The sequence below is a fragment of the Molossus molossus genome, unplaced genomic scaffold (genome assembly GCF_014108415.1).
Source record: "Molossus molossus isolate mMolMol1 unplaced genomic scaffold, mMolMol1.p scaffold_m16_p_12, whole genome shotgun sequence".
Lineage (NCBI taxonomy): Eukaryota > Metazoa > Chordata > Mammalia > Chiroptera > Molossidae > Molossus > Molossus molossus.
The window spans coordinates 38,934,375-39,074,642 of record NW_023425347.1 but is presented as its reverse complement, the minus strand read 5'-3'; the positions used below and the strand labels follow the sequence as shown (position 1 = coordinate 39,074,642).

Here is a 140,268-nt window from a genome sequence, read left to right as displayed (position 1 = left end):
TGGCATTTTAATTATTATGTGTCTTGGTGTGGACCTCTTCAGATTCTTCTTACTTGGGGCTATCTTTGCTTCTTAAAGTTGATTGCCTTTTTCCTTCACAAATTTAGGAAAGTTTTCTGCTACTATTTCTTCACATAAATTCTCTAACCCTTGCTTATTTTCTTCTTCTGGTACTCCTATGATGTGGATGTTGTTACATTTCACATTGTCCCACAGCTCTTTTAAACTGTCCTTCTGTTTGTTTGTTTTTATCCTCACCCGAGGAAATTTTTCCATTTTTTGTTCAGATAGAGTGGGAGCGAGAAAGAGAGAGAAACATCGATGTGAAAGGCACACATCAAACGGTTGCCACCTGCATGACCCAATCAGGGCCGGAGACAAACTACAACCAAGGTACATGCCCTTAGCAGGAACTGAACCTGGGTCTCTCTGAACCTCGGGCCGATGCTTTAACTGCTGAGCCAAACCAGCCAGGGCTGCTGTCCTCCTGTTTTTTTAATCGTTGTTATTTTTTTTTTGGTTCTATGATTAGGTGGTTTTTTTTCTACCCTCTCTTCTAATTCATTGATCTGAGCCTCGGCTTCCTCTAATCAGCTGGTGTTTCTTCCAATGTGTTATTTATTTCCGCTATGTCATTCTTCATTTCTGCTTGGTGGTTTTTCATTTCCAATTGGTTGTTTTTCATTGTTTCTATATCTTTACTCAAGCTGTTGTGCTTCCTCATTATCATTACTCTGAACTCTACTTCTGACAACTTGCTGAACTCCATTTCATTTATCCCTTATTCTGTAGAATTACCTTGTTCTTTGATTTAGGATTTGTTTCTTTGTTTCATCATTTTGGCTGTCTCAGCAGGGTTTGGAGCCTGCCAAGTTTTCCCTGTGTTGGTGTTCCACTGATTGTGGCTCCCACTGCTGGGTTTCAATGAGGATGGAAGGGACCATGCTAAACACCAATGTCTAGTTTTACTTTCCTGGGTAGAGTTGCAGGCCAAGCAAAGATTCAATTATTCCAGAGCTTTTGCCTGCAGGCTATTAGTCTCAGTTACTTAATGAACCTCAAGTTGTAGCCCTTAGCTGAATGAAAAATCTCACAGGTGGGCAGGGTAAAAGGATTTCCAGTGGTGGGGCAATTGCTTTACCCTGGGCTAAAGTTGCTTTGAGAAGAAAATGGCTTCTGCACTGTGGGTTATTGGCTTAGCACAGGGACCCAGGCCTCAGCCTTCACAGCTCAGTTCCCAGCACCACAACACCCAACACTGAGAGTCAGGTCCAAAGCTCAAAGCTTTAAGAAGCTCTTCTCTGCCTACCAGCTGGCAAGTAGTCTCCGGCAGTTAATGAGCCTCAGGTTGCCCCTCCCTAGGCCAGGTGGTGTTATATTCCCAAGAGAGGAGCAGTTGCTTCTCCCCCAGGCTAAAGCCGCTCTGGAAAGGGGATTTTTGAGAAATATGGCAACTATCCTGTGGGGGAGTGACTCAGCAGAGCTCTTGATGGCCTCCTTCCTAACTCTCTCCCCAGTGCCCGACTCTCCCCACACAGTTCTAGTCCAGTCCGCCCTCCCTCTGCTGGAGCCCAAGCTGAGTGGCTGTAGCTGTAATTTAGTGCACTGGCTCTTCGTGTTATAGTAAATGAAGTTGGGAATTGACCATATGGAAGTCACATGTCTTGCCATGTACTCAATCATCCTGAAGTAGTTGGCTGGATAGAATAGTGGAATAGCCTTTTGAACACTCAGTTGCAAGTATCAGCTAGATGACAACACCTTACAAGTCTGGGGCAAAGTCCTACAGGATACAAGGCATATACTAAATTAGTGACCAATCTATGATGCTTGCTCTCATTTCTAAGAATTTACAGATCTGGGAATTAACTAGTAGCACTGGGAATGTTTCCTCCCAATATTACCTCTAATCAGGGCCCAGATTAGGATTAGATGAATGAATCACTTATCTAGGGTGCAAAATCAAGGCAGTGCCAAAATCTTAGTAATCAAGACAAATAATATTTTTAATGAAAATGCAAAGATTATGGTAAGTAATACACAAAAATTTAAATATTTTTGCTTAACTTATGACTATGTTATGTTGCAAAGGGTATAGTTATTTCCAATCCGCTCAGAGTTCCTGGGCCCATGTGGCCATCACACTCCCACCAGGTGAATATATGAGGGTTGACAATGACATGCAAATAGACTAGGCAAACTGAACTACATATATAGCCATGTTTTTTAATTGCAGAACTTTGGTTAACTTTTTCTACATGGCTCAAAATATGGAGGATATTTTGGGATTGCATATTTTCCTTTTTTACACAGGCACTTCCCTTTGTAATCCTCTATATTGCTTCCTGCATCTATGACTTTGGGCTCTGCTGGTCTAGAGTTTAGTTCCCAAGGGTGGCATATTTCCATCAGTGGACACAGCAATAGTTCAATTAAACTAGAAGTTGATATTGCTATCTGCCTGCTTAGGGTTTGTTGTGCAAGTGAATCAACAAAGAAGAAAGCTAAATGTATTACTGGAGTAACTGAGTCTATCAAGGGGATATTATGTTGTTACTAGACAATGGAGTAAGAAGAAATAGGTCTGGAATACAGGAGATGTCCCAGAGCAATTAATAATAACTCATAATACTTTCATGTACTGTGTTATAAAAGCAAAGTTAAAGGAAAGAACCATTGCTATATACTACGACTTGGATGACTCTGAAAAACATTATGCTACTTTAAAAAGCCAGATGCAAAGTATTATATATTGTATGATTTTGATTACATGAAATGTCCAGAAAAGGAAAATCTTATCATTCCATTTCCTGTGTAGTTCCAAGTGACTGTTGGCCACAAGAGAAATTTGCTTAAAATTTATATGGTGGAAACATTTTAGAAGCTGCCGTTTTTGTGTTCTAAATTTCAGTGCAGGGTACCAGGCAGTGTGGCAGCTCACACTTGCTGACATTCTAGTTTACCTTGTTAGTGTGGGATACCACCAGGGTCCACAGCTTCTCTACCTCTTTAAACATCTCTTCTTAGTATCCTGGCAAAATGTATGTGGAACTCCATGGCAAAGAACACCGACTTTTCCAGCAGGTCCCTCACACCATTGAGGCTCCAGTTTTCCTCATGAAATCCAGTTTATTCTCATGGGTTCCAGTCATCAATGCAAGTTCTACTTTATTCTTGCTCTCCTCCAGTTCTCATCCTGCTCCCTACAACTGGCAGGCCAGCTCACCTACGGTGACTTTAGACCCGAAACCAGGTGCAAAGGCCACACAGTCTGGCACAGACTTCTTGACTAGTTTCTACATTTGTGCAAGGTCTAATCCATACAATAAATTCCTTATTCTATGTAACACATAGTGATTTTTCTTCTCTGAATAAACCCTGTCTGATACAGGAGCTATGGCAACAATGCTGCTAAGAGGGAACTAACATTTTTATTTAGCACTTACTTTGTCTCATATGCTGTGGTAGGTACTTTGCATGATTTTTCCCATTTTGATCTTCATAGCAATACCATTAACTAGGCACTAATTTCACCCATTTTACTGATAAGGGTGAATCATGAATTTTGGATTTATTCAGATCCTCTTATTTGAAGCCCAAAAATTATTTTTTCTGTTTTCCACAACTATTTGAGACAAAACTGCATTCTTTAAAGATAAAAATGGACTCTTTTAATAGTTTTAGAAGAACAAGATAAACTATATAAGTTACTTATTTGCTGTCAACTTAATTTTCTAAAACAAAAAGCTTAGGATTCAGAAGTTAGATATAGTATTTCAAAAGGAATCACAAAACTCTGCCTTTGGGTCTTCTTCCTGGTAAATACTGTATGTCTTTAACTGAAGATGAGTCTTGACCTTGTTAAGCCCAAGGAATATAGCAATTTTATTTCCATTCAGAAATTATTTTTTATCCTTATGTCAAAGCCTTTGAGAATATTATAAAAATGAGATTTGTCATCTAATGTAATACTGCAATGAGCACTTCCAATGCATTTTGTCCTAGTTACATTCAACCAGTATCTAGGCTAACTAAAGCCAAAGAATAAAAATTTTCTTGCCCTTGTAATTGTCCTCTAAACCTTGTACGTCACACACACGCACATACACCAAAAAGAGTGAAAATAAAATTTTATTTTTATTTTTAAGCTTCAAAAAAAATGTTTTAAAAAGACACAAAAGTGTGGGTCCAGGAATACATTATATTGATTTTTACTATCATATTCTGTGTGTTCTTTCACTGAGACCATATATATATATGGTTCTTTCACTGAGACTATATATACACACACACACACACACACACACACACACACACACACACATATATATATGGCTTATCATTTTCATCAGAACTACAGTATTATTCAAAAGAAATAGATATATGTCATTAAGTCACCTACAAATGTCCTGATGTTTCTGATTTAATTTACTAAATTGGAAACCTCAAAAAGTTAACACAGTTTCAGGACCAAGCTAACCTGCACAGTACAGTATGAATCATATTCCTAATGAAGAATTTGTATCATTTTTCTCTTTTCAGATGCCATTCAATGGTCTCCAAATTATCAGTTCAAGCCAATTAAAATTTCTAATAAAAGCCTTATAGGCCCTTTAGAATTTAACCCTACCCAACTCACTTTCCTCTATATTCTAGCTCATTTTTGCACTCCAGTGAAAGGTAATTCCCCTTATGAATCTTTAATTAGGATGCTCCCCCCACCCCCTGTAGTCCTCTTCCAACCCCTTTTACCTAATTATGTCCACCAGCCATTTAAAAACACCATTCTTGAATCTTCTTCTCTGTGGAGCACCAAATACTAACATTCCTACACAGCTAAATGGAAGAACATGGAGTTTGGAGTTTATTTTACAACCAGTGAGAAAAGGCCAGAGGTAATTAAGTAAGGGATGACATACTATGCTTAGAAATTTCTTGTCTTTACTGTAGTGACCTTGCTCACGTACAACAAGACATTTTGGAGAAAATGATTTCAATCCTAAACTAGTGTAAATAAATAAGAATTTAATCTAGCCATTGATTTAGATCATAAGGAATGCTCACTTAAGCAATCATGTTCAGAAAGTAAGGTAAACTTTGTACTTAACTATACTATCAATTTTCTTATTATGATGTTATTTCTTGATACAATATTCACTAAAATTCTAGCTGTAGTCTTCCTTTATCTATGGTTTCACCTTCTGTAGTGGCAGTTATCCACTGTCAACCATGGTCCAAAAATATTAAATGGAAAATTCCAGAAGTAAACAATTTATAAGTTTTAAATTGCATGCCATTCTGAGTAATGTGATGAAATGTCTATCTCACCTGGGAAATGAATCATCCCTTTACTGCCATAGTAACACAGTACTTCTGTTCAAGTAATCTTTATTTTATTTTATTTATTTATTTATTTATTTATTTTCCATTTTTTGTTCAGGTAGAGTGGGAGGGAGAGAGAGGAACAGAGAGAGAGAGAGAAACATTGATGTGAAAGGAACACATTGAGTGGCTGCCACCCGCACAAATGACCAGGGCCGGGGACAAACTGCAACCGAGGTACGCGCCCTTAGCGGGAACCGAACCCGGGTCTCTCAGGACCGCAGGCCAACGCTCTAACCGCTGAACCAAACCGCCAGAGCAATCTTTATTTTATTAATAATGGCCCCAAAATACAAGAGTAGTGATGCTGGTGATTTAGATGTGCCAAAGAGAAACCATACAGTGCTTTCTTTAAGTAAAAAGGTGAGCACATAAATATCAACATGATCTCACTTATGTGTGGAATTTAATGAACAAAATAAACCAATGAATAAAATAGAACTGGAGGTATGGAGACATGGAACAGATTGACAAATCTCAAAGGGAAGGGGGAAGGGGATGATGGGAAGAGATAAACTAAAAATCTTATATTTATATATGCATAACCAATGGACACAGATAATAGTGTGAAGGCCTGGGGTAGGGTGGAAACCAGGTAGAGGGGGACACTGGAGGAAGAAAGTGGGCACATCTGTAATACTGTCAACAATAAGGATAAAAAATAAGAAAAGGTAAGCACAGAACAATATTTTGAGACTACATTCACATAACTTTTATTAGAGTACATTGTTATAATTGTTCTGTTTTATTATTAGTTATTATTGTTCATCTCTTACTGTACCTAATTTATAAATTAAACTTTATCATAGGCTTAATATGATAGGAAAAACAGTATATATGGGGTTCGGCATTATCTGTGGTTTCAGGCATCCACTGGATATTAATTAGAGTTAACACACCACCATATTATAGTATTGGAGTATTTTGAATTTGACTATATACTTATCTTTACCAGTGTGTCATATATTTTCATATGTACTTAGTTTCATCTCAGTTGGAAAAACTCCTTTTAGCATTTCTTGCAAGGGAGGTCTGGTAGTAATGAATTCACTCAGCTTTTGTTTGGGAAAGTCTTTATCTCTCCTTTATTTCTGAAGAACTGTTTTGCCTCATAAAGTATTCTTGGTTGGCAATTTCTTTCTTCAGCACTTTTAATATATCATCCCACTCTCTTCTGGTATGTAGGGTTTCTGCTGAGAAATCCATGGGTGATCTTATGGGGTTACCTTGTAAGTAAGTAGCTTTGTTTTCCTCTTGATGCTTTTAAGATTCTCTTTTTATCTTTGTTTTTGACCGTTCTATTATAATGTGACTTGGAGTGGACTTCTTTAAGTTGATTTTCTTAGTGACCTACAAGCTTTATGAACTTGGCTATCCAAATCTTTCCCCAGATTTGGGAATTTCTCAGCTGTTCTTTCTTTAAATGATCTTTCTGCTCCCTTTTTCTCTGTTCCTTCTGGAACTCCAATAATTCACAAATTGGTTCTTTTAATGGTAATCCATAGAGCATGTAGGCTTTCTTTACTCTTTTTCATTTTTTTTTCCTTTGTTCTCCTGAATAGACAACTCTAAGTTACTGTCTTAAATCTCACAAATTCTTTCCTCTGCTTGATCAAGTCTGCTGTTGGTGCTCTCTATTGCATTTTGTCGTTTCATTCATTGACCTTCAGTTTCAGAATTTCTGTTTGGTTATTTTGTATGATTTCTATCTCTTTGTTAAACTTCTTCTTTTGTCCATGTATTGTTTTCTTGATTTTGTTAAATTGCATTGTGTTTTCTTGTAGCTAACGGAGTTTCCTTTAAAGAGCTATTTTGAATTCTTTATTGGGTAAATTGTAGATCTCCATATCTTTGGTTACTAGAACACTATAGTAATCCTTTGATGGTGTCATGTTTTCTTAATTTTTCACATTCACTGGAGTATTGTGTGGCTGTGTTTGCATTTGAAGTAGAGTCACCTCCTCCAGTTTTTATTTACAGCCTTCAGGGAAAAAAACACCTTCCATCAGACCTGCTAGATTCTGAGGCTTTCTCAGGCCTTCTATGGATGCTTGCTCCCTCTTGTGGCCAAATTTTTAAGCTTGTATGCCTGATCTCTACCCTACAATGCACCAGGCTGAGTGCTGACAGCCTCTCTTTTGTTTTCCCAAAGGTGGTGCTATAGCACACGTTTATGGTCTCTCGCTGTCCTACAGACTTGGGCATGCTTCCTATGCATGATTATTAGCTAGCTACTAAAGTTCCTTGTTGCTTGAGTGAATCTTCATTCAGGTATGCCAGGTGCAGGCCACAGAGTGGGTGTATGTGCAGGTGAGACACATGAGGTGCAAGAGTTGCCCAAGGGGGAATTGGGGTGATCCACAGGTGGGGCTTTCCTGGCAGGCTTCTTGATGGAGTCCACTAAGCAACTGGTAGGATTCCTGTCTGTTTAATGCCCTCCAAAAGGCTTATGTGCCACTTTCCCTGTGTCTTCCCATTCCACACTGATGGAGATTTCCTCTTAGTACTGTGGATGAAGCAAGAAAAAAAATGAGCCTTTTTGTCACCATCCATATATCTGGGGAAGCTGAGTACTCATTAACAGTCTGTCCCTTTCCCCTACAGGGTAAATAATGGGCCAATGATTATCTCTCTTGGCCTTAACCTGTGCTGCTTAGGGGAGAACTGACTTGGGTAAAGTCAAACTGTTCCTTTTATCCATCCCAATGTGCTCAAATTCATATATGTATGGAGTGCCAGGACCTCTCTGGAAACCTGGACTTCAGCAAAGGGTCTCTTGTCCATAAGTGAATAACTAAGTAAGTGTTGTACAGGGACTCCTGGACTGAGATCAAGTGTAGCTAGAGCTGGTTCATGGGTTACTTCAGTGTCCACAACCAGAACTGAGGTCTGTCTGCCTACTACCTGATGCAAGGTGGGCAAGAATTTTTCTGGGTCACTTGGTGAATGGTGCTGTATCCCACAGTTTCCACAAAGGCATATTTATTAATAAATGGATGCCAAAATATTTGTTGCTATGAGGGGGTGACAAAAAAGAGGGACATCATTCCACCTTGGTTTACAATATATTTTAACATCTGATAAAGAAAGTTATTTTATTGCTTTTTATTTTAGAATTTTGATGGCTATTCTCTCTTATCTGTGGTGAATTTGGATTCAGATGGGTGAACATGAAAGATAAACATTGGGTTATAGGATAGCTATCGTATTCAAAAGGTGTGACAACATGGTAATGATAAGGATTGTGTTGATACCAGCTCTTGTTAACTTTTAGAAGCCTTGAATAAGAAAAAGACAAGCTCAGGTTATCCAACTATTAATCCACATTTCTGCGACCCAATAGTATTATTAAAGTAATCCTTATCTCCTGCAGGCTATATGAAACTCAGACTCAAGGTCTTTTTATAAGAGTGTCAGTGCTATGATAAAGATGGAATGCCCAGCCTTTTCAGGTCTTCAATGTCAAAGATGGCCTTAGCAGGAAAAGGATGAAATCCTAAGACCCATAGGCAAGTATGAGACTAATACAACCAGATTACTCTGAACAGCTGAACAGACCCCTGCCTCTTGTTAGAAGAGAGCAGTCTCCCCCTAGCTAAAATCTCTTAAGAACCTCACTTGAGATATGTGCCTCAAAGATAATCATCTTCAAGGTCTACCTTCTCCACTCCTCATTGCATTGAACAGGGAGATGTAGTCCCTGCTTAAGGAAGTACAGTTGGTCCTGTTATTCATGGACTCCAGATTTGCAAATTTGACTAGTTGATAAAACTTATTTGTAACCCCCCAATCAATACTCATAGCCCTTTTATGGTCATTTATGGGCATATGCATTGCTGCAAAAATTTGAGCTGCTTGTTGCAGATACCAGATGAGGTTTAACACGGCCATACCCTGCCTTCTCGTTTCAGCTCTCATACTTTAAACAAGTGCCCTTTTTCCAGTCTATTTAATGCCATCTTTTTTTTCACATTCTGTGCTTTTTTTCTCTCTTTTGGTGGTGATTTTGCTGTTCAAAATGGTCCCCAAACAAATGCTATCTAATGTTTCTAAGTGCAAGAAAACTGTGATGTTCTTATGAAGAAAATATGTGTGTTAGATTAGTCTCACTCAGTAATGAGTTATACACGTTTATGAATCAACCATATATATTAAATGAGGTGTCTTTAAATAGCAACATATATAAAACAAGGTTATGTATTAATCAGTTAAAGAAAATGTTGTGAACCAAGGCTACCAGAAATCTAACCTTTTATTTAACCTAGGAATAATGGTTCAGTGACTCTATAGAACATAACTACCTCAAATAACAAGAATTGGCTGCACTGTATACACAAAAGGAATGTCAAAGTCTGGCTAAAAAGTACGTGCCAGAACCAGGGGAACACCTATGATGGTAGTGGATGTGGGGATATATAAGACTGGATAGAGAACATTTTATTGACATGGGCAACATTCTCCCATGCCTTGTGATTAAACATTCTGACAATGACCTCTGGAGCCAGTTCTATTATGGTTTGAGATGCCATTTTGAAGCCTGGGCATGAAAATGCTTATATAAATGAGATAGGAATACTAGAAATGCATTGGAATAGTACTATAGAAAAGCTCAGCTGGCTCCAGGTGCATGCATTTTGGTAGATACTTAACGTGAGACTGGAGAACCCCACCCGACTTTATTTCCTGAGAGAGCCCAGAGGATACTTGCACTAGGCAATGGGGAATCCCCCTGAATGATGGAGCTCAATAGCTCAGGCTGACAGTAGAAGACATTGTCATGGAATTGATTTCCTACTTATTAGTGGAAGAGTTCTCTTCATGCGGACTTGTAGCAAAAAACAAAATTTGACCATAATTGGCCATGAACTCTCTCTAAATAAATTCAAAGAGTGAAATACACAGAATGTACTGTTTCAAAAATGCAATAATACTAGAAATAACAAACTATAACTAGAAAAATATCTTATAGTTGTAGGTTTTACATTTATGTGTATATCACATTTTCATTTAATTTTTCTATATAGTGTGAAATATAGATCAGTTATTTTTGAATATGGATACCTATTTTGTTCAACAATCACATTTCCCCACTGAATATATAACTTAACTTTTTTGTGTCTTTGTCAAGAAACAATTGAAAATGTATGTATAGTTCTCTTTCTGGATTCTCTCTTCTGTTAATTATTTTTTTAATCCTCACCTGAGGATATTTTTTCATTTTATCTTCAGGTAGAGTGGGAAGGAAAGAGAGAGAGAAACATCAACAGGAGAGGGACACATTGATTGGTTGCCTCTTGCCTGACCCCAACCACGGCCAGGGACCAACTGCAACCAACGTACGTGCCCTTGGCTGGAATTGAACCCACGACTCATTGGTTCATGGGCCAACGCTCTAACAGCTGAGCCAAACTGACCAGGGCTATGATAGTTTATTTTATGTTTCAACTTTACTGGGCTAAGAAATGCCCAGATAGCTGGTAAAACATTATTTCTGGGTGTGTCTGTTAGGGGGTTTCCAGAGAGATTAGCATTTGAAACAGTAAAGAATATCCACTCACCCTCACCAATGTGTGTGGGCATCACCCTATCTGTGAAGGGCCCAAAGAGAACAAAAAAGTGGAAGAAGGGTGAATTCTCTTTTCTTGAGTTGGGACATCCATTTTCTCTTGCCCTCAGATGACAGAGTTCAGGTTCTCAACCTTGGAGCTCTGGGACTTAAGCCACATAGACTCCCTAGATTCTCAGGCCTTCAGACTCAGATTAAATTATACCACCAGCTTTCCTGGTTTCTCAAGCTTGCAGTTCTGTTTCTCTGAAGAACCCCCAAAACTGTAGTTTTATAATAAATCTTTAAGTCAGATAAAGTCTCCCAACTTGGTTCTTCTTTTTCAGTTGTTTTAGCTATTCCAAGTCCTTTGCATTTCCATATGGATTTTAGAATAAGCTTGTCAATTTTATAAAAAACTGCTATAATTTTCTTGGAATTGCACTGAATCTATAGATAATTTTGGAAGAATTGACAACAAAACTGAGTATTCTGATCCATGAACACAATATATCTCTCCATTTATTTAGTTCTTCTTTAACTTCTTGCAGCCATGTTTTATAGGTCGTGCATATCTTTTGTCAGATGTATTCCTAAGTATTTCGAATATATATATATTCTTACTGGAGGATATGTTTATTGATTTGAGAGAGAGAGAGACATCAATGTGAGAGGGAAATATTGATCTGTTGCCTCCCTTACGCACCCCGGCTGACTAGGTATCAAACCCCGACCTAGGTATGTGCCCTGACCAGGAATCAAACCTACAAACTTTTTGGTGTATGAGATGACACTCCAACCAACTGAGCCACCCAGCTGGGGCAGTATTTAAGATATTTTATGCTGTATTTTTAAAATTTCAATTTTCAATCGTTTATTACTGAAATATAAAAATACAATTAGTTTTAAAATAATGAGCTGGTATCATGCAACCTTGCTAAACTCATTATTTTATCACATCAGGTAACAGAATATTTCTGACCTATGTATATACTTTAATACTCACCTGAGGATATGATTTTATTGATTTTAGGGAGAGAGGAAGGGAGAAGAAAGAGAGAGAAACATCAATTGGTTGCCTCCCATACACACCTGCAACCCAGGTAGGTACCTTGAACAGAACCAAACCCGCAGCGTTTTGGTGCACAAGACACTGCTCCAACCAACTGAGCTGCTCAGCCAGGGCTATTTCTGGCATATTTCACACACACACACACACACACACACACTCTATGATTTTATGATAAAGTCAACCACAGTTTGAGGGGAGAAAGAGTAGTCTGTTATAGCTCCACTGAGGAGAAATAGGTGTCTTTATAAACTCTGCTAAATAAATGCTCTGTAGTAAAACATTGTTTTATTGAGTGTTCAACTTCTATTCCATCTTTTTTTTTTTTTTAACTGGGAAATTTCTGCTTCATTGATGAGTCTCACGAGACTGCTAATCATTTGCCTTGTTCTGGGTAAGAAGCAGGAACTTAACCCCAGGTAGGCCAATTGAATTCTTTCCCTAGAAACTGAACTGTGAGAAAAGGAACAAGACTGAACACAGCATGCATTTTCTTGATGTTCCACTGTCTCTTTCAAGGGAAATGTCAAGCAGCAATCACTGTTTGACTCTTTGGAGCTGCCTGGTTCCTGAGTGTGCCAAGCCTAGTTCTTTGGCTTTCTTTTCCTTCCTCCAAGCATCTGTATATTTTGCCAGTAAATTTGTTTTGCTTACATAATATAGAGTCAATTCCTAGCGTGCAGTTAATCAAATTGATACCCCTCTTTCTTGACCTCTGTGACTGTATTTTCTGGTTCTCTTTCAACTTGTCTGAGGACTCCAGGCTCCTTTTAGGACTCCTTTCTTTTGTTCCGAAACTGTCCATTGTTGTTGTTGTTTTTATCTTTATTGTTTAGAGTACTATGGAAGTTCTCCCTTATTTCCCCCCATGTCCCCTCTACCCAGTTTTGGCCCACCTGTTGTTAGCTGCCTTTTTTCTTTAAATTGTCTTTGTGAGATACCACTCAAAGCTGTGGGTTTGGCTCTCATCTTTACGCTGTATTCACAACTCCTGTATTGATCTAACTCTGCATTAGCCAGCTATTCTTCATCCCCACGTAGATGTCACACTACCAACTCAAACTCTGTTAAGACCCAAGTCACACATCTCTCATTAATTTCAAAACCAGTTTTCTCTCCTTCATTTCTAACCTTTGTTATCCAGTCACGCAAGATGGAAAACTGATTGAGAGCTTTACGTCTTTCTTATTTTCACTGTATTAAGCATCTACTCTTTTTGTCTACCCTATATGACAATTTATTCCAGAAAAGTGCCTTATTCCGTGTCAAGCATGGTTCCCTGCTTCCATAAGAATGGTCATGTAACCCATACAGAACCAATATGTATAATGTATTTATAGTATATGGATCTTGGGAAAGAGAAGACACCAACCGTCCTTTATGTTGCTAAGTTGGGAGGATATAAATGTTTCATGTGGAAAGAGCCTAAATGGCAGAATACAGTCAATGTGTAAACAGAATTAGGGTGGATAGATGGAGATACACTGCCTTGAACTCTTGGATCTAAGCCTGATGTCATGTCCAATCTAGACTTTCCAGTTCTTTGATCCAATAAATTCTGCCTACTTTTTCCTTAAGTTAGTTTGAATTGGGCTTCATGTGCTTGTATTATGCTTTAGAACCCTAATAATTACTAAAGCCTATTGATCTTATATTCAAATGTCTCACATGCATCCTCTTTCCTTTTCCATTATTCTGCCCTTTGCCTATTATTCAATGTGGTATCATTTGGTCTAGGACATATAATACTGGACAAAAATAAAATATTTGTGGACAATGTGAATTACTAGTTATTAAAAATAACCATAATCTTATCATGGTTAAATAAATTCTCACTTGCACTTATTTGATGTAAAATACAACATAAAAACAAAATAACATGGTCACATTTTAAAAAATCAATTCCGCCCTGGCCAGTTTGGCTCAGCGGTTAGAGTGTCGGCCTGCGGTCCGGTTCGGTTCCTGCTAAGGGCACGTACCTCGGTTGTAGTTTGTCCCCGGCCCTGGTTGGTCGTGCGGGTGGCAGCCACTCGATGTGTCCCTTCACGTCGATGTTTCTCACTCTCTCTCCCTTCCTCTCTCTCCCTCCCACTCTATCTGTACAAAAAATGGAAAAATATCCTCGGGTGAGGATAAAAAAATAAATAAAATAAAAAATAAAAACAAAAAATCAATTCGTTTCTCTGCCCTGGTGATTGTAAAGGAAAAACAAGTATTTCTGACATACAGAGGGCTTTTGAGGGCATTTTATTTTTGAAAATATAATTTTATTAATTTTTAGAGGGAGGGAGAGGGAGAGAAACATGGATGTGAGAGCTAAACATCAACCAGGGATCAGCCTGCAATCTGCTTATGTGCCCTAACCAGAAACTGAACTGGCAACCTGGGGGTGTGTCCTGACCAGAAATGAACCGGTAACCTTTAGGTGCACAGGACAATACCCAACCAACTGAGCTTTACTTTATTTTTTTAAAATAACTTGTGTAGAATCCTTTATTTTTTAAAAAATATTTTATCTTTATTGATTTTAGAGGGAGAGATAAAAACATCGATGAGAGAGAATATCAATTGACTGCTTCCTGTATCCCCCCCCCCTCCCCCGGGATTGAGCCTACAACCTGGGCATGTGCCCTGACTGGGAATCGAATTGGTGACCTCTTGGTGCACAGGTTGATGCTCAACCAGTGAGCCACACCAGCCGGGCTGAGCTTTACTTTAAAAGGACTTGGAGCGCTGGCCAGTTTGGCTCAGCAGTTAAAGGGTCAGAGATTTGATTTCTAGTCAAGGGCATGTACCTGGGTTGCAGGTTTTACCCCTGGCCCCAGTTGGAATTGTGAGGGAGACAACCCATCGATGTGTCTCTCTCACACTGTTTTTATCTCTCTCCTTCTCTCCCTTTCACTCTATCTGAAAAATCAATGGAAAAATATCTTCGGATGAGGGTTAACAAAAATTTAAAAAATAAAATTCTAATAAAAAAATAACAATTTACTAACTTTTTCCCCATTTTCTTGCTCCTGAGTGAAGAGGTGATTCTAGGATGAAGAGGACCAAGGATCTTTGTTCCTAAACTTTAGTTTTCTCATCTGTAAAATGGGGATTTAAAACCTACCTTCATGAGGATTGAGATTACATTTGTCTCACACAGTGAAGGCATATAATATAGTGCTCTGCCACTTACCATTTTAGTAATCTTGGCCTTGTTACTTGATGTCTTTAAACTTTTGTTTTACTCATTTGTAAAATGGGGCTAGTATCTGTTTTGCTTATGTAGGCTTACTGTGAGATCACATTTTTAAAAATGGCATGTGAAAATGCTTTTATAAAGTACTAGAAAATATAAGAATATGATTTCCAAAGCAACTACCACTGGTATAATTTTCCCTGCCACATAGAGCTGAATGTTCTTAGATAAAATATTATATGGAAGGAGACTAGAAGTCTTTTCTTTGTATGACTCTCTTCTTTCTGTAACTGCTTTCGTAGGGAAACAAGATATAGTTCTACCTTTGTACTTGTCAGATTATAGCAAAGTCATTCATGGCAGAGGATATGGCATTGCCTCATGCTAGCTCCAGTCTCCGGTCATTCAAGAATAACTAGACAGTCAATGAAATGTCTGCCCCTCCTAGAATGTAAAATAAATAAATTCTTGAAACATAGTCTTTTGGATGCTAAATAAACAATGAATTCTCACAGAAAACTCTTTCTAATAATAAAAAAGCAACTTGTATATAATTACAACTAAATTATTGTGAATGTTAACTAATTAAAAACTATATTATTAGCCCTGGCCAGTTTGGCTCAGCGGTTAGAGCGTCGGCACGTGGACCAGAGATTCTCTGGGTTCGGTTCCCACTGAGGGCACGTGCCTCAGTTGCAGTTTGTCCCCGGCCCCGGTTGGGGTCCTGTGGGTGGCAGCCAGTTGATGTGTGTCTCTCACATTGATGTTTCTCTTTCTCTTCCTCCTGCTCTATCTGAAGATAAAAAAAAAAATGTCCTCAAGTGAAGATAAAAAAAAAAAAAAAACTCTACTGTTAGACTTCCGGTCAAGATGGCGGGTAGGAAAATGTGGTATCGCATCCTCACACAACCACATCAAAGTTACAACTAAACTATAACACAACCGTCATTCTGAACTGCCTGAAATGGAGCTGAATGGAAGCCCTACAACTACGGAATTAAAGAAGAGCCATGTTGAGACGGGTAGGACGGCAGAGGCAAGGACAGGCTGGTCCCACGCCCACATGTGGTGGATAAAAATCAGGAGGGACACCTTGGCTGGGAAGGTCCTCCCTGAGGAGTGAGGGGTCCCTGTCCCACACCAGAGCCCTAGCTCAGGGTTCCAGTGGCAGGAAGAGAAGTCCCCATAACTTGTGGCCAGAAAAACCAGCAGGAACTGAGGCTTCTGGAGCTCCAGGCAGCTCCCCTTAAAGGGCTCACGTTTGGACTTACTCGGACTTGCTTCCTCTAAGCTCAGAGAGAAGGTAGCCTGAGGGGTGCCAGAGACATACAGTGAAGAATTGAGCTGTGTGGCCTTGGCACGAGGGTTGGAGAGGCGGCTTTCTCCTGGACAGAGGCTGATGTTCCTTTGGTGAGCCCTTCCCTGCGGCAGCAGATAGCTGCCATATCTGAGACTCCAGCAACCTGGCTCATACTGGTTGCCCCGCCCTGGTGATTCCCTGAGGCCCCGCCCCACCCAGCTTTCAGCCCACCCAAGCTGTTTCCAAAGGCTTTACCATAGGATTGGCCTGTCTTGGATCCTGCTTCAGAGTTTCCTAAAATCTCTCTAACAAGCAGCACCTGATCTCAGAGAGCCCCATACCTGTCATTAAGTGGTCCCAGGCCTGGAACTAGAAGTAACCAGCCTTGGTTCACAACTTGGCTTTTCCTGCGCACCTCCAAGCTCAGCATAAGAAGCAGCCATGTGGAGATCACTTTGTAGCTTATGCTGGGTGGCCCCAGATAGAACACAGGCAGTGGCCCCAGGGCCAGCACACTCAGTGGACAGCTTCAAACCACATCAAAACACCACCACCCAATCACCTCCACAAGTGACACACTCAAGAAGTGAACTTAGTGGGTACCAGAGTCCTGACGAAGTAAGTCTTGCTCTGTGTGGTGGGCCCCTACACAGCTGATCCTCCAAGGCAGTCAGAGGCCAGTGGTCAGTGGGCACAGCCAGTCCTTGCAGCTGATTAGTCTGAATAAATCCCTTTCATTGATGAGCCAACAGCAATCAAGACTTAATTACAACAGAAGGGTGTACAGTCCACACGAGGGGTGCACCTCCAGGGCCCAAATGGGGTGATCAGGGAGGCTGTGCCACTGGATCCTACATGACATCTACAACAACAGGCCACCCTACAAAGGCCAGGAAACAGCAACTCTACCGAATACATAGAAACAAACACAGGGAAGCAGCCAAAATGAGGAGACAAAGAAAAATGTCCCAAAAGAAAAAGAACAAAACTCCAGGAAAAGAATTAAACAAAATGGAGATAAACAATCAATCAGATGCAGAGTTCAAAACACAGGTTACCAGGTTGCTCAAGAAACTTGGTGAGACATTAAGGAACTTAGTGAGACCTTCAAGGAACTTAAGGAGACCTCCGAGGAACTTAGTGAGAACATCAACAACATAAAAAAGGACCAGTCAGAAATGAAAAAGGCACTAACTGAAATAAAGAATAATTTATTACAGAGAATCAATAGTAGAGTAGGTAAAGCCAAGAAGCGAACCATTGATTTCGAATATAAGGAAGCAAAAAACACCCAATCAGAACAGCAAAAAGAAAAAAGAATCCAAAAAAATGAGGCTAGTGTAAGCAGCCTCTGGGACAACTTCAAGCATGCCAACATTCGCAACTTGGGGGTGCTAGAAGGAGAAGAGAGAGAACAAGAAATTGAAAACCTATCTGAAAAAATAATGACAGAAAACTCCCCTAACTTGGTGAAGGAAACAGACATACAAGTCCAGGAAGCACAGAGAATCCCAAACAAGATAAACCCAAAGAGGTCTACGCCAAGACACATCATCATCAAAATGCAAAAGGTTCAAGACAAAGAGAGAATCTTAAAAGCAGCAAGAGAAAAACACTTCCTTACCTACAAAGGAGCTCCCATAAGAAACGTTGCAGGACAGAAAGGAGTGGCAAGAGATATTCAAAGTGATGAAAAGCAACGACCTTCAAACAAGATTTACTCTATCTTGCAAAGCTGTCATTTAGAATCGATGTACATATCAAGAGTTTCCCAGACAAGAAAAAGCTAAAGGAGTTCATCACCACCAAAACAGTATTATATGAAATGTTGAAGGGTCTTTTTGAAGGAGAAGAACAAAAATATGAACAATATAATGGCAATTAATATATATCTATCAACAATTGAATCTACAAAATGAGCTAGCAAAACAGAAACAGACTCAAATACAGAGAAATTTTTGTTGCTTGTCACATGGGTGGGGGCTGGAGGGATGGGTGAAAAAGATGAAGGAATTAAGAAGTACAAATTGGTTGCTAGGCTGATGAACCACAAAGGGAAGGGGAGAGGGAGGGGGGTATGAGATAAACCAAAGAACTTCTATGCATATATGCATAACCAATGGACACCTCCAATAGTGGAGGGAAGGCATGAGGGGGGCAGGATTGGGGTGGAGGGCATCAATGGGGAAAATAAGGGGGGACCATCTGTAATACATTCAACAATAAAGAGGAGTTAATAAAACTATATTGTTAAAATATTATTTTCCTTGGCTAGTATAAGCTAAGACAAATAACAGTATAAGGAAAAAAATAAGATATTTCTAATTGTTGATCATTTTTTTCTTTAACAATTAATTTGCTTTTTAAACCAATGATAACATTAAATTGAAAGAGATTTTGTAAAGCTGAAGTTTTTGCTTATTAATTCTCAGGGATGTGGTTACTATGTGTCCAAGTCTATAATCACTGTCAATTGTCTCCTTTGCAAATTAATGATTTACTAAGTAGATGGGTGCCTTCTTATTAGAGATCTAGAATTCAAAATTATGTTAAGTAAAGGGACAAATTATGCATTAACCACTCTTTTATTATTAAGGCTGGTTTCTATAAAGGCATACATTTTAAAACCCACCCCAATGATGGCAGTATGAGAATTACAGGATTCTAGAAAGGTACCCTCCAGAATAAAGTACATTTTAAAGTTGTCTTTAATTTCATATATATATGGCCTAATGCTATTTATTGAACTTTCTATATATGTAGGGCAAAATGTCACATCCACAACACAAAACTAAATATGATATAAATTACTTGACAGTGTCGCAACATTGTTATATGCTGACACAAAACATTACAACATCCAGTCTAAATCCTTTGTTCTATTATTTTTATGCTACTTGGGTTTAATGGAAAACTAATGATTTTTCCCAAGTAGTAAACTCATTGTGTATGTATCTTTTCAAGTCAAGAGGATTCCAAATAGAGAGAAAACACTTTACCACAGTATCAATAGGTTTCTGATCAACATAATGAATTAAAGATCATTTGGAGCCTAACTACCTAGGTTCAAATCCTGTTCCCACCAAATCGCTGTGTAACCTAAGCTAAGTTGCTTAACTTCTGTGTGCCTCGGTTTGCTCATAATAATGAGAGTAAAATAATATATCTTTTGGATTCTTGAGGATAAAGTGAGTTACCGTTTGTATAGTACTTAAAATACAGTATACATGATATAAATGTTTGTGAAATTGATTTAACAAAATCGGTATTAATAAATAGCGGGAAGAGCTTACTGACAAACCTCCACAGTTACCATTCCGTTTTGGTCAGCAACGAAAATTACTTATTAAAAATTCTGAGACATTTCTTTGGCTTACTGTCAAGTCAGCAGGTATCCATTAAACACCTACTGCCGCGGGGGCACAAAATAATTTATGTGGTCTCTGCGCCACCAAAGAAGCATGCAACAAAAAAGTACTCTAGTGCTACATAAATTACCCGTTAAGTAAAGCTATTCGCAAATGTAAGTGCTCTAAGATGTATATGAATACAAACCCAGCTACAATCGGGAACGCATTTATTTTGACATCTACACAGAAAGCTGCTGCACACAACGCCGCACATCAATAGGCATGCTGCAGAAAAAGTAGTATTTTCCTTTATCTCCGCCTGGGATATCTGACAAAACCTGTGACAGCGATCCGCGAAACCACGGCGAGTGCAAACTGCACGGGAAACGAACCAGGGATGCCCCTCGCCCGCGCTCTCCCGCCCAGCGGCGCAGTTCTCCCCGGCAGGGCGGCGGGTAGGAGGCGGCCCGGAGAGCGGAGCCGCGGCGAAGCGGGCACACAGCAACGCCAGGCCCCGAGGGCTTCCCAAGCCCCGCTCCAGGAAACTGGTCACGCCAGGCTCTCGGGGTGGACATCCGGACACCAGCCCGGACAACATCCGGCTCGGCGGGCGGCCGACCAGCCAGCCCTGGCTACCCTGCTCTGTCTCCGTCCGATCGAAGCCCTCGGTCGGCCCCCCACGTCCCAGGCCGGCACGTCACTTCCGGCGCGCGCGCCCGCCCGCGGAGAGGGACCGGGACCGGGACCGGCCGGGGCGCGCGGCTGCCGGGGGCGCGCGGGGAGGGCGGGGCGGGGAAGGGGGAGTGTCTGCTCGCGGCCGCCGGGGCTGAGGAGTTGGCGGAAGCCGCGCGCTCAGAGCCGGCCCGGCCTTCCCGCCGGTACTCAACCATCCGCTCCGGGAGCACTCACCGCGCCGACCCGTGCAGAAGTGGGAGTTGCCTCTGCCTGCGGAGCGGCGAGGACGGCCCCAGCCCCCATTCCCTTCCCCGACCCCCTCTTTCCATCGCCCCAGGCATGGGGAACGCGGCGACCGCCAAGAAAGGCAGCGAGGTGGAGAGCGGTGAGTCCAGGGCCGGGTCTGGGACCTCTCCGGGCGGGCCGGCGCGGGGCAGCGAGCGCCCCTCTGGGTCGGTGCCCCGAGGCTGCGGCAGGGTCCAGGCCTCGCTGCAGCGATCGGGAGCTGCTTGAGGGGGCCCTGGGGACCAGCTGCCTTCCTCTTCCTCCCTCCCCTCAGGTCCCGCGTGAGGACTGAACACGAGGGGCCGGATGGAGAGAGGAGGGAGAGGAGCGGTCCCCGCGGTTCTCCTTATCTCTAAAGCGAGGGAGATTCACACGTTCTGAAACACTTCGCCAAATAAGGTTCGGATAAAGAAGTCCCTTGTACCATCCCAACCCTCGCCTCCCCACCCCCTTCCCCATCGGCCTGGAGCCACAGGTAGTGCTGTGGGCTGAACCGGCTGTTTTCCCTCCATCACCATTGCAACCCAACCTTATCACACGGCGAGGGGCAGCTAGTCTGGCTCTCCGCAGGTGACGTTAGTCCTGAGTAGGAAACTGTTCTGGAAATCGTTCTTCTTCAGATTAGGGATGTAAAATATGATAAGACTAAACAGCAACTTTATCCACTAGAGGAGAAAAAAGCAACGCAGGCTTGCCTTTTCTTAGGACATTCAAGAATCTGCTACGATGTAAAACTTAAAGGTCACTGGGAGTTAGTTGAAGAGCTTCCAGAATATAGTGGATTTCTTCTGAGCGCTGAAATTGCAGGCGGGCCACACTTTACACCAAACAGTAAAAACGTCATGAAAATTGAATTTCTGAAAATTGAATTTCGGTGTGACTATACGGATATATAGTGGGGGCCAAAAAATAATTTGCCTCCCACCTTCTAAGTTCTTCTAACTAGGCTAATAAATTAACATGAGACAGATCAACAGGAGAAAATCTCCAAAATTTATACTGATGTACATTTGGAGGTACCATCAGATATGAAACCTGAAGACACATTGGACAACTGAGGTTTTTATGCCATTATGGTCAAAGAAGGAATCAAGGGTCTGGAATTTCAAAGGAAAAGTAGGCAATTTACAGGTAGATGAAAAGAGCAAACGTGTGCTAAACAAATTCTTGCTTGGCTGCCAGAAACAGTGGGGCAGAGGGAAGTCTAACAAACAGGCTTTGCTACATTTCTCCCTGTCTAACACTTTTCGTTTACATTATGATGCTAAGGTGATGCTCCTTTCCATTAAGCAAGCTTTTCTATCGGAATTTCTTTAGATACAAAAAGTGGAGGGTCAAATGTTCTTTCTGAGTCTTTTGTTTCTTAATAACCACCTTAACATTTATATCCGAAAGGGCACATTTTCAGGTGGCAAAACTTTGGTCTCCCTCAATATATATGAGGATTGTTGTGTAAAAAAACATTTATTTTCCTTTGTCAGGTTCATCTCAGATTTTAAAATTCAGAATGACCAAATAATAAATGGTATTTGTTATATCACCATAAGTAAATTACATCTCAGCACTTGAGGGACTACCTGGTGATTTATGCCCATTTGTGGAAACAGTATCTTTTAGTATTTCTGTGTTTGTAACACGTTTTTAGGCTAATTTTGTAATTTAACATGAAGGAAATAGTTTTTTGTTTTTGTTTTCTATATCACTAAAGCAAAATTGATTTGGAAAGATTTAATCATGCATTTTGTTTAATATGAATATTGAGATTAGATTATATGGTGTATGTTTCACCAATAAGGTTTGGTGTTAATTTTCAAAAGCTCCAGAAATGTTGTATGTATTATCATACAAATGATCAATGAACACAGTTTAGTATGTGATATGGAGATTTTATTTTATTTTAAAATTAAAATAAAATAAATTTATTTTATTGGCATAATATTGGTTAATAGGATCATATAGGTTTCCAGTGTAGATTTCATTGACACCTGATCTGTATATTGCATTGTGTGCCCACCATCCAAAGTTAAATCATCTTCCTTTACCATATATTTGCCCCCCTTTACCCTTTACTGCCACCCCAACCCCTTCCCTCTGGTAACCCCCATACTGTTGTCAGTGTCTAGAAGTTTCAGTTTTATATCCCACATATGAGTGAAGTCATATGATTCTTAGCTTTTTCTCACTGACTTATTCACTTAGCATGATATTCTCAAGGTCCATCCATGTTGTGGCAAATGGCAGTGTTTCATTTTTTCTTATGGTTGAGTAATAGTTCATAGTATGTATGTACCACATCTTTATTAAATCACCAATCGAAAGACACTTTGGTTGTCTCCATCTCTTGGCCACATGTAAATAATGCTGCAATGAACATAGGGATGCATATATTTTGCGAATAAATGTTTTTGAGATTTTCGGGTACTCAGAAGAGGGATTGCTGGATCATATGGTAACTATTCCTAATTTTTTGAGGAACTTCCATACTTGTTTTCCATAGTGGCTGTACCAATTTACCTTCCCACTGGCAGTGAATGAGGGTTCCTTTTTCTCCACAACCCCTCCAACACTTGTTATTATTACCTGTTGATAATAGCCATTCTAACAGATATGAGGTGGTATCTCATTTTAGTTTTGAGTTGCATTTCCCCAATAGCTAGTGAAGTTGAGCATCTTTTCATCTCTTGGCCATTTGTATGTCTTCTTGGGAGAGGTGTCTGTTCAGGTCCATTTTTCATTGTTTGTTTTTGAGTTGTATGAGTTCTTTAAATATTTTGGATATTAACCCATTGTCGGAGCAAATATCATCGGCTATTCGGTTGGTTGCCTTTTTGTTTTGTTGTCAGTTTCTTTTGCTGTGCAGAAGCTTTTTAGTTTAATATAGGCCCATTCATTTATTTTTGCCTTTACTTCCCTTGCCTTAAGGATCAAATTCGTAAAATGTTCTCTGTGACCAAGGTGATATGGAGATTTAAAAAAGCCAATGTAGCCCTGGCCGGTTTGTCCAGTGGTTAGAGCATCGGGCTGTGGTCCAGAGAGACCCAGGTTCGGCCCCTGCTAAGGGTACGTACTTCGGTTGCAGTTTGTCCCCAGCCCTGGTTGGGTTGTGTGGGAGGCAGCCATTCAATGTGTCCCTTTCATATCGATGTTTCTCTCTCTCTCTCTCTCTCTCTCTCTCTCTCTCTCTTCCTCCCACTCTATCTGAACAAAAAAATGGAAAAATGTCCTCGGGTGAGGAAAATAAATAAATAAATAAATAAGCCAATGTAAAGGTAGAACTTTTATTATCATTTTTTATTGCACAAATGTAGTAACTAACTGTACTATAATATAAAATATAAAGAATGCAGAAAGTGTAAAGAATTATTTGTACCTGATACGTTTTCATTTCCCCTTTTAATTTAAAGCTGTATTAATTTAAGCTAAATCACGTGCTAATTGTATTACAAAAAATGTTTTGTAATTGAATCATATGAGTAATTTTTATTAGCAAGTACTGGCCTGTACAGTGTTTATATTTTCATAATGATAGTATACTCTTCTGTGATCTGTATACAGTAGTCCCACCTTTTCCATGGTTTTGCTTTTTGCAGTTTCAGTTACCTGCGGTCAGTCATATTCCAAAAATATTAAATGAAAAATTCCATATAAAAACAATTCATAAGTTTTAAATTTGTGCCATTCTTAGTGGCATGATGGAATTCTGCACCCTCCCACTCCATTCTGCCCAGAACATGAACCATCCCTTTTGTTCAGTGTACTTACTACCTGCCCCTTAGTCACTTAGTAGCTATCTTAGTTATTAGATTGACTGTCATTTTATCACAGTGCTGTGTTTAAGTAATCCTTATAGTAGCCTAGAGCTGCATCACAATGCCTGGGTCATTCACCTCACTTCATCTCATCCCATAGGCATTGAATTATCTCATATCACAAGAAGTGTGAATATAGTACAGTAAGATATTTTGAAAGAGATACCACATTCACATATCTTTTGTTACAGTATATTATTGTTACTTTTTATTTCATTACTAGTTACTATTTTTAGTCACTTACTATGTCTACTTTGTCAATTAAACTTCATCACAAGTATGTATGTATGTATAGGAAAAAAATAGTATATATAAGGTTTAGTACTATCTACAGTTTTGGGCATCTACTGGGGGTCTTGAGAATGTATCCCCCATGGATAGGAGGAACTACTGTATTTCTGTTATTAAGTTATCAAACCAATTCTCCCCTGGACAGTAACAACTTGAATCTCATAACTATGAGATAATTGAATATTTACAGAAAACACAATGTAAACTTTAAATGTTTATCTAAATATATTTAAATTGTTCCAATGAGTAAATTTTTTTTCTAAGCTTTAACTGTAAGTGACAGCCTAGTTTTTACGTATATTTGTCGGCTTTTTATGTAAGTTTGTTCATGAAAACTGAAGGTCATTATGGCAGTTGTAATAAGTCCTGTGAAGTGATAAAAGAAAATATTAAATGATGTCTCATAGAGACAATGATTTGAAATGTAATGGGTTGATCAGTTTGTAATTTTTTTTAATGTTTTTATTGATTTTTTTTTAGAAAGAGAGGAAGGGAGAGGGAGAGAGATAGAAACATCAATGAGAGAGAAGCATCAACATCAATCAGCTGCCTCTTGCATTCTACTGGAGATGGAGCCTGCAACCCAGGCATGTGCCCTGACCAGGAATCGAACCAGCGACCTCTTGGTGCATGGGTCGACGCTCAACCACTGAGCCACACCGGCTGAGCTCAATTTGTAATTTTTATTTGGAGCAATGTTATCAGGCGCATGTTGCTGCTGTTCTACTGTAGTGAACAAAGAAATGTTATTGATAAATCTTAAAACTTAATGAAAGAGCAATTTTACCATATATATTATCTAACTGTTCTGTGTGTTTCTTTAAAAATTACTCTTGAAAATATATACCTTTCAAAGTTTGAATGTAGTTATTTAAACTTCAGCTAATACACAAAAGCATAATATTTTAGAAATATAAGTGAGTATATAATTCTCTGAGAAGTTTTAAACTTTTGTCATTCAGAATTGTTTTAACTATCCAGTCTCTCACTTTTTAGTTTAGCCACAGTCACCAACATTAAAAACACATGCCACTTACTTGAACCTGGGAGGGTTTTTGTTAGTTTATTTCATTAAAAGAAAAAAATCAGACCCTACATGTTGCCCGTGGGACTTTATATTACACTCTCGTGGAATGGTGTTGAGGCCTCGCAGTGAAGTGTTTGTAGAGATTTAGGTGTAAATTCTCCTGTGACTGCAAGTGGTAGAGCCACACTGTATCCTGGTGTGTCTTTGAATGTTTTCCAGAGTATCTCTGTCTTAAACACTTAAGGAGAATAGAAATTAATCAAAGAAAGTCACCAGTACCCTGGGCAGTATGGCTCAGTGGTTGAGTACCGACCCATGCACCAAGAAAGAGGTCACTGGTTTGATTCGCGGTCAGAGCACATGCCCAGGTTGTGGGCCCAAACCCCAGTGGGGGGCATGCAGGAGGCAGCCCATCAATGTTTCTGCCCCTCCCTCTCTTTCTAAAAATCACTAAAAACATATAAAAAAAAAGAAGAAGAAGAAAGTCACCAATAGACTAGGTTCAACCAAAACGCAAGTTTCATAACAACTCTATTTTTTGAAGGCTTACTATGTGCCAGGTTCTCTAAGTGCTTTGTATGAATAATTTCAGTTCATCTTTACAACCCTATGAAGTAGTTCGGTCATTTTTTCATTTTATAGTTGAGGAAATGCAGTGTCAGAGAGCCTAAATGACTTGTGTAAGGTTGTAGGGCTACTAAGTGACAGCTGAAGGCCAGAACCTGAAATCCTAACAGCTGTGCTAAGCAGCTTCTGTATCCAGTGGAAAAGCTGATTCTGAGAGACATAGCTTAGAGTTTACTTTGTTTCAGTTTATTTTCAATTATAGAAAATTTTGATTGCTTCAGTAGTGCCTTTATTTGGATGTATTAAATATCTTAAACAAGAGTTACTTTTTCTTAAATCAGTCTCTAGATTAAGTTTTCTCATATGTACAATGAGGATGAAGGATTAAATTACTTTGAAAGTCTTTTTAGATTCAATATGGTATAACTTCAAATTAAGCCATATACAATTAATTTTATATACTGAAAGTCTTTATTACTATTTGTATTAATTTTTTATTTGTAAATGTCTGCCTTTCCTTCCTGTTAAGTAACCAACCAAAAAATTACTATTTGAACTTGTATTGATATTTTTAAAGCATTTTGAAATTTGCATTTTGCCGTGGTTTGGGATAGCACTTAATCAGTCATACTTCCTGCTGTGATGGAATGTTCCTATCTGTGTTGTGTAATGTAGCGGACACTAGCTGCATGCAACTGTGGAGCACTTAAAATGTGACCAGAGCAACTGAGGAACTGAATTTTTAACTTACAGGTGGCAATTAGTACTTGCTATGTTGGATAGCACAGGTCTAGAACATAGCTGTCTTTACATAGAAGGAAAATGCCAATGCATTGTTTCATCATTTTGGGGAATTTGTGGATCCTCACACGTGTGTATGGATCAACAAAATACTGGATTTATCTTTTCTCATAGTAGGAATTAATTTATTTCTTCAACATGTCCTCTGAATAAGCCTTTATAAGCTTAGAGAACAGATTATTAGAGTTGTGTAATTTGTAAAGTTAACTACAAAGTTAATTTTCTTATTGGGATCGCCTAGAATTAAATTTTTATACTTTTTAATACTGAATCTCACTGAATATATTTTTATTAAAATTTTTGTAGATTTAAATGTCGATTAGTGACCTCATAGCTTACTCATATCTTTAAACCTTTCAGTTACAGACTTTTTTAAAAGGAAAATCAGTAGCAGGTATTTGTTCCAATTCACTGGATTAGCAGAAGTACTTAGTCTTCCTTGGGTTAAAAAATAATAAAAAGAATTAAAAAGTCAAAACAAACAATAACATTGTTTGGATGATAAATACATATTATCTCATCCAGTTTTGTGATTCTGTGATTCATTTTGTGCACATTATTACTTTATAAAATTATCCTATGTTCAGGAACCATTTTTCTTATTCTCTTGGTCAGTGTCCTCCACTTAGACATGGACAGATTGTTTCTTTTCATTGACAGCAGCAGGGTGCTCAGGCATGAAAACCAGCTTAGAAGATAAGTAAGCCATGGCTGAGTGGCAGAAGGAGCACACTTTGAAAAGATCCTAGGTAAACCAGGAGAGCTGTTAAGATCCTGTCAGATAGTCAGGAGTTGACCATAAGTCATTTGGATAGTCCATTAAATTAATAAAATAAAACAATTAGTCTAATTTACAAAATTATCTATATATCTAAGTGACAATAAATGTCAGTTCACACATGTGACCAGATTTCCTCAGGGAAAATACATTGTTCAGTTTTAATGAAAAAAATTATGGTAAATAGAAAAATGTGGAATTAATAGGAGGTAAATTTACCCAGGTCAGTATCATATAATTTTGAGTATTTTATCTTAATTTTTAAAATATTCCTTCAAGAGTATCCTATATAGGTCTTTTCTTCATTCATTCATCATTCCACATAATTGAACTTCTAATATAATACATATTCTGAACAAGACTATGAAAATAAAGATTGAACAGGACACAGTACCTGCTCCAAAGTGCCTGTATTCCAGAAGGGGAAGACAGATATGTCAACAAATTAATGAAAAAAATTAAAAAATAAAAAGCCCAGCGGTTATAATGCTTTCATAGAAGTTCAGTAGGGGAACCAACTGAAAATATGGTCATTTATACTGGGATGGGGAGGGTGAGGTTCCAGAAGGACTTCAAACAGGAAACAAGCCCTGAGTTGAGCATTGAAACGGTAAATGTTCAACTGTGGGCCTACAGGGGAAAGTGTTCTGAGTAGAGGGAGCACCAGTGAGCAGAGATGCAGAGGAGTGAAACAGCATGGCACGTTCAGGAAAAGGAAGTAAGTTGTCCATTACACTGAATGATGGAGGATGGGGCTAGTAGAAGGGAAGAGGGAGACTGTATAATAAAGGATGAGACTGAAAATATGGACAGAGGCCATATAATGAAGAGTTTGAATTTTATTTCATAGACATTAGTAAGCTATTATAGACTTTGAAGTAAGGGAGAAACATAAAATTTGGGTTTTAGAGAGATTACTTTGGTGGTAATGTGGAGATGAGTCACTGTGGAACAAGTAGGGTAGAGGCAAGAAGATCAATTAGACCTCCTCACTCAAATGAGACGCTTTTAGAGTCTGAATCAAGGTACTAGAGGTAGGGATGCAGGAAAGGATCTGAAATGTGGGGAATTTGAAAAACAAAATGAGCAGATTGCACTTAACTGATAGCATGTGGGGAATGAGGAAAAGGAGGAAATAGAAATAACTCCCACGTTTTTAACTTCTGTATCTTAGTGGATGGGTATGATGCCTATAATGGAGTCAGAAATGAATACAATAACGAGCAGAGTTGAGGGGCATATTGAACTTGGGGTGCCTATGGCATTTCTGAGAAATGATATCTGACTGGTTGTTTTATATGTTCTTTCATTCTCCCAGCCATATTGAGGGATGACCTTGTATGGTCAAGGGATCTCTTCCACATTTTATCCTCATTTTGCTCCCCCTTTTAAGACTAGCTCTTTAGGAACTATAGAACTATGATATCTGATATAACTTCTATAAGTTAAGAACTGTAGCTACTAAGTGTTTAATTTTTATGTTTTGAAAAGAGTAAAAGCCAAAGCACTGATGAGAACACTGTAACTTGTAAAGACACAATTACTGTAAAGTCCAATAAAATGTTGCTTTCGTAACTAAAGTATGCATCCTGTATGTTTTTGAACATTGTAGAGTTGTGTGGAATAGTGGAAAGAACGTGTAAAATGTAGTACAAACACCTATAGTATTAAGTAAATAGCTTTCTTCTCCTAGAATCTTTTAAAATAGATATTTAAAAGTTAAGATGTGATTTAATAATAAGAATGTGAACTTAGAATAAGAAAAAACTAAATTCTGTTTCCTAATGCATTCTGTTACTTCACTTTGGACAAGTGTTTTAATGTCTCCAAGCTATGCTATAAAATTAAGAAAGATGGTTTGATAATGAGGCTGTGATCTCTTCTAGCTTTATAATCTAATAATTCCAATGTATTTATGAAAAGAAGGAATGCACATTTTAAAAGGAGCAAGACTTGGGAATAAATTATAGAAGCTTCTCACAAAATAATGTGGGTAGAGAAGTGGGAAATAAGCATCAGTATGAGCAATATAAGGTAATTATTTAGGGAAAAATTTTTTATGTGTGCTTAAAGAATGAGTCTCTGAATTTTCACTTAAGAAATTTATGGAACACTATGTTGATCTTTGAAGGTACTCTCATGTTCTACAGCTAAAGGTACTATCTGAATGCTGGTTATCTGGATGGTATACTGAAAATAAAACAGGACATTCTACTCTTAATGTAAAACCCTTAGCATACAATGTGTAGTTGTGATGCTTTGTATATAGCAGATCCAAAAAAAGTTAAGATCAGGTGCTGCTAATAGGAGTAAGAGAAAGGAAAGTCTGTTGTATGAGGATACACTAAACAAACACACAGGAAAACAAACACACAGACAAAACTCTTCAATCTAGAAAAATTAGGGTTACTGAAGTATATAAATCAAGTGGTATACACAGAATATCTGGGATTGTTCACCTAAATTTGAAACACTAGATCCCATGAGCTATTCCTCAAAATTTATGAAAGCTATTTGTATAGTAAATAAAAGGAAGTACAGTAAAATGTTGATAAACTAGGCTTAGAGAATAAGTATATGTAACTGATTTGCAATCATTTACATTATAAGTAAAACATTTGTGCTTATAAATTCAGATAGTACTTTTACAATTGCTAGAAAAATTTAATTTTTTTTTCTCTTTTTATAGGTTTTGTTATCTCTTCAGCTTTTACAACTATCAAAAGAATCATCACTATTAACAAATAGACCTTCACCTTTTTCTTTTTATGGCTGTAATGCAAATAATAAATTTTTTCCCCTGATGTGGTGTAGCATACATTTTTATGTTTTAATCTATTATAATTCATCCATTTATTTAATTTTTTTTTAATTCCTGGAGGATGGGAGCTAAAGAGCTGTCTTTATATAGTTCATCATCTATTAGAAGGTCTATATAAGTAATGAGAATTGTGTAGGAAGTATAGTATAGAATGTTTCCCGTAGTAATAATCTGGTTGTTCACTTTTTGGTTGTAATGTAAATTAGATTTAGTAATGCTCTGTATCTATGCAAATTATTTTCTGAAGGAAACTTGGGACTCATAAAAAGAAATATTTACTAACTGATAATTCACAATGATGAAGCTGCACTAGGACTGCTTTAGAACATCTAACGTAGGCATCATATCTTTATCTGACTTGTAACAAAGTATTAAGTCACAGGCTTTATGGTCATGGTTTTAGGTTGTATTCCTTATTGCCTCCTATTCATATAATAATTTTTTAATGACTTCTGAAATGTTTCTTTTCCTATAAGGCAACTGTGGAATCTAAACCTTTAGATCTTTGGCAAATCTATATTCTCCATGACAACTTTGTTCTCAAAAAAATTAAAAATACTGTCTTAAGATCTCATTATTTCAGGGTCTTACTTAACAAAATGAGTACGTATTCAATTTCTATACCACATTAGTATTTTTAAGTAGTTGACCATATAGCATTAGTAGACCACTGTTGTATGTGAGCCATAAACTTGAGAGAACATGTTTATACAAATATTACTTAGCTTCTTTTGTAGGAGCCTGTTCTGTTGATAATTTAGCTCCTCCAGTCCAATTCTAGTTCAGCTCTCAAGATAAGTAAGAGCTATGAAAAGCTATACTGGGAAAGAATATGAACTCCTCTTTAGTCTTAAGGTTACTAAATAAACCATAGTTCAATGGGTGGACTGACAGAGACATGTAAAGTATTTTGTTAGTCATTCAAGCCTCTAGTCATTTTCAGTCAGTACTTATTGAGTGCCTACTTTGTACCAGGCACTGTGCTCATCTGTAAATGCAAATAAAAGAAGACGTGCTTTCTTAAGCTGGGGGACAGGTACATTCAGATATTATGATAATATTTACACTACTACACAGGTGCCGGAGATGGATACTTGGGTAAAAGTACAACCTAGTACAGAATTTCTGAGATCATGTTGGGAAGTAGACTGTAATGGACTGAAATAGAAACTGGCTTTGAGTCCATTTTGAAGATGTTTTCATCTGTAATTGTAGCACTTATACCAATATTGACTTCTCAGCTCTTTCTCCCACCATACATTGTGACCTGTAAGGGCAGAGACAGTATCTACATTGTTTAGTGTTTTAATCCCTAGACTTTGGCATAATTCCTAGCTCATAGTGGAGGCTAAAATCATAGATAGTTAAATGGATAAGAAAATTCAAGCCTATTTTAGAAATGTTTACCCCCTCTTCCCTTCACTTGGCAGGTACTTTCTCTGTAATATATTGACTATTTGGGTATAGTGGTCGATATATTTGATAAGAGGATACCATTTTCCCTCTCTTCATAGAACATAGTTCATTTGACATTTATGTCAAAGTTGTATAATTTTTGATTGGTAGGGAGAGATTGGTCTCAGGTTCAGATAGGAAGACATTAGATTAGGGAAAACTACTATGTTCCCCATCTTTTGGAAAATTCCTGCTCATTTGAGACCTGCTGTTTGAATATTTGTGTCTCCCTGAAATGTTACGTTGAAATCCTCACCGTGATAGTATTAGAAGGTGGGACCTTTGAGAGGTGATTGAGTCCTGAGGTGGAATTAGTGTCCTTATAAAAGAGGCCTGGGAGTGTTCTCTTGCCCCTTCCACCATGTCAGGTTACACTGAGCAGATGACAGTGAAGAATTGGGCTTTCACCAGACATCATGTCTGCCGGCCCCATGATCTTGAACTTCTACCTCTTCAGAACGTGAGGAATAAATTTCTCTTGTTTGTCAACCACCCAGTTTATGGTACTTTGTTACAGCAGCCTGAACAGACAAGGCCTGTACCATTCAGCTGGACCACTACCTTCCCCATTCTGTTGTTGTCATTTACCAATCTCTAGCAGATTAGCATATACTTGAGTTTAAATATGTATCTTTTCTTGAATTTAAAAATATACATAGTTACATATTTAAATGGGAATGTATTTTTACTGTCTGTGGAAATGTAGCGTTTATTAACAGTAAGTATTAATTTATCTAATTTAGGAAAGAATTATCACCCCCTCCCCCCATTTGTTTTTGTTGTTGTTAATCCTCATCCAAGGATATTTTCCCATTGATTCTTAGATAGAGTGGAAGGAAGGGGGGGAGAGAGAGAAACTTTGATGTGAGAGAGACATATCAGTTGGTTGCATCCGGCACAACCCCAACCACGGCCGGGGATCAAACCTGCAACTCAGGTACATCATGCCCTTGACCGGGAATCAAACCCACTACCCTTTGGTCCGTGGGCCGATGCTCTAACCACTGAGTAAACAGTAGGTTAGTGTTTGACTGAATAACTGGAGACACTACCTTAGCCAGCTTGACCTTTAAAACTGACCACCACAGACATACCCTAGAGTGTGTGTGTGTGTGTGGGGGGGGGGGGGGGTTCATTTTCCCAAGCCAGGAATGGAACCTTCTATTTTCCTTTCGACCTTCATTTATTTATTGATCACTCCTACTACCTCTTTAATTCCATCCTCACCCATGCAATGTACATAAACCATATTACCTTTAAAATAAACACAAACCTCAGAATAAAAGGTACAGAAATTACTGAACCAGAAAACCTATGCTGAGGTTAGTTACTGTGTTTGAGCATAAAATTTAGCACTTTTTACAAGGCAGTATTACCAGTGTTGGGGTTCTTAGATTCCCCCCAAGAAGGTAGAAATTGAGAGGAAACCCTAGGGAAATTTCCAGACAGATTTTTGAGCACCAAGGAGGCAGCACAGAGGAAAGGAAAGTCCTCTGAACTGACTGGGAGGCTGGCTCTGCTTGGCTGCTTGTATAAGGGGGGGACAAGGTGGGCTTGTGTGAAAAGGACTGGCTTATGGAATTTTCCATTTCAGGGTCAGGTGACTACAAGATCTTGACTTCTCATTACTGCCAACATAGGAAGGTTGTGGAGCATTCAAACCTGATCAACTGTGCTTGTGGACCAGTAGTTTACGCAAGCAGTTAAAAGGGAGATCAGATCAGCTACCTCTGTGTATTTGAGCATGGAGTGGAGGGGTGGTGACATAGTTGGGGTTAGCTTATCCTGAGTTACTTCTGACTACCTGGTCTTAACTTGGCTTCCTGGCCACCCAGTATTTTCTGTTCCCAGGCCTAAGTCCTTGTGCTGTCATAGCAAGGGAGTTACACAGTATAGACTCTCTTTCTAAATTCACTTAAAATTTAATCAATTAAATACAAGGAGCATTGGCCCACATAATTGATGAGATAATTAGTGTTTAATAAAAGAATTCTCTCTCTAGATTCTTAGGTGTAAGAAGGGGGGTTTCAGCCCTGGCCAGTTTGGCTCAGCGGTTAGAGCGTCGGCCTGCGGTCCGGAGAGACCCGGGTTCGGTTCCCGCTAAGGGCACGTACTTCGGTTGCAGTTTGTCCCCGGCCCTGGTTGGTTGTGCGGGTGGCAGCCACTCGATGTGTCCCTTCACGTCGATGTTTCTCACTCTCTCTCTCTCTCTCTCTCTCTCCCTCCCTCCCACTCTATCTGTACAAAAAAAAAAAAAAGGAAAAATATCCTCGGGTGAGGATTAAAAAAATAAAATAAAATAAAAAAAAAAAGAAGGGGGGTTTCAGAGAGCTGCCTGCAGTTATATATATAATATTTATTTGTATCTTTACCTTTGTATCTTCTTTTGATAAATAAAATTTAATACTCTTTACTAAGACAGAAGATTTAAAGTGATGCATCATAGATTTTTAGCTAGACTAAAAGGCTTATAAGATTCTTTTTAAAAAATAATGTTTTTATTGATTTTTAGAGAGAGAGGAAGGGAGAGGGAGAGAGAAGCCTTGATCAGCTTCTTCCTGCAAGCCCCCTACTGGGGACTGATCCCAGAACCTGGGCATGTGCCCTGATCGGGAATTGAACCAGTGACCTCTTGGTGCATGGGACAACACTCAACCAACTGAGCCACATTCGCTGGGCATCTTATAAGATTCTCAAGTGTGTGTCTCACAGACCCTCTCAATTAGACAGTTGGGGTTTCTAAAAATGAGGACATTGTCCAATAGCAGCAGCCCTATCTGAGGCTCAAGTTAGAGAAGAGCTTCTCTGAAAAAACGTGACTTTTGCTTATTGGAGTTGATTATAATTTGATAACAAGAAACCCACAGTTTTCAAAGGAATTGCATCACTTAGATTGAAAGGAGCAGAGAGTTCATAATGAAAAGAAAAGCCTCTGGGCCCTCAGCCTCCTGTGGATAGCAAAGAGGCCAAGAAGCTGTTCAGCTCTAAATTTAGGCCATTTCTTATGGAAAATGAAGCATGACTCAGAGGATGTAGTCTAGAAGCCACAGAGTAGAGCTAAGAGACATAGAGAACCACCCTTGGGACTAATCAAGGACTTGGTGACGTGCCCCACTGGATTTCAGAATTGCTATTGACCAGTGACTACTATGTGCTTCTTGTTTTCTCCCTTTTTGAATTTCTCCCTTTGCAGTTCTCTGTTCTTGTCGCACCATTGTATATTGAATATGTGTTGGGAAGATAACATGAATCTTTAGTTCACAGGTCTTCAGATTAGACCAATCACACCCAAGGAGCTGCAGGCAAGAATCTAGATCTGAGGAGCCCCATCTACATCTACACTGATCTAGATTAGGTCCTGAACTTCGAGCCAGTGTTGTAATGGGGTGAAACTTTTGGGGTCTTGGGAGAGGTTGAATGTATTTTGAAAATTGAGGAGTGTAAATAATATGTAACTGGAGGGTAGACTGTGACAGAGTAGAGAAGGCTGCAAATTGTTACACACACACCCCTTTCCATTCAGAGGCATAGTTGATTTCTTCTCCCCTTTGAATCTGGGCTTGGTCCGTGATTGTTTATCCAATAAAATATAGTGGATGTGATGCTGGGTCAGTTCCAGACTCATCCCTTCGAGGGGACTGACAGCCTCTGCTCTTATAGGGCTAGCTGCTATGTAAGAAGTTCAACTGTTCTGAGACCAGCCTGGGGTTAGAAGCCTACTTGGAAAGAGAAAGGGGTAGGGGGGAGACAGAGAGAGAGAGAGAAAGAGCATTTAGCCACATGGAATAATGCACCTGACACTAGACAAGTGAGCAGAGCTTTAGACCTTTGGGTCAACCACATTCCAAAAATATTAAATGGAAAATTTCAGAAGTAAACAATTAATATGTTTTAAATCATGCACCATTCTGTGTAGCGTGAGGAAATCTCATGCCCCTCCCAGGACATGAATCATCCCTTTGTCCCATGTATCCACACTGTATATACTCCCTGACAATTAGTCACTTAGTAGCCATCTCTGTTATCAGACTTGCAGTTTCACAGTGCTTGTATTCAAGTAACCCTTATTTTATTAATAATGGCCCTAAAGCACAAAAGTAGTGATGCCGGCAATTTTGATATGCTAAGGAGACATCATAAAGTGCTTTCTTTAAGTGAAAAGTTACATATGGATAGGAAAAACCTTGAATATATAGGGCTAGGTACAATCCATGGTTTCAGGCACCCACTGGAATTCTTGGATTTTATCACTCATGAATAAGGGGGAACTACTCTATAGTATACCCTTTAAAAAAATACACGGATGAATTTTAACAAAAACGGGATTATAATGATAATAATATAGTGCGTATGTGAAAGGCAGAATTATAAATGCCTTAATCTGATTTATTTTATATAATCGACCTCATAATCCAGGGAGGTATATACTTTTATTAACCCCTTTTGCTGGTGAAGAAACTGAAATTAATTTGCACATGCTCACATAACTGGGATTCAAATCCAGGGAGTCTTGAATTTAAACCTATACTTTTAACCATTAACCCAATCTGCCATCCATATTAACACAATATCTTATAGTTTGGTTTTATTTTGTTTGTATTTTTATGTTATAAATTTTTCCATGCAGTCAGATATTCTGTAAGGTTTTTTATTTACATTCAGTATGTTAAATATAGTAAAGTAGTAACATGTATAGAACTAATTTTTTAACTCCACTTCAGCAGTAACTATTCTCTCTGCTTCCAGTAACATTGATTACTTTTGTTTGTTTTATGAATGTAATCATACAGTATGCACTTTTTTTTTAACAGAAGGTACTTTTTAATTTTATTTTCTTCATTTTTTTTATCTTTATTGTTGAATGTATTACAGATGTTCCTCATTTTTCCCCCCATTGACCCCCTCCTCCCCACTCTGGCCCCCCTCCCACCTTTTTCCACACTGTTGTCTGTGTCCATTGGTTATGCATATAAGTTCTTTGCTTTATTTCTCCCCACCCCCCAACCCCCCTCCCTTTGAGGTTTGTCAGTCTAGCAATGAATTTGTACCTATTAATCCCTTCACCTTTTTCACCCATTCCCCCAACCCCCTTCCCATCAGGAAACCAACAGAATGTTCTCTGTATCTATGAGAATGTTTCTGTTCTGCGTGTTCATTTTGTTGGTAGATTCAGTTGTCAGTAGATATGTATTCATTGCCATTTTGTTTGTTCATATATTTTATCTTTTTCATTTTTTTTTTTTTATCCTCACCCGAGGACATTTTTTTTGATAGAGTGGGAGGGAGAGAGAGAGAGAGAGAAACATCGATGTGAAAGGGACACATGGAGTGGTTGCCACCCACACAACCCAACCAGGGCCGGGGACAAACTGCAACCGAGGTACATGCCCTTAGCGGGAACCGAACCCTGGTCTCTCGGGACCACAGGCTGATGCTCTAACCGCTGAGCCAAACCGGCCAGGGCTATCTTTTTCTTCAAAAAGACCCTTCATCATTTCATATAATAACAGGTTGGTGGTGATGAACACCTTTAACTTTTTCTTATCTGGGAAACTCTTTATATGGCCATCGATTCTAAATGACAGTTTTGCAGGATAGAGTAATCTTGGTTGTAGGTTCTTGCCACTCCCTTCCGGCCTGCAAAGTTTCTTTTGAGAAGTCAGCTGACAGTCTTATGGGAACTCCCTTGTAGGTAACTAACTGCTTTTCTCTTGCTGCTTTTAAGATTCTCTCTTTGTCTTGAACCTTTTGCATTTTGATGATGATGATGATGTGTCTTGGTGTGGGCCTCTTGGGGTTCATCTTGTTTGGGACTCTCTGTGCTTCCTGGACTTGTATGTCTGTTTCCTTCACCAAGTTAGGGAAGTTTTCTGGCATTATTATTTCAAATAGGTTTTCCATTTCTTGTTCTCTCTCTTCTCCTTCTGGCACCCCCAAGTTGCGAATGTTGGCATGCTTGAAGTTATCCCAGAGGCTCCTTACACTATCCTCATTTTTTTGGATTCTTTTTTCTTTTTGCTGTTCTGATTGGGTGTTTTTTGCTTCCTTATATTCCAAATCAGTGGTTTGCTTCTTCTTGGCTTTACCTACTCTTCTATTGAATCTGTGTAAATTATTCTTTATTTCAGTTAGTGCCTCCTTCATTTCTGACTGTGCATCCTTCATTTCTGACTGGTCTTTTTTAATGCTCTTCAGGCCCTCACTAAGTTCGCTGAGGTTCTCACTAAGTTCATTGAGCATCCTTATAAGCAGTATTTTGAACTCAGCATGTGTTAGGTTGCTTTATCTCCATTTCACTTAGTTATTTTCCTGGAGTTTTGTTCTGTTCTTTCATTTGGGACCTGTTTCTTTGCCTCCTCATTTTGGCTGCCTCTCTGTGTTTGTTTCTGTGTATTACTTAATGAGAGGTATGGGGCTATCTGAGACCAGATGCTGCTTGTTTGAAAGAATTTAGGAAAACCTGAAGCAGGATCCAAGACAGGCCAATCCTATGATTAAGCAACTGGCAACAGCATGGGTGGGCCTGAAAGTTGGGTGGGGCAGGGCCTCAGGGAATCACCAGGGCTGGGCAACCAGTGTGAGCCAGGTTGCTGGAGTCCCAGATATGGAGCCTTCCCCAGGGAAGGCTCACCAAAGGAACAAAGGCCTCTGACAGCATGTTTATCCAGAAGAAAGCCCCCTCTCCAGCCCTCGCTACAATGCTGAACAGCTCAGTTCTTCCCTGTATGTCTCTGGTGTCCCTCAAGCTGCCTCCCCTCCAAGCTTAGAGGGAGTGAGTCCTTTAAGTCCGTGCGTGCACCCTTTAAGAAGAGCTGCCTGGGGCTCCAGCCGCCTCAGCCTCCCTGAGCCTCAGTTCCCACTGGTTTTTCCAGCCAGAAGTTATGGAGACTTCTCTTCCTGGTACTGCAACCCTGAGTGGGCGCCTGTTGTGGGATGGGGACCCCTTAGTCCTCAGGGAGGTCCTTCCCAGCCGAGGTGTCCTCCTGATTTTTATCTGCCACACGTGGGTGTGGGTCCCCTCCGCCCCTCCTACCAGTCTGGATGTGGCTGCTTCTTTAATTCCGTAGTTGTAGGACTTCCAGTCAGCTTGATTTCAGGCAGTTTTGAATGATGGTTGTTCTGTAGTTTAGTTGTAACTTTGATGTGGTTGTGGGAGGACACGATACTGCGTTTACCTACACCGCCATCTTGACCGGAAGTCCCAATATGCACTATTTTATGTGTGGCTTCTTTTGCATGACAGTTTGTAGAATTCATCCCTGTTGCTGAGTGTAGTTGGAAATTGTCCCTTTTTTTTTTTTTTTTTAATCCTCACCCGAGGACATTTTTCCATTTTTTGTACAGATAGAGTGGGAGGAAGAGAGAGAGAGAGAGAGAAACATCGATGTGAAAGGGACACATCGAGTGGCTGCCACACGCACGAACAACCAGGGCTGGGGACAAACTGCAACCGAAGTACGTGCCCCTAGCAGGAACCGAACCCGGGTCTCTCCGGACCGCAGGCCGACGCTCTAACCGCTGAGCCAAACCGGCCAGGGCCCTTTTTTTTTTTTTTTTTGCTGTATAGTATTCTGTTGTTTGAGTATATCACAATTTATTGATTCTGTGTGGAATGTAATAAGTTTCCATTTTGGAGCTGTTATAAATGGTGCTACTATAAACCTTCTGGTACATATATTTGGATGAATATACATAGGCATTTTCTTTTCTTTTTTAAACTTCACATTTTTATTCATTTATTTTTTTGTTTTTGGTACGTGCTCCTAGCGGTAACCCAACCTGGGAGTGTCTGGTCCTCAGGCCAGTGCTCCAACCACTGAGCTGAACCAGCCAAGGCTACATAGGCATTTTCACTGAGCATATATTTAGTTGTGGACATTCAGCTTTAATACATACAGTCAAATAGTTTTCTAAAGTGCTATACCAATTTGTATTACTACCAGCATTGTATGAGAGTTCTCATTGTTCTACATTCTCACCAACTTTTGGGTTTTCCTTTTTTTTTGTTTTAGTCATTTCAGTGGGTGTTCCAATAACATTTTTAGGACTACATAGTGTTCCATTGTATAGATATGTACTGTCTTTTTAAAAGGCAGCTCTTATTGTTGGATATTTGTTTCCATTCTTTTTTAATTTTTAATGTAAACTGTTGACAATATTCTTATAGATTTAATTTTTAAAATTTATGATACATGTTTTATATGCACATAATTGTACAAATAATATGAGTATTTGTTTGAAATGTTACAAGAGTGAGATAATAGCTTTTACAACTTAAATTACTTGGTAAAAGATAGCATCTCATGTTTTAAATTTAAATTTTATTTCCAGCAAAAGTTGAACATTATGCTTGTTGGTAACTTTATATTTTAATAAATAACCTGTACTCCATTCTATGCTTATATTTCTGTTGAAATGTTTGTGAATGTATTCATTTGTTACCATTATTAACTCTTTTTGGCTATCTATGTTATAAACTTTTCCTGTTTACCTTTAAATATTTCAAAATTTTAACTTTCATGTAATTAGGTTTATATTTTAGGTTTCGTCTTTGATATCATGCTTTGAAAGGCCTGTTCACATTTCCAGCTGTCCCGTTCTACTCTCTTCTTCCCATTTATGTTTGTATGCACGTGTGTGCACATATATACATGTTTTTCCCATTTGAAAAATAATATGAAAATGTAAACTTACTCCCTTTGTGCTCTATCATATTCTTTTTCTCAAATCCCCTTCAAAACCAAAATTCTCTTTTAAAAATATGTTTTCATTGATTTTTTTTAGACAGAGAAGAAGGGAGAGAAAGGGAGAGAGAGAACCATTGATGTGAGAGAGAAACATCTATGGATTGACTTCCACACACACCCCATCTGTGGACCCGCAACCTGGGCTCGGGCCCTGATGAACCGGCAACCTTTTGGTGCACGAGACAATGCTCAACCAAGTAAGCCACATTGGCCTGGGCCAAACATCTTATTTATTATTATTATTATTATTATTTTGGTATGTGCCCGTAGCGGGAACCAAACCCAGGACTCTCTGGTCGGCAGGCCAATGCTCCAACCGCTGAGCCAAACCGGCCAGGGCCCAAACATCTTAATTAATAGGCTAACTTCATAGCTTCCACTTTCTTACTTTCTGTTTACACTTCAAATCTACGTTCTTAGTTAAATTTTTATTCCTTCCTGCTCTGTCAAGCATCATCAATGATCCTAGAGTTGTTTCTGTTTGTGAACTTTTTTCTTTCTTTCTTTCCTTCCTTCCTTCCTTCTTCCCTTCCTTCCTTCCTTCCTTCTTCCCTTCCTTCCTTCCTTCCTTCCTTCCTTCCTTCCTTCCTTCCTTCCTTCCTTCCTTCCTTTCGTGCCCCTAGTGGGAACCGAACCCGGGACTCTCTGGTCCGCAGGCCGATGCTCCAACTGCTGAGCCAAACCAGCCAGGGCAGAGCTGTTTCTTTATAATAGTTTCCTTACTCTGTTGTGTTTCCCCAAATGAGTCATCCACTCAAGTACTTCAACTGCTGCTATTTCCTATTACTGTATTTCTCAACTTTGTGCCAACACATATCTCACTTCTGTTCTCCAGGCATGTATAATTTTTGCTGACGTGTTCCTTGGAAAATCAAATGGAGGAAGTAATCTTTTTCATAATTCTATATCGCCTATTTTGGTAAAAATGGAGACTTCCCAGTCATATAAGCCAGAAATCTTGGAGTCTTCAAGATTCTTTCATTTTCTTTATCCCTACCTCTCATTGGTAATTAATTGGGTCTTATCAGGGATTTATCCCATTATTTTCAATTTTTCCTTTTCTAGCTTACTTCAGATGGTTATCTCTTTTCAGGATATCTAAAATTGTTGCTTAACCTACCTCCCTACCTTCGATTATCTTAGCCATCTCTCAAATCTAATCTGGTTACTTCCTACTTAAAATTAGTTTTACTGTGCTCCATTGCATATAGGAAAGGATTATTCTTAGCCTGACATTAAGGCCTGTCATGATTTGGCCTCTTTCTCTTGTTTGATTTCCTTCTTAATCAGTCCTTATAGTGCTTTTAAAGACAATAAAACATTGTTATTACTATGATTGCAATGGCATTGTTGTTTACTTTAACGTCCAGAGTGTGCCTCAAACACAAAATGATTCTTTCTGTACTGCTAACTAATGTTTGTTAAGATATTGCAAATCAATTTTTTATTGGTTTGAGTAAAACAAATCAATCTACTAGTGGAAAAATATATGGGGTTAATTTAAAACTGAAAATGATTTTGTCTGCTGTTTCCTGCTTTTGGATTATCTATATTAATATTTTCTATTACTATGGATTATTGAAGATTTACTGTACCTGATCTTTCTTCCATTATTTAACATTATAGAAACATCTCAAAGGAATTAACCAAGGATGTAAATAGTATCCATACATAATTACTGATTTCTTCATTATATTTTGCTTGGTGATATGCTTCTTTTTAAGCTGTAATTTCTGTAATTCACCCCATACTTTTCTTTCATAAAGCCTTGACCCATACTGTTTTTTGTCTGGAAGTATCTTTATTGCTACTCTTTGTCTACTTAACCCTTCATCGTATCCTTCACATTTCATTTCAATCATTGCACTTTCAGAAAGGTGCTCTCTGCTCTTCCCACATTAGATTAAGGGTCCCCTCCTATATATTTTCATAGAACCATGCCACTTTTTTTTTTTTTTTTATCCTCACCCGAGGATATTTTTTCCATTTTTTTGTACAGATAGAGTGGGAGGGAGAGAGAGGAAGGGAGAGAGAGTGAGAAACATCGACGTGAAGGAACACATCGAGTGGCTGCCACCTGCATGACCAACCAGGGCCGGGGACAAACTGCAACCGAAGTACGTGCCCTTAGCGGGAACCGAACCCGGGTGTCTCCGGACCGCAGGCCGACGCTCTAACCACTTGAGCCAAACTGGCCAGGGCCCCATGCCACATTTTAAGTAGTAAATTCTTTCCCACTGAATTATTATGTCTGTTTTTGCTCATCATGAAATGTAGCACAAGGTAGGCACTCAGGAAATAATTGATAAATAAATAAATACAGTTTCTTGATAGGCAAAAGAGGATAGATCTGAAATGTTTTTCAGAGAGATGCTTTTATAATGTGGTAGTCTGTGTGGGAATTGTATACTTTCATTTGTATACATGAAATACTACTATAACATATCTCTAGTACATAAAATTCTTACTTGTACAAGGATCTAAAATTGTGGATTTTGTAATGTACTGCAGAACCTAAGGTGATGACAAAAAAGATTTTTCTGTTTGTATGTGAAGCATAAGTGGCCCCATTCTGCCACCTTCTGGCTGACTCTGTGTCTCAGATGCTCTGAACTAAGTGGCATCTAATTGTTCCTGCATGGTTGGCACCAGATCATTTAATTGGGAGCCTGAGAGGTTTCAGATGTGGCCAGTTTAAGTTATGATGTGGTTCCAATGACTTAGGCTCATATTTCTTTCTTAGTTCTAAAACATGTCCGAGTTTATAGAAGAGGATACCACATGATGTGTGGAGTTGTTTCATCCAGTAGTATGTAATTACAACTATTTTTGGCTTCTCCACAATACTAAAGTTTCTTCAGTTATTTGATATTTAAACTATATCAAGTTTTTTAGCTATCACAGTCACAATAACAAAATAATTTGGAGAGTGTTATAGAAATGATAGTTATTGAAATTACTGCTGAGTTCTTACAGAGAAACTAATATTCAATAATCACTTATTAGAACTCTAAAAGTAGAAGCCATATACATGTTAGTGAAATCTTAGTACTTGATGTCCTTGAATTTGTGACTCCTCGGTGTATTTTCATTCAGAAACATTTGGGTAGAGCTTTAAAACTGGAAAATGTAATTCATTTAAAATAAGTATGATATACTTCTTAGGGAGAGGTAGGGAGAAGGCATTAAAACAGATTATAGGATATTGCAGTTTTGTAACCTTTTCAACATATTTTACCTCTCTGTGCCTCTGGAAAATGAGATATTAATACTCATCTTAGAGGTAGGTTGTTGTGAGGAGTAAATATGTTATTTCATGTAGAATGCTTAGAATAATGCCTGACATATAATAAGTTACTGTTATCAATCTTAACAACATTTAGAATATATTGCATATTCTTATACATATTATAAGGAAATAGATTCCAAAATATCCTAGACAATAAGCTTTATGTATTTTTTAAGTAAATACATATGTATTTTTTACAGTATTAAATTAAGATAGAGAAATGGAAGATAGTGGAGATGCACAGCCTTCCAAAGTAGAGTTGCATGTGATGTACCGGGAGCTACCAAAAGCCCTGAATTTCACCTGAGAGACCTGAAGTCATCTCATGAAAGAGCTATGGTATCTCTAAAAAAGTTAATCAGTTCAGAACATTTATTGAATACTTACTATTTGATCACCATTGTGTGGGATTCTAGAGGTAGACAATTGTGGGAGAAGCACACAAGAAGAGTTAGAAGTATACACATGTAATTATTATGCAGTGTGGTCAGTACAATAATGTGGGTGTTAATATATTTTAGGAGTGAGAACAGAGGATATAACAGTAAACTAAACTTTGAGTAATATGTAGGAATTTTCCAGGAGAAAGTCATCTTACCTATGTTAACTTAAAAATAAAAGGCCATTGCCCTGGCCAGTTTGGCTCAGTGGTTGGAGCGTTGGCCCACGGACCAGTGAGTCACAGGTTCCATTCTGGTCAAGAGCACGTACCTCGGTAGCAATTCATCCCTGGGTCTGAGCAGGTAGTGCGGTAGGCAACCAGTTGATGTGTCTCTCTCACATTGATGTTTCTCTCTCGCCATCTCTCTGTCTTCCGCTCTCTCCCTCCCTCCCACTCTATCTGATGATAAATAGGAAAATATCCTCAGGCAAGGATATAAATAAATAAATAAATAAATAAATAAATAAATAAATAAGGCCAAAGAGAGAAGCAACAAGTATTTGGGATCCAAGAATAGCTATTTGGGAAGCAGTGATTCAGGCAGAATCCCAAATAGTGCTCCAATTAGAGGATGAATGCAAGGGGTTTGTAAGAAAGGGAATGTGAATAATTACATGAATAGTAGAAAGGAATTTCTATTGGTGTTAATAAGTTAAGGAAGAAACTTTGTAGGCGATGCTAATTCTAAAGAATGTCTTTTTCAATCGGATAGTCAAAATGTCTGCTTTCCTGTCAGCTTTGCAAACAGATGTTTAAAATATAGTGTTTCTTTGGCTCAGTCCAGTGGTTATTTTGCTCAGTTCAAATATTCCAAAGGTTTGAGGAGTAAGACCTACATGGCACTTCCTCTGGGATGGCAGCCCGACTCCGTTTATATTCCTTTGCACACATAAATGGGACTTTTGTACTTGATTTTTGACACTGGCTTACGTGCACATTCTTATATTTCGTACTAGTACTACTGTACTGCCTTTCATATCCAGAATGCTTTGTCATCCATCACCTGAAGAATGAGGTTTTCAAGCATTTGTATTTTAGTGAGGAAGATCAGGCTTCCATCATGGCAATTCTGGGTAAAAGTAAACTTTTTCTGGGTGGGCATTGCAATGTTGCCATCTCAGCCTATAGTCCAGTGTTCACCTCCCTGTTCTCTGGACTGTACCTACCACACTGCAGTCAGATACCTGAGGCCTGGAGTTTCCCTCCTCTGTGCTGATGAGGACTCGTGTGAATGCAAGGAGTGGCTCCATTGTGTTCTGGTAATGAAAGTGGAAGGGGGGTATGTTTTATCTTCACTTCTACTCAGATATTTACAAAGTCCCTCCATGGAGATTTAGATATTGGGCTGCCTGGCCATAATCTTGGCTAGTGAGTCAGTAGTGATTGAGTAGGAAGGCTCTATCCATAGAGAGAGCTATAAGGCCTTTGTAGAGAGAGTGCTGGCATCCACCATGACTAGAAGGTTCATATTTCATATATTTTAATACTCTGAAAACAGAATCCCATTTTCCCCACCCATCACCTTATTACAGTTAAGACTTGTATTAGTTTTCTGTTACTGCCATAACAAATAATCATAAATTTAGTGGTTTGAAACAACACTCTATTATCTCATAATTCTGTAGGTCAAAATTCTGGGAGGCTCTTACCTGTAATTTCTGGGGAAGAATCTGCTTCCACCCTCATTCATATTTATTGCAGAATCGACTTCCTTGTGGTTAGAGGACTGGGTTCTCTGTGTCCCTGTTGGCTATCATCTCGAAGATGCCCTAAATATTAAATATTTAATATTTAAAGTAAATTTAAGCTTCTGGAGGCCTTTCTCTGGTCATTACACATGGACGCTAGTATCTCAGAGCCAGCCGTAATATGCTGAATCTTTCTCATGCTTGGAATCTGACAGTTTCCTGTCCTGGCTCTCCTCTGCTTCTGGCTGGAAGAAAGTTCTGTGTATTGCAGAGGTAATGTGATTAGAAATGGCACACCTCAGTAATCCACATGACTCTATTTTAAGGTTATTAATTAGTAACCTAATTACATCTGCAAAGTCCCCTTAGCAATGCATTGTAATATATGTACAGATTCCAGGGAATAGATGGAACAAGTGGGGGCAGGGAAGGGTCATTCTGCCTATCACAAATCCTTTGTTTAACTTTCAAATATGGTTTTGAACCAAAGCAGGAGACTGTATGTGCAAAGGCGTAAAGTTAAGAAAGGGCATATTGTACTCAAGAAATGAATGTTCAGTTAGTATCATTATTGTTTGTGATACAAATGGGTGAAATGGAGCCAAGTGGAGGCCTCTTTAAGGTTGGCAAAGGTCCTTGATTACTGTGCTAAAGGTTTGGACTTTGTAGGCCATGGGAAGTCACTTGTGTTTATTTTTCTTTGGAATGGCATAGGATTGTGTTTTCGAAATACAAATGTGTTTTATTAATATGACAAATTCGATGAGAGTGGGAACTAAGACATTGGGAGTTTGGAGAGAAGAGAGACTGTAATCTTTGGTATTCATATCAGACTCTCAGTCAGCATTGAGAGGAGGATTTATTTAATATTTAAAGTAAATTTAAGCTGTTCTTTCTTTTCTTGAACAACCAGAAATATAAAACAGTTGATAACATATATACATGTGATTAAAATAAAATTTAGTATGTAATGATGTGTTCTAGACTCATATCGAACCTTTTTTTTCCACATCTCCAATTTGATGTCTAATAAATATGTCCAACAAAGTCTTTTCTTTTTTAAATATCTTATTTTCTTTATTTTTAGAGAGAGGAAGGGAGAGGGAGAGAGAGATAGAAACATTGATGAGTGAGAACATCGATTGGCCGCCTCCTGCATGCCCCTCACTGGGAGTTTGCCCCACAACCTGGGCATGTGCCCTGACTGGGAATCAAACCAGCAACCTCTTGGTGCATAGGTCCACGCTCAACCACTGAGCCACATAGCCGCAAAACTTTTTCTTTATTACAACTTTATTGCAACTTTTTACTTATTTACCCTTCCTCCTCTTAGTAATTGGCATCAGTATTTACACAGATGCTCAAGTCAAAAATATAAGGATTATTTTTTATAACTCCCTTTTATTCATTCTCTAGGTTCAATCTATCAGCAAATCTCCGTTTGTTCCTTCTGCCTGGTGTACTCTTATTCCACCATTGCTGACTTGTTCCTTTTCTTTATATTTCAGGTTTGATAACTCAAAAGTCACATTTCTCAGACATTTTTAGATCACCCTATATAAAGTAGTCCTCTCCCTGCAAGTTGCTTTCTATCATATCTATTTCCTTCTCATTTCTTAATCTGAAAAGGAGAGTGAATGGGGAGAATAGAGCATGTCATACTTATTCTAACCTCTAAGCCTTATTCATGTAGATTTAATTTATTGAATTGCCCTTGTTACTTTTTTGTGGTCTAAATTCTACCTCTCTTTCAAGACCCTTCTCAGATTTTATATATTTCATTTTATTTTTGATACCTAGTCTACACTGAACTCCCCTTTCTACACGTGATAGTCTTTTGGTACTTTTATGTTTCTTTGGCCCTTAAAATCCCTTAAGAAAGAAATACTTATAGTCAGGGATGTTCGAATTCTACAATGATAAAACTTTAATTTTATATTTGCTGCAGTGTGTTCCATATAGGTCAAGTCACTGGAGTTCCTTCATGTATTCATAAACGTGTGGGTTAGTGTATCAGAAGGATTATTTTGTTAAGCAATTGTTATCTCAATCTACAAAAGGTTAACTCTACAGAGATATGCGCTCCTGTTCTACAGTTATGTATTTAATTCGATCATATAAATTAACATGAAGTTTTACATGTAATTATTACTAGCTTGAGTTATTACATATAATTATTACTAGCTTTTACTTGATTTTTAAATTTCTTAAGCAGTTACACTTACATAATTATTTTATATTCTACATAATTCAGCACTTGGACATTAAATGTTCAGTACATATTTGTGGGTAGTTGTGTATTCTCTATTTCTTTGTTGATTGGGTAAAAAGAAATCCTGGTCCGTTGGAATACGTCGGGTTCTTAACTCAAGCCTCTAAATGAGTGCATTACACCAATACCAAACACATTTTTTCTGACAAGATAATAAAGCTAATTCATTTTGGAAAATATATGCCATTCTTCCAAGGAATAAAATATTCACTAGTAGAATCTGATTCAAGACATAGCCAATATGTCCTATTTGAATTAATGTAGAGAAATGGAATACATTTCACTGTGTATGTTACCTGAGATACAATTTAGAATGTGTATGCTTGCACATGAATGAAGATGTATGAAGGAGGAAAATCAAAGAGTAGATAAGCTGCTAAGTTTAACTAGACAATAGTGATATATCAAAGTCTGAAAAACAGGTGCATCAGTGGTTTAAACATATCATTAGTAGGCATGCTAATTTCCTCCCTTCCCTTGAAAATATCTGTAAGACATAGAACTAGGTATTCTAAAGCCTTTATTTGTTGGAAGGAAGAATAAAAACTGAAACAAACATGCTGTTTTGTGAAATTCTGCAGGAGGTATACTCAATTGTATCAGTATTAAAAATCTAGGAACCCCATTCCATAAAGATCCTGAGAAAGGTCTACTTGTTGCTCTCAAGGGAGGAGGGAAGAGTAATTATGTGAAATATACCTAGAGTGTTTTCTTTTTTTATGTACCTTTATTGTTGAAAGTATTACAGATATCCCCCCCCCCTTTTTTCTCCCATTGACCTCCCCCTCTACCCCCTCCCCCCCCACCTCCAGGCCTTCACCACACCAATGTCTGTATCCATGTGTTATACATATAAGCATATAAGTTCTTAGGTTAATGTCTTCTCCCTTCTCCCCCTTCCCTCTGAGATTCATCAGTCTCTTCCATGCTTCCATGTACCTAGAGCATTTTCTGACAAAGGTCTGCTCTTTCGGGGAGAATATTTTACCAGAGCCCTGTCCCAGTTTGGGGAGGTCATCCCTTCTACTCCAGCCCCCTCTAGCCATCCTATCTCAAGTTAAGGTGGGAAAAAAGGTATACCACTGGAGAAAACCTGTGAAGATCACAGCCCAGATGAATAGGCCAAGTAAAAAATTGATTTAATCTCAAGATTATAGAATGCTTTCCCCCTCCCACACCTTACCCTCATACCAACACACACACAAAAAAAAACAAATGTGGAAAAATGCAGATATATAACAGGACTCCAGTATAATAATGAATTACAGCTGAAAGAGTTGCAGGCAGATGAGGACTCCTAAAGGAAGCCCAGGGTCAATAAGAAACCAAACAAGGATACCAGAGGAACTTGAAGCTCTGACACTTACAGTAAACATTAAATACAGCCTGCCTCCTAGCCAGATTAACGAAGTCACACAATAAAGATCTTATCTCTGTTCCTATTGCCCAATGTTACATGGGGAACTTTCTTTTTTTTTTTAGATAAAGCAGGAGGGAGAGTGGAAAGAAGAGAGAGAGAGAAACATCGATGTGAGAGAGACACACCAAGTGGCTGCCACCCAAATGACCCCAACCAGGGCTGGGGACAAACTGCAACCAAGGTACATGCCCTTAGCGGGAACTGAACCCAGGCCTCTCTGGTTCGCGGGCTGACACTCTAACTGCTGAGCCAAACTAGCTAGGGCTACATGGTGAACTTTCAACAAAAAATTAGATAGCATGCCAAAGGCATGAAAAAAGTCTGAAGAGTCAATGCAAGCATTAGAACCAGACTCAGATATTACAGATGTTTGAATTATCAGATAGGGAATTTATAATAATTGATTAATATGTTAAGGACTCCAACGGAAAAAGTAGGCAATATTCAAGAATATATAAGTAACATAAGCAGAGAAAAACTTTAAGACTCAATAAGAAATGCTAAAAGTAAAATACACTGTAACAGAAATAAATATTTTTCATGGGGTCGTTAGTAGAATGGATACAGCTGAGGAAATAATCAGTGAGGTTAAAGGTAGATCCATAAGAACTGCCTAAAATGAAATGCAGAGAAAAAATATTGGGGGACAAAAACAACAACAGAACATCCAAGAACTATGGGACAACTTCAAAAACTGTAACTTATGCATAATTGGAATACAGAAGGAGGAGGAAAAGGAGCAGAAGAAATATTTGAATAACTGCAGAGAACATTGCAAAATTAAAAGAAATATTTAAATAATTGCAGAGAACATTGCAAAATTAATGACAGATACCAAAACACAGGCTCAGAAAGTTTGGTACCAAGCAAAATAAATTCAGAAATAACCTGAGCACATCATATTCAAATTGAGGAAAACCAGAAACTAAGAAAATCTTGGAAAAATCCAGAGTGGGGTGAGAAAAACTTTGAAAGGAATCAAATAAGAATTATAATAGACTTCTTATCACCATGCAGGTAAGAAGAGAGTGGAGTAAAATATTTAAATGTTGAGATAAATAAAAAAATGCTGACCTGTAATTCTATATCCAATAAAATTATCTTTGAAACGTGAAAGACAGATACTTTCTCAGACAAACAAAAACTAAAGGTATTTATTGCCAGCAGACCTGTCCTGCAAGAAATGATAAAAGAAGTTCTTCAGGGAGAAGAAAAATGATACAGATTAAAAGCTTGGCCCTGGCCGGTTTAGCTCAGCGGTTAGAGCATCGGCCTGCGGTCCTGAGAGACCCGGGTTCGGTTCCCGCTAGGGGTGCGTACCTCAGTTGCAGTTTGTCCCCGGTCCTGGTCGGTTGTGTGGGTGGCAGCCACTCGATGTGTTCCTTTCACATCGATGTTTCTCTCTCTCTATCTGTTCCAATCTCTCCCTCCCACTCTACCTAAACAATAACAACAACAAAAAATGGAAAAATGTCCTCGGGTGAGGATAAAAAAATAAAATAAATAAATAAATAAATAAAAGCTTGAATGTATATAAAGAAAGAAAAAGCATTAAATAGGAAAATATATGAAGGATGAAATAGTTTTCTTATTTATCTTTGATCTAAAAAACTAAAGTTATAATAGTAACTGTTTACTAGATGCTTATAGAATATGGATGAGATGAATGACTGCAGCATCATAAGGGATAGGAGAAAGCATTTGAGAGCACACTGTCATAAGGTACCAGCACTACAAGTGAAGCCATATAAAGGTGTCATTTAAAGGTGTATTTAGATCAGTTAAAATGCATATTGTAAACACAGGACAACCACTAAAAATTTTCTTTAAAAATGTTTAATTAATTATAAGGGAGGATATTAAATAGAATCCTATAAAGTATTAGTGAAAATAAGAATAGAAAAATGGGAAAAAAGAAAATAAATGCAATGAGTAGAAAACAATTACAAACATGATGATCTAATTCAGTCCATAGTCACTTTAAATGTAAATGGCATAAGTATGCCAACTAAGAGACAGAGATTGTCAGAAAGGATTTTTTTAAAAGGCCATATATATAAAAAAGAAGACCCAGCTATATGTCGTCTGTTAAAAAAAAAAAAAAAAAAAAAGATACTTTAAAGAATCAGGTAAAATAGGAAAGGGATGGAGAAAGATAAATTATGCTATCACTAACCAAAAAGAATCTTGAGCAGCTATGTTAATTTCAGACAAAAGCGATTTCAGAACAATGCAAATGATGAGGGATACAAAGGGACATTACATAATGATTTGGTATTCAGTTCTTTAAGAAAATTTAACAATCCTAAACATATTCACTTAATAGTGTCAAAACACATGAGGCAAAAGCTGATACCATTGAAAGGAGAAATAGACAAATCCACTGTTATAGTTGGAAACTTCAACACCCCTCTTTCAATAACTGATAGATCAGGCAGGCAGAAAATCAGTAAGTATGTAGATGACCAGAAAAACACTATCAATCAACTTGATCTAATTAATATTTATAGAATATCAACAGCAGAATATACATTTTTCTCCATGTTCTTTGGAACATTCATCAAGATAAATCACATTCTGGGCCATGAACCACACCTTAACAAGTTTTAAAAAATAATACTGATGCAAAGTATATTTAAAAGCCACAATGGAATTAAATTAGAAATAGATAATAGAAAGTAAGCTGGAAAAGCCCCCATATGTGGCAGTTAATTAAGAAACACACTTCTAAATAACACATTGGTCAAAGAAGTCTTAAGAGAAATTTTTAAATATTTTGAACTAAATGATAATGAAAATACACTTTATCAAAATTTGGGGGATGTAGCAAAAGCAGTGCTTAGAGGGCAATTTATAACTTTAAATACATAAACTAGAAAGAAGAAGTATCTAAAATCAGTAATGTAGGGTTCCACCCTAGGAAACTAGAGAAAGAAGAGTCATTTAAGCCCAATGCAAGCACAAAAAAGAAAAACAATATACAAATTAGAGAATAAATTCGTGAAAATGAAAATAGAAAAACAAGCAGAAAATTAAAAAAAATTTTTGTTTGATAAAAAGGGTAAATAAAACATCTAGTCAGGCTAATCAAGGGGCAAAAAAAGGTGGAAGATACACATTACCAATATTAGAAATGAAAGCTAGATTATCACTATAGCCCCGATATAGAGTAAAAAGAAATAAAGAAATACTGTGAAACACTATGCTCCAAAATGGACCAATTCTTGAAAGACATAAATTATCAAAACTCACACAAGTAGATAATCTAAATAAGTCTATATCAACTCAAATGGAATAACATTTAAAATTATAATTAAACAGTTTCCAACAAGGCATCAGTAGCACATGGATTCACTGGTGAATTATACCAAACAAAAATGATAACAAACGGTCCCATTAAAAAAGTGGGCATGCCCTGGCCAGTTTGGCTCAGCGGTTAGAGCGTCGGCCTGCGGTCTGGAGAGACCCGGGTTCGGTTCCCGCTAAGGGCACGTACTTCGGTTGCAGTTTGTCCCCGGCCCTGGTTGGTCGTGCGGGTGGCAGCCACTCGATGTGTCCCTTCACGTCGATGTTTCTCTCTCTCTCTCCCTTCCTCTCTCTCCCTCCCACTCTATCTGTACAAAAAATGGAAAAGTATCCTCGGGTGAGGATTAAAAAAAAAAAAAAAAAAAAAGTGGGCAAAAGATACGGACATCTTACTAAAGAGACTGATGACAAATAAGCATATGAAAAGATGCTCAACATCATTTGTCGTTAAGGAATTGCAAATTAAAGCAACAGTGAGAAACCACTATGCATTTTTTAGAATAGCAAAAATTAAGACACACACAGTTGACTGCGATCCATGGCAAGGGTGCAGAGCAACAGGAACTCTTCCTTGCCGTGGTAAAGAAAACAGCCTTTTTGGATGACAGTTCAGTAATTTCTTGCAAAGTTAAACATCGTCTGAGCGTACAACCTAGCAGTCACACTCCTGGGAATTTACGCCATTGATTTAAAAACTGTTCACAAAAAAACCTGTGTATGAAAAGTTATAGCAGCTTTGTTCCTAATTGCCCCAAACTGGAAGCAACCAAGATGTACTTCAGTAGATGAAGGACAAACTGTGGTATTCCATGCAATCTGTAAAGCCACAAAAAGGCATGCATGAATTTTAATATTGCTAACTGAGTATGAAAAATCTACGTAATGTATGATTTCAGTTATTTGCCATTTTAGAAAAGGTAAAAGTGTTGGTAGGTGCCAAAGACCAGGGAAGCACAGGAGATGAACTAAGGTGGTAAACTATTCTGTATAATATATAATTGTGGATACATGACATTATACATTTGTCTTAAACCATAGCACTTACATTACACAGAGGAGACCTTAATGTATGCAAAATTTAAAAAAAAAATTATTTAGAAGGTTGGAGAATCCCAGAATGAAATTCAGAATGTGACAAAAACAATCTAACTGTATGATAAATGTATGAAACACTGTCACCAGAAATGAGGCAAAAGGTGCTGACCTAAGTAAATTTGGAAATAAATGGAAGTCTGTAAGACTGAAGGCAAAAGAAACTACATAGTGGTATAGTTGATAAAGGTGTTTCCCACAGGGATAAAGCTGTTCAACTGTACCAGGTTAACAATTCTGATACTGCCATATATGTATACCTATATGTATACTGAAATTAAACAAGTACATGGATGGTGGAAGCCAGGTTGGGAGTGGGAGTTTCCAGATAAGCCAAAGGACTAAGCTAAAATGAATCATGTAGTAATGAATTAGAGTTGGAGACATGGTTACATATAGAAATACTTATAGATATGGGCATATATACACATTATATACTTTGTATATATACAAAGTATATACATATATTTCTTTGTCAGCTGAAGAGCCTAGATGCAACAGCACCACAGTAGCAACAAGCACACCCAATTCCCAGGTCTTGGTTTTAAATACCATTCTCCAATTAGCAGAACAAGGCCTCCTTGGCTGATTCTAGGACTTGGGCAGGAAGCATAGAAAATGAGCACGGGGCATTTTGTAGTGCTAGAAAGTAAGTGCTCAAACACACACGTGCATGCACACGCACACACACCCCAGTTGTATATCAAAGTGAGATAGGAGGCAATTCATAGAGTTATTTTACTGAACATAAGAAACCAGTATTTTCTGTGGTATTTTATGGCAAGCAAAAGAGGTTCATTCCAAAAATTATTATAATTTCTAAAATTAATGCAGAATGAATAATAAGGACTTTATAACCTAAAGTTGATTACTCTCTAGTTTATATCATACATTGTTTTAATTAAACTATTAATAAAGTATAAGGTATACTGTTACAACAAATTTTGGATATATGACTAGACATCTTAGCACAAATTAAAGTTATGAAAAAAACATTACAACAAGCAATATACTTCTTAAGATTAATTTGAATTATGAAGGAATTCAGTTTTAGTTAAAGATGTAGTTGTTTCTTTCTAGCAGTAGATGCCAGTAGAGTTCTTTTTAATAAAAATCAAATGCCCAAGCACTTCCATAGCAACAGCTTCCTGGTCACATTACCATATATAGAAACATTGTTCTGAGGATTCAAGATTCTGCTCTCCGTCAGGACTTTGTAACAAATGGAAACACTTTATTTAAAAAAAATAAAGTACAGATTTCAAATATAGCATTTTCTACTCATCCAGTGAGGTTTATTCTTCTTTCTTTTTTCTTTTCTCTATAGTAATTTTGCTTTTCTCTATAGTAATTAAGGTTTATGCATTTATTAAAAATAAATTAATCTTAGTGTTCTAGTTAAGAATCTGAAATGTCTGTACCAAACTCAAGTAACATTGACTATAAGTCTAGTTAGATGTGTTAAAAATGAACACAGTGAAGCTGAAATGTTAGGATTTGTTTGTGCACTGGCAAAGGAATACTGTGGGTGTAATATTTTGGGGAAGTTATATGTCAGAGATGAGTGATTGAAAGGAATGACTAAACAAAAGGAATAAACAAGGAATAAACAAAACTCAAAGAATGAATAACATTTAGTAACTGGATATAGAGAAAAAGGTATTAAATGAAATTACTTCTGTTACTGTTATTTTTATATATGAACAATTTGGTTCTTGTTGAATAATTTACAACTATGGTCCTATCCAACAAAATTTAAATATTTTCAAGTGTTTGGTGATTCTACTACTTTAATTTATAAAAATGAATGGATACTTCAACATCTATTTATTGAGTATGTAATACATGCGCATTGTATTTATGTTCAAGTAATTCATAATCTGAGGCATACATACAGCAAATTTTTCTTGTTGTTAGTCCTCACCCAAGAATGGTTTTCCATTGATCTTTTAAAGAGAGTGAAGGGAGGGAGGGCAGGCAGGGGGAAAAGAGAGAGGGAGAGAGGAACATCAATATGAGAGAAATATATCAGATGGTTGCCTCCGGCACAACCCAGACCAGGGCCAGGGATCACACCTGCAACCCAGGTACGTGCCCTTGACCAGGAATTGAACCCATGACCCTTAGGTTCATGGGAAGACACTCTAACCACTAAGCAACACTGGCCAGGGCTAAACAGCAAATTTTAAAATGAAATTATAAGATAAATGGCAACAGTAGAGAGCAGTTTATTTTTCTAGGAAGTATGTGGGAAACTTCAGTGAGGAGGTGACATTTGTAGTGAGCCTTGAAGGTGAATAGAATTTCTCTCAAGCAAGTCAAAGAATTCAGGAATTTTATCTGCTTTTGCTATACAGAGTCAGTCCATGCTCTGTAGATGTTTATTAAAGACTGCGGACACTTGTTTGGTGTCTGTTTTGTGTTAAAGCACTGTCAGATGTTAAAATAAATGACCTATTATTATATATACATTTATAAAGAAAACTACAAATTTAAGGTTAGTCTCAGAGATGGTGTTATTTATTTGTTTAGAGTGATACTAATTTTATTACACAAGTATACATAAATGAGCTGTTACTTGACAAAATTCATTAGTCAGTGTGTGTGTGTGTGTGTGTGTGTGTGTTTGTTACAGTCTTCATTTGATTACATTTTTGTTCCTATGTGTTCTATTTGTCATTATTCCTATTTATTCTATTTGTCAAGTATCTGTCAGGCAACTTGAACTAAGATATTTTTTAGATAAATTTGTTTTTAAAGGTTCTCCTCCCTCTTTCCCTACCTCCTTCCCTTCTTCTCCCCTCCCTTTCTGTCTCTCTCTCCTTTCTTTCTTCCCTCCCTCTCTTATTTAGAGTTCTAAAGAGAAAACCACCCAAATTTCTCATTTTTAATTAATGTAAAAAGACAAGTACTCAAAAATAATAATTATATGTCATGGGTTACTTCTTTCCTACAAATGAACAGTGGCAAATTTTATTTACTTTTAATTGAAGGAGCTGTCTCTAAGTGAGACCCCATAATCAGGGATCAGGTAAGCTGTAGTTCTCCGTGTTAAGTTTAAAAGTTAATGTGTCTCAGTCAACTAGAAGAAACTTTTTCTTCTCAATTGAAATTTCTTGCTATGGCTGATTTTATACAACTTTAAATCTTATATTTTGTTCTTTTTAAAAATGTTTTAAATATTTTAAAATGTACTGCTTCTAGGCCCTTGTCAGCAAATTCTAAGTTTGATAAGCAGTACTGACATACTAAGTTTTAGACTTAAGTCAATGAGTTAGCAACATTCAGTTCTTTTTTTAAGTGCTAGTTCAGATTTTTTCTTAAAATATGTCATAAATTTGTTTTGCAAGTTTTATAATATCCATTTCATACCAGTTTTTGATGAAAAATTAACTGTTTGTAAGGATCATAAAATCTGTACATAAGCTGATTTCCTAGAAAGAAATACAACCATTTTAACATATTTTATTTGGAGAGTGGTTTGACCTTTAGTTGTTTGCATAGGGTTGCAATACATATTTAACTAGTTTTTCTTTTATTAAAAAAAAAAATTAGCCTATTATGAATATATAGAGCTTTATATTTAATGCCCTCATTAACCTGTGTATTAATATTAAAACACTCTTAAACTTAAATCCTTTAGGTCAAATTCCAAGTCTTTAAAATCCTCATCTCTAGTTGAGATGAAGAGTTTTGCTAAGAAAGGCTCAGTAATGTGCTGTTTTATATTAACAGGAAACAGAACAGCAGTAGTGGTTTGAATACCCTGCAAACAGGAAGTTTGACCCATGCATAGCTCTTAGCTTCTGTGTAAGAAGTTGTTGAGCTCCTTCTGGAAAAATTTTCAGCTACTTTAAGTAAAGTGTAAATACACATGAATGGCAGCGTATAAGGAACTCTCCGGTAACCAGTATACAGGTACAACTGCTCTTCAGAAACTGGAAGGTTTTGCTAGCCGGTTATTTCATAGACACTCTAAAGGTACTGCACATGATCAGAAAACAGCTCTGGAAAATGACAGCCTTCATTTCTCTGAACATACTGCTTTATGGGACAGATCAAGTAAGTTTTTAAAAAATAATACAGTATAACTAGAAGCTAAAATGCTAATTGGAGTTTTAGAATCAAACATAAAGAACTGTGTTTTGTTTGTCTTTTCATGATTTGCACAAGGACATTTTTCAATATGAAGTTGAAAAAGTTCCTCAAAAACTTAAAAACTTGATTATAAGTTGAGCCGAACCATGTAGTTCATTATTTTGTTTTATCTACAACTAATTATGTTGAATGTCAGTGGGGAACTCTACAAAAACTTTACATCATTTCTAGTATATGTTTCTGGGTTTTTTGCTTTTATTTTTTTTTGTTCTTATATGAAAGTGAAATGTCTAAATTGTAGAAACAATGATCAGTTTGTTTTTTTAAAATTTCTTGGATATATAAGTCTTAAGTTTTGAAAGGGGGAAGACGAGTCTTGACTAGTTAATTAAATTTCTGTTATATTTGCCAAGTTTTGTTTTAAAATGCATGTGTATGAAAGCTACTTTAGTTTTACAAGCAGGATTTCTAGTATCAAAGCAGAGTATGATTTGTCTATGTGAAATCTGATATTTATAACATTTTAAAAATCAAAAGCATTCATAATTATATTTTATGTTACTTATAATTATGGTTAAAAGGTGAGAAGTTGTTTATGCATGCACCACATTCCTTTCAGGCATGTTAAATGTCTGGGCTCACTGCTTGCTTTGCTAAAGTAGTGACATGTAACCATTTTTGGTGACATGTACCTTAAAAGATGCATTTCACATATAAACAATACCAGTGCCTTCATTCCACATATCACTTTGGATCCTCCCCAAGGCAATTTGATTAAAGGAACAATAGAATTACTCTTAGTACTCTTGCCTTTTTTGGTATGTTTGATCATCAAACAGCACTAGAGTTTGCCTTTTTGTTTACATATTCCATAGTAGTTGAGGAAAAAAACTCAGTTTTAACAAAATACAGAGTGGTTTACAAAATGTACTCCTTGGCTTATAGAGTACCTTCATAGTTCTGTAGACGCTCATTGAATTATTTTTTTACTCCATCAGAATTTTGTTTCCCTTCAAGCTATTTTAGGGTGAAAGTAAAGAATCTGTACTTTTTTTTTTTCTGCTTGTTTGTTTTACTGTAAAGGTTTTCATTATTTATAATTAATTATAATTAATATAGCAAGTTAATGGGTGACGAATTTCAAATATTTTCAAGTTAATGAACTAATGAATATTGAAATAATAGTACATTATTAAAATTTACCATGCAACAAAATTTTATTATTCATTCTGTTTGCTCTATTCTGTTAAATTGCCATCTCCTAGGGCCTTTTGGAAATCTTTTTTATGCATTTCAGAGTTCTTTTAATTAAAAGTTTAATGAGGAATGAGGACAGTACTGAACTAGTTTCTGTTTCACTAATACCTGTTCTTCCAAATAGTGGGTATTTAATAAATGTATCTCAAATGCATATCATGGGCTTTTAATAATTAAAGGTTATGTTTGAACTATACTTTCACCATTTTTAAAATGTATGGGGCCTCTGATGTTTTTCTGAAACACTTTTTAAAATCTAGCAGTGGAAGATATCATGAGCCATGATTTTTTTAGAAAAAAACAGACTGATAAAATGGTGTTAAAATGTTTTTTGTGATGTCACAAAATAAAATAGGATCATGTACACACGTAAAATTAGGCGAACCTTGTAACTTGCAAATAATAGGCATGATATAAAAATACTAAAATAGTAACTGAATGTTCATTAATCAAGTATTCTTTAACTTTCTTCTCTCTTTCATATCCCCAAAATATCAAATATACACAGTAATTTAATATATGTAATAATGAGTATGGTAAGGTTGGAACTCTTGTTTCCTATTATGGAATCTGTTGATATAGAGAAGAAAACACTGATACAACAGAAACAGAATACTATTGTTGCAAAATTCCAAGGCTTATTTTTGTGGCAAAATACACATTTTTACTCATTTATAGAATAAGTTATGGAAGGAGTTTTGACTATATGAAGGTTTTATACAAACCACATTCTTCAAAGCTACTTCAAGCAGCTTACTTGCATGACTTGTTTGACAAGAGAAAGGAATGTAATACCTTCTGATAATAAATACTTTGAATATGATTGTTCCAAAAGTGCTATTTTAAGAAATCAGCTAAGCACAGAAGCTACAAGTAATTTTTTAAAAATTAGGTTCATAAACAGTGGAGTAAAGATTAATTACAAATTTAGGCATGTTTGAAATGTAACAAGTTTTAATCCAAGTTTCTTCAATAACATTAAATATAGGAAGAAATGCAAACTAAAGGCCAGTTAGTTGTTTCCAGGTGCTTTAAATGTGTTTCATCTTTTACTACTAAATTAAGTAACAAGAGGAATTCCTGTTTGATAACATAAATATTTAACAGCTGATTCCATGCACATATAAGTACATGAAGTTCAAAAGAATGTCATGGAGGAATTCTGCTTTTTTTGTTCTGACTCAAAATGAATGGGAGTATTAACATTCATTGAGTTCTCTTTCTGGCAGATTTATTATGGTTAACTTTTAATAACTCCTCTGATCATAAATGGTGTATTAAGTTATATAATGATGAATTTGATGAAGTTTTGCATATTTAAAATCTTGGATTTTATACAGTTAATGAATGTCTAATTACAGCATTTTAAGGACAAATAGGTGAATACCATCAAACATTTTACCTATCCTCCCTTCACATGCATTGGTAGGCTATTTTTCTGGCAGATACAAATCCATATTAGTGACTCTTAGATTTAAATACTACATTGAACAAATGAGCAATTTTGTATATGGATTTCTTCAGGTAGAACAGGATAGCTAAAATGGTTAACAGAGACTACTTTATCTAGTCTGGTTTACGTCTCCCAAGCTCATATAGTTTTTAGGACAGTTCACTTCCATGCTTATTTCTTAGCCCACTAAATCTGTTTCATTGTAACTTCTAAGTTAGAAGACCTTCCACATTTCCTTTTCATCTACTTTTCCACCTGCAACTATTAAGCTTCTGGATCATAATCCACTTTTATTCATGTGGCAAACATAAATGTTGAGTATTTACTGTATCAGTCTGTAAACAAGTCTCTGGGGAAAAGTAAGATCTAGTTCTTACCCTCAAAAACAAGAGTAGGAAGAGCAAACATACAAACAATTCAAGTCATAGTGAAATGGTTGCTTAAAAACGTGTAAGTAGCTTGCTATGGGAGTTTAATGTGAGAAGAAATTAACATTAGAGATAAGATGGGGCCTTCAAGAATATTGAAGAATGAATAGAATTTTCAGACTCAGAAGGAAAAAGTTATTTTATTATAAAAAAATAACATATATAAATATGTGGAAATATGGAAATTTAGGATTTGCTTAAAAGATATAAGCTATTGTCTGGAAAAGTAGTCTGTGGATCTGATCTCCCCGTCCATGGAGTATTGAGAAGGAACAACCTTGACCAAGCTTCAGAGGATTTTGTTAGATTATTCCCCCAAGGTAATGGATTCCTACCAGCCTTACATTTACATAATTGAGTTGTCCACTGAAATGATTCTTCCCACAGCAAAGATCTGTTTCAAACCAACTATCTCTGCTTAGGTAGCGAAGCACAAGACATTTTCTTTCTGATCGAATTTACATACCATACAACTCAATCGTTGTTAGTGTACAATTACTAATAAGTTTAACAGTAAATCTAGTGCATTTTGTAGTCACCACAATTCAGTTTGGGAATATTTCCATCACCCCAAATTTATTTTGTACTCTTGCATTCAATTCTTACTTTCACCTCAACCTCAGACAAACTCTACTGTTTTCTGCCCCTACAGATTTCCTTTTTTTTTTTTTGGATATTTTGTATAAATGGAATTATGTAATATACAATCTATTATTTCTGGCTCCTTGCACTTAGAATTCCCTTTTGAGGTTCACCCTGTTATAGAGCATGTTGGTGGTTCCGATATGTTATAGAACAGTTGGTTCCTTTTTATTCCTGAATTGTACTATGTTGTTTGGATAAAACATACTCTGTTTATCAACTCAGCAATTGATAAACATTAGGATTGTTTCTGGTTTAGGGTAATTTGGATAATGTTGTTATAAACATTTGTATATAAGACTGGGTGGACATATATATGCTTTCATTTCTCTTGAGTAGATATCTAGGAGTAGAATTGCTAGGTCATATGGTATGTTTATGTTTATCTTTTTAATTTCCAACTTTGTTTTCTTCCTAAGTGGATTTACCATTTTACATTCCAGAGGTCAGGGTTACAGTTTCTTCACATCCTTGTTAATACATCAGTATATTTTATTATAGTTACTCTGGTATGTCTACAGCTCTTCTTGTATTTCATAGTGGTTTTCAGTTCGTGTTTCCCTAATGATTGATGATGAGCATATTTTTTCATGTTCTTATAAGCCATTTGGGTATCTAGTTTAGAGAAATGTATTTTCAGATCTATTGCCCACTTTCAAAATTGAGGGATTTGTTTGGTCTTATTACCAAGTCTTACAAGTTCTTTATATATTCTGAACACAAGTTCTTTACCAAATACATAATATGCAAATATTTTCTCCCAGTCTGTGACTTGTCTCATTTTCTTCAGTGATGTCCTTGAAGAGCAAAAGATTGTTATTTTAATGAAGTCCACTTGATCTTATTTTTTTCTTTATGAATTGTGCCTTTGGTTCTAGATCTTAAGAAATCTTTGTCTAACCCAAGGTAATGCAGATATTCTTTTCTTTATTGATTTTTAGAGAGAGAGGAGGGGAGAGGGAGAGAGAGATAGAAACATTGATGAGAGAGAACATTGACTGGCCTCCTCCTGCATGCCCCCCACTGGGGATTGGGCCCACAACATGGGCATGTGCCCTTGACAGGGGTGGGTGGGGGATTCAACTGGCGACCTCTTGGTGCATGGGTCGACGCTCAACCACTGAGCCACACCAACTGGGCATGATTTTAATTCTACAATTTCATTTAGAAATCTTTTATTTGAATTAAATTTTGTGTATATAATGTGAGGTATGGAGTGAAGATCTTTTCTCCCCATATGGATATCCAATGTTTATTGCACCATGTACTGAAAAGACTTTCCTTTCTGTATTGAATTGTCTTCGCACCTTTGTCAAAGATCATAAATATAATGGTTCACTGCTGAATTCTCAGTTTTGTCCCAGTGATCTATATACGTCTATCTTTATACCATTACTACACTGTCTTAATTACTGTGAGTTTAAAATAAATTTTGTAATCAAGTATTGTAATTCTCCAACTTTGTTCTTTTCCAAAGTTGTTTTGGCTATACTGGTCCCTCTGCATTTTCATGCAAATTTTAGCATCAACTTGTCAGTTTCTGAAGAAAAGCTTACTAGGATTTTAATAGAAATTGTATTGAATCTGTAGATTAATTTGTGGAGAATTGCCATCTTAACAATATTGAGTCTTACAATCCATAAACATGAAATATCTCTCCGTTTATTTAAGTGTTTTTTTAATTTCTATGTAGTGTTTTCTATTTTTAGTGAACAAATTCTTGTTAAATTGGTTCCTAAGCTTTTTTTTTTTTTAATTTCTGTTAATACTATTGTGAATGAATTTGTTTCTTAATTTCATTTTGGGATTGTTTGTTCCTAGTATAGTAAAATGTTATTGATTATTGTATATTAATCTTATATCCTATGATGTTGATAAACTTATTTATTAGTTCTTGTAGTCTCTTTGTAGAGTCCATAGAATTTTCCACATATATACTCGTGTTGTCTGCAAATAGGGACAGTTTTATTTATTTCTTAAGAGTCTTTATTCCTTCAATATCTTTCGTTTATAACCTCATTGCACTGGCGGGAACCTCCAGCACAAAGTTATTTAGAAGTGGTGAGTGCAAACATCCTGCCTTAAGTCTTTAAGAAAAAGCATCACATCATTCACTGTTACACAGAGTGTGGCAAAAGTAGGTTTACAGCTGTGAGTATGCAAAAGAGTTTATTCTTATATTATTATTTATTTTGCTATTATTTTTTGTTTGTATTACAACTGTAAACTACTTTTTCCCATCCTTGCATATAATGTAAACAGTACCCCCACCTCACCACCCACACCCAGCCTTTATCTGCTAAGGCTAAGGAAATTCCCTTCTAGTCCTAGTTGGTTATGAGGTTTTTTCACAGGTATTGGATTTTCTGAATGCTTCTTCTACATATATTGAGATGATTATGTAGCTTTGTTTTTTATTCCATAATATGGCATATTCCATTAATTGATTTTCAGTGTTGAACCAACCTTGCTTTCCTGGGATAAACCCTACATGGTCATGGCGTATAAACCTTTTTATATACTGCTGTATTAGGTTTGGTAATATTTGGATGAAGATTTTTGCATTGTGATATATTGGTTTATAATTTTCTTATATATTTATTTTTAAATTAAATTTATTGGGGTGACAGTAGTAAAATTATATAGGTGTACAATTCTATAATACATCATCTGTATATTGGATTGAGTGTTTACCACCCAAACTCAAATCTCTTTCTGTCACCATATATTTGACCCCCTTTACCCTTTACTACCTTCCTATCACCCTCCCATTTTTCTCTGGTAACCACCATACTGTTATCTGTGTCTATGAGTTAGTATTTTTGTTTATTTCTCTTGTTCATTTGTTGCTTTCAGTTTTGTATCCCCTATATGAGTGAAATCACATGGCTCTTCACTTTTTCCCTCTGACTGATTTTGCTTAACCCGATATTTCAAGATCCATCCATGTCACAAAAGGCAGTATTTTATCTTTTTTTCTGACTGAGTAGTATTCTGTTATATATATATGTACCACATCTTTATCCAGTCATCTATTGAAGGACACTCTGGCTGTTGCCATGTCTTAGCCACAGTGGATAATGCTTCAGTGGACATAGGGGTGCATATATCTTTGTGAATAAACATTTTCAAATTTTTGGGGTTGATATTTGGAAGAGAGGTTGCTGGGTCATATAGTAACTTTATTAATTAATTGAGGAACCTAGATACTGTTTCTTATAGTGGCTGTACCAGTTTATGTAGTTTTCTTTTGATCTTTGTCTAATTTTGGTATCAGGCCTCATAGAATAAGTTGGGAAGTATTATATCCTCCTCTATATTCTGCAAATGTTTGTATAGGATTGGCATTATACCTTTGAATGTCTTATAGAGTTTCCCATGGAAGCCATATGGACCTAAGCTTTGTGGAAAAGAATTTAATTACTAATTCAGTATTTTTATTTTTATAGGTCTTTTCATATTTTCTCTTCTTGAGTTTGCTTTGGTAATTTGTGTCCTATGAATGTCTCTATTTTTATCTAAGTTATCTAATTGGTATATTGTCTTTTCATTTCTAAATTTGGTAATTAGTATTTCTCTGTTTTGCCTTATTTTGTTGTGTTTTATTTTAATTTTCATTTTTGGTCAGTCTTCTAAATGTCAGTAAGATTTTGGGACTCATTTATTTTTTCTATTGTTTTTCTCTTCTATGGAATTCTGCTCTTATCTTTTTGGTTTTGATTTAATTTGCTCTTCTTTGTTGAATTTCTTAAAGTGGAGGTTTAAATGATTGATTTAAGACATTTCTTCTTTTCTAATGTTGGTGTTTAAAGCTATGAATTTTCATGTAGGCTCTGCTTCATTTATATCTCATAAATGATGATTTCTTATAGGTTTTTGTCCACTCAGTTAAAAAATATATATTTTCTAATTTCCTTTGGGATTTCTTTGTATTTTAAATCCAAATATTTGGAGATTTCCAAAATCTCTCTCTCTTTTTGATTCCTAATTTAATTCTGGTGTGATCAGAGAATGTATCTTGAGTGATTTTAAAAATTATTTCATTTTAATTGAGATTTGTTATATTGTTTAGCATGTGGTTGATACTGAGAATTTTCATGTGTGCTTGAAAATAATGTCTATTATGTTGATATTAGATGATGTGTTTTATAAATGTCTAGCTTTGCTAGTATTAGTCAAGTTTTCTATATCCTTGCTGATTTTTCTGTCTAGCTTTTTCATGAATTATTGAGAAAGGAATATTAAAATCTTTAGCTTTAATTTTTGAATTATGTACTTCTTTAAATTCTATTATTTTTGTTTTAGTATTTTGGGGACTCTTGTTCAGTGCATTTCTAATTGTTAAAGCTCCTAGATGTATTGGCCTTTTTGTCATTATGAAATGTCCTTTTTTTGTCTCTAGTAATATTTCTTGTCTCAAGTCTATTTTTTCTGATACTGATATAAGTGCTCCAGCTGTTTTATGGCTACTGTTTACATGGTATATTCTTTTCTCTCTTTTTACTTTCAACTTATTTATATTTTTAAATCTAGATAGCATTTAGTTGAATCTTACATTTTTGTATCCAGTCTGATAATTTCTGCCTCTTGATCTATATTTATTCCACTCACATTTAATACAATTATTGAAATGGTTAGATTTACATCTTTCATTGTGCTGGTTGTTTTCTCTATAGCTTATAGATTTGTTGTTGTTGTTATTGTTGTTACTTCCCTCTCTTTTTGTTAAACATTTATAGGGTTTCATTTTAATTCCTCTTTGATTTATTAACTAAATATCTAAAAGAGGTTTTCTTAATAGTGTTTAGTTGTTATAATATGCATTTTATCTTATCACAATCTACTTTAGGATAGTACTGACTTAATCCTAGTAAAATATAGCTGCTTTGATCCAATATAGTTCAATTTCTTCTACAGTTTTGTGTTATTATTTTCACATTTGTTACACATATTTTTATAAACCCAATAATGCAGTATTATAATTATTATGCCTTAAAATGTTAAGGCCTTTAAAGAAATTAAGAGGAAAAAACATAAAAATATGTATTTTTATCTTTTCCTTATGCATTTACCATTCCAGTCCTCTTCATTTCTTCCTGTCAACTTGAGTATTGGCTACTGTCATGTCATTTTCTTTTAGCCTCAAGGAATTCTTAAGTATTTCTGCTTGCAACAAATATCCTCCATTGTTGTTTCTCTGGGGAGTTTATATTTTACCTTAGTATTTGGAGGATAGTGTTCCCAGATAGAGAATTGTAGTAAACTAGTTTGTTTCTGTTTTCTTTTAGCACTTTGAATATATCATCCTACTGCCTTCTTAGTCTCTTATCTCTGTTAACATCATGATTAATTGTATTGTTTTTCCCCTGTACATGATTAGTCATTTTTCTCTTGCTTATTTCAAGATGTTATCTTTGTCTTTGTCTTTCAACAGTTTAAATATGATATGTATAGATATGGATCTCTTTCTGTTTATCCTACTTGGTGTTACTTAAACTTCTTGGATATGTGAATTAATATTTTTTATCAAACTTGGACATTTTCAACCATTATTTCTTTAAGTATTTTTTTCTTTCCCCTTTGTCTCTATCTTCTTCTTCCATGATTCCCATTACATATATAACCTTGATATCCCACAGATTTCTGAAACCGTTCATTTTTCATCTATCATTTGTTCTCTGTATTTTTCAGACTGGATGATTTCTACAGATGTATCTTCAAGTTCACTGATTCATTCTTTTTCCCTCCTCAAATCTGCTGTTGTGTCTGTGTAGTAAGTTTTAAAATGTTGGTTATTGTATTTACCAAGTCTATAATTTCTGCTTTAAGTAGTTTTCGTTTCTATATTAAGTCTTTGTTGTATTATTGCCATTATATTTTCCTTTAATTCTTTAAACACAATATTCTTTGATTCTTTTGATATATTTATAATAGTTTTGAAGTCCTTTGCCTACTAAATCCTATATCTGAGCCCATTCTGAGACTTTTTCTATTGACTGCCTTTTCCCCTGATTATGGACTGCATAATGTTTCTGTCAAAAAGTAGACTTTTTAAATAATATTTTTGTAGCAGATCTGTATTTTGACAAGTTTTTTCTTCCCTAAAGGTTGTTTTTATTTATGTTTTATTTTGTTTGAACCTATGGACTGCATCCTCCATGGCTGCTGATTCCTCTGCTAGGGATTACCCTGTGTCTGCATAGCTTTGTTGTTCATCAGTGATTGATCAAAGGGTGTACTCACACACTTTGAGCCAATCTGTGCTGATGGAGCAGTTTGTGGGTCGGGGACCACATTCAGGGTTCAGGCAACTTTAAAGTCTGTACTAGCTTTAAATTTCTGCTGGGCCCTCTTGGGTCTCCCCTATGGGATAGCTTCCTAGTCAGCCAGAAATATGCGGAGAGTTTACCCTCTCTCTCTAATTTCCATTTTCTGTTCAATTTCTTGCTAGACCACCAGTTTGCTGCTTACCCCTACCAAGGTCACACTTCAGATTACCAAAGCTGGACACTTCCCCGTTCTTTTCCTACAGTTTTTTTTTTTAAATTGACAACGTCACTTATTTGGGGTTCTTTGGTCTCTCCTTCAAATCAAGTCAGCCCTCTCTGGCAGCAGAGATGCTAGTTGTCATGGCCACACCTACCTTGATAGAAAGAAGTAGTCTACTGACTGAACTATGGGGGAATAGGAGCAGCACCAAGCAAGACCACCACAGACTCCCACTGTTCTTTTGCAAAGTTCAGCATTTTTTTTATGAATAAATGTTTCTCAGTTTGTTGTTTGTGATTGCTGAGTTTTCAGAGCCACAAAGTTGTTTTTGACAATTGTGTCCAGCTTCATAGTTGCTTCTTGGGGAGATTTGCTGACTTACTTATTCCTCCATCACTAGAAGTCCTATCTCACCTGGCAACTTTTAAAATGGCATGTTCACTTGCTGAAGTTCCACTTAAGGTACCATTCTGTGGATCATGTGTACCATTTTGGTATAAATTTTGGGTCTCTGGGAGTCAGAAAAGTCTGTTCACCATTCCATCCAGTCTGCCTACCTTGCTCTACAATCTGTCATCTCAGTCCTGTTTGAGATAAGGAACAGTACACTTCAACAATGATTGCTAGTAACTTCTTTGTGTATTCCCCTCTTTTGAAAATCACCTAAGTGGTATCTGACACTTTTGTAAGGCTGAGTTTAATGGAAGTTTATATATAGTTAATTTATAAGCTTCTTTATAAATAAAGATGTATAAAGAATTATATTTTGTCTCATTCATAACACAGAATGTTTAAATGGTTAACATTTGTGCTGCAGTATAGCTTTCTGGCTCATGAAAAATGAAAGCTATCAGCAATCTGGGCAATAAGATTCATCGCCAATAGTCACTAGCAACAGCACACAGCATTTTAATATCAGTGAGGTCCACAGCTAGCAGTAAGAGCTGGTGTAATTGAAAGACGTTTAGGTGCAATCATTCTGCTGTTTGTTCCTTGCCAGGTTCAACATGGGATTGTGTGAGTATTTGAAGAAAACAGCAATTTTTTTTATATCTTTGAAATAAGAAGGGTAGATAAATGCTTAAATTTGAGAAACATGGTAATTTTAAAATCATGTGGCTCTAAAATAAAGAGGTATTTTATTTGTCTTGATTCGAGCTTTAGAAAAGCTACTCCTTGGTTACAAGTGAACCAATAATTCTGGTCTAATGTTGCCGTGGTAACAACTCATGCTGATATAATTGAGAACATCTTATACATCCTGGTTCGAATATTTTCTCCCTGCCATTTTGAGTTGTTCTAGGAGTATATGAAGAAGCCTAGGATAATTAGCTTAAAAGACATTAAATCTGGTTATATACATTTTGGGCATCAGTTTGATGTTTGCTAGTGATATCTCATGCTGTGCAGTTATGCTTTGCTTCTAGGGGCTTTTCTTTCTAAAACAATAGAAAGCTCTTTTCATTCTCTGTGTGCTGCATGTTCCAGTGTGTGTTTACACCATCGGCTTCTACCTCTAGAGATTAGCATAACTCCCTTTGCTGTTCGATTGTTGTTTTGAGCAATATGTTTTGGAAAGGTTGGTTTTCATCATGAGTGGTAAGTATGCTCTCTGAGACTCTGCAGCTATCTATTTTTTAAAAATATTTAATTATAAGAGGAAAAATATATTTTAAAGGAGTAGTTTTAAAGCCAGAGCTACAGTGAATTACATGTTCTATTGATGCTTTTGCATTATACTAATTTGCTTTTAAAATCCATTAAGAACTGTGAAAATTAATACTATTAATAGTCAGTGCCAATAATCAGTTCCTAAATTTCTTTAGGTTTGATTTGCTGTATTTATTAGGTACAGCTGTTATTAATTGTGTTATAAATTAGTGAATGAAAGACCCACCAGCATAAGAGGAATTTTTTTATAACTGATCCTGAAGATAAACTTTCTTTTTATTAGCTATGTCATTCTAATATTAATTTTTGTTAGTTTCTTTTTGATTATATAATAAATACTAATCTTGAATAAAATGTCAAAATGTTATTGGTTGCTTTTATATACAATTCATTGAGAAATAGAGATTTAATGATTAAATAAATGTATATTTTTATTTTGGAGGCTTTGTTAAAATTTTTCAGAAATAATATTTTAGGGAAAATCATTTGTTAGAATAAGTATTCATGTGATAATTGGTTTCATTTTTGTTTTTATAAGATGACATTTTTTTTTAGTATTCTAAAAATGGTTTTTGAGAAAATACACTATAGTATACACTACAGTTTATCATAGGGTGAAAACTATTCACTTTAAGCCAAACCTGCACCTAAAATTAGATATCCTGTTGTTAGTGTGAGAAATATTTGCTCAGAGCATAATTCATTAGTGTCTTCTTTTAGCTTAACTAAAAATGAAGATTTTTATAAGTTAACCTTTTAATCAGATTTGTAAAAGAAGTGTTACATGTTTTTTCTTAAAACAGTCTATAATTTACACTTAAAAGATTTGGAGTTGGAATTCAGAAACTGAGAGAGTTAAATTTTTGCTGTATAATGATAGAGTTCAAAATAGATGAACCTTTCATCTATAACTGAAGATCACCTCATTATTGCCACTAAGTATTTTTTATCCTGCTACAATATAACATAAACCTCATCCACACTGTTATATATTTGTTCTTGGAATGATATTAGACTTTAAAAGAATCTTTTTATATGTAAGATATTAAGAATTAATTGTTATTGTTATTGTTATTTTCCTGTTAGTAGATAGATATTTCTGATCTAGTTTTTTAAATTTGGGCTAGTATTACAAAATCCTTAGGATTTCTAAGTCAACATTTCTTAGAATTTCTATGGGTATCAAAACTGGATATAGCTGGTTATCATACTTAAAACATTAGCTCTCTCTGAATCCGGCCAATATGTGTTTTCTCTTTGAAAGTTTAGTATATAACAGAATTTCTACCACTGTGGTAGTGTAGAGGTTTTACAATTGGAAGTATTGGTTTTAGCTGAAGAAAATTGTTGTTGCTTTTTTATTATCTTATTTCTTTTTCAAGAAAGCTATGGATTAGTCAAGATAGTATTTTATGTACTTGACCATATCAGTATGCCCTTATAGACTTTTCTACTATATAGGAATCAGAGTAATCGCAACTTGACATTCAGACTTTTTCAGGATTGTTCAATTTTTACTCATGTTATAGGTGGTTAAATGTTTAGCCATTTCAAATGTGAAAAATTGCAAATGGAGTATGGTTTTATTGGTAAAATAAGCAAATGCTAAGTCTATAGCTATCCATGTGGTATTTATGTGCATGTGGTACTCTTCCATTTAAAAAGCTCCTCCTTTTCTCCTTCCTGCCTATTAGGTGTTAGTTTTCTTAGGAATCCGTCGTTGTCCCTCTTTTAATGCTACATTCTCTCTGAATGATTTCATCCGTGACCACATCTTCATTCGTTACATGAAAATTGAACTCAAAAGTGAATTCTCCCTTTTCATCCCAGAGCTGCGCCTTTTTCATGGATTCTGATTTTTGTTAATGATCTCACTGCTCGTGCAAGAACTTAAAACAGAAGCCTTATAGTCACTTTTAACATGTTTCTTACCCCTCTTACCCCAAACATGCACGCAGTCGTTAATTTCTACTGCGTCTGCATTAGAAATGGCTCAGAAATCCCTGTTTTTTCCAGTCTTGCTGACACTGGGAAAGCTATTGAGATCAGGATTCTGTATCTCTCAATCCTATTAAAGTAATTGCTTCACTGTCTCTCACTTTTTAATTTTATATCCCTTCAGACCATTTTTTCATGCTGCCATTTCTTAAATATAAATATACCCATTTCTTCACCTAACATAAAACTTTTTGTTACTCTTATTGTCTCTCAGATAAAGGTTAAACTCTTTAGTAGGGCATATAAGATCAGTGACCTACCTTTCTGACTTTATTTGCATGTCTCATAAAATCCTGATCTAGTCATACTATACTACACTACATATTATTCCTTGCTACCTTTCTATATTTATATCATATCATAAAAACTCTGAAAACCACCTTTGCTTTTTAGTGCCTCTGTCATTGACTTTATAGAGTTAGATGATCCTCCTGTACTCCCAAAATAAGCTTATAAACTATAACAATTATTTGAATTATAATGAAATTATATAGTAGCATGTCAGTTTCCAATCTCCAACCTTTGAACTTCTTGAGTCAAGGAGTGTCATGTTCATCTGAGTGTTTCTGGTAGTTACTCCAGTGCCTCAAACATAGTAGTGAACTCATAAATTCTTGTAGAATAAGTGAATAACTAAAAATTACTCATTTTTTACATATTTGAACACTTAACATTATCAATGAAAAATATCAGCCATTTAAAAAGAATTTTTTTGGGTTCATATGCTTATTGGAACATATACCATCATTATATCAACATTCCAAATGAAAACTCTGATTGGTCCACCTATATTTATGAATTACAGAACAGTTATAGACTTGAGTACAAGCACTTAATTAATTCCCTTTTCTAGATCTTTACTGAATATGAAAGAACACAAAACGGGGAAAACAGTGTGTCAGCTCTGAAATTAAGAAAGGATACTTCCCCAGAAATGTACAGTATCAGATTGACGGTCAGACACCAAAGTTTAACTAGCAGTTTTACTTTAAGTAGCTTGCTTCAATGAAAAGAAATAAACAGTAGTTTCACCTTCACTAACTTAGAGGGATGAGGCTTTAAGAAAGACTGTTAGGGAAATAAGTGGCAGATCCATTATGCTGATTACTTTCATTTAAAACAGTTATAGTGGGACAACCAAAAATTTAGGCTATTCCAAGTTGAAAAAGTGGCCTTTCTTCATCCAGATGTGACAGGGCTCTTCCATGAAGTGGTGGAGATCACCACGTGCATGAAACCCTGTCGTCCTGGCTTCATTCCCATTTCAGAAAGTCCCTGGATTATTTAACTGTAATGTACATATGTATCAACTAAAAGATCTGTGAAGCTGATTCTAACACACCCAAATAAGAGATGAGATGACCCACCTTATTTGGGGGACATTTTAAAATTCTGAAAGGCTCCTTATTGTTTATAAATGAGTAAACAAGACAAGCAACAACATGGAGCCCATGAAAAATTGTATGTCATTAAAGGATAAAATCACAGCCTTCATAGTAGAGAATGAAGTTACGTTTAGAAAATATTTGTGGGGGAGGATTTAAGAATAAGAAATTATAGCTAGCATCTATGTTGAATTAAAATTTTCAAGTGAACATAAAATTTATGAAATAAGACATGAAAGATAACACAAGTGACTAGAATGAAAACAGCTGGTTAAGAGGCAGGAATGAGAAAAGAAGCAATATCATTAAGGTTATAAGTAAATGGACCTGGCATTTGCAGAATCTAAAGCTGAATTAGAGGCAATAAAGATTAAAATAATCACTACAGGAAAGGGAATTAATGATGTGAAGATCTAGCTTCATAAAACCTACCAGAATGTAGGAGAAATGGACAGGATAGAAATTTTGAGATGAAAATCTTCTTGGATAAAAGTAGGAAACTCTACCAATTGAATGAATAGCATTCCCAAAGAACAGATAATGACTAATGGAACAGAAGCAATAATAAAAGATATATATGATTCAGGAAAACTTCTTAGTTGAAGAAAAACTTGAATCTGTAGAATGAAGGAGCTCATTGTGTTTTGACAAAGATTAACAAAAGAAACCAACAGCTAAATATATCCTGATGGAAGTTTTGAACTTCAAGAATAAAAAGAAAATGAATTTCACAACTTTCAAGTCTCTTTGCATCTTACACTTAACATAAGGTTTGTTTTATAAAGAAAAAGATTTAAAAATTGGAGACTAACTTGAAAATCCTTCTAGAGCAAAAATCAATGAAGATACAACAGCACCTAAAAATGCTTAATAAAATATGGCAAGCATCCTTTTAAATGAATACCTGAACTTACAAGAATATAACAGAATCCCCTAGTGTGCAAAAAGTGAAATGGTAAGAGAAAACCAGAGCTTAGAAGGGAGCATACTTGGACTGCTCCAAGTAGATTTTCATACCTTGGTAACTAAAAGGCTTTGGTTTTAAATGGCCCCACAAAGACAGAAGACAATTTCTTTGATCCATGCAACGTGGGATTTCTTAGACCCCTATATAAAAGCAGGATCCTCAAAGAATTACAACCTCAGTGAGAAAATAGATTAGAAATTAAAACCTCTCTGCTGACATGGAGAAAACAAAGAAGCTCGTGTTTTTTGGCTTGGGTTCCTAGGACAGGAGGGGTGTGCACTTGTGTGTGGGCTGCCTCTCCTGAGAGTTTGTAATCATTTCTTTCTCCTCCAGTGGATTTCAGGTTTTAATTTGTATTAATTGTGTGTTCTGGAATCCCCAATTAGACAAAACAGCTAAATATATCCTGATGGAAGTTTTGAACTTCAAGTGATTTACAATCTTTTACATCTCATGGCACACATAAACTAATTTCTGAACTTCTGTGACACACCAAAAAATATATTTCTTGCTAATCTGACTGGGGGAAAAGAAAAAGGTATAATTTTGATTCATTCACACTGGGTGGCTATTGTTGTATTGGCAGTTGTCATTTTTTTCACTTGATAATCTAAGGGAAAAGAGGTCAGTGTTCCTGACTAAATAGTCAGGTATTGCATGTTATAAACTTTTTTGTGGCACACACACAACAACAGTTGAAAACTTGCTGGGATAAAATACATTATTGCAGCAGTCCAAGGCTAATAACATTCACTGGATGCCAGGCAGAAGCTAATATAAAACATCTTCTAGTCAAGCCCTGCAGGTTCTCAGATAAAGCCCCATTGAACTTTGAGTTCACAATCCCAAATCAGCGCGTATGCACACACACACGCACGCACGCATCTATAAATGATATTCAGCAGGTTCAGCAGGATTAGACCCTCTCAGGAACATCAGAGAGTAGCTCTGTCACACACAAACTACCATTTAAAATCAATAATCACATAGAAAAGAAATATAAATCAACAGAAAAAATTATATGCACCTCTGACAAAGCTTCAAAGTATGTAACACAAAATATAATACATATATGTTATATATGTATTATATATATACATATATATAATACATATATATATGTATTTTTTTTTATCCTCACACGAGGACATATTTCCATTTTTGTTCAGATAGAGAGGGATGGAGGGAGAGAAATATCGACGTGAAAGGGACACATCGAGTGGCTGCTTCCCACACAACCCCATCCGGGGCAGGGGACAAACTGCAACTGAGGTACATGCCCTTAGCGGGAACCAAATCCGGGTCTCTCTGTACCGCAGGCTGATGCTCCAACCACTGAGCCAAACTGGCCAAGGCAAAATATTTTAAAGAATTTATATATAGCCCTGGCCGGTTTGGCTCAGTGGTTAGAGCGTCGGCCTGCGGTCCGGAGAGACCCAGGTTCGGTTCCCGCTAAGGGCACATACCTTGGTTGCAGTTTGTCCCCGGCTCTGGTTGGTCGTGCGGGTGGCAGCCACTCGATGTGTCCCTTTCACATCGATGTTTCCCTCTCTCTCTCTTCCTCTCTCTCCCTCCCACTCTATCTGTACAAAAAATGGAAAAATGTCCTCGGATGAGGATAAAAAAAAAAAAAAAGAATTTATATATAGGCTGTGGTGTCTAACCACAAAGCAATTAATTTTAATGAATAATAAAAGACTAATTAAACAAACATATAAAGTTATATCAGGATTTTAAAAGTTCAAATAACTCGCAGGTCAAGAATTAACTCAATATGAATTTAAAGTTCATCTATGCATCAAAACTTGTGGGGTGTGGCTAAGGTGGATTCAGAGACAACCTTTTTTGAGAGAAATGTTATAATATATCAGGAAAGGAGAAAGATATTCATTATGTAAGTATTCAAGTAGACAAAGTACAGAAAGCACAGTGTAGTTAATCAAAAGAGAGGAAACTCATAAAGACATGAGGAAAAACCATTGGAATAGAAAATAAAGGTATGTGAGAGCCAAAGGTGGGTTCATGGAAAGGAATTAAAATAACTGATTAGAATTATACCTATTTAAGATTTCATCAGTTAAAAAGCCTTATTCAAAACTTATTAAAATCAGGGCTGGACTGTTTTACAATCAAGTTCTAGGAAATAGTCAAAGAACAAAAAATTCAGTCTTGTACAAAATCTTCCAAAGAATTGCACTGGCCGGTTTGGCTCAGCGGTTGTAACGTAGGCCTGCGGTACAGAGAGACCTGGGTTCGGTTCCCGCTAAGGGCGCGTACCTCGGTTGCAGTTTTTCCGGCCCTGGTTGGTCGTGCGGATGGCGGCCACTCGATGTGTTCCTTTCACATCGATGTTTCTCTCTCTCTCTCTTCCTCTCTCTCCCTCCTGCTCTATCTGAACAAAAAATGGAAAAATGTCCTCGGGTGAGGATAAAAAAAAAAAATCTTCCAAAGAATTGAAAAAGCAGAGATACTCTTAAATTTATTTGACTCTAGTATAGCTTTACAAGTAAGGTGTGGAAAGAGAAAATTAGAAACATTTTCTCTGAAGTTAGAAATAAGAAAAGAGTGCTCATTGTCTGTTTCTGTAATGTTAGCCATAACCTGTACATAAGACAAGAAAATGATGGAAGGGAACAAAACTGTTATTATTTATAAGTGATACATGACTGTCTATATAGAAAATTCAAGAGCACATATTAATGTTATTTTAGAATAAATAACAGAGTCTGGCAGCTTTACCAGATATAAGATAAATATATAAACATCAACAATGTATTATACATTAGCAACATACGAACAGTAATTTCTAAAGATCAACCAAAACTCTAAGAACCTATGTATAATCTAATAAAAGACTAATAAGACCTTTAAGGGGAAATTATAAGATTCTAAGATATTTACCTAATCTTTAACAAGAAGATATGATTGAAAACCCATTAGATTAGCAAAAGTTAGAAAGCGTGACATTTTATGAGGATATGGATCATCAAGGATATGGTGGCAAAATAAAATGGCATAATCATTTATCGACCTACTATTACTGTCTAGTTAAGCTGAAAATGTGTATACCCTATCACATAGGAATCCACTTCTAGCTTTATACTGCCTGTCAACAAGGCAGAATATTTGAATTTAGAACCACATTGAAAATCTTTAGCACATGTAATATTCCTCTAAGAAAAAGCCTCAGTGAACAATTAAGGAAGTAAAATACATTTCAAAGAAAATTTCAAAGACTGCCTGAGTCATTAGTTTTATGACTATATATTTAGCTTAAGTTTTTATTACAAAATCCTATAGGGAACATCTCCAATCAAACATGGCTTGAATGGCCTAGAAAATCCACAGCATCTCTAATAGAGAGCAAGTTGGGAGAGAAAGTGTATACACATCATTAGTTGTGAATAGTACACTGTGGATTCATAGTATATCCATCTGGCCGTGTAGACACCAGTCAAGTTAATATGTTTCTTTTTATAATTCGATCATTTAAATATATGTTTCACCAAAAGTTTTTATACTTTTTTTACAGTTTAGTGAAAGTTGGTCAGTTATTTTGTTCACTTGCAATTAAGATTTGACAAAGAATTAACTAAAAAGAACATAGTAAGGGAAAGAAAAGTAAAATAAATATCACAATAGGAAACGTAGCTTTTATTGCCTGTTAAATTTCCAAACATTCATGTGTGACTTTGTGTACGACCTCTTGATATCTTAAACAACAAAATAGGCATGGTCCAACCTACTGAACTGCACAAATAATTTGAAGTAATTAAAGTTTTTTGTACCCACTATCATTTTTAAGGCTGCAGTGAATTTGCTTTGAATGAACATGTTTGAATATGGTGATGCAAATAAAGTGTCCCTTCAGCAAAGTGAACACAATTGCTCTTCAGATTAAAAAGATGAATATGACATTTCATTAACACATTTATAGAGTAAGGTTTTGTTGGTTAAAATATATTTATCTCCAAAGAATGTGTTGTGATCCTTCTATAAAACACTTTTGAACATGTATGCTCAAGTATTTTTATTCTATTTGTGTATGTAAATGAACATATACTAATGAACATATATGAATGAATAACTTCTTCTGGGTCTGTTATTGTATATGTTATTGATCTATTTAATTTATTCTTTTTGATCAAGCATGCAAATCATCAGAAGCATCTGGTAGGAAACCACCTTTTACAGAATAATTCTGTTACTTTGATTGCTATGAGCTGGGTTTTTATGAGGAATGTTGTGGCAACTAGAATGTTTTATATTTAGTTTACTGAAAATATTTGTAGTATAGCATGTGTGTGGGTGTGTATTCTTAGAAATAACAAATACAGAACTCTAAAGGGTGGGTGTTTGAAGTAAGGGTGGCAGAAAACAAACTTACAGTCTCCTGAATTTGCATTGCAGAGGTTTTGAAATGTTCTTTGTTGATAGAACCTGGCATTTTTATAGGTAATTTATCTGTTTCCATCCTGTTTTGTGCTCTCTGATATACACTAAATAACTATTAAATAGAATAATGCTTTTATTAAGGCAAAGGATGAAAATAATTTAATTACAATTTGATTAGGGAGCCCATAAATTTTAATCTATTCATGAAATAATTTTAAACTATGATTACAAAAAAGATACTATTAAGAAACATAATTGCTTTAGTACCTAATACTTGCTTGTTCCTTAGTAGAAAAATTTAGAGGGATAGCCCCCTCCCTTACTTACTACATAGATAGTCATCAAGGTTTAAAATATTCAGGCTTCTAACCCACGTTTGCCCCTCCTTACTCTGGCTCCCTTTTTCCTTAACAAGTGATCTTGACTCCTATTTCCCAAAAGAAACAGAGCCTAGTAACTATGGATAACTTAGTTTATTCTCATTACTTCTCACACATTGACAAGCATCACCATGGCAAACACTTATCTCCATGATTGGACACTTGCTTGCCTATACACTTGACCTCCCACTGCTGCTGTAAACTTGTACCCTGTGCTGCACCTATTACAAGTCAGTTGACATTTCCTAGATAAACCATGTGTCTTCCCCCATGCCTTTTATACACGATCATCCCAGCTTGAATGTCTTCTTCGTCAACTCATATGCCAAAGGAACTCTATCCTTCAAGATTTAACACAAATGCTGTGTCTGCTATTTTGCCTTACTTTTATCACCCAATATTTTCCTCTTTCAAGCTTGCATAGCACCTTACAATTTTCTTAGTTGTCCTTGTCACATTCCAGTATAATGGTTCTGTCTCCCCATGAGCTTCTCATCTCCTTAACTAGTGGAGATGCATTTATTCTTTGTAGTGTTCCTAGAGTCTAACTCAGTTTCTGGCACCACTAAGCAGTGCTCAATAAATGTTGCTGAAAAGATTGCTAAACCAGCACCAAGGAAGTAAAATGCCTGAAAGACACTAATAGCTTTCAGAAGGGAGTTGAAGTGTTATAATTCAGAGCGTCCTTCCTCAGTAAAGTTTTGAATATGTAACAAAAGTCCAGAGATGGTACTGCAATAGCTATAGGATGTGTATTTCAATATATGCTACTTAATATTATTAGCACTACTACCAATGAGTTAAAAGGTTTTGTTAGTAGTTTTAAGAAGAATTAGAATGGTATTGATTTGGGCTTTAAACAATAGTTATTGATTTTATTTCTTTACCATTTAATTTCAAAATGTCCTACCTGAATGTGTTCAGCCAAACAATTGAGTTTCTAAATTATTGTTTTATTACTGTATATAATATTCTGGGGAAATGTGTACAGCTGATTTCATGTGTTTTTATGAGTGTCATTTAATCATTGTTTTATTTTTGGATACAAGCTTGCTCCTCTTCAGAAGTATCTGGTAGGCTACTAACTTCTTTTTAATAATTTAAAAAAAAAAAAAAAAAGTTACCTTCAAAGATTTTTATATATTTGTTTACAAGTTGTTATGCTCCTGGTAAAGTTATATTTTTATAAAGTATATTGAGTTCATAAAACATTTCAGTTAATGAAGGAAATGGTGTGTTTGGTTTTATGTTGCTTTATCTATAGAAGTGACTTCTGTGGCGGTTTTTTGAGTGGTGTTTTAGAAACGACAGCGAGCACTGTGAAGCAGTGGGTGTCCACAGTGTAGCAGCAGACATGAGCACACACACTGAAATTAGATAACCTAGGTTAATGAATGTTTTTTTGAAGGAATATACTGTTATAAATTTTGATTAAAACAGCTGACATTTAATTATTTATCTGGGAAGTTTATATTCTATTGGGTTCTATTTTCAGTTTGTCCCTTCTACTTTTCCAACATCCACCATAAAAGTTAACTAATATTGTGCTTTTATTGTAAGAAGGTGTAAAGGATAGAGGTGGCATTTATCTTTGTACAAAGACTTAAGAACTCAACATCTGAAGTAGTTGTAATCTGTGTAATAATAATTTTCAAACTCTTCTTACAAAACATGAATGATCACCTCTTTTAAGCATTGGATAAGGACATGCTGTAACTGACAACATGCTCTTTTTGTAATGAGCAGTAATGTATTTATTTAACACAGAACCCAGAAACACCTCATAAATAAATCTAAGTGTCATTAATAAAGCATTCTTATTCATTATAGGATTATCTGAATAACATGGAACAAAGCTGTGCCATACTTGCATTTTTAATACATTTCTTAATGTTTAAAATGAACTTAGTATTTTTATACTGTGTCCTATGTATAAACATATTCAAAAATATTTTGAGGGTGATACGAATTAAGTTTTTTAATGTGCTTGTGGACATGCATCAAAATTGGCACTTTGTTTCTAGTTGCTTCATCCCGCGAATGTGGGTAAACCTTTCTACAAACCAGCCCTGAGTGAACAGAGACAATCCTTTGGTAGGCTGATTTCTTTAGAATGCAATGCGATAGACTTTTTAAATAATTCAAACTGAAGAGAAACTAAGTTTATTTGGTAAATAAATATAACTGAAATGTACACCTGTGAGAAGAAATTGAGTTATTATGTGATGTGTCTTTCTCATTTTTGTAGTACCTAGTTTGCTCCATTATTAATCAGTATGTGAAAAAATCCTTCCTTGAGACATTTTTTTCTAATCATCATTAGATGCTTTGTAGATAGGGACCATGATCATGTAGCTAAGAAGTATTAGAGCCAACATTCTAATTCAGATGCACCCAGCTCCAAAACCTATGGCTGTGTCAGGATATCACAGTGGTTTAAATGGTAAAACAGAGATATAGCTTATCTATTAGAACACAACAAGAAAACCAAAACACTGAGAACTTTTAGTATATGCTTTATAGGGAACTCTAGATTAAATATGCTGTAGGGTTTTAATTTGGCTGTCTCTTCCACCACTTATTTTATTAATCAGCTGCCAATACCTTATGTCAGTGGATATAAATTTTAAAAGTAACCAGATAAAGCATTTAGAAAGTTAAATTCACCACTGTCTAAAAATAATAAAATTCAAAGCAAATACCCATGGTTCTGGACTGCCTATTGTTGTAGAGGTATTTATAACGTAGCATGTTGTGAACTACCTTATTTTTGGTGTCTGTATTTATAAGATGTATATTTTAGTTAACATATCTTTACAAAGAGTTGTTCATTTTTGCATGTAAATAGTACACATATAAACTAGAAATTTCATGTGTTTATGTATTCTTATATGACAAACAGTGCTTCAGAAACCAAGTTATCTTCATGGAACTCTTTAGTGACATTATAATTAACGCTTAGTTTTTACTCTAAAATAGGAATCTCTATTTATTGAAATAATTCACAAAATTTAGTATCTTTGATTCATACCTATTTCTGATTACTTTATATAAGACTTATGAGAACTGTTACTTTCTATAGTGCTAGTTAATAGTAAAGTAGGAGTATTGATGAGTACACAGAATAGGAGTATTAATGAGTACACAAGGAATTTCCTGAATACCCTGTTAGTGAATAAAATTAAGTAGTGCCTGAAATTTATCCTCTAGCTCATTCACCAAGCAGGGAGAAGGAAATTTTCTTTCAACTTACCATCTTTGCCAAATAACTGAGTGTTCTTCCTTTGACCAGTTGTTTTCTTAACTCCATATCCATTTAACAGTAAGTGGCAGAAGAAGCTGGAACAAGATGTCAGGGACTTTTTTTTCTTTCTCTGATTCTCTTCCTTGTCTCCAAATTACCTACACTCAGGCAGGCATCTGGAGAGTTTGTACTGCAGCTTGATGTGCAAGTCTATAAATAGAAGATAACTAAAAATATTTTTCAAAAAAATTAGAGGTATATTTTGGGAATTACAAGTTGTTTCTTAAAAGCCACTGTTGCATTTAGCCATGAATTATGTTTTAAATTTATTTTATAGCTGTTATTTCCAAGTCAGTGTCTGCTCCATGCCCCCCGCCCCCCCAAATCTTACTTATAAAACTAGTTGTGCCCTGGCCGGTTTGGTTCAGCAGTTAGAGAGTCGGTCTGCGGTCCTGAGACACCCGGGTTCGGTTCCGCTAAGGGCGCGTACCTCGGTTGCAGTTTGTCCCCGGCCCTGGTTGGTCGTGCGGGTGGCAGCCACTCGATGTGTTCCTTTCACATCGATGTTTCTCTCTCTCTCTCTGTTCCCTCTCTCCCTCCCACTCTACCTGAACAAAAAAATGGGAAAATGTCCTCGGGTGAAGATAAAAAAAAAAAAAAAACTAGTTGTAACTAGTACATTAACTTTTAGAATTAGGATGACTTAAACCACCCTAAACTCAAATAAAATGTAAGAATTTTCCACTTCCTAATGCACCTCCAGAAGGAATTAGATCAATTTGCATAATTACAGGCAATTATGATTTATTTTGGTGGATGAGATTTTCACACAATGAGCAAATTCTAATTTCAGAAATTATTTTTCTCAAACTTTCTAAAATAGGTGTTTTGAGAGTATTTTAACAGCAAAAATGCAAAGGACGGTTTATATAAAGTAGTAATGTCTGCTCTTGGTGCCTGTCATCCCCATTTTGAAATCTTAAAAGGTTTACAATGTCAGTAACCTTTTTGGTTGATAGCAGTATTTTGTGAAAGGTGCTAACTGGGGATCAAGGAGAATAATACATATTGTGTGTCTTAAAATGCCTCACTTTAATACTACTGCATTATTAAATGATCTTATTAAAGAATTTGTGAGGCCCTCACTTCCACTTTAAAATCTCTTTTCATTAGGATCATCATCACCTACCACTATTATTATCACTATTAGTATTTCTGAAATAAATACCAGTGTTCTGCTGTATGTTCACTTTGTATAGCCTTTTACTATTTGAGCACTACTTAAATACTATTTCTTCTTTATTTATAGATTCACATATCAGAGAAATATTGGGAACTTTCTGAACAAAAGACTGAAATAGTCAGGTTTTACTTGCATACCTAACTAGGAAGAATACCTATTGTTTATGCCATTTTATCTCTCTGGAATTTCTTTTGTTAGTAGTTTTTAAAAATGAAGTTGGTTGTAAACAGAAATCATTGTCAATAACCTTGTGGAAAGCCAATGAAAACGAGGAATCTTTTACAGTGATTTATCATTTAATAAATCTAAAACTTCAACACATAGCACTGTAAAATAATGTGGCTATCATTAGTCACTATATAAGAATCTGGTTTTCAATTGCTTTACTTCATTGTTCATTTGAAATTACTCACTCAGACACATAGTTTTGCTCCCAATTTAGAATGAGATTTTAAGCTCTTTGGGTGTTTTGTTTGTGGTATTTTGTTATGTTTTGTTTTTAAGTCTTTGTGGGTATTCTTTATGTATGAGTCTGTGGTAGAGAAAATACAAATCTAATAACAAATTCTTCTACCTGAAAATAGCCCTTTGTCAAAATCGATTACTTTTGAAACTCCACAAAGCAACAAGTTCGAATCTCCAGATGTTGTCAGTTCTTAAGTTTAAAGGCTCTGTTGTGCTTTTAAACTATGACTGCTTTTTTATTTACAGTAATTTTTCTAGATTGTTCTAACCTTTTTACATTGCTTCTGGGTATGTTTTCAGGAACGGTATTTTTATTATTAGATTTAAAAACATCGAAGTAATCTCCACATAGAAAGATGTTAGACATTTTTAGAAATTTGAGAAAACGTTCACTTCATATTTAAAGAAACTGAATAGCTCTCTAAGAGTGTGTCATGGTTGTAAATACATGTTTTACAACAGCCATAGTTGACATAAGTCTCTGTTTTTAAAGCACATATGTTAATATGTAATATGAGTATTGTTAGAAGACAAATTTATTTTTATTTTTATTTTTTAGTGAAAGAGTTTCTAGCCAAAGCCAAAGAAGACTTTTTAAAAAAGTGGGAAAATCCTGCTCAGGTAAGGAATATTTAAATTTTTCTGATTTAAAAATCCTGTGTTAAGTAAAGTCATGATTCTTGCTCAAATAATTTACTACTTTCAGAAGCAAGTAGCATTAATAAATGTATAGTAAACATGGTAATTTTCGCCATAACATCATTTTGATTTATTAATAATTGTATGTATACTTAAATCGGAGAAGGAATTATTTTCCAGTATAATACCTGATTATAAATTTTGATAATTTCAGGCTGCTACAAACTCATGATATTTTCTAATATAGTAATTTTGATTTATGCCTATGCTAGCATATTTATTATTTTTATCAATTACAACAATAGGGATTCTTTTGTGCCATTTCAAATTCTTAATCGCAAACACTTGGCTGTTGATAACATACCAAACACAGGAGCCTTTCATAAACATTTTGATGGGGTAAGTGTTATATAATTTAAGTACTTTAGATCTTAGCTAAGATCTAAAAACTGTATATAAAAAAGTCATCTATACTTGTCAAAAAAGTCTCTTTTTGAAGTTATAAATAATTAGTGAAGTTTAATAGTAGATTAAATTTTGAAAACCTTTTTCCTAGCACAAAAATCTTTTACTTCAAGTATTTTTTTCACTAAAAAATGTTTAATTTTAAATTAATGTTATGTTTTATGAAGATGTCATCATTAACCAAGATTTAGAGCATGACCTACAATTTAAAACATAATCACTCTGGTGATTACAAAAAGTTAGACATTATCTAACATGAAACAGAAGAAAGTGAAAAGCAATGACTAGCAAAAAGAGATGTTCTGTGGTCTACTAATGAAGTTTGTTTTCATTATTTAGTTGAGAACTGATATTAAACGTTTCAATCTGTCTATGTTGATAAAACAAAAAAATATTCATTCAAAAATTTAAATAAACCAGTCAGATGTAGAAGGACTTTTTCTTTGCATTGACATAGAATCTCATGGCAATTTAAAATTATTGGAAATCTGAGCCCTGACCGGTGTGGCTCAGCAGTAGAGCGTCAGCCCGCGGACCGATGAGTCTTGGGTTAGATTCCGGGCAAGGACACTCACCTCTCATGTGGATGTTTCTCTCTCTCTCTCTCTCCTTTTCTCTCTCTCTCTCTCTCCCTCCCACTCTATCTGAAGATAAATAGAAAAATATTGTTGGGTGAAGACTAAAAAAATAAATAAAATTATTGGAAATCTGAAATTAAAATATGATGAAAACAAGTTTTATAAGTAAAACTTTAAAGTTGCTTGCTCTCTCAGTGACTCAACAAGAATCCAAGCTGTGTCTCCAAAGGCAAGGTTTGGTTTCCAATAGAGATGAAATCCAGTTAAGGTGGACTTCAGTAGCTATCAAGATTCCTCACTTACATAGAATCATATTTCATCACAAATTTTGTAAGCTCTACACTGTACAGACTGGAAATACTTTTTCTAAGAATTTCATGAAGATTTTTGTCATGAAAATCTATTACAAATGGGTCAGCAATTACTACTTATTGCTATTTAGCACATAATATGTTCCTAGTAATTTTCATTTTGTTGTGGCAGCGACAAATTCAATAGATTGATGTTTCCAGTGCTTTGCTTCTTTGCTATAGTCAAAGCCAAACAAAGATGTTTGCTCACAACAAAGCATCTATTCAAGGAGAAAAAGAGGCTGATTATTGTTCTGGGACTCTGACTCTTGGTTATCTTTGTGGGAATGAGGAACTCTTCTTTCCTATTGTTACTGTTTTAGGTAATACAATACTGGGTTATTATAACATCAGAGAAAAAGCTATTAGAATCTCTCATGCTGCTATCCTCTAGTTCTATAAGCTCTTATAAAGATAGAATGAAGTTATATGGTGCTTTCTCCAGAGGTAACTCCAGTGAAAGGACTCTGATCCCTCAGCTTATCTCTTCATTGCAATTATTTGCAAGTGTACTGAGACTATGGCTTTCATGACTGTATTTGTCAGTATACCTCTGGTCAGTTTGTAATTATTAAAATATGAAACTAGCCCAGGCCGGTTTGGCTCAGCGGTTAGAGCGTCGGCCTGCGGTCCAGAGAGACCCAGGTTTGGTTCCCGCTAAGGGCACGTACCTCGGTTGTAGTTTGTCCCCGGCCCTGGTTGGGTTGTGCAGGTGGCAACCACTCGATGTGTCCCTTTCACGTCGATGTTTCTCCCTCTCTCTCTCCCTGCCACTCTATCTGAACAAAAAATGGAAAAATGTCCTCGAGTGAGGATTAATAAAATAAAATATGAAACTAATTTGTTAGATGTCCAATATTAGGAATATGTATTGAAATATAACCTTTAATATTTCAGTTGAGGCTCTTATTTCCTCCCATTACTATTGTGCTTTGTTTTGCAATACAATTCTCAAATATTAAATCCTTTCTTATTCAAAGGAAAAAAGAGAACCAGTAACTTGGAATCTAGATAGTCTTTTGTATTATTTTTCAATGGATAGTTGTAAATTAAATTATCTATTCTGATTATCATGAAATCAATTATCATTGCCATAGTCTTATTATGAGAATTTCTAAATTTAAAGCTTATTTTATTTTTTATGTATGTGTAGAATAATGCCGGCCTGGAGGATTTTGAAAGGAAAAAAACTCTTGGAACAGGTTCATTTGGAAGAGTCATGTTGGTGAAACACAAGGCCACTGAGCAGTATTATGCTATGAAGATCTTAGATAAGCAGAAGGTTAGTGTTTTGTTGTCATAAAACTTCAGTTTTATCAGCTAAATTATAAATAGATGTAATAATTCAACTTAACCATTGATACCTTCAAATAATTGTATCATTGCATTTAATTGTCATTGTTATTATGACTGTATGATACATACAGTTTTAGTATATAGGCATACATTATTTCAATAATTATTTATACATAATAGGCATGTATATGTTTACTAACAAAATAATGAATTTAACGTATGAAGAACGGGCTTCTCTACTACATTCCGCCTTATGGAAAAATGCAGGAATAAATTATTCGATCCTTAGATTGAGGTAACAGAAATTTAATCATTTTATTTTATGACTTATTTTCATTGACAGTAGAAACCCTCTGTTTAGCATAATTGAGTTTGCTTAATTAAAAACATCAATTAAAGCAAGAAACATTTGAAAACCTATATACTATTAAAAATCAAATCATTGTTATACACTTGAAACTAATAAAATGTTATATGTCAATTATGTCTCAATTGAAAAATTAAAAATAAATTTTAAGTGTTTATCACATATTGGTATATATAAAGAATCAGGATATATGAATTATTAATGCTTAAATATATTAAGCTTCTCTTATCTTAGTAATCACTTATAATTAAGGGAAAATAGAAGAAAAATGACAAATCTTGATATATCATCTTATAGATATTATAGTCCCAAAAATGACATTTTGGTTTATGGGGATATATAGATAAGAAAATGTAGAGTAAACAGTCAGCTTTACAAAGTGTGGCCAGACAGTGATGCTCTCTAACAAATATAATATGAGCCACATATGTAATTTAAATTCTTCTAGTAGCCTTATTTTAAAAAAATAAAAAGAAATAGTTGAAATTAATGTTAATAATAGATTCTATTTAGCCCAGTGTATCCACAACATTATCATTGCAATATGTAATTAATATAAACATTGCTGAGATTTTATATTATTTTATCATACCAAGTCTTCAAAATCTGATGTATATTTTACATTCGCAATATATCTCCATTCAGGTTGGCCACACTTCAGTGTTAAATAATCACATGCAGCTAGTGGCTACCATTTTGGACAGCACAGCACTACGCTGGTCTGTGGTTCTAATCCAATCTCTGCTTTAAAACAAAAACCAAAGCTAACTGCTCACATGAAATGAGTAATGGCTTATTAAAAGCCTCCCTAAAATTAAACACACCCCATACACACATATAATTTTGCATCTTTGTCTACTGCCTTCTTTTATATAACTTTTCTAACCATGCTTCTTAAAAAAAAAATAGTTTAATCACTCTATCTACTAACTCACTTCCTGTTGATTCTTTAACCCACAATAATTTAGCTGCTTCCTTGTTTACCTCCTACCTCTTGCTACTTCACTAAAAAGTCTCTGCCTAGGGTCACCAATCCAGTGCCCTAATCACCAAGTCCAGTAGACTGTTTTTGCTCATCTCATGTGACTTTTGTAGAGTCTACGACTGTGTGGACCTCCCCACTGAAACGGCATTGTCCCTGGACTTCTGGATCCCTAGGCTCTTCTAATGATGCTCCTGCCTCTTTGGGCTCTTCTTCTTTATGTGGCTTTTTCTGTTTAACTTTATTTTATTTTTTCCTTTTATCTACTACTCTTTAGAGATTGCTAATCCTAATCTCCGGACTATTCCTTCTCATTCTCATGTTCTGTACACCTCCCTCTGTACTTTCATCCAAGCTTCAATTCATCCTGAGCTCTGCACTCCAGTGTGTACAATCTGAGCACAGAGCTCTTAGAGAGTAACCAGTTCTTGCTCTAATTTTCTAGATGAGGTAATTGGGTCTCAGACAGGGTAAGTGACTGGTATACTTGTATTAATAGCACAACAACAAAATGCTTCAACTTTACATTTTTCATTAAACCTGTTATTAAAACGTTATTATCTGTATACCCCCTAATATTTTATATTATCTTTCTTAAGGAATTAATAAGATGTGCTTTAGTCATAAAATATTAAAAGAATTATGAAAAGTGTATTTGTTCTTGAAAATATTTAGGGGAAAATTTTAAATTTCTTTTTTGGTGATGGTGAAAGAGTCTTTCCCAGAAGAATAGCTGCCATTTTAAGTCATGTTTCTATGGCAGTGATTTTCAACTGATATACTGCAAGTATTTTTAAAAATGCAATACCTGACTATTTAGTCAGGGGCACTGACCTCTTTTCCCTTAGATTATCAAATTTAAAAGTTACAACAGCCTGCACAAAAATAGCCGTCCGGTGTGAGTGAATCAAAATTATATGCATTTTTAGTCAGATTGGCAAAAATATATTTTTTGATGTGCTGCAGAATTTCAACAATTTATGTGTGCCATGAGGTGAAAAGGGTTGAAAATCACTGTGCTATGTCAGTGTTCTGGATCTATTCAGATTTAGGACAAAGTTTATTTAATTTGCTAAAACTAAGTAACAAATAACACTCCATAATAACTTATTTTCTGTTCATGAAGTCTCAGATCTTTCAATGAACCCTTTTTGGTTTCTTCTATCTTAATGGTGTATGGGGTGAGGGGAAGAAATCAATACAGAAATTAAGGAAATTCCATGTTTTTATTCCATCTATGCATCAAGCATTGCAAGGCACTTTATATTTAATGTGTCAATGAATCTTCACAACAACTTTGTGTGACATTAATTTCCCCTCTTAAGCCAAGAATGTCTCTATTTAAGTAATATTTTCAAAGTCAAACAGCTAGTAAGGGGAACCAAGAATTTGACCCAAGTTTGTCTGATTTCTATTCCTATACTTGTTAATTTTTCCTTTCAAATGTATTTGTTATCCCTAAGAGTTTTTCTGCCACCACCTAATTGGTCCCTCACTAACATTAACTGGGCTTTTACAATAACATCTTAATTAATTTCCACAATATCATTTTTCACCTTCTGCTAATCCACCTTCTTCGTTTCCAACAAATTGTTCTTACCATGTCCTGTCATCTCACTCAGAAAGTTTCCTGGGGTTTATTAAGTGAAGTCAGAACTCTGCAGCTTGCTTCACAGTTTTCTTCCAAGCTCCACTCTCGTCATATCTCACTGTCCCCTTACATGTCCTCTGTACTGTACTTCTCTCATTGAAACTGGACCCACAGAACTATATGGTGCTGTGCTGGGTTGGGAGGAGAGTATGTGATGATGGATGGTCTATTTTCCTTGTTAATATCTCCTCAAGTGCTGGCTTAAAAAATCAGCTGATAAGTAATCATTTTTAAATGCTTTTAAATATATGTACTTAAACCAACAGAAATATTAAGAAGTAAATATGTTATATGAATTTTGAAATAAAGCATGGACAGAACCCCCAGGGGTACTTTCTCTGCCTTTTAGGGATACTTCATTACCAGAATTTGACAGGCACTTTCCTAAGCTCTAGCCCAATGGAACTAGCACTCAGACTTACCTTTGCATATTTTCTCCTCTGAACACTTAGGATGTAACGCTCATGTGGCAGTCATTCTGTGTTGCTATTCATGTATTCATGCATCATACTTCCAAACAGAATGTATGCAGTATGAAGGCAAACATTATTTTGTCTTTATCTCTATTGCACTTATTATTATGCTTTATATGTAGCAGATATAGACATTTAAAATTAATTTAGATTTAATTGGTTAAATTTTTAATTAAGTTAATCTAAAAATTAAGCATATTTGCTTTGCCAGTTCATGTATCCTGTAATCATTTCTATTATTAATTGTTATGCCCCACATATGCATCATTGGCTTAGGGCTGTAATGCAGAAAGCCTCTCTGTTGCAGTTTTAATCACTTATTTTATAAGATAACACATTATCTGTGCCTGACTAATAGGCCTGCTATATCATAATATACAAAAGTAAATACTGTGGTACATTTAGACAATGGAATATTATTTAATGCTGAAAAGAAATGAACTATCAAGCCATCGAAAGACATGGAGGAAACTTAAATACATATTACTAAATGAAAGAAGCCAATCTGAAAAGGTTACATACTGTATGATTCCAACTATATGACATTCTGGAAAAGGAAAAACTGCAGAGACAATAAAAAGATCAGTGGTTACCAAAAGTTAATGGGAAGGGAAGGATGAATAGGTGGAGCACAGAGGGTTTTTAGGGCAGTGAAACTACTCTGTATGATATTACAGTGGTGGGCCCATGTCATTATGCATTTGTCCAAATAGATGTAGAACATCAAGAGTGAAACCTAATGTGAACTATGGATTTCAGGTGATAAGGATGCATCAATGTAGGTTCGCTGAGTGTAATAGCTATACCACTCTGGTGGGGAATGTTGATATTGGAGGAGGCAATGCATGTGGCAGGGAAGGAGGTATATGGGAAATCTCTGTACCTTCCATTCAGTTCTATTGTGAACCTGAAACTTCTAAAAAGTATATAGTTTATTAAAAAAAATAGTAAACACGAAGCAATATTAATTCTTCAGGTAGTGTTATATAATTTATTGTGATAAGTATGGACTAATTTATAACTAGTTAGAATGTAGACAGTGGTGATCCAGCCACTCCATGTTACAGATAAAAACTAACAAAAACAAAAAGAAAACCCTGATATCCTAAGAGTTAAAATAACATTTCCAAAGTCACAAAACTGATTGAATAGAAGACCTGGATTAGAACACCAATCTTCTGACTTTTTTTTTTCTTTATTGATTTGAGAGGAAGGGAGAGGGAGAGAGAGAGAAACATCAATGAGAGAGAACATCGATTGGCTGCCTCCTGCATGCCCCCCACGAGGGATTAGGCCCACAACCTGGGCATGTGCCCTAAGTGGGAATCAAACTGGTGACCTCTTGGTGCATGAGTCGATGCTCAATCAGTAAACCACACTGGCTGGGCTCTTCTGACTCTTAGTCAATTATTTTTATACTATAAATTTGTATACTAATTACTAGATGATATCTTTAGTTACCTTTCTTATCCATGTTCAATTTCTTGAATTCTGTGATTATCCCACATTGACAATAAGCCTCTATCAAGAAAGAATGCCACCTTCTAATGATTTACATACATGCAAGGCAATTATTTATATCTCCCTAAGGTCACCTTTTCTTAAATTAAAACTAGAATCACATGTGGAGTAGAATCGGTCTTCTTGGAGGCAGGATAAGTTGCTTTCCCCTGCTATGTACCTGATTGAGTAGACAATCCAGTAGATGTTTGATTAATCCTAAATGATCTATTTGCTATAAAGACATAGTCATTGTTTGGCCAATATTTAGTGTGTCCTCTTTTGTGGCTATACAGATTTTTAGGACTTATTCTTGTATTTATTCAGTTGTTATAAAATGAATAGATTGTTCATTTTTACCTAGTTTTTCAATAATTGTATTATCCTTAATTCTTAATTTTCTTGCTGATCAGAAGATTTAAATCAATACCTACTCCTTGCAGTGATTTGTGCCAGCTCCTTTGGTGGACTATAAGTCATTAGGAGCTAAGTATTTTAACATATTTTTTAAGTAATATATCATATGTCTAATTCTCCTTAGCTCTTGCTTCTTTACTGAAAATCATAGTTTGCCATCGTAAGACCTAGTTTTAAATCCTCTGTAAGATTTTTTCATTTGAATCGGATAAACCTCGTTGGTAGTTATTATCATCATCCTTGTGCAACTCCAATGATTTTGTTTTATCCAAGTTCATTATTATATGGAAAACATTTATTTAATTGTCTTCTTATAAATTATAGTAACTTTTAAATTTCATTTAAATGCATTTAATATATTTATCTCTCAATTACAGGTTGTTAAACTGAAGCAAATAGAGCATACTTTGAATGAGAAAAGAATATTACAGGCAGTGAATTTTCCTTTTCTTGTTCGACTGGAGTATTCTTTTAAGGTAAATTTTACTAATATTCAATAAAATATTTTCTACCTCATAATTTTTTTAAATATAAAGCTGTAATAGGATTCTAAACCGGATGATAAACCTGGAGAATATTAAAAAACAAAAAGGTAATATATTTAGATTTTATGTTATTAAATCCTATTGTACATTTAAACTTAGCATTTGAAAAATCTTTTAGTTCTCCCTGGGGAATTCATTAAAGGTAATGTGTAATTTTTCATGAGATAGTATTATAAAATTAATTATTTCAATTTATCAAAATTTATAGTGATATTTTATTTTATTTTTGTTAATCCTCACTCAAGGATATTTTTTCCATTGATTTTTAGAGACAGTGGAAGGAAGGGAGTTGGGGGGAGAGAGAGAGAGAAAGATAATGATGTGAGAGAGATATATTGATTGGTTGCCTCTCGCATGACCCTGACTGGAACCAGTGATTGAACCTGCAACCAAGTTACGTGCTCTGATTGGGAATCAGACCCATAATCCTTCGGCCTGCAGGCCAGTGCTCTAACTGCTGAGCTAAACTGGCCAGGGCCATAGCAATATTTTAATAAGGCAAATATTACATTCATGCAAAGAGTATACCTGCATACCTTCTTTTTCTCCTGAACCTTTTCTGTCACAATCTATCTTTTTTCACTTAGTAATTTGTACTCTAGTCTTTTCATTCATATGAGTTAGAACAGACTTTGGTCCTCTGCTCAAGTGTCATAAACTTTCAGAAGATTCATTAAGTTGGCAGCTTTTCAGTTCCTTAGACTCATATTTGGCACCTCTCTACAATGTTGAATCACATGAAGCATTTTAATTTTCTTTTCTTTTTCTTCCTTTGTTCTTTAAATCAAATAAAGACATGTGAATTCCTGATGATGTTAAAAATCATTAATTTCTCTGACCTAATATAGTATATAAAATGCAAATGTTCTTACTTTTTCAAATTGTTTATAACAGAGTTATTCCTTTGTATATACATTATAACATTAAGTTATTGCCACACTGTTTAATTGTTCAAGAGTTAAGTGTTCCCTGCAAGAGCAAGAAGAACAAAAATGCCAGACTACATTGTTTTAAGACTATTGGGGGGGTGGGGGGTGAGTGCCCCAGTGTAGAAAAGTTAGAGCGTTTTCTATGTATTCTGTTTCCCAGTGTTAGTAATCTATCACATGGATTTTTAAATTTGTCTGTTTCTAATTGAACATGGTGTTATCTTAAAATATTTTCTTGAGAAATAATCTTGGTTTCATAATTTTGATATATTTATCCTTTCTATTTATTTATAGGATAATTCTAATTTATATATGGTTATGGAATATGTTCCTGGGGGTGAAATGTTTTCACATCTAAGAAGAATTGGAAGGTTCAGGTAACTAATACTTTACTCTCCTCAAATCTTGCTGTGTGTTTGTTTTAAACCAAATTTTTAAGTTATTGTTAATGCTAAAAATTTATTTTATTTAACTTAGTAATTTATTATATGAAGAATTATGTGGAAACATTAATAAGAAGCCACATACTGAGTTTTTAAAGTCAAATAAAATCATTAGGATACCAATGTAAATATAAAGATAAAAAAGCAATCTATAGAAAAGATGATAGCCCTGGCCAGTTTGGCTCAGCGGTTAAAGCGTCGGCCTGCGGTCCGGAGAGACCCGGGTTCGGTTCCTGCTAAGGGCACGTACTTCGGTTGCAGTTTGTCCCCGGCCCTGGTTGGTCGTGCGGGTGGCAGCCACTCGATGTGTCCCTTCACGTCAATGTTTCTCTCTCTCTCTCCCTTCCTCTATCCCACTCTATCTGTACAAAAAATGGAAAAATATCCTCGGGTGAGGATAAAAAAGAAAAAGAAAAAAAAAAAAAAGATGATAATGGTATCATAATGATGAGATTATGAAAGATAGTTTTGCACACATTTAATTCTCTTTAATGTTGTTGCTATGTTGAGGTTTAAAAATATATACATAATTTTAAAAGAGTTTATACCTTATTAGGTTATTACAAATAAGGTCACACAGTTATTAAAACAGGTTATAGATTATCTTTACTGTGTGTAATAGTTTGTATGCCACTACTATTCATTAATAATCACCAATAGAATGAAGCTGAAACCAAGAATAGGTCAAGTCCAGCTTCATTCAGTACATTATAGTATATATTGGCAAAATTAACATGTTCAAACAGGACTCAATGATGGTAATTAGATTCATAAAAACATGATGATAGACTTGAATTATCATGAAATTATATTCAATAATGGCCAGTATTAGAGCTATTTTAGTTACCTGAAGCCTAAGCCAAAATGCATTTGGTGACCTAATGTATATATAGGGCATATGTGTCAGGCACTGTGCTAATGCAGACTAACTTCTGTTGTCCTTTCTCCTACCACCCTTTGTCCAAAGAGGCTCAGAATCCTCATATTGCCCTATAATTTTTATAATAATTCAAAGTTGTATGCTAAAGAACCACACCTATACCTGTCTTCAAAGAATATTTTGCCCATTTTCTATAATTACTAACTTTTTTGCAACTCCCCACACTTCTGTTTTTTTAATACTTGCTCCTAGGAGGAAAGCAAGTTGATTGGCATTAAGACACTGTCTTTTCTAATCTTTCACACATTCTACATACAGGGTTGGGCAAAAGTAGGACAGTTGTGAATATTCAAACCACAGAGTTTATGCTTGTATTATTATTTATTGTGGTATTTTCCCTATGAACAACTGTAAATCTACTTTTGCCAATCCTGTATACACTTGAAAGGTTGCTAACTCCCATCTTAGAAACTTTGAGGCAATGAGACTAAGTCATTGTTGAATATAGCTCTAATCAGAATCAGCAGAAATTATTATGATTCTCTACTTAAATAGCATCTGTCTAGACTTAAAGTTGATATAGCATTAAATCTTCCTATAGAATATTTTTTCTCCTTTCAACAATTTGATCATAGATCTGTGTAATGTTTGTGTTCATCCAATCAAATACCATTGTGTGGAAATGAATACAAAATGCCGAATGTATCTTATATTTTTTATAGAAATTTATGTTTACTTATAAGATGCTAAGTGCATCTTATATTTACAGATGCATGGAGGAAATAGGAGGAGACATCCCAGGACATACGTTTCCAAGTTTAGGGATAAAAGATCAGGACGATTTTACAATCCCCCTTTACAGTGTTGTCATTCCTTGTTATTCGACATATGATGTAGATTGTGACAGTGTTGAGATGGGGCTGAAAATGGAAGGGTATTATAAAATATAGCCCCCCAAATGTATTTTTCTTTACATATTTATCCGTTCAACAAATACTTACCGAACACCTGATGTGTATTAGGCTAGGAACTAGGAAATACAGTGACAAGCAAAAGGAGCAGCAGCAGCATAGATAATCTTTTTTTGGAATCTCTATTTCTGGTCCTACTAGATCAAATTCATGCCAACCATCTTGAGGGAAATTCTATTCATAGTTAAGGTTGTTCACTGAGGACATAAATCTGAAAGTCATTGCAATTTGTCAGGCAGATTAGCAGAATTCAGTGTATACACTAGAAGATGAAATAGAAACTCAGACTAAAAAGTCAGTCCATCCTTTTGTAACAATACTCAGAACATGGCATCAAAATCACACTGATCTATCAGTTGATCTCATCTATGCCTGTAAGATCTGTGCATATTTACACAAATACACAGCGTATACCAGTGTTTCTGTGTCTGTATATCCATGCATAGTGGAAAATTGGAAATTCAGACACGAGGATTGTGTCTATGGTTTCTGGATGGGATTATGAATGTCTTATTCTTCATTAATATTTTATTAATTTTTCTATAATAAGTATATATCATTATAATAAGAACAGTCTAGGTAAAGTGGCATTAATCTGCAGATTATTGCAATTAAAAAGCTTTTCTATTAGTAAATTTATTTAAGCACTTGAAATTTATGAGAAATGTAAATGGAACCTATGAACAGTAGCAGTGGCCATGATAGACAATCTAATTGGCACATTTGCTTTTTAATCATCCTCAAGGTCAGACATCATAAAAACATCAATATCTTCTTCTATAGCCAATAATAATTTAAATATGATGACAGTTTGAAAGTTATATTTTTCTTCAATGTGTTCTTCCACTAAGCATATCAAAGCATTATTTGAAGACAATTTAGAGATTTACTAAATATTTGGAAACTAATAAAATGTATTACATATGTTTAAATGAAAAAATACTTTTTACTCCCCAAATACTTCAACCCCATATTAATTTTTTGTATAATTTACTAATTGCTATGTGTTAATCCGTTTTATAGAAATCCAATGTTTTGTTTCTTTGTAGTGAACCCCATGCACGGTTCTATGCAGCTCAGATAGTGCTAACATTCGAGTACCTCCACTCACTAGACCTCATCTACAGAGATCTAAAACCTGAAAATCTCTTAATTGACCACCAAGGTTATATCCAGGTATGAACTTAACATACTGTATATAATGTATTTGAGAAAACACTAGGTAAGAAGTTGTATGTATTTTGTAACTGCCAATATAGAATTTTTTTTCTTTGAGAACACAACTACTTCTCCCTGCTAGCTTAAACAGTTTATAGTTCCCGTGCTATTACAGAGAACAGTAAGTCCCATCAAGGATCCACCCTGTTCATGTCTCCTGTAATCTACAGTCATGACCTGAGCACAGGCTCCTGCATAAAGAATTAGTAATAGTTAAATTTGTGAGTACTCATTTAGTGCCACGCATTATTCCAAGTGTTTTATATGTAGCACCTACTTTAATCCTGATAATGCCATGAAGTATATATAAATACTGTTGTTATCCTTATTTTGGGTTGATGAAACTAAAGCACAGGAAGGTCACACTGGTAGAGTCAGAATTGAACCTAGACAGTCTGTCCCCAGAGTCCATGCATTTTACACTATAACACAGCTGCCAGAGGAGCCCCACCTACCAATACTGGGCTGGTTATAGTGTTTTCTTTCCGTTTCTACTATTAATAAATGGGGGCATCCCTTTTTGTATAGTCATCCCATCTCCCCAATGATGCATTTGCACTTCTGATGATATAATTAATGGCAGAGGGCTAATTGCATTTAAGAGATACTTCTAGCACTGCTTCATTTTTATTAAGACCATTACTTTTTTTGGTTAATTTGCTTCTTTGTTGGAGCCAGGAAAAGGTTATTTAGCCTGGGTGGTTTCAACTACATTCACTAAATAGTGGCCCTTGTGGATTAGCCTCAATTACATTGAATTAATTTGTTTTTCCTGGTTTTCATTTTAACCCTGATTTTAAACTTTCACCGTCAGTACAATAAATGCATTTGTTGTGAGATAGTAATGTTCACAGGGTTTTGTTTTTTTTCTTTTATAGGTCACAGATTTTGGGTTTGCTAAAAGAGTTAAAGGCAGAACTTGGACATTATGTGGCACTCCAGAATATTTAGCTCCAGAAATAATCCTCAGCAAGGTATGTTTATACTGTCATTACATAAGAAATAGAAGCATAAGGCATGCATCAATGTGGACTTTTATGTAAACAGTCTATTGATCTAATTTTACATTATTTAACCTAAATTATGAATTTAAATCTATTTCTGCATAATTACTAAAAAATAATTATTTTGAGTCTATTACTAATGCCAAAAACTCTGTATCTAATAAAAATAATATTAATAGATCTAACCTCTAGATCCATGTTTTAAAGCCAAAAGCATGACATTTTCATAATCATTCCCAATGTCAAGAGCGCGAGGAAGCCTTGCTGTAGGTTACATCAAGAGGCAAATCTAAAGATGTGTTCATGGTCAGTTCTCTGTTTCAACTTTACCACTTACGTGACAGGAATTTATGTTAATTATTTTTTAATTTTAGTTTAAAAATAGGAATATTACAGCAGTTGAGTATAGTCTTATTGAAGACAGTTCTACTTCTCCAAACAATGAAATGTGGTGAGAGAAACTTGTAATCACATCTGAAAGAATGGTGTAACTTCTCTTTTCCACGACCATTCCTTAGTGGAGAAAACTAGAAAGGAGAAATTAACAATAACTGACCACAAACAGGAACAAGAAAAGAGGAAGGGCTAAGACACAAGCCTCAATATTTAGAAACTCAATACCTACCCTCTGAGTAACTGAAAATAGCTAACCTTATAGAAGTATTAGAATAACATAAAAGATTTTTTTCAGCTTTCTCTCATTCTCTTTCATACTTTAAATCTTTTACTTTTTAGCCTTTTAGAATCAAAATATCATTGCTATTAACACATATCATTCTTAACTATACTTAACAAATACAGGGCATGGCAAAAGTAGGTTTAAAGTTGTTCTGTATGAAAAATAATATAATGATAAATAACAATATAGGAATAAATTATTTTTCACATACAACTGTAAACCTACTTTTGCCCCACCTAGTGTTTTCTCAAATACAATGACAAAACTTTTTAAAATGTATATATATATAGTAAAAGTAATAGATGTTCAATGTACAAAATTTGGAAAATACAGAAAAATATAAAGAAACAAAGAACCCTATAATATCATCACCCAGAGGCAGCCATTTTTTAAAAATCACTTTAATATATTTTTATACGCATGTTACCTTACTTGAGATAGAGTGAAGGTACAGTTTTGTATTCAGATTTTTTCACTTGAATGATAACAAGTGTGCAAACATTCTAATGAATTATTTGCAAATGTAATCACAAAGTATTTCACCGTTCTTTTATTATTGAATATTCAGGTTGTTTCCTTTTTTATTTTTTTCTATTATAAATAACTGTGATAAATGTCTGTGTGCATAAGCTTTTTCTGCATTTCAAATTATTTTTTAGGATAAATTCCTAGAAGTGAAATTAGTGGGTCAAAGAGTATGAACATTCTTAAGGCTCTCGATACATATTGCCAAAATGCTTTCCAAAAAGATACTAACATTTCATACTCCTATCAACAGTATGATTCACCACAGTCTCTTTAGCATTGGGTATTCTTATTTTTTAAATCATTACTAATTTAATAGGCAATAAATGATGTTATTTTAAGTCTCATTTCTTTATTAGACTTGTTTTAATACTTGTAGCCATTTTGGTATTTCCCCCCCGCCATAGACACCTTCCTCCCCTTTCCACCCCCACCCCACCCCCAGCATTGTTGTCTATGTCCATTGGTTACACTTACATGCATATAAGTTCTGTCATTTATCACATCTATCTCCCCCCGCCCCCCTTCTCTGAGGTTTGTCAGTCTAAACGGTAATCCTTTCTATGTCTCTGGGTCTATTTTATTCATCACCTTATTTTGTTTATTATATTCCACAAATAAGTGAGATCTTGTGGTATTTGTCTTTCTCTGATTGGCTTATTTCTCTTAGCATAATGCTCTCCAGGTCCTTCCCTGTCGTCTCAAAGGATAAGAGATCTCTCTTTCTTACGTCTACATAGCGTTTCATTGTGTACATGTACCACAGCTTTTTCATCCAGGCACGTTTCTTATGAACATTAGCACACAGTTTAAAACACAGAAGTCAGAGTTTAGTAATAGGATCTGGTTTAACATTCCATGCTTTCATTATAAATGAAAGTATTAATGAGTTATATTAAAAGAGCTAAGCAGCCAGTGATTCTCACATCAATGTTTCTGTCTCTCTCTAAAAATTCAATAAAAACATTTTTTAAAAAGTTAAGCAAAGTTGACACCCATTTCTATTAGCAAGATAAAGTGCTGTTCCTATTATATTAGTCTCTTCCTTTTTTTTTTATTTGTTTGTTTTTTTATCTTTATTGAATGTATTACAGATGTTCCTCATTTTTCCCCCATTGACCCCTCCTCCCCAATACCCCCACACACCTTTCCCCGAACCGCTGTCTGTGTCCATTGGTTATGCATATAAGTTCTTTGGTTTATTTCTTCCCACCCCCCCAACCCCCTTCCCTTTGAGGATTGTCAGTCTACCAACGAATTTGTACTTCTTAATCCCTTCACCTTTTTCACCCATTTCCCCAAGCCCCCTCCCATCTGGCAACCAACAAAATGTTCTCTGTGTCTATGAGAATGTTTCTGTTCTGCTTGTTCATTTTGTTTGTAGATTCCATTGTCGATAGATATGTATTCATTGCCATTTTGTTTGTTCATATATTTTATCTTTTTCCTCAGAAAGACCCTTCATCATTTCATATAATAGCAGTTTGGTGGTGATGAACTCCTTTAACTTTTTCTTGTCTGGGAAACTCTTTATATGGCCATCGATTCTAAATGACAGCTTTGCAGGATAGAGTAATCTTGGTTGTAGGTTCTTGCTTTTCATCATTCTGAATACAGTGATACCTCGGTTCTCGAACGCCTCGGATTTCGACCAAATCGGTATTCGACCAGGAGATTCGAGAAACTTTTGTCTTGGAATCCGAACAAATATTTGGAACTCGAACTTCCGAGATGAGCCGAGTTGAGCCGAATGGCGTTCATTCGGCCCAGCGCGCCTTGCTTGCGTCATCAGTGTGAGTGCAGAGAGTCACGCTTTGTGGAGAGAGTCACGCTTTGTGGAGAGAGTCACGCTTTACACTGAATTTAACCCTTAGACATACTGTACACTTTTATTTCTTGTTGAGACTTATGTTTTTCTACATATTATATACAAATTAGGCCAGTAAATAGGCATTTTCTGGGGCTTGGAACAAATTAATCCAGTTTCCATTATTTCCTATTGGGGGTTTCATTGCTTCGGTTCTCGAACAATTTGGTTCTCGACCGTCCTCCTGGAACGAATTATGTTCGAGAACCGAGGTATCACTGTATTTCTTGCCACTCCCTTCTGGACTGCAAAGTTTCTCTTTTGAGAAATCAGCTGACAGTCTTATGGGAACTCCCTTGTAGGTAACTAACTGCTTTTCTCTTGCTGCTTTTAAGATTCTCTCTTTGTCTTGAACCTTTTGCATTTTGATGATGATGTGTCTTGGTGTGGGCCTCTTGGGGTTCATCTTGTTTGGGACTCTCTGTGCTTCCTGGTCTTGTATGTCTGTTTCCTTCACCAAGTTAGGAAAGTTTTCTGCCATTATTGTTTCAAATAGATTTTCCATTTCTTGTTCTCTCCCCCGCTTAAAGTTGTCCCAGAGGCTCCTTACACTAACCTCATTTTTTTGGATTCTTTTTTCTTTTTGCTGTTCTGATTGGGTGTTTTTTGCTTCCTTATATTCCAAATCAGTGGTTTGCTTCTTGGCTTTACCTACTTTACTATTGAATCTGTGTAAATTATTCTTTATTTCAGTTAGTGCCTCCTTCATTTCTGACTGTGCATCCATCATTTCTGACTGTTCCTTTTTTATGCTCTTGAGACCCTCACTAAGTTCATTGAGGTTCTCACTAAGTTCATTGAGCATCCTTATAAGCAGTATTTTGAACTCAGCATCTGTTAGGATGCTTATCTCCATTTCACTTAGTTCTTTTCATGGGGTTTTGTTCTGTTCTTTCATTTGGGACCTGTTTCTTTGCCTGCTCATTTTGGCTGCCTCTCTGTGTTTGTTTCTGTGTATTACTTAACGAGAGGTATGGGGCTATCTGAGACCAGATGCTGCTTGTTTGAAAAAATTTAGGAAAACCTGAAGCAGGATCCAAGACAGGCCAATCCTATGGTTAAGCAACTGGCAACAGCTTGGGTGAGCCTGAAATTTGGGTGGGGCAGGGCCTCAGGGAATAACCAGGGCAGGGCAACCAGTATGAGCCAGGTTGCTGGAGTCCCAGATATGGCAGCTGTCTGCTGCCCCAGGGAAGGGCTCACTAATGGAATGTTTGTCCTGGAGAAAGTCCCCTTTCCAGCCCTCGCTCCAGTGCCAAACAGCTCAGTTCTTCCCTGTCTGTCTCTGGTGCCCCTCAAGCTGCCTCCCCTTCAAGCTTAGAGGGAGTGAGTCCTATAAGTCTGTGCACGGGCCCTTTAAGAGGAGCTGCCTGAGGCTCCAGCAGCATCAGCCTCCCCGAGCCTCAGTTCCTGCTGGTTTTTCCAGCCAGAAGTTATGGGGATTCTCTTCCTGGTATTGCATCCCTGAGCGGGGTGCCTGGTATGGGACGGGGACCCCTCAGTCCTCAGGGAGGACCTTCCCAGCCGAGGTGTCCTCCTGATTTTTATTCGCCACAGGTGGGCGTGGGACCAGCCCCTCTGCCTGCGCCCCTCCTACCAGTCTCGATGTGGCTCCTTCTTTAATTCCGTAGTTGTAGGACTTCCAGTCAGCTTGATTTCAGGCTGAATCATCAGTTTTGAATGATGGCTGTTCTGTAGTTTAGTTATAACTTTGATGTGGTTCTGGGAGGACCCCGTTTACCTATGTCGCCATCTTGACCGGAAGTCCCTGGTCTCTTTCTTTTAAAAAACATGCAGAAGCAGAACAAAAAGGAAAAGAAAATCTCTCTTTATAGTATTATATTTTAGCTAATAATTTGAAAACTACTAGTTTATAAAGCTAAAATTTTGAGAAAAGGTTGAAATGTGGGGAGTGGTGAAGGTAATTAGCAGATATATTTGATTAAAGATCTGGCAAGAACTCAGTTTATTCCTTTCCATAATTGAGTTTTTTTTGTGTGGTTTTTTTTTTTTCATAATCTTTTGTGCCAGTTCACACTAATCATAGTTGATAACAAACTTTATGTATACATGTTAATATTTAAATTTATTTTTTATAAATACTTTTACATCTTAATCTTAGTGAATTTAAAATGAATAAATATCCCAACTAAAAAGAGCCTTAGCACTGTATATTTGATTCACAACACCCTTTCAGGATATGTGCTGCTGAAGCGAGCATACTCAACGCACTCGTTATACATGTTATTTGCTTTCATTAGATGTAGTCCTCGTAAAGCCCCATGAATTATCTTCTCTGTATACGTTTTAGAGGTGAGACTCAAAAAGTATGCTTAAATATTTACATTTATTAGATTCCAAATTAAGCGTTTAGCTGTCATAAGATCCTATGAAGTGGATGGGATTGTCCTTAGTATATTCACCCCCCCCCCCGAAAATCCAACAATGAAGCATATTTTGAAGTCAACTGCACTGTTTATTATGAAGTCCAATATCTACTTTTTTTTCAAAACTCTTGACATTCCTAAGCATTCTCTAGGAAACCTGGTTCATAAAATCATAGACCTGAAATGGGCTTTAGGAGGTAATTTGGTCCCAGTCCCTTCCTACTGTTGAGCAACAACTAAATTATTCCAACTGAAATGGGGAATATTTTGTCCACGATGTTCTGAATGATTTCAAAAAGAAGACTTAATAATATTTGCTAATATCCAATTTCAATATTTGGACAATCTCTCCTTATTTAATTTAAACCTGACCTGACACATTTTGTTCAGTTTTTATTCTACCCTGAATAACTCAGTACCCACTTTTGAAAAAATATCCTATGCTTTCAGCTCATTTTGAAGTCATCTATGACGTCTTTCTCTGCTGAGTGAATTACTCATTGACATTTGGTGTTGGTTTCTCCTAGGGCTACAATAAGGCAGTGGATTGGTGGGCATTAGGGGTGTTAATCTATGAAATGGCAGCTGGCTACCCCCCATTCTTTGCAGACCAACCAATTCAGATTTATGAAAAGATTGTTTCTGGAAAGGTAAGAAATATATTTCATTATTCCTCTATTATTTATTATTTTTATTATACATGAATTTTAAGCTTTGTAGATTGAAGCCATTTGACATCATCATCATATTATCCTAAATTTGAAAAATATGGAAATATCCAGAGTTGCTGCCCTTGTATCGAATATCCACTAAAGATGACAGAATATGTGTTCAATCATTGCAGTCTCTTAAGGGAAAAAAGGGCAGTTTTATAAACATGTTAGCAAAATAATAAAACATTTTCCATTTTTAGTAATTTTACCACTTGCATAACAGCATCATAGTCTTCTCAGGATTGCTTCAAGTCAACAAACATCAATAGACATTTCATGTAGCTCTCTCCTTGGAGAAATGTTTTAGGGGCTTTTAAAAAATATGCTCATACTTTTTTAGGAGACTTCTTGTTTGAATTATGTCAAAATTCAAAGTTTAAAGTAAATATAAATTACATATTTTAAAAATAATTAATAGCAATTATGTAAATAATTATTCATGTTCATTGTGATTATAATTGCCATTGATCTTTGGCAAATATGTAAATACCATTAATTTTTCTTGACCATGAGTAGATTTACTATAAGTCATCATATTTTACTTTTTTTTTTCAATCCTCACTGGAGGACATTTTTTTCATTTTTTGTTCAGATAGAGTGGGGGGTGGGGAAGAGAGAGAGAGAGAAATTGACGTGAAAGGGACACATCGAGTGGCTGCCACCTGCACGACCCAACCAGGGCCGGGGACAAACTGCAGCCGAGGTATGTGCCCTTAGCGGGAACTGAACCCAGGCCTCTCTGGACCACAGGCCAATGCTCTAACCGCTGAGCCAAACCGGCCAGGGCCATATTTTACATTTTACAATTATTCCAAAAACCTTCCTTCTTTTATATTTATAATCCCTGGTTTTGTTTCCAAAAGTATTTGTCTAGCGTTAGTCACTTGCTCTTTCTTTGGTTCACACCTCAGGTTCTTTTTTAAAAATTCTACAGTCGCGCCCTGGCCGGTTTGGCTCAGCGGTTAGAGCGTCGGCCTGCGGTCCGGAGAGACCCGGGTTCGGTTCCCGCTAAAGGGCACGTACTTCGGTTGCAGTTTGTCCCCGGCCCTGGTTGGTCGTGCGGGTGGCAGCCACTCGATGTGTCCCTTCACGTCGATGTTTCTCTCTCTCTCTCCCTCCCACTCTATCTGTACAAAGAATGGAAAAATATCCTCGGGTGAGGATTAAAAAAAAAAAAAAAAATTCTACAGTCGCCCTGACTGGCCAGGTGGCTCAGTGGGTGGGAGCGTTATCCCTTACATCAAAAGGGATTGGATCCCGGTTGGGGCATGTAGGGGAGGCAGCCAATTGATGTTTCTCCCTCACATCGATCTTTCTCTCCCTTCCTCTCTAAAATCAATAAACATATCCTCAGGTGAGGATAAAAAAAAAAATACTACAGTCAATTTTAATAGAGATTCTTCCTATAGCAAAGAAAGAGTAGGCTTTTTTTAATTCCCAGAAAGAGGCTGTCTATATTTATGATAAAGTTTATGGAAAGTGGTATTTTTCTTACTTTCCCCTTGGCTATTCTTACATATGGCGTGTTCTGTTTATTTATGGAATGTTTTTGTTGGTTGTTTGTTTGGTTGGTTGGTTGGTTGGTTTTTTCGATTACATAGCCCTATTTAGAATTTGACCATGAAATAGAGTATTAATGTTGATGTGACATTACCCTAAGATGTAATGTAATTGACTTTTTTTCTATTTTTTGGCCTTTTAAGGCAGATATTAGCCTAATAAACCTAAAGAATCTCGAAGGAGGTAGAGAAAATTCTCTATTTCTTTGTACCTCAGCCAGGTTCACACTCTACATTTAGAATGAAAGCTGATAGTATCAATGAACTTAAAATTTACAATGTTAACTTAAAAGGTACAATGTTAAGAAGGTAACCTAAATGTCCATAATCTAGTAATTTATCTTTTTTACCAAGACCCAAATTTCAATCATGGATACTGCATAGCTGGGCCACAAGAATAAGACACCAACAAAATGAGTCTATCCATAGACTCCACATCTTAACACAGTATGTTCCATTGCTCATAGTGCTTATGCAGTCTAATGGGGTCAAAGATTTTCATTTATAGTTAAATGTATTTTATGGGAAAAGTTTTTGAAAATAAGTACCTCTTACAGATACGTAAACTAAAGCTAGGCATTAAAAACATTACAGAAAAGCAGAATGAAGTATTTTAAATAATTAAACATCAGTGCTGTCCTTTTTACTTTTGTAGCTCTCTAGGCTTCAGATTTCTTATGTTTATAATTGTTTTCACTAAGAAGAATGTTAAAGCCACAGTAAAAAAAACCTTTGAGATGAACAAAAGAAACATCAAGAAAAATTAATAGACACGGAAGTATATTTTTTAAGAATTTGGAAAGTGATTTTTCAAATTCTCAAGAGAGAATATAAACCAAAGGTCTTATGAAGAATGATGAAAGAACTAAAATACTTAAAATCACTAAATGGAAGAAGCATATTTTACCAATACAAAGACTAAGAATGAAGAAATAGCAATAGCCCGGCCGGTGTGGCTCAGTGGATTGAGTGTCGTCCATGGACTGAGAGGCCCTGGCTCGATCCCCAGTAGGGCAGGTGCTGGAGGCAGCTGGTCAATGTTCCTCTCTCACATCAATGTTTCTATCTCTCTCTACCTTCCTCTGTCTCTAAAAAAATCAATAAAATACATTTTTTTAAAAAGAGAAATAGCAATAATTCCAAAAATTTAATTGCTGGAAATTACAAAGTTCCTGAATCTTTACTATATTGCTTTTATTTATGCTTAACTTTCTAAAAGGAATCAAATTCTCTAACAAGGATGCTGTCACAAGTAAATTTCATTTACTTTGATAAATTATTTTAGTAAAAGTGAATATATCTTTATCTGTATGGATTGGCCTCAGTTTGCCAATCATTCTACATTATGAAACATTTTTTAGCTGTTTACGAATATGTTTTTATTTCATCTCAAACTTAAACATTTAGGATCCAATAATAGCTTAAACTTTAAATCTGCATATATTCTAAAATTATAACAGTTTAACTCTGAGTCACCTTAAAAGAGGAGCGACATAAAATTTTGTCATATCACACAATATCTGATTTATTTCTTCATTTATTTAGAAATATAATAGGGTGTTTTGCTTTTAACTAAAGGTGCCAGATTGTCTCTCCCCATATTGGATATAAAGTTATTTTCATTCTTTGTTCCCTTTCCTCACTTAAAGTGGGACTCATGAAAGCAGAATATTGCCATTAAATGATCTCAAGGATCTGCATTATGTGAATATAAAATCATATTCACCATTTCCCAATAAAACCCTCTGTTTCAACATGTAAATCCAAACTTAGATATAGCTCTCTCCACATTACAAAAATGTCCCTCTGCTCAGTAGCTAAAAACCAAATAGGAGACTAAGTAGTTTTAATCAATCAATCAATCAATTAATTAATTAATGAGTTTTGTTCAAGTCATTAAAATCCAATTATGGCCTTTTATTTGTGAATCCTGTATTTGTAGTTAAATTTTTTAATGGTTTTAATGATGTAATAGATTATAAAAAAATATACTTACATCCAGAACACTTTTCCAATTTTAAAAAAATGTATATTATTATTTTATGCAGCAACATTTTATGTTTATTATATTTTCCATTCTGAAGTCATGTTATAAAGATTATAGGTATCACTGACTTATCCAAATTAAAATAAAATGTATTTAATGAACTGATTAATTTACTAAAGTACATATATTTGAACATTAGATTGTTAAGTACTTTATTATAATATTATAACTCAAACTGGTATTTTTAAATACACAGAAAGATGATCAATAGCTTCTTAGATTCTCTCCCACACATATTGCCTTTAAAATAAACAAAGGAGGAGGCATCTGAATGTCAAATTATTCATGCAATATTAAGGTTCAGGTTAAAAATGCACAGTTAACAGAAAAGTCTTATTAATTCCCACATTTTATGCTTCATCCTAACAATGCATGTGCTGAGTTTCTGTCGTCTTTAAATGTTATGCCTCAGTGCCATATACTTTATTAGTTGTGGTTTCTACAGTAACTCTGTCTGGCTGTATTACTCTTGGAAACATCAAAGTTAACATTGTGTTCAAAAATGATACTTGCAAGTAAGGCAGTCAAGTAATAGCTGTAGGCGAAACCATTACTTTAGAGCTGTTGACTTATGTAACTTAATAAAAATTGTTAGCTTCGTTATAAGTAAAATAAATATTATTCCACTTTTAATGAGCACCAAAAATGTACAAGGAAACACTATACAAAAGTAAAGTTGTAAACGTTTACATATATAAAATGATCAAACAGTTGGTTAATTTTTTCCTGAAGGGAATTCACAGTCCCATGAAAGGTAATTGGTTGGTAGCCAAATGGCTATTCTCTATGTGTCTGGTGTCTTGAAGACCATTCCCAGGTTAGAAGATTCACTAGGTAGACTCCAAGAATCAAGGAACAGATAGATACTTTACGTTGTAACGCGTACCCTCATTGTGCCTTACTGGGAAAAGATACAGAATAAAATCAGCAAATGGAAAAGGCACATGGGGCAAAGTCCAGAGGAAACCCGCACAGGCTTTCAAGAGTCCTCTCCCAATGTTAAAGGATCTTCTTTAATAAGAAGAAGAAGAGTCTGGCTGGTGTGGCTCAGTGATTAAGCATCGACCCATGCACCAAGAGGTCGCCGATTTGATTCCTGGTCAGGGCACATGCCCAGGTTGTGGGCCCGATCCCCAGTAGGGGGCATGCAGGAGGTATCCAGTCGATGTTCTCTTTCATAGATGTTTTTATCTCTCTCTCCATCTCACTTCTTCTCTCTCTAAAGTCAATAAAGGAAAAAAAATTCAATAATATAAATAATAAAATAGCAATAAATATGTATCTATCAGCAATTACTTTGAATGCAAATCAATGAAATGTTCCAATCAAAAAACTACAGTGGCTGATTGTGTAACAAAACAAGACCCTTATATATGCTGTCTCCAAGAGACCCACTTCAGATTGAAAAATGTACACAGACTGAAAGGTATAGGGATGGAAAAACATATGTCATGAAAATAGAAACAAACAAAAAACTGGGATAGCAATACTTATACAAAATAGACTTTAAAACAAAGGCTATAGCAAGAGATAAAGAAGGACCCAGCAATTCTAGTTCTGGTATTTATCCATAGAAATCTAAAACATTAAATCGAAAAAGACATGATTTCATGGCAGCATTATTTACAATAGCCAAGATATAAAAGCAACTTAAGTGTCCATCAGTAAATGAATGGATAAAGAAGTGGTGCCTGTGTACAATGGAATATGACTCAGCCAGGAAAAAGAATGAAATCTTGCCCTGGCCAGTTTGGCTCAGCGGTTAGAGCGTCGGCCTGCGGTCTGGAGAGACCCGGGTTCGGTTCCAGCTAAGGGCACGTACTTCGGTTGCAGTTTGTCCCCGGCCCTGGTTGGTCGTGCGGGTGGCAGCCACTCGATGTGTCCCTTCACGTCGATGTTTCTCTCTCTCTCTCCCTCCCACTCTATCTGTACAAAAAATGGGAAAATGTCCTCGGGTGAGGATAAAAAATAAAAAAAAATAAAAAAAGAATGAAATCTTGCCATCTGTAACAACATGGATGGACCTAGAGGGTATTGTGCTGAGGGAAGTAAGTCAGACAGAGAACAATAAATGCCATTTGATTTCACTTATATGTGAAATCTAAAGAAAATAAAATAAATGAACAAGCAGAACAGAAACAGACTTGTAGATACAGAGAACATTTTGATGGTTGCCCAATGGGAAGGATGTTGGGGGATGAGTGAAAAAGGTGAAGGGATTTAGAAGTACAATTGGTTGTTACAGAATAGTCATAGGGATGTGGGAATATAGTCAATAATATTGTAATAACTATGTATAGTGTCAGTTGGGTACTGGATTTATTGGGGTGATCACTTTGTAAGTCATCTAAATGTATAATTGAAAAATAAAAAATTATTTAAAGAAAAAACTCTGAAGTGAAAAAAAAGAGGGTCCTCTTCCAATGCAGTGACAAGGGATACACTTAGTTTCTTCAGGAACAAATTGTGACAACCCTGGTGAAATATTGTCTACCAGGGACGCTCATTAGAGACTCGGGGCATCCTCTCCTAGCACATACTAAAAAGCGAGGCTCCCAGAACAAAAGTGGGTGTTCGGGAGGAACCACATCATTTGTACAAACAGCCTGGGGACAGTGGCCACTCATATCATTTAGGGAAAGTTGCATATCAGTGTGAGGACTGTTACATTCCAATCCCCAGGTACCTGCCAAGGGCCAAACTTGCGAGCAGACTTTCACAGCACTGTCAGGCTATGTCTCTCTTTCTGCACAAGTTGTGTCCTAAAAAACACACACATGCAGATATACCACCAGTTTTACTAAGATGCCATTGTTAATGCTTTGGGGGAAATTAAAGTGTCATTTTCTATTTGACTATGCCTATAGTTAAAGAGACTGAGACTACTCGGATGTCATTTTCATAAAATACAAAAGCATTTTTTCTATTTGCATAAAATCTAGGGCCATTGTTAACACCTTTCTGTGATCATTTAAAACTCTTACGAATACCTGATTTGACAGCCCTTCAAGCTGGTGGTCCTATGCAAATGCTTATTTGGAATGACGATAAGGTGATTAATAACCCTCTGCAACCAGCTATATTTGTTATATCTACCACTGTTTTGCATAGATAGGAGAACAGCTCAGAGAATCCACAGTGTGGGACCAATATTGATAAGTATTTTTTTATTGTCCTGTATCTTTCTGTTAATGGATAGGATCCAGGTTGATTAAAGTTTCCCCGGGTCCTATGAGGCAGTGTGGGGCTTGGCACCACGTCTATAGAAAGCCTAATGTATGAAAAGTTGTTATGCCTTTTGGAAAATTAACTGTTGCATGTGCTAATTTTTGCTAGATAAATTCTTGACTGGGATTGTAGATTTCTAAGAACTGTACTTAATTTATAAGAGATAATCTCTTTAAATTTATTCCATCATACTTGTGGACAGAGGTTAACAGATTATTGTTTGTCAGCTGTGTGCAAACTCTTTTCAGTCCTTTTGGCCCAGTAAATTTATCCCGATGCATAAAAGATAATAAAATAGTTAAACAATCTTTTCCCCTGCCAATTGCTGAAGAACAGCAGTAAAACTTTTCTTTAGTCAAAGTTCAACTTTGTAATTTTTGTGAGTAAGCTGCATGTAGACAAATTTGATTTTGGTCTTATTTTATTTATAAAAGAACAAACAGAGTCAGTAACCAGTTAGTGAATTTAATTTAAATCACCCAGTGTGGATACAATAACAACATGAACTGATTGGCTTTGGATGCAACGTCCTCTTAAATTTTTCGGACATTATAGTCATTACTAACACCAAAATGTACAAGACTATAATGGGTGCTAAAAGCAGAACAAATATTCTGTTGAATTTGCTCAATTCAGAGTGAGTTTCATAGTTGGTTTAACATATTGCATAATGTAATTTGACAGTTGTTTAAGATAGCTATATTCACAGTGTTATCCTTACAAAACAGGATTATACTTGTCCATTTTCTCCCTCACTCTATCAAATTTTAAATACTTCAGAAAAGGAGAAAGTGGTTTATAAATTAACAAGTGAAGCATGAGACAAGAAGAGAGGAGGAACTTCCTGCATTCTACAGATGCCTCTGCTGGCACACACTGTCCTTGGTTGTCTGGAAACGTTATGATAGATATTGCTGTCTTCAAAGTTCCTTCATTGATTCCAAAATTCAGCTTCAGATTATTAAATGTTATTCTAATGGAAAGGATGAAAAAGGTGAATTAGTGCCTGCAAAATAATAGGCATGATGCGAAGCATTTTCATGAAAGTTATTTAGTTTCTTTCATACCTGCCAGATGAAGTATACTCTCATCATTTTATAGATGAGTTAACTGAGACTCAGAAAGGAAAAGGGGTTTTCTCCAAGCATAGAGCATGTATGTAACTGGAGTTGTGATTGGAAGCCACATATTCTTTCTACTAAAGAAATCGTTTGGTAGAACTTTTGAGATGACAAGAATGTTCAGTTTTATTTAGTTTAACTCCTGTGTCCTATATGTAGGTAAATCAAGGCTCAGAATTGCCCAAAGATAAAAAGAAGTTTGTGGCAAAGCAAAAAATAGAAGCGAGTTCAGTGCTTCACTTATTCTTTCACTTGGCTTCAGTGACTCTTCACGTCTTGGTTGTGTTCTTGCAGTACCAGTCTTTTCTCCCCAATCTCCTTGGCTTGGTCCTCTTCTCTCTCTGCACGTCTCCATTGGTGGTCTCATCCATTCTCATAACTTTAATGCCAGCTGACAATTTCTAAATACATTTTTTTTCCATACCTGACTATGAGTTACAGACTCTTGGATTCAACTTTGTACCTGAGATCTCCACTCTGATGTCTAATATCTCGAATTCAACCTGTCTAAAACTGGCAGACTTTTGTTTTCCCTAGCAAATGTGTTCCTCCTGCTACCTTTCCCATCTCAGCTGACGACCACACCATCCCTTCAGTTACTGAGACCAAAACACCCTGGAGTCCTCACTAATGCATGGGAAAACCAGGTTGGCTCTGTCTTTAGAAGACGTGCAGAATTCAACCACTTCTTACCACCTCCACTGATAACTGCTGCCTTCTGAGTCAGGAGTGGGTCTTTAAAAATGTTAAATCAGATCCTGTTGCTCCTTTCAGAGCCTTGCAGTGATTCTCCATTTTCTTCAGAGTAAAAAATAAAGACCTTACAATACAAGGTTTTGTGAGGAGTGATAAGGTGACAACATCTTTAAAGAATCACTTTTATCACTAAGTTATGTGTCTTTCTCACTAGACTGTAAACTCTGTGAAGGTAGGAATCTTTGTGTTATTTTGTTTACCACTATATCCAAAGTGTATCAGTGCCCAGAACATTGAATGTGTTCAATCAGGGTGTATCAGATTTGTATATATGCATTCATTAAATATTTCTTAAGCTCATCATACATGCCATACCAGTATGGTGCTGGATACAGCAAATCAATATGGTCTGTGCCTTCAAGAAGCTTTCATGAGTGGATGCCCACTATCAGGAATATGACTCACTTGATCTGTGTATTCTGAACATCGGCATTTTTTAAGTAATCAGACGGTTTTGATACACACCATGTATTTTGTTTATCTATACCTCACTATTGAAATAGATTTATTCTCAAGACTATACCAATGAGGAAACTCAGAAGTAACACGGTCTCTATCAAGTTTGGGGGGGGGGGGGAGGATCCTAAATAGGAAATATTAGGGAAAAAAGACCAAATAAACACTCCAGGCAGTGTATATTGCACAAACGCCTTGTTAAATAATGCCAGTTTCCAATCATCTCATCTCTTAGAGCAAATGGTTTAGAGGGTCTAGATTGTCTCTTCTCTACATCTGCCTCTTTACAGCTGCTTCCACATCATTTGTCCTAGCATGGACTGGCAGGAAGATGTAATAGTCAGGAGGGTGAAATTATTTCCCCAGCAGTGAAACTGACTGAGTTGGTAGCTTCACTGGAGCTCAGGTTCCTTATCTTTCAAATGAAGGTTTAGACTAAGTTAAAGTCAACTCCCTGTAGCTCCGATATTCCAGGACTCTGATTTCCCTTCCTACCACAGTTATAATCTATAATAATGATAGAAATAATACCATTCTTGATATAGTTTTGAAGGAAAAAATAGTCATTCTTCCCATTATAGAAATCGTTGGGATCTCCAGGTTAATATCCAAGCTGTAGCAAAAAGTAGGCTTATACCATAAAAATCCTAGAAGAAAATGTAGGCAGCAAAATCACAGACATCACACATAGCAGAATTTTCATGGACACATCGCCTAGGGCAAGAGAAACAAAGGAAAAAGTAGTAAATGGGACTACATTAAAATAAAAAGCTTAAGAAACCACCATCAAAATGGAAAGAGAACCCACTGTATAGGAGAACATAATTGCCAATGATACATCAGATAAAGGTTAATTTCCAAAATATATAGAGTACTCATACAACTCAACAAAAGGAAGTCAAATAATCCAGTTAAGGTGTGCAAAGAACCTGAATAGACACCCCTCCAAATAAGACATACAAATGGCAAAGAGACGTGAAAAAATGCAGTGTCACTAATTATCAGAGATTAAATTAAAATGACTATGAGGTATCACCTCATACCTGCCAGAATGGCTGCCATCAACAAATCATCAAACAAGTGCTGGAGATGGGGTGGAGGAAAGGGGACCCTAGTACACTGCTGGTGGGAATGCAGACTAGTGCAGCCACTATGGAAAACCATTTGGAGCATCTTCTAAAAATTGAGCCCTGGCCAGTTTGGCCCAGCATTTAGAACATTGGCCCTTGGACCAAAGTGTGGAGGGTTCGATTCCCAGTCAAGGGCACGTACCTGGGTTGCGAGTTTGATCCCCAGTCAGAGTCATGTAAGAGGCAACCAATCGATGTGTCTCTCTCACAACGATGTTTCTATCTCACCCCCTCCCCTCCCTTCCACTCTATCTAAAAATCAATTAAAAAGAATCCTTCGGTGAGGATTAACAACAACAAAAAAAATTGTATTGCCATTTGATCCAGTGATTCCACTTTTTGGAATATATTCTAAAAAGCCTGAAACACTAGTCAGAAAGAATATATGCACCCCTGTGTTCATAGCAGCACTATGTCAATAGCTAAGATCTGGAAATAGCCGAAGTGTCCATCAGTAGATGAGTGGATAAAAAAGCTGTGGTACATTTACACAATGGAAATATTATGTAGCTGTAAAGCCTTTGAGTTGACATGGAGGGACCTGGAGAGTATTATGCTAAGAGAAATAAGCCAGTCAGAGAAAGACAAGCATCACATGATCTCACTTATTTGTGGAATCTAATGAACAAAAGAAACTGATGAACAAAATAGACCCATAGACATGAAAGTAGGGAACAGACTGACAAACCTAAGTGGTAGGGGTGAGGGGTGGGAAGAAATAAACCAAAGAACTTACATGCATATGTGCGCATCTAATGGACACAGACAATACTGTGAAGGTGGGGATAGGTTGGGATCGGAGAGGAGAGTGTCAATGGGGGAAGAAGAGGGACATCTATAACAAAAAATAAATTAATTAAAAAGAAAAGATGTACAGTGGTAAGTACAAAAAACACAGTGTATTCTTGTGTTACTCATTAATTGTATTCTTTTCCAAACAAACAACTGTAAGCCTACTTTTGCCCCACCCTATACTATAAAAAAATGTCTTGTAATTAAAACATAATTTTAAGTTATTTTCTGTTTTTGCTTTTGTTTTGGGGGTGTTTTTTGTTTTGTTTTGCTAAGTTCAGAATGATGAATCAACATAGGTCTATGGAAAGTTCAGTCAATAAGGAAATTGATTTCTGATCACATTTCAGAACAACCATGGGAAAAAATTCTTTCACAATGATTCTCATTATTTCTCCCTCGGTAATCTGTAAGGTTGTGATTCCCGTCATTAACATGGCTTACGATGAGAGTGTGGGCCACCTATCAGAATGTCTGGGGAAGAAGAGGGTGTGATGTGGAAGTGAAGATAATGTATCTATAAATTGAAAACATTCCTAAATGATCCTGATATCTGCCATTAAAACGCCCGCTACCATTCCCCATTTGAGAGTCACTCTTCTGAACACTAAACAGATGCATACACACATTAACTAATTCAAGACCATCACTTTATCTACATTCCAAAATAAAGAACTACTTCCTTGCACCGGCCTGTTTGGCTCAGTGGTTAGAGCGTCGGCCTGCAGTTCAGAGAGACCCGGGTTCGGTTCCCGCTAAGGGCATGTACCTCGGTTGCAGTTTGTCCCCGGCCCCGGTTGGGTTATGCGGGTGGCAGCCACTCGATGTGTCCCTTTCACTTCGATGTTTCTCTCTCTCTCCCTCCCACTCTATATGAACAAAAAATGGAAAAATGTCCTTGGGCATTTAAAAAAAAAAAAAAAAACTACTTCCTTTAGGTGTGTATATTCTTCCTGCATGTTACCTGAATTCAGAAGATAATTTATATGTAGCACATTACTGTCCACCGTTCTGAACACCATGAAGGAAAAGAATAACCATGTTACATTAAACAGTTCATGCGAACCACCCTAGACAAAGATAGGTCTGCTCCAAATAAGTTATTGCTTTGGAACCTAAACAAAGAATACAACTACTATATATAGATAAATTGTGTTATATTTCAAATAGGCAGTGTGTGTTTTGAATACCCCATATATTATAGTTTTCATTCCAACTAGGATAAATGAAGAAATGTATAGCAAATATTTTTAAGACGAAAATCTCAGTCCTTTATAAAGTTCCTGACAATAAGTATCGCCAGGTTATTGAATCGTGGAAATAGCATAAACTAATTAAAAGTGTATATGCTGGAGTCAGAGTACCTAATTTGAAATTAAAGCTTTACCAATTATTAGCTCTGTAGTGTTGGGAAAATTACTTAATCTCTGTAGGTCTCAAATACATCACCTTTAAAATGGGAGTAATAATACTTATCTCAGTGTTAGGTTTTGGATTTCACGAACCAATGCATGTAAACTGCTTAACACAATGCCTAACTTCCAATAAGCCATTGTTTGAGAAGTAAGACCTCAAGAAGGTGGTAGTTCACATCTTTTTTTTCTTAACATGAAAACTCTTACAATCTGATAATATAGGTTTCAAAAATGAAGCTTTTAGTTGCTAATTTATATGAATTCCCCCCACCACCACCACCAAATCCTGGTCATTTACTAGCTACTCAACCTTCAAATAGTCTTCGGTTGCTTGCCAAAAATAGTATTTAGTTTTCCTCTGGTGTGACAATGATTTTAGTTTATTATTTACATTAAATTTTTTTTATCTGTCATTAGCAGAAAAAATAAAATTTCTGCATAAATAAGTGAATAGAGTCACAGATAGTGCTCTTCAAGTTTTCGTGTTGTACACGGGTCATTTGGAGATAGAAACTAGGAGTTTTAGGCCCGATGCCCTCATCATCTGACATAAGTCCCCAGAATCTGCATTTTTATCCTCTCCTCTCCTGCTTCATTCCAGTGGACGTGGGTCCTGGCACCACACTTTGGGAAACATTTATTCACAGGATAGTCTTCCATCAGAAGACCGTGGCTATGAATCTAGCATTGCCAGAACCCAGCTGTGCAAGCTCGTAACTTAACTTCTACTTTGAGAACATAAGAAGATACACCCAGTATGTTGAGCTTTTTGAAAGTCAGAGTTATATTATAGTTTGAAGACAGTGTATCAAAGAGAAAAATTTATGAGACTAGGAATCATAAGACCATATATCTAGTCCCAGCTCTGCCACTTCATGGTGTGATGATTTGGTAAGTTATAGAATGTCTCTGAATCCTAGTTTCTTTATCTTTGGAGTTAATGCCATATCCATGAGTGTGTCATATCTAACTAGGATGTAAGTTCCATGAAACCAGAGACTTTGTTTTTGCTCACTGCTATATATTCTGGTACATAACAGATACTTAGTAAGTAACTGTAAAATTGATGAACTACGTTATTTGAAACGATCTAATGAATTCTGGGAATAAAAACACAAAACCGGCACAGTTCCTTCCCTCTAGAAACTCATAGTCTAGGGAAGACAGACATGCACAAAATACTACAACATAATTAAGTGAATGAGTGTACTGTGGAAATCAACAGAGGTAATGTAATGAGTCACTTTGCAAGTTATAAGTTGCTGGTGGTACTTGTAGAGAAGCAAAGTAAGAATGCAAGGAGTTCAGAATGGATCTGTTAACACTTTAAAGCATTTCTACAGAGGTCTGTGGTCAGTTTGAAGTCAATGCCATGATAATCCAGAGAATACTGTTTGTGTTCAGTGGCAGAGGGAATATGAAATGGGGCCAAGGCCCCAAGGCGTGCATTATAGAGAAAGGGGATGAGGATAAAAGTGAGCACACACGTACATACGCACATGCACACCTGCATGTGTGGTGGGAAGAAGGGCAACAAGTTGAAAAGGATAGTGAAGAGGTAGTAACAAAAGAAGAGAGTAAAAAGATAGATGGAGATATTCTTTCTAATACCATCCCTTAGGAGTACCTATTTTAATCTTTCAGTACCCATATTAATAAAAGGGTGAGAACTAGGAATTATATTGGAGTAGAGAGTTAGAAGAGAAGAATGTGTTAAAACAAAACTAAAAATAGACCTAGATCTCCTATGATTAATACTTTACTTTATTGAATGCCTAATATGTAATAAATTTTCTGTTGTTTTGAGTTGTTTTGTTTTGTTTTTAAGGCTGGCCAGTCAACTAATTGTAAAATCTTCATAATTTAGGAAGTCAAAAATGCTTTTAAAACAGTCTAAATCATTTTATACTGTTGCATAGTAGCAGAATTATGCTTGAAAGTCACCCACTAATAAGTACATGGAAATGGTTTCCTGTGCTGTGAAAGGCAGTGTGAGTTTTATAATCATTTTTAGACTTTTTTATCATCTCTTTTCAAAATGTGCATGCTGATATCTTTATATTCTGCTTTTTCTATTTAAGTTACAGGTGTACATCTGTATGTCTCTAAGACAGAAGTTTGTAATGTGGGTTCCACGGGGTCTCTTAAATGTGTATGTCATGCACATTTTCCTGGAGAGGGGTCTATGTTCTTAAAGAGGGTTCATGACCCAAACAAGGCCCTGAGAGAATGGTTTCATTCACCCAATTCATTCTCTTCTTTAAGACTACTATGGGGACTAAAATGCGTAGTTTAAAGTATTGAAGGTTGTCACCGGAATGCATGTTTTATCACTTGGTGTGTTTTTGCAGGTTCGATTCCCGTCGCACTTCAGCTCAGACCTCAAGGACCTTCTACGGAACCTGCTGCAGGTGGACCTGACAAAGCGCTTTGGAAATCTAAAGAACGGTGTGAGTGATATAAAAACTCACAAGTGGTTTGCCACAACAGATTGGATTGCCATTTACCAGAGGAAGGTTAGCCTTTCCTTTCTTCAATTTAAAAGATTTTTTAAAGCTAGTGTTTAAATTATATGTAGTAGAAATATTTTCCTTATTTTCCCTTTTTATTGAATTTATTGGGGTGACACTGTTAACAAAATTATACAGGTTTCAAGTGCACAATTCTACAACACATCTTCTGTACACTGTATTGCTTGTTCACCACCCCAAGTCTCCGGCCATCACCATTTATCCCCGCTGCTGGTGTGAATGTGTTTGCTTTCCCATCATAGTGGAATATATGGGGGAAATATGATTTCTGTGTTTTCCTTGTAATTGGCCACCTTATTAAATCCTGTTACTGATTTCCTTAACTATCAGCGATTCCCTTGGACTTTACTGACAGATAATCACAGAGGGGAGAGGTATCCTTTGTCTCTTCTTTTTCAAGGTTTATATTTTTATTCCCATTTTGTTTTATTATATATGCTAGAATGTCTAGAATGATATTTTTAAGCAGAGTGCTGTTAAGCTACTTGTTCCTCTTTGGAATGGGAGTGACTTTCCTGTCTTACCATCAAATACAAAGTTGGTCCTTTGTCTTGTATAAGTGCTCTAGATCAAGTTAAGGAAATATTCCTGATTCCTACCTAGTATAATGTATTTTATCTTTGGCATATTACTATGATGAAGTGAGGATATCCTCGTGTTCTTGAGGTGAATGCCATTTGATCATGGGGTATTAATTTAATATCCGCCTGAAATCAATATGCTAAAATTTTTTTTAGGTTTTTTTACTTTCATAGTCATAAGTTTTATTGACCTGTAGGTTTGTTTTTCTGGAGTTGAGATTATGTGGATTCATAAAATGAGTTTAGAAATTTTCTCTTTTTTATTCTTTAGGAAATTTAAAAAACATAGAAATTACCTTGTAATTATTCCTTGGAAGTTTTAACAAACTAATGCTTTGGATATTGGTCTCTACACGTTTTTGCCTCTTTTTGAGTCAGTTTTAGAAAAAAAAAAAAAATATATATATATATATATATATATATTTTTTTTTTTTATCCTCACCCGAGGACGTTTTTCCATTTTTTGTTCAGATAGAGCGGGAGGGAGAGAGAGGAAGAGAGAGAGAGAGAGAAACATCGATGTGAAGGGACACATCGAGTGGCTGCCACCCGCACGACCAACCAGGGCCGGGGACAAACTGCAACCTAGGTACGTGCCCTTAGCGGGAACCGAACCCGGGTCTCTCTGTACCGCAGGCCGACGCTCCAACCGCTGAGCCAAACCGGCCAGGGCTAGAAAAATATATTTTTAATGAAATTAATCATATCCTTTTGTAATTATCACTGTTTATATTATCTTTATTGGTATATTTATTATTAATGCTACATATAAGTGTATTTATTATATTTGCTTAAGGTCTGTCCATTTTATTATTTTAAATATTATGATATATTTTGCATATATATATATATATATATCTTTATTTAGATACAAAAATTTCTGCTGTTACTTAGCAAACATTTACTAATCTGTACACATCATTATTGTATTTTGTTGTTGTTTTTTAATCCTCACCGGAGGATATTTTTCATTTTTCTTCAGATAGAGTAGGAGGGAGGGAGGGAGAGAGAGAGAGAAACATCAACTGGTTGCCTCCTGCAAGACCCTGACCAGGACCTGGGACCAAACCACAACCAAGGTACATGCCCTTGACTGGAATCGAACCTGCAGCTCTTTGGTCCACAGGCTGATGCTCTAACCACTTAGCAACCAGTCAGGGTATTTGTAACAAGTATTCTTAACATAGCATAGAACAGAACAGAGCTCACTTAGAGCTTGTGTGTTTTCCAAACAGCGTACCTTATCCCAGGTAGTAAATAGCTTATCTGCCAAAAAGTAACACACTAGAACAAACAGGTTATATTACAGGGCAAATTGATTGACAGCAAATCTTGATTTTCAATTAAAATGGACTTGGGGATCCCAGGATAATTTACAGACAAAAATAATTCAGTACTTTAACATAGCAATTTGTTTTAATATTGTCTCCATTGTAACTCTGCACCGCAGAGAAAAAATAATAGAAAATTTGAATAGTTTTATAATCTTTTTTACTCTCCGACCCAGTGTTCATGAACAATGAAATAGCCAAAGGCATCTAGCAGAAAGATCAGAAATAAGAAAGAAGCCTGGAAACTCAAACTGTAGAAGCATTCTCTAGAAACGATTGTACCAGTAGCTGCGATCCTAAATCGCTCCCCGAGTAGATGTGAGGCTGTCTCCTCACTCCTTCTTGTGCATTCCGCAGACAGCCGCCTGTCCCCTGAAGCAGGCACACAAGACAACCAGCCGACAAAAGTAGGACACTCGACTTTCTGTTCCTATTATTTTTTACCTTATTTTTTTTTTTATTTTTTTTTTTTATCCTCACCCGAGGACATTTTTGCATTTATCTTCAGATAGAGCAGGAGGCAGAGAGGGAGGAAGAGAGAGGGAGAAACATCGATGTGAGAGAGACACATCGAGTGGCTGCCACCCACACGAACCCAACCGAGGCCAGGGACAAACTGCAACCGAGGTACGGGCCCTTAGCAGGAACCATACCCGGGTCTCTTTGGTCCATGGGCCTGTGCTCTAACCACAGAGCCAAATCGGCCAGGGCGATTTTTACCTTATTTTTAATGTCTTGTTTGTAAGTATATCTTATAATAGTATAGTTGTGCATATAAATAATTTATAAATAAATAACAATACATATATTGGTGGCATATCCTTTATGTTTAATTAAAAGCCATATAAATCATAATACTTTGGAGACCACTGGCGTAGATATTAGAAAGGACTCTGGGCCACTAGTAGAGAATCATGAATTTGAAACCTGCTTTAGCCACTTAGTCATGTGAATTTTAACCCTTTCTGTTTTAGAATCCTATACAATGGTGATAAGGAGACCTGCCCTGCCTCTCTCACAGTGTCATATTGAGGAAGAAATGAGATTATTTGTAAACACTATAAATGCTGTGTAAATTGTCATATTATATTTTCAGCATTTAAAATCCTTTCCTCAAACATATTAAATATACCATATAATCTTTATAAAAACCATATTTTAAATAATGGAAAGACATTATAGTTTTAGGATACAAGGAGAAAAAGGTTCAGAATTTAACAATTCTGTAATTTTAGGAGAAATTTGTTTTTTTCAAACTTTCAGAAAGTTTTCATAGCCAGATGTTTTAAACAAAATAAACTTGGGAACTTAAAAAGGAAGGAGATTAAAAGTAAGTATAAGAATTTACTGTAGCCCTGGCCGGTTTGGCTCAGCGGTTAGAGCATCGGCCTACGGTCTAAGAGACCTGGGTTCAGTCCCCACTAAGGGTACCTCGGTTGCAGTTTGTCCCTGACCCAAGTTGTGCGGGAGGCAGACACTCGATGTGTCCCTTTCACATCGATGTTTATCTCTCTCTCTTCCTCTCTCTTCTTCCCACTCTATCTGAACAAAAAATGGTAAAATGTCCTCGGGTGAGGATTAAAAAAAAGAAAGAAACTGTAGCCCTGGCTGGTGTGGCTCAGCGGTTAGAACATCAGCCTGCAAACCAGAGAGACCCAGGTTCAGTTCCCGCTAAGGGCACGTACCTCGGTTGCAGTGTGTCCCCAGCCCTGGTTGGGGTTGTGTGGGTGGCGACAACTCGATGTGTCTCTCTCACATTGATGTTTCTCTCTCTCTCTCTTCTTCCCTCTCCCTCTCACTCTATCTGAAGATAAATGCAAAAAAGAATGTTCTTGGGTGAGGATAAAAAAAAAGAAAAAGAATTAACCTGTAACCTCAGGAGAAAGAAATTAAGGAAAAGAGGACGGAAAATAAAGGCTTTAGAAATAAGGAACTTATAAATGCCCACAGTTCATTACCTTAGACATCTCTAAAAGTGTCTTGTTGAATGAAAATGTTGATATTAATAGCAAGCCCACTGTTTGCTCCTTTTTCTAATGCTGTTATCATTTAGGGACTGACAGGCATTTAAAGATGCCCTCATTGGTAAGTGGGAATTTACTTTCCCTAGTGTTTGGAAACTCTTAGGCATTTGTTTTTCACCTTATTCAAAATGTGTGGTTTTTTCCACACACCCCCAAGCAATTAACTCAGTTCTTCCACTATCAACCTAGAGATAGCGCCGTATCCCACATGATAGGGCTCAGTGTACAAACTCCCCACCCCCCTCAGACACCCATCTCAAGTCCAGTCAGCTATAGATTGCAGGTCACCACAAACCCCTCTTGGGTTTTGATTAATTTGCTAGAGCAGCTCACAGAACTGAGAAACTACTTACTACGTTACCAGTTTATTATAAAAAAATATGACCCAGGCCCGGCCAGTGTGGCTCAGTGGAGGTCAAGGCACATGCCTGGGTTTCTGGTTCGATCCCTGGTAGGGGGCATACAAGAGGCAGCCAATCGATGTTTCTTCCTCACATCAATGTTTCTATCTCTCTCTCCATTCCCCTCTTTCTCAAAAAAATCAATAAAAACATATTTAAAAAAAAAAAGAATGTGATCCAGGAACAGCCAGATGGAAGAGCTATATGGGGCGAGGTGTGTGGGAAGGGCTCAGAGCTTCCCTCTCTCGGAGCACCCCACTGTCCCCAGGAGCTCTCCAGCCCCATCGTTCCGGGGTTGCTTGGAGGCTGCATTCCATGCGCACGATTGATTGCATCATTAGCCTTCGGTGATTGAACCCAATCTTCAGCCCTTCTCACCTCCCGTGGAGATCTGAAGATTCCAGTCCTCTAGCCCAGCAGTTTTCAACCTTGTTCACCTCATGGCACACATAAACTAATTACTAAAATTCTGGGCACACCAAAAAATACATATTTTTGCCAATCTGACACCAAAAAAAATAGGTGTAATTTTTATTTATTGCCCCACCCCCCAAGAGTAGTAGTTGCCTACCCTTTGTGCTCCAAAGTGACTTTTCAAAATATCAGGTGCCACCCGGCCAATGTGGCTCAGTAGTTGAGTGTCGACCCATGCACCAAGAAGTCACCGGTTCGGTTCCTGGTCAGGGCACATGCCCAGGTTGTGGGCCAATCCCCAGTGGGGGGCGTGTGGGAGCCTGCCAATTGATGTTCTCGCTCATCGATGTTTCTATCTCTCTCTCTCCCTCTCCCTTCCTCTCTCTCTAAAATCAATAAAGAAAAAAAAATTTTTTTAATATATTAACTTTCAAAAAATAAAAAGTCAGGTGCCTATACGTGTATATAAGGATTTCTTATTATGTGATGTGACCAATAAGATGTACCTCTATTATCTGACCTATATATTATGGTTCAAGACAGGGCATTCACACCAGATGGCTATTGTGTTGGCTGCTGTCATTTTTTTTTTTTTTTTTTTTTTTTTTGACAATCTAAAGGAAAAGAGATCAGTGCCCCTGACTAAATAGTCAGGTATTGCATGTTTTAAAAATTCTTGTGGCACACCAGTTGAAAATACCGACTCTAATCACTTGGTTGGTTCCCCTGGCAGCCAGCCCCCACCCTTAGGTTACCCAGGGACTTTCCAAAAGTCACCTCATTAACATAACAAAAAGAATCTTTACCAAGCTCTATACTCAGGAATTTCTAAGGGTTTTTAGGAATTCTGTGCCACAAGTCAGGATGAAGACCAAATCTATGTCTTATTATAAATCACAATATCACACTTATTTTTCTCTCTCTCTCAATGATAGGTTGAAGCTCCATTCATACCAAAGTTCAGAGGCTCTGGAGATACCAGCAACTTTGATGACTATGAAGAAGAAGATATCCGTGTCTCTATAACAGAAAAATGTGCAAAAGAATTTTGTGAATTTTAAACATGAGCAACAAGAGGACATCAGAGCTCACGCTCAGTCTTTGCACTCTGTTGGGAGATCAAGGTGGAGCTGAGACCGTCCTTGTTGAAGCAGTTACCCAGTTCCTTCATTCCAGCGACTGAGTGAGGTCTTTATTGCCATCATCTGTGTGTGCACTCTGCGTCCACCGTGTAGCCAGGCACCGCTAAGCCAGCATTGTCTGCCATGGCACAGAACTAGACACGTCCCTGCTTCTCTTTGGTTTGTCTTCTCCTCTCCTGCATCCATTGTTTTCTTTTTCCTTTTCGTTTGTTTTCCTCCAAACAGTGCTCTGTTTTATTTTGCTGGTGTTTCAGATGGGCAGTGTTATGGCTATGTGACATTTGAAGGGAAGGATAAGTGTTGCTTTTAGTAGTTCTTGTCAATATTTTTGTTGGTCAATGGCTCGAAGAGATACTTCCTAATAATTATTTTTACTTGGAGTAGCTCAGACTCAGTTTTGCCAGAACTCTTGACAATTTTTGAAGATAGACTGTTTTATCACCAAGGAAATATATATAAATTAAAATACTAACTTTCTTAAAAGCCACTGTTCTGGCCATAAATTTGGATAGACTAACATAGAGTAGCTAGATCCAGAAATATGGATTCCTATAGATCAGAGGTTCTAGTTTCCCTCACCTCTTTTTTTATATCATCCTCCCCTTGAGTAATTAAATAACCAGCCTGTGCAGTGTGACAAACATGTCGCATTCGCAAGAAAAACTAATCGTTGGATTATCATCATCCAGATTCTCTCTCTTGGTATCAGCATTTCTGTAGGTATCAGAGAAGAGTTGTAATATTTCTAAGCCTTGACTCTTCCATAAGGGTTTTAGCCAGTGTTTTAATAGAATATGACTAATGAAAGTGACAAAACGTTAAGTTTCTCAAGTAAGTCCTCATTGTAAACTTTTTAAAGGAAAAGAAATGACTAAAAGGAACATTAATGTGGACAAATACTTTATTAAATCAAGCAAATGGCTTAATTTTTGTAAACACTATAGACATGCTCTTATTTAAATGAGGTTTTCCATGTTTTTGCTTTGCTATGTTTTATCACAGCTAAGAACAAAGGACGTTGTTCAGGTTCTTATTTGTCAGCCTGAGGTAAAGGTTGTCTTGCAACTTTGACATTTATCCTGTGCCTCATCAATGAGGAAAGGAACAAACTTTATAAAACTGCCACAATTGTATTTTAATTTTGAGATGTGATATTTTCAGATATGTAATAATTTCTAGCCTCTTCTTTTAGTAAACAAAATGTGTGATCATACAGATGCTATTTTAGCATTGAAGCTTAGTTTTTTTATATACTCTTGCCAACTGACTTAACAACGTTGTGGTGATGTGGAAATTTCCAGCACGTTTGCACATTTAGTTTAGTGTTTGTTGAGAGTCCAGGGCTTAACTCCGTTGTTAAAACAATTTTTTGCTTTGCTTTTATATTTTCCCATCTGGTTTTTTTCTCTGTGTCAGTGACCTGTCTTAAAACAACACACCAAAAGAGCTGAAAATAAACTGTGCTCATTTTTTATGATCTATTAACATGCATATAAGAGTTGTTTTTAATCAAATTGATCTTAAGGTATGTCAGCATTCTGTTTGCTTCATTATCGGTGCAGGTAGGTCACTGACTGCTTTTCATCTCTCCCACACACACCCCTGTAAAACCTTGGAAGACATTGAAAAAGCCTGTCTGAGATGTTTTCTGGATTGATCTGTATATCTTGGTTGTCAAGCGTTTCTGCATGGTTATGTCGTTTATAAGCTGATACTGATTTCAGCTTCTGGTCCACCTGTATTTAAAATGTGCAAGAAATATGAGCTACTTTGCCGTAGCAAGTTTGTTGTAACAGAAATATATCATCGTGTTGATAAACTTATAAAGCTTCATTTGTATAAAATATTTTAATTAGTTTTTTTGCATTTCATTTAGACCCAAGAACATGCTGATCATTGTATTCTATATGTATGCTACAAAGTCTATGGTAGCTTTGTTGTATATTATTGTAAAATTATTTTAATAAATCATGGGGATGACAATTTGATTATTACGTTTTAGTTTTCAGTAATTCAAAAGATTTCTATGAATTCTAAAAATATTTTTTTTAATGAAATTGCTATTGTCCAGCACAACATGCTGTAAAATCTCTCTGGGTAGATGACCCATAGGCAATATGTTATTGTTTTTAAGAGCTATTTAGCCATTCCATCTTCTGTCTATTTAAAGGACATGAGCAAGCTTTTAAATATATCAAGGAAGTCTCTTTCCAACCTATCCAGGACACTAAATTAGAATATCTTAAAATTATACAAAATTCTCAATGTCTGCCACAATTTAGCCAAGAACAATATACATACTTGAATAAAAAATAAGTGGCATGAATCAGTATTTAGCCTTCAATTACATTATTTGAAACAGAAGAAATTTTATTTTAATTGGTAAATAATAAGCAGATGGCATTGTAGAGGAAGGAGCCCTAGACTGAAAGCCAGGACATCCTAGTTTCAGGCCTGGTCTGTCACTGTCAGCATGGCCTTGGCCTCAGCTCTCTTATCTGTAAAATGGAGGAATTCCACTGCACAGTTTCCAAGGTCCCTGCTAACTTCCACATGTTGTGGTCAGATTCTTTTTATGACTTTCTGAAGGGATAACATGGTTTGAAGTGAATCTAGTTAAGGTGATGTTTTAGGGCAACTTTCTTCTTATCTCTTACAGTGTTCTTACAACTCTTTGAATATCATGAGAACCTCCTGTCTGTTCAAATTCTCTCTTCCTTCACTGATGCTCAATATCCAAATGATATCAAACTGTCAACCTACCAAAAAAAGATATTGTGGCTTGTGGGGTAGTGTTATCATGGTTTTGATACGATCTCATATTGACTGCCCATTGGCCTGAAAATACTCATTGTAAGCTTGGAAAAAAAAAATTTCTTTCCCACTGATTGGGGTTTTTTTTCTGCTTATTGTAAGAATTAAATGAAATAATGTATGTGAAAGCACCTTGTAACCTGTAACCTATCAATGTAAAATGTTAAGGTGTATTGTTATTTCATTATTTACTTCTTTGTTTAGAATGGAATTTCCTATGCACTACTGTAGCTGGGAAATGCTGAAAACAACCGTGTTTTTTAATTAATCAATAACTGTAAAATTAAAGTAACTTCAAAGGATGAAACAATTTCTTGAGTATTGAATTCTATTTGTTGCCTTTCTCTCCTGAGTTTTTTCCTGCCGATACTACAGTTGCATATAAATTCCTAATTTGTCTGTTTGGATTGGTCTTTTGGTGGTGGGAACAGCACTAGTCTCCTCTCACTGGGCGTTTACTGAGGAACTCCTAGATTCATTCCATAGCTTCTAAACACTGTTTCTACTTCCTCATGCTATTAGTCCAAATTGCTCTTAACCTAATTATGAAAATACTCATCTTTAAAGGCCTGTCGCTATAAGAACTCTCATCCTTTTATAGCAATGAACTGTGAATTGATCCATTTTTCCCCAGAAGTGCTTTTGAGCTGTACATGACCTCTTCCAGATTTAGCCAGGTTGAGTCACGTGTGTTTCTATAATTGTCCTTGACCTCAAAAAATAATACTTTAGGTAATTATTTTAATAGCTTACCATTTTTTATTGCTATGATTATTACCACAAACATTTATAAATATTGATGCATTTTAAAGCATGGGGCTTACTATTTTTATCCCAGTGCTTACTTCATTTTATCATTGTTAGAGCCTAATATAAATTCTACAGGGAAATTGCTCATTTCCCTGTATAACTAATTATAAATATATGAACAGATCTTCACTGCAGAACTATCATTATTTGAACTTCACTTAATTTTTTTCCTGATGTACAAATGTTGACTGTGAAGTTAAATATTTTCATTTTTGCTTTCCCGAACATTTTCTGTATGCCTTATTAATAGCTTTTCTGCCCTCTGATAAGGACTGAATTGTGTCCCACCAAAATTCATATGTTGAAATTCTAAACCCTAGTACCTCAGAATATTACTTTATTTGAAGGTAGGGCCTTTAAAAAAATAATTACGGTAAAATGAGGTCATATGGATGGGCCCTAATCCAATGTGACTGATGTCCTTGTAAGAAGAGGAAATTAGCCAGGCCAGTGTGGCTCGGTGGATTGAGTGCTGTCCCATGGACTGAGAGGTCCTGGTTTGATTCCCAGTCAGGGCACGTGCCTGGGTTGTGGACTCGATCCCCAGTAGAGGGCGTGCAGGAGGCAGCCAATTGATGTCTCTCTCTCACATCAATGTTTTTATATCTCTGTCCCTCTCTCTAAAAAAATAAAAACATATTTTACAAAATTGTTTAACAAGAGGAGATAGGACATAGAGAACATACAGACCGAGGAAAGACCATGTGAAGGCAGCTATCTATAAACCAAGGACAGAGGCCTCCAAAGAAGCCACCCCTGATGACACTTTGATCTTGGACTTTACCTTCAGAACTGTGAGAAAATAAATTTCTTTTGTTTAAGCTACCCAGTGGTACTTGGTTATATAAGGCAGTCCTGACAAACCTGTACACCGACTGAGCACACTCCCATGGGGCATGCCGTATTCCCATGATGAAAGGCTTGCACTGAACTTCCTTCAAATGCTTTATACTTCAACAAAACCGAACTAATTTATCATAAACAATTTTTAAAAATTGGGTGTCAGTAGTGTGGTGACAAACCTCCATGCACTTGCCATCTTGTTTCTATTCTTTCCTGGAATACATGCAGGAAACAGGAAACTGTCAATACCGAAAAGTAGGGAAAAGCCTGGGTAACTGAAACCACTCCTAACTCCTGGTCAGACTTACCCTTGGCATCAGTCACTCCTCTCGAAGCAATGCTAGTGCCACATAAAATCGAACACACCAGATTCATTGAGTTTAGAGTCTCTGCCCATATCTTAAGGCAATGTTAATGAAGTGGGAATGGGGATAAAGGGTTGAGACCAAACCCAGGTGGTTTGTCATCTGATTGTTCAGTGAGTAGTAACGCTCACAGCAAATGATTACCTTAATGTGTTAGTTTTCCACTGCTACTGTAACAAATTACCACAAGCCTGGTGCCTGAAAACAACAAATTTATTATCTTACAGGTCTGGAAGTCTGACATCTGAAATGAGTCTCGCTGGATTAAAAGCAAGGTGTCGTCAGGGCTGCATTCCTTTCTAGAGCCTCTAGGGAGAATCTGTTTTCCAGCTTCCCCCACTCACTTTCCTTGACTCACTCCCCATTCCTACATCTTCAAAGATACTCATCATCACTATTCATCAGTAAATTGCAAAGTAAAACCACAATTAGATACCACTACCCACCAGTAGAATGGCTAAAATTAAAAACACTGCTAATACCAAGTGTTGGTGAGGATGTAGAGCAACTGGAACTGTTATACGTTGCTAGTGGGAATATTAAATGACATCACCACTTTGGAAAACATTTTGGCAGTTTGTTATAAAGTTAATCCGTCCCTTATATGACTAGCCATTCTACTTCTATGCACTTACCCAAGGTGATGAGAACACACGTCCACACAAAGGCGTGAATTTCACAGCATCTTTATAACAGTCCCAAACTGAAAACAATCCAAATATCCAGCAACAGGTGAATGAATCAACAAATGGTGGTATATCCACACAATGGAATATGACTTACCAATAAAAAGGAACAAACTACTAATACAAGCAGCAACATGAATGCATCTAAAAAACAATTCGGTTGTATACATTTGTCAAAACTCATTGAAATGTATAACTAAAATGAGTATATATACCTTAGTAAAGATGATTTTAAAAATTAATTATAAAAAATTATAGAATAGATATAGTAGTGATCTGGAAGATACAGGCTAGGAAATCTCTCTGAATTAATTTTTATTTTATTTATTTATTTTTATCCTCACCCAAAGACATTTTTTGTTCTTTGTTCAGATAGAGTGGGAGAGAGAGAGAGAAACATCGACGTGAAAGGGACACATCGAGTGGCTGCCACCCACACGACCCAACCAGGGCCAGAGACAAACTGCAACCGAGGTACATGCCCTCAGCGGGAACCAAACGGGATCTCTGGACCACAGGCCGACGCTCCAACCACTGAGCCAAACCGGCCAGGACTCTCTGAATTAATTTTTAAAAGATAAACATAGAAACATTTCAAAGATAAGTTAAAAATTGGAAGTTAGCTTCAGGAGACATGATAATCGTCTAAAAGTTCTAAATGGAAGAGACAAAAATAGTAATGTCTTCAAAGTTCTGAATGATTGTTTTCCTTAGACATATCTACCTAGGCAAACTATTGTGTCCTTGTAAAGGCGGACTCTGGTTCCCAGGCACCCTAACCCTCTGGCATTTAGATAGGCTTGGCCAGTGGAAAGTGATGGTAAAAGATGGAAAAGAAGCAGAAAAGTATAATCAGAGTGTTTCCCTCCCTGTCTTTGATCTGTCTGTACCATCTCCTGAGTCCTCCACTGTCCCAACTCCTGGTCACTGTCATGGTTCCAGGTTCCACTAAGTATCCCGAGCTCCCGAGCTCTATGAATCCCAGCTCCTTTTTGCCTCCAGTCTTAGGGCTGATAGAGCTCCCTACTCTTGCTCATCATCCTAATATTTGTTTTTATTGGTTTTTAAACTTTTTAGTAATACTGTGACTGGTACTTATTTTTGATATATGAAATACAACTAACTGTTTATTCTTCCATCATCTGGGTAACCAATTTCCTCTATTAAATCTCCTCTGTTGACCCTCATGCATTTAACATTCTGGTGCATTTGATGTTAACAAATGAATAAGCATCAAATAAACAAGTTTATTGTTACTGAGAAATGTACCAAGAAAATAAACATTGTGATTTATTAAAGTTATAAGAAAAGGCTTACTCTAAGTACAATGAGGACATGTGAACAAATTTTTATATTAAGACTGAAAAATAACAGTCAATCATGAAAGATCTAATATATTAATTATTACTCTCAATTCATAGTCAGATGAAGTAAGTACCTAACTGTATAATTTTTCCTAGGTGATACAGTTACTATAATGACAAAGTTAGGAATCAAGACCAGATTTTTTGACTAAAAGTAAAATGTACTTTTCATAAAACCTAATTAGCAGTATAATGGTTATTTTGGTGAGCACCAGTAGGTCCTTATGTAGGGTGGGGGCCTTGGAAAAAAAAAGAAAAAATGTCTCCTCTGTTGAAATACCTAGAATGGTTTTTACTTTTCTGACAGGACCCTGTTTGGTGTTCCCATTACCACCACTCCTATTCTACATTCTCCCAAAGGATTCTAGCCATCAGAGTAAAAGAAGAACCAAGTTGATCCCAGCCATAACAGTAAGAAAACAACAGAGATGATCTGTTTTTTGTTACAATGAGATAGTTACAGTGCATGCAGAAGAAAAAGATTAAAGAAAATTCAGAGGTGACAATGGATATTGAGAACAAAGATGATCTGTCATCCCTGAATTAAGAAACTGATGAATGATACAAAAAAGTATTCAAATATATCACACAGAAATGTTTTTCTAAAATAAAAAAACTGAATTTCTATATTGAAAGATTATCCTGTTTTTCAGGAAAATATAACACAGAACTTTCAACACCAAGCCATATCCTGGTGAAGGTTTTGAACTTCAATGATTAAAACTTCATGCAAAAAAGCCTGGCCGGTGTGGCTCAGTGGTTGAGCATCGACCCATTCACCAAGAGGTCGCCAGTTCGGTTCCCCGTCAGGGCACATGCCCAGGTTGTGGGCCTGATCCCCAGTGGGGGGCATGCAGGAGGTGGCCAATTGATGTTCTCTCTCATCGATGTTTCTATCTCTCCCTCTCCCTTCCTCTCTCTCTCTAAAAGCAATAAAGAAAAAAAAAATTTTTTTTTAAACAAACTTTATGCAAAAAGGTCAAGTCACTCCAAGGTGGAGACAGAATCAGGCTAGCCCCAGATACCTTCACAATAATACTCAGTGCCAAAAGGTAATTTAGCAGTGGCTAGAAAGGTCTAGAGGAAAGAAAACATGGGCCAAGAGTATTTTACCCAACCAAGTTGCATTTAACTTAAAGTCACAAGAGAGGTGCCTTTGAACAACCAAAAGAAACAAAAAAACCTATATATCCTTTACATCCAACTGAATATCTGAATCAAAAACTTTGTAATGGAGAAGAAGGAATAAGATCCTATGGTGAACACATAATCTGTCTAAATGTCATACTAAATTATAAGCAACTATGGCTATGGTAATTACAATTATAGAACCAAATGTAAATGTTTTAAACCTCGGTAGAACTAGAATAAGATAACTAATAAAATTAGAAGGTGGGAAAGGGAAGTAACTGGTTATTTTCTTACCTTTTATGGCAGGAAGTCAACTAATAGAATCTAAAATTAGTGCATGTAGTTAAATAAGATAATGAGTCTACTCAATGACTTTTTAAAAATAATGTTGCAATTTTTGTGGGGAAGGAACTTTTATCAGTAATTTTTATCTTCACTTCAATTTCTTTTTCATGTGTTAAATTCAATTACATTTATTTTCATTTCATTTTCTTTTGGTAAATTGGATTTTATAATATAAGTAAAATTTAATTGAAGAGAATACAATTTTTATAAAACTAATGCTTTCTGTCTCTATACATGCACAAGGGAGAAGCCTAGAATAATAATGTTACTGATGGTATGGGTTATTTTATAATTTCTTCTCTGTACTTTGTCAAATTGCTTGAATTTTAATGTAATTAATCAAAAGAATTAATCAAAAATGTGCCCAATAACAGAGCACTGATACTTTTATCCATTTAAAAAATCATCAAATATTATGAGACTTACTCAGCAATTAGGCATTTTCACCAGTTAAATCTTCTTATGAAATCCTGATTCCTCCTTTTCAAGGTTGAAAATGAGATACTATTTCACTGATAATGCTTTTGAGCAAGCCACGAGATATCACTGAAATGGCCTCACTAGCATTATCATTGTCATGGGAAAAGTTTTCATCTCATTCCTCATTTCCCAAGCTCATGAGCACCTTTCCTTTAATAGCCAGACCAATGTCATGTGGGGGGGGGAGGGCTAGTCTTTGCTGCTCATTTTATTTCTTCACACAGTATACCAAAAGCTCATACTCAATGATCACATCAACGTGTTATTAAGTTTTTTACTATCTTCTGTAATACTAAGTCAAGGTCAGGAAGCACAGAGCTGAATTAGTGCAGACTGCTCTCTGTGAATATATCATGTGGTTACTGGCATCCCAGAAAAGGCTTTCACTGAAGTAGCAATATCCTTCTTTGTTGCTTACTGATCTGTGGATAACTCATTCTTGTCTCTACCATGACTCAGAAAACAATCACTAACCAAACAATCAAAAGGTTTCTTCCACAGGATGAAAAAATAAAGAACTGCTGAGCCCTTCTCCTTCACGTCTATTCAACACCTAAAACCCGATGTCAGACGACTCATCAGTGGTCTTGTCTACATTGTTCTAGGTTGTATGCCACTAATTTTTTTTTCTCATTTTGCTTTAGCTCTATACATACTTGTCATTTGTTTGGGGCTGGTTGTGCACACTTCTTGATATGGCGTGATGGGTACTATTTCTTGATATAAGGAGGAAGACTGAATCTTGCTTTAGTACTTTTGGAATTGATTGTAGTCAAGACTCTCACTAGCAAGTGACAGACCATACAAGGCAAAGTAGCTTTAGCAAAAAACGGAAGCAGTGAACTGACAAAGCAGGAAGTCTGAGGATGGACTTTTGTCGCAATATGATCTAAAAGATCAAACTATATCTTCTGAGCTTTAACTCTCTCTCCAACTCTTGGTCCTGCTTTCCTCAGAATTGACTTCATCCTCAATAGGCTGTCTTCCTAAAACCAAAGCTAAAACTACCAACGTACCCATTCAAAACAGTTTATGGTCCCAGAAGAAGGAGAAGTAGGTCTGTTACACACTATACTGACCCCCAAAGGGGATGGACATGATTGACAGCCTCACGAGAATTGCATGGATTGGGAAGGTCAAACTCCAAAGAAAGATGTGCTGGTCAGGCAGGAAAAAGAGTTCACTAAAATCTCTTCTACACGTTCAACAACAAAACCCAATAATTTTGAATGGAAAAGAATTACTTTGTGTGTTCTGGAAAATTTGTATGAGTTGACCAGTGTGATAAGTGGAAAAATGTCATTGGTACCATACCACTTATTAAGAAATTATCCTAATAAACAACATTGCAGGATAGGAGTAAATCTTACAAAAATATCCTACAAAATCTTACTTTGAAAATTTTCTGGTTCTTCCCTCTTACCAGTTTTATTTTTCCTCTGCTTGTGGAAAATCATCGAACTCAGAAATGTACACAGATTCACAATTAATATTCTCACTGGAAACTACTGTACTATTTAAGATTTTTAAATTATGCAGTAAAGGATTTATTTTTCTATTTTCATCACTGGTTTCTTTAATAAATATTTTTCTTTATTGATTTTAGAGAGAAGAAGGGAGAAGGAGAGAGGGATAGAAACATTCATGAGAGAGAACATCGATTGGCTGCCTCCTGCATGCCCCGCACTGGGGATCAAGCCCACAACCTGGGCATGTGTCCTGACTGGGAATCAAACCAGCGACCTCTTGTTGCATGGGTCGATGCTTAACCACTGAGCTGCACCAGCCAGGCACTAGTTTTTTGTTTTGTTTTGTTTTGTTTTTATCCTCACCCGAGGACATTCTTCCATTTTTTGTTCAGGTAGAGTGGGAGGGAGAGAGAGGAACAGAGAGAGAGAGAGAAACATCGACGTGAAAGGAACACATCGAGTGGTCGCCACCCGCACAACCGACCAGGGCCGGGGACAAACTGCAACTGAGGTACGTGCCCTTAGCGGGAACTGAACCCAGGTCTCTCAGGACCGCAGGCCGACGCTCTAACCGCTGAGCCAAACCGGCCAGGGCAAGGCACTAATTTTTTTAATCACTACTTTTATCCTTTAACACATTATTTGGAGTTATTAATACATTTCTATCAAAATGTAAAATTTAACAATAACATGTGATTAATGTAAAGTGTTACTCAAAACAAACTACACCCTGTTAATTAATTATTATGTTAGGGAAAATGACCAAAGAGCACTGTGGGGCATTGCAATAGTTATAACCATGTTCATGAATTATTTGACATTTCTCCTATTGAGAAATGAGGTCTATGTCCCCTCCAAACTTGTACTGACTTTAGTGACTTGTTCCTAACTAATATTGTGCAATAAAAATGACAGTGTGAAAAAAAAAAAAAAAAAAAACTAGCAAGGGGGTGATCTGAATAAGGGAATGTACTGATTTCAATCCTTGAAATGGGCTATTCATGTGAATCAATAAATTAGCATTCTGATTTTCTACTGGGGAAAAAAAAAGAAACCGATGAATTGACCCTATATGACATGTCTTACTTTAGGAATGAGTTGATGATTTCATAATTTCCTGAAATTTTAGAATGAAAATGTGAGATATAAAAAAAAAAAAAAAAACATTATAAAAGTGACAGTGTGTGACTTAAAGGCAATGCAGGTTCAACCTTGTTTGCTAAGATACAATGATTTGGAGGCTGAGTCACCATGTAAAAAGCTCAACTATCCTGAAGGGCCATGCTGTGAGGGAGCCCAGGCCACATGTAGAGACCATATTTAGATGTTGGAGTCAATGTCTTCCCCTGAGGTCCAAGCCAATAGTCAGCATCAACCGCCAGACATGTGGGTATCGACGCCTCCAGCTAATACCAGCTCCCTCCATGGAGACACTCCCAGCTGTTCAGTGTTCCCAGATGAGGCTCTAGACATCCTGGCGCAGAAACAAGCCATTTTCGCTCTTACTTGTTTGAATTTGTGATCAATGAAATCTCTGAACTTAATAAACTGGTTCTTTTAAGAGGCTAAGTTTTGGGGTGATTTGTTATGCAACAATAGATAACTGGAGCAGGCATATCCTCATAAAATATTAACAATGTAATGGTTGAAATAAGACCCTTATTATGTACAGTCAGCTGAGCAGAAACTAGAGAGCCTTAAAATATAATCATGGCAAAATGTAGAGCAATCTAAACTCACACACTCACAGCCCTTGGAAATGTACACTGGTCCACTATTATAAAGGCGAATCTAGCAAAAGCTAGTAAAATTGCCCAAGCACATGCCTAGTGACCTTGGTTCTACTCATAGCAATATACCCTAGAGAAACTCATTTGTCCATGTGAAGATATCTATCAAAATTATTCATTACAAATCACTTGTCTTAGCAAAAAAATGTAAAGCAATCTAAGTATCCAGAAAAACAAGAATGAATAAATAAACAGAGGTAAATTTACAGGATTGAATTCTGTGTTGGAGATAAAATGAATTCGAGCTATAAACATCAACATGGAAAAATCTCAGAAGCATAAAACAAAGAGGGGGAAGTAACAACAGAAAAATCTGTACGTATGACACAGTTTACCCCAAGTTCTTTGTACATTTATACTCATCATAGTGGTTAACAGCAAAGATTATAAAGCCAGACAAACTAATTGGTTCAAATTACACACACATACCAACTGTGTGTCTCTGGGAGAGTTACCCAATCCCTCTGGGATTTACTTTCCTCATTAGCAAAATGGGGATAATAACTAAAATAATATTATCTATATCATAGAAGATTTTATTGAGATTAGCGCTTTTAAAGCCCTTATAAGAGTGCCCGGAACATTGTAGTGCTTATTTGGCTAACATTATTATTTACACAATTAAAAGAGTACATGAAAATGACAAACACCAAATGCAGGATAATGATTACCTCTGGGACAGGGAGGAGACCAAGGGTGGAGATAAAGCTCAGGAGGGAACACAAGGGGCTTCTGCTGTATTATCAGTGTTTCCTTTCTTAAACCAGATGGCACATACATCCGTGTTCATTATATTTTATACATTTTTGTATGTCTTAAATGGTTCATAATAATTATTGAAGAGAACAAAGGGCATCATGAAGATTTTCTGAGAAGCCCTTCACTAAATTTACACATGAACTCTTTGAAATGACAATTCTGGACTGAGCCAATGTAGAAATGCCTCTCCTCGTCAATAACCAATAGAAATGTTGAGCAAAATAGGACAACAATAAGGCAAAATCTCGATGATTTCAGAAGAAAATGAAGGAAATACTCAGGTGCTACAAATGAAGAGGGAGCTCAAAGCCATATGGACAGGAGGAGAGATGCTGGGGTAGCTCATGGGACAATGGACCAGCGGCAGGCCCTAGGGATTGGCCGTTGGGAGTTTTACTGCCCATTGTTGGAAGAGGAGATGTGGCCTTTGGCACATATAGAGAGAATAGCAGATACGTCTGCTGTAAGCCTAGAGCCTAGAGACTGAATATTAATGACAAGGGTACTGGAAAAATGCCAACTTCCATTTCTGGCCAATAAGAGAAAAGAAGGTTGCCATGGGGGTGGGAGTGGGGATGTAAAAACAAAAGACAGCTTGAGAAATCATTTCCCCAAGTCTGAAACTTACACAGATATGACGTCACAATGTGTGGTTTGGAAACTCAAGCCGGGGAATTAACAGAAACACTTGTCTAGGACTAAACATCTTCGTCAGATGTAAATGAAAAACAATGTAATGATGACACTCCCACAACCAATATTCTCCCTAGGAAAAAAATCTAAAAGTGCTCAACGTCACTAATCAGAGAGATGCAAATTAAAATGACTTTGAAGGATCACCTCAAACCTGCCAGAATGGCTGCCATCAACAAATCACCAAACAAGAGCTGGCGAG

At 36.3% G+C, this 140,268-nt stretch overlaps 1 protein-coding gene across 4 annotated transcripts; it reads left to right on the top strand.

The window, feature by feature from the left end:
- Window positions 1-20,645: 20,645 nt before the first annotated feature.
- On the top strand, window positions 20,646-129,641 carry PRKACB (protein kinase cAMP-activated catalytic subunit beta). Of its 4 annotated transcripts, XM_036255533.1 has the most exons (12): window positions 70,251-70,561; window positions 79,133-79,156; window positions 80,808-80,831; window positions 85,270-85,331; window positions 87,896-88,024; window positions 93,806-93,904; window positions 95,197-95,279; window positions 98,246-98,372; window positions 99,293-99,388; window positions 105,404-105,526; window positions 120,445-120,609; window positions 126,311-129,641. In XM_036255533.1, the coding sequence occupies exons 1-12, from the start codon at window positions 70,555-70,557 to the stop codon at window positions 126,434-126,436; spliced, it is 1,065 nt and encodes a 354-aa protein (XP_036111426.1). In that variant the 5' UTR covers window positions 70,251-70,554; the 3' UTR covers window positions 126,437-129,641. The 4 variants fall into 4 exon arrangements, with proteins under 4 accessions (XP_036111427.1, XP_036111425.1, XP_036111426.1 ...); XM_036255534.1 differs by lacking the exons at window positions 70,251-70,561; window positions 79,133-79,156; window positions 80,808-80,831 and adding an exon at window positions 20,646-20,890; XM_036255532.1 differs by lacking the exons at window positions 70,251-70,561; window positions 79,133-79,156; window positions 80,808-80,831 and adding an exon at window positions 58,372-58,657.
- Window positions 129,642-140,268: the final 10,627 nt, after the last annotated feature.

What these genes read in the sequence shown, in the direction of transcription:
- PRKACB (XM_036255532.1), top strand. Translation starts at nt 58,474, where the DNA reads ATGGCAGCGTATAAGGAACTCTCCGGTAACCAGTATACAGGTACAACT. An exon ending in GACTGGAGTATTCTTTTAAG is followed by an intron (nt 93,905 to 95,196) that starts GTAAATTTTACT and finishes ATTTATTTATAG; the next exon opens with GATAATTCTAATTTATATAT. An exon ending in AGAAGAATTGGAAGGTTCAG is followed by an intron (nt 95,280 to 98,245) that starts GTAACTAATACT and finishes GTTTCTTTGTAG; the next exon opens with TGAACCCCATGCACGGTTCT.